The sequence below is a fragment of the Neovison vison genome, chromosome X (assembly GCF_020171115.1).
Source record: "Neovison vison isolate M4711 chromosome X, ASM_NN_V1, whole genome shotgun sequence".
Taxonomy (NCBI): Eukaryota; Metazoa; Chordata; class Mammalia; order Carnivora; family Mustelidae; genus Neogale; species Neogale vison.
The window spans coordinates 58,114,050-58,232,112 of NC_058105.1; the positions used below are offsets into that span (position 1 = coordinate 58,114,050).

Genomic DNA, 118,063 nt, shown 5'->3' on the forward strand with positions numbered 1-118,063 from the left:
TTCCCTCTCTCACTGTGTCTCTCTCTGTCAAATAAATACATAAAATCTTAAAAATAAATAAATAAATAAATAATCTGTTAGAACTGAATTAGTTTCTAAGAGTTTATTAGTTCTAAAGGGAAATCAAATGTATCATATAAATGAGTTTTTTCAGTAATAAACATAAAATATCTATATTACTGAGTAAAACAAAATAGCTGCCAGAAATATAATTTAGAATTATGTGAACAAGTCTGGAGCTGAGAATAAGGAATCAACTCTGACTATTCTATCCACCAATGTGAGAAGGGTAGCATAGTCATGAAGCTTGCAGAATGCAGTGTCAATCCCTTAGGTTTTCAAGTAGAAAACAGGCAAATACCATTATTAAACAGTCTAATATAGTTATATGCATTTATTAATAAAAATAGATGAGAATATCATTTGCATTAAGGAGAAATAAAACAATCGGAGATTCAGATCATTAAAAGCACAAGTGAATTCTCAGAAAAGGAGCAGGAACTTTTTTTTTTTCCCAATTTATTTATTTTCAGAAAAGCAGTATTCATTATTTTTTCACCACACCCAGTACTCCATGCAAGCCGTGCCCTCTATAATACCCAACACCTGGTACCCCAACCTCCCACCCCCCCGCCACTTCAAACCCCTCAGATTGTTTTTCAGAGTCCATAGTCTCTCATGGTTCATCTCCCCTTCCAATTTACCCAAAAGCACATACCCTCCCCAATGTCCATAACCCTACCCCCCTTCTCCCAACCCCCCTCCCCCCAGCAGGAACTTTGATAAGAATACTGTTAATCCTCTCTAAGGTGAACTACGGTGGTCAACATACATTTCATAGTTAGATGTGGTTTGTCTGCCAGATAATGCCTAATCTCATTTCTTATACACTATTCCTGAGCTTTAAGCTCTCTTTCTGTCTCATACCCACAGATGGGGAAGAATATTGGACAAGGCTGGAGGATATCACATGTTAATTTTTGCCCAAGTTAGGGCAAAATAAAGGTGGTTGCCTCAAAATGCCATATATCCAAGCAATATGCACAACAAGTATAGTCACCCTTTTATGGATGAAGGAAGTTTTATTGTTCATTGCCATTTCTATTTAGTATGCCATCTTTTGGCTGAAATATTAACAGTACTATGTTTATGTGTTTGTTTGTGTGTATTTTAAATTCAGATTTCAACAATCAGAGCTGACTGGATGACCTCACTTACCCATTCCCTGTTCACACATGAAGCCTATCCAAAATGATACTGTTAAGGATATTAACAGGTTATCAATCTGATATTTTCCAAGACTGCTCTGCAGGTCACATGTTTCTAATTAAATTTTCATTGATTCTTGAGAAATAGCATTAAAATGAAAAAGGATTAGATTTGCAGCATACAGCATGCAATGTAAATACACAATAATTTATTTTTGATAATTTTAAAGAGTTTTCAAGGTTGATTTTCAGCATTTTGCTTGATTCTCTCCCATAAAAAATCCAAAGATGCCTTTAGAGTCACTTACAAGCCAGCAGTTCAAAACTATACTTTGATTTCCCACATAGAAAATTTATTAGATGGTCAGATGCAGAGCATAATTTTGAAATGTATATAGCAGAATAATGCAGTAAATAAGAGCTTAACCTCTAAAATGAGCTAACATTCTAGACCCACCATTGACTAGTTGTTTCACTTTGGTAAATGTCTGCAGCTTTCTGTGTCTGTGCCTCTGTTTGTTTCCTATACACATGCATAAAGTTGTGAGCATGACAGCTAATCCATGTAAAGCTCCTCGCACAGTACCTGGTCATAGTAAATTACCATTAAATCACTACTTTTTGTTCACTTAGCAGATAAAAGACTGGCTAGCCAGCTCAATGATACTCTCCTCCTCTCCAGAATGATGATGGTGTGCTAGGTTCTGTGCTGTATATACACAGCAGGAAGACACCCCTTTTCTGAAGACACACTTAGTGAGTATTCTATAGTTCAGTGATGCTAAAGTATCCTGCAGGGCAAAATATGGTGGGTAAGTAGGCATTATTATTGTAATTTCAAGTAGTAATAAATATAAGTGCTGAGCATGTTTAAATCTCATTTCATAAAGTCAGGCCTCTTTCAAGACTCGCAGCTTCCTTAACAACTAGATACTAAAAAAGAAACCAAACTCAGTATTTTTTAGGACACACATGAAATCAGAGTACATTCCTTTGTAAAAATGCAAAACAATAAATGTAAGTGCTGAAATGCAAAGTATTTGTGGAACGGTAAGATCTTTTTTGACCAATCTCCCATTTATAGGCAACAATCATTTAGACAAATCTACTTCAATATAAGTTAAGAAAGTCATATGAGGTCTGGAGCAAGATACACAGGTCCATAAATTAGACTTGTTAGAAGGAGACCCCATGACAATCTTCCTTAAATGAAATTACCAACTGGGTTTTCAAAGAATGCAAATTTATCTGTGAAAATTAGTGTGTTCCTACACTAATACTTTGTATTTTGATCTGGGACTCTGGAATGATAATATCCATGCCCGTAATTTTCTTTAGTAAGCTTAAGAACCATGGGAAAGTCACTTTCATGTGATGTTTGTTACTTTTTCTCTAACAAGTTTAGACACAAGCATGTCTTTGTATGCTTATTTACAGTTAAATGAATTTCCAATACTGTGGACTTGGAAGCTCTGGCTTCAGTCCTAAAATTCCTCATTTCTATTCTTTCCAGATTCCCTTACCTACTTGAAAGCAGCCTTGTATCTCTGTGGCAAAGCAGGGCCTCTCTTGGCAAGTAAAGCTGCCAGGTAAATCCACCCCTGAGGGGCGTGTCAGTACCATTTCCTGGAGCAATCTCACAGGGTGGCTCTACTTTTCATTTGCACTCAAATAATTTTGCTGCCTCCTCTGCAGCTGCCAGACCTGTTCCTGCTGCTGCTCAGGTAACTCTAACTTCTCCAGGGCACCACTACAGGCAGAGGGGGTTGATAAATGACTTCTACGTGTGCCTGCTTGCCCTCTTACCCTTATTCACCAGCGCTTTCTCTCTCTCTCTCTCTCTGTTCCATAGGGAGAGTGTCTGCAGAGTACCTTGCTGACCACTGAGAACATCATGAGCTCAAGCTATTGGAGTGAGATGAGCAGCAGCAGCTGTGGGATTCCACAACCCCCAGAGGTGCTGCAGTGCCAGCCCCAGCATTACCACTGTTACCATCAGTCAAGCCAAACCCAGCACCCACCAGAAAAAAATGTAGTGTACGAGAGAGTGAGGACCTACAGTGGGCCCATGAACAAAGTTGTTCAGGCCTTGGACCCCATCAGCTCACAGGAAGTTCTCTCTCCTCTCAAAACTGCCTCCTCCTACCAAAATTTGGTTTGGAGCAACCATTCTCAGGTACCATTAAGATAACTCTGTGTGATTATAGAGAGTGGATATCTTGAACCACATATATTTTTTTTTCTGCTTCTCTGCCTCTGTTCTACAGGATGTTATCTTTTGGTGGATTGTAGCTATACAAGCAATGTATGGTCACTTAAATTCCATCTCTTGCTGTACTTTTCTTTACTAGTTCCTGTGGTTTTTTAATGGCTCCAATGAGTTTAATGATCTAACTAGAGCACAGTTAGATCAGATATCTGATCCGGGGTATTCCCTTGCTCTTACCATAAAGCAATCTTCAACTTGAATACAATAACTTTTATAGACTAGTTCCCACTGATTCACTTTATTTCAGAAGTAAACAGATTTTTTAGATAAAATATGCTAGTTCAGAGATAATGGCTCATATGGAGTAATGAGCAGTTATTTGTGTTCAGCAAATAGTACTCTGTTGCTGGGTAAGTGACATGCACAAATATCTGTTCAAATTGTTGTATGTGTTTCATCTTGTGAAAATGACACACTGGTTCTTATACAGCCAGAGTGAATAATTCATGAATATTGGTAGAAAGAGGATTGAAAGAATAGATATAGGATTGAGGAAGTCAAGATGTAATCAATTGTTATATAAATGCTTAAAAAAGCAAAACTCTAAGACATTTTTAAAAATAAAATACAGTTATTTTTAAAGGGGTTATTTTAGCACCAGTATCTGTGCTAATAATCTTGTCAATGAATGTAAAGGAACATTGCAAGACTATAAAATAAGAGCTCTATGTCTATTTTCATTCTTTGAATCCCTTTACATTAAATTTGCATGACTTTAAGTTTTCTGGAAACATCTGTCCAAACTAAAATTATGTTTTCAAGATAAAATTTAGACTGTAAAGAATTAAAAAAGTAACCATTGCGATGATATTATATGATGTTCCATTATTTTACCAACCTGGAATAATATGGGTTATTTTTCCCAAAACCACAATTTAAAAATAGGATATGAAGCAAAATTTCTAAAGTATATAATAAAACTATTTTAAAAGAATTTTTAAAGACAGAGATAAAAAGGCCACAATTTTACAGATATTTCATGCTTAGCTTAATTTGAGGGAAAAAATATGAAGAAAAAATCCAAGATTTACTGCCATTAATTTCCTAACTGAAAAACAAAACAAAAAACAAAACAAAACAAAACAAAAAACCCCCCACCTGTATTGAAGTCAAAGGAAAGAAAAATACAAAGGGAAAAAATACTGCTTTGCATAACTGATAAACAATAATGTGAATGTACATTCCAATATTTAGTATTAGGTTGTTAATGAGCAGTAAAGTGGGTGACATCTATGTTCCTTAGCAGCTCCAAAACAATACAAAACCTAGTTACCGTTATTATAGAAATGTTAAAATCACCCTAACTGTAATAGTTATTTAAAAACAACCTCTTTTCTTGTCAACTTGCTAATAAAGACAGATAAAAATTTAACAGCATAAATTTAACAAGTTACAAATACTGACTACAGAGCAAGTTTTAGGAGCCCTGTATTCTATTGTATTTAGTTCAACTTTCTTTTTTTAGTCATCTCAGGACCAAGCTGATCAAGCTTTTTTACATGGCTTTTTCTTCTTTCTACCTGATAATTATTAAAGTGATCCTTATAAAACTATCTCCATCCTGGGACACAGTTCCCCATAGAGGAGTTTATAAAGAACCCTAGGCACAGAAAATATGGCCACAAAAACTGGGATATGAGATTGGAATGGAGTGTTCTGAAGTCTGAAGTTATAATTGGAAAGAAAAAAAAATAAGGGCTGTGTGAAGATGAGATAAGTGATGTATAGTGAAGGACAAACCAAGAAGTTTCATTCCCTTAGTGAAACAAGAAGAAAGAAAATTTGACTATAAAATTTCAAACTGAGTTAGATATCAAAGGGCATTCACAAATCCACTAAAAGATAATTTGGCAAGAAAGCTTTGAGATAGTTGTCACAAATAATGTGATGAAGAAACTCTTCTATTTTATTTTTCTTTCTTCTTGTTTCTTGGCAGGATGGTATTGTGTAAAGTAGAACTTAGATTTGATCTGAAATTACCTTCATGTTAATGAAATGGGTAAGATGAGGCAGCAGCTTTATTATATGCCATGAGAAGCACAAGCAAATAGTACATACTACTCATAACCCTTTTTGTTTGTTTTTTTATGTTTTAATAAAGTCTGTCTTTAATATGATATGTTTTAGAAACATTTTGAGTTGGTATGTAGCAACTATTCTAATGCTCGAGCTTGTGATCCTTGCAGGTAGTAAAACGTGTAGTACAATCAATTGTTGGTTATCATAAAGTCAGTCAAACTCTTACTTTGTCTGGTAGCATTTTGGTGTTTAGATAACATTCAGATAATTCATAAGATTTTTTTTTCTTTTTTTTTTCTTCCAATTTATTTATTTTCAGAAAAACAGTATTCATTTTTTTTTTCACCACACCCAGTGCTCCATGCAAGCCGTGCCCTCCATAATACCCACCACCTGGTACCCCAACCTCCCACCCCCCCGACACTTCAAACCCCTCAGATTGTTTTTCAGAGTCCATAGTCTCTCATGGTTTAAAAATATGCATAACTGGGGCACCTGACTGCCTCAGTCGATAGATCATTTGACTCTTGATCTCAAGACTGAGTTCAAGCCCCATGATGGGCATGGAGCCTACATAAAATAAAATAAAATGAAATATAAAAAATCTATCATTTTCAGTAGTACAATATGTTCCCTTTGAGAAACTGAAATTGGTGTCACTTTTCTTTGTTTCCTGATCTTAATTTTAGCTCATATAGTAGACATTTTAGATTTAACTAAATGTTTTTTGCAGCACTTCAATATTTTCTATTTCTGGCTTTTTTTTTTTGAAGATTTTATCTATTTATTTGACAGAGAGAGAGAGATCACAAGTAGGCAGAGAACAGCAGGCAGAGAAAGAGGGGGAAGCAGGCTCCCTGCTGACCAAAGACACCCCCCCCCCATGGGAGCTAGAAGCAGGCTTGATCCCAGGACCCTGAGACCATGACCTGAATTGAAGGCAGAGGCTTAAATGAGCCACCCAGGTGCCCCTATTTCTTCTGGCTTTTTAGTATATTTTTTCCTTTATTACCTTCTTGTGCACTACAATGGTATTTATAAATACAAACATATTTTAAATTTCTCCAAATATACTGTTGCTTTGTTTCTTATCTATAATTAATAGATACATTTTATTATTCTCTCAGTTATTATTTTATCTGATTGCTAGATCAGAGAAAATTGAATGTAGAAAATAGTTGCTGGTGAAATTGCCTAAATTAATTCTAGGATTAAAATTACCAGGTTTATCCATATAGATAGGTAAAATTAAACATGAGGTAATCAAGGGCATGGATGCCTTTTCAAAACTAAAAGCAGTCTTATAAATAAATGAAGTTCTAGAAACTACATAAAACAACTTACCACTCAGCCTTTTAAAAAGCTTAAATATTAACCTACCATCATTAACTCAAAATGAAATACTGCCTTAATGAATACCATTGATGTGGTATTCATATATATTTCCCACCCACCAATTAAGCTTTTCATGAAGTTCAAGATATTTTCCACGTATGCAAAGGAATTCTGTTGTTTGAGAGAGAATTGAATCAAAATAAAATATTTTTAATAGCAGCCATTCATTGAATTTAATGTTTATTAAGTGCCTATTACATAGGAAGCACTGTGATTATTTGGATAAATAACCACTACCTTATCCCAGGGAGAGTCGACTTTGAGGATAGATGTGCAGGACCTGGTCTGTAAGTGTTCCATATGTTTATATTTCATTTTTAAATATTATTTTGTGTTTTGGGCATTAGTATTTTATTGAACAAAACAAGTTTTATTTAAAGAAAGGATCTTATAATCTGTATGTCATGTGGGTTACCATTCTTTTGAAGTTAAAATTTACAACCAAATTTAACTCTAGAAAGCAGCTGGGGAGAATGTGCTTTTTATGTGTGTTATTGACAGGCTCTGCTATCAACAACTACTCAGCTTGGGTTTATCTTTGTTTACATGATTTTTTCCCCTTTTCTTTGGTTACAAAGATTGTGGATAGCTCCTTTGCTGTGCCAGGATTCCTATACACTATCAGAAAAATTTCCTGTTCTGCGGGGAGGAGTGTGTTGCTTTGATAAATTGTTTTTCAAGGGTGTGGTCACTAAAAGTGAATGATTGTTCAGGGAAGTAGGTTGTAGAAAAACGAATGAGGTCATAGGATAAAGAGGCCCATGTTTTCAGCTTTGGTCAGCCCTTTTATGCTTGCAGTTAAAAGCTATAGAAATCGTGAATGTAACTAATTGCTGAGTAAAAATGCCCATGCCAATTGTGTCTTGTTTAAGGGAGGTTTGATAAATTGCTGGGCCTGTTTTCAGGCCGTGACGTTCACAAGCTCTGTGTGTTTGTGTGTGTGTGATAGACAAGGTGAGAAAGGGAGATAGGGCAAGGGGAAAGGAGGTGAACTGGTCCTTGAACTGCTGTGATCCAAATTTCTTTTCTTGACAATTCATGGTAAAAGAACTGGGAGATTTGCCATTTATTTTTATTTAATTTTTGTTATTTGACTATAGTTGACACACAATGTTCCATTAGTTTCAGGCATACTAATAGTAACTCAAGTTCTCCATACATTATGCTATGCTCACCACAATACAGCTACAATCTGCCCCCATACAATGTTATTACAATATCATTGACCTTAACTCCTATGCTGTGCCTTTTATTCCAGTGATTTATTCATTCTATAACTGGGAGCCTGTATCTCCCACTCCCCTTTACGCATTTTGTCTATACCCTCACATCTCTTCCCTCTTGCAAACATTAATTTGTTCCTTGTATTTATGTCTGATTCTGCTTTTTGTTTGTTAAACCCCATTTAAAAGTGAAAACTTTTGTAAATAAGTGAATTGAACTAACTTTTTTTTTACACCAGAAGCTACTTCTTTTTTAAAAAAATCTCCAACAGAGCATATGTACTTTCAGTTTTTATTTTTGTTTTATTTTATTTTATTTTTAAGATTTTATTTATTCATTTATTTGACAGAGGAAAAGAGAGAGCACAAGCAGGGGTAATGGGGGAGAGAGAAGCAGGCTTCCTGCTGAGTAGGGAGCCCAATGCAGAGCTCAGTCCCAGGACCCTAAGATCATGACCTGAGCTGAAAATTGACACTAAACTTATTGAGCCACCCAGGCACCCTATATACTTCTAAAGTCAAAAAGCATGTACTGCAAAGAGACTGTATACTTATTTTCTCTCCTAGTTTCCTTCAGGAAAAGAGAAAGAATGAGTCTTATAAATGAGAAATTTCTTCTGGAGGAAAGAAATGAGGGGAAGAAGTTCTATTTCTAGTATATTCTATTGCTTTCTTAACATGAGAATAGAGTTACAGATTTTATCCTAAATCAAGGAAGTGTTTGTTTCATCTAAAAAAAATCAGTATAATTTATGTTTCTTCCTGTACAAAGTTCAGAACAACACTGAACAATAACCTAAGGCAGGTACTTAACCATGTTATTGATTTCGAAAAGTTTTATCAAAAACATCTTTTAAACTATTCAGAGAATGTATTCGAATAGCAGTTTGCCTTGGCAAATTCTGTCAGCATAAATGTCAGTTGGTATTTAAAGATATTGCCTCTTTTTAAAGATTTTTATTTATTTATTTGACAGAGATCACAAGTAGGCTGAGAGGCAGACAGAGAGAAAGAGAGAGGAGGAAGCAGGATCCCTGCTGAGCAGAGAGCCTGACCTGGGGCTCAGTCACAGGACCCTGGGATCATGACCTGAGCCAAAGGCAGAGGCTTTAACCCACTGAGCCACCCAGGCACCCCAAGATATTGTCTCTTTTGAAACTATTGGTCCTAAACTGTTCCTAAATCACTATTATTACTTTTGGTGGTTCTCAGTCATTTTAAGACTCTGTCTTGGAACATTATATTATTTATTAGTTTTTCAAAGTTTTAAAGTTCAAATTAGACAGCATGCAAGTTCCATGTTCATTTCAACAAGCTTCCAAATATTTAGAGAACAAAGTCCTATACTGTGTATGTAATCTCTATTGCCTAATTCTCATTCCCAGCAATCTTGCCATTTCTCCAGTATTTATTGCACCAAAGACTTGAACTCCTTGATAAGTTATCAATAGTAAATGAAAGATAATAGGTGTTGGCTGCAGAGGTTCATATTTTGCAGAGTATAAAGATGAGTCACATAAAACACTGTGCAGAGAAAATTCCCATACAAATGAATCTATGGGGAATAGCTCATAGAGAGCTGCAAATAATAAATGAGCAGTGATGAGGTAGACTTTAGCAGATCCAAACTATGAAACAGTCTAGTGTAGTGGCTAAGAGTGTAGGTTTATGTTTTAAATGTCTTGGATTTAATTCCTGGTTCAGGGACATGCTAGTTATAGGTATCAGTTGCTTAATTGGTAAAATGAGACAATAATACCTAATTCATAGGATCATTGTTAGAGTCAAATTCAATAATACGTGATGGACAACACACAGCATAGTGTCTGACACATAGTGTTAGTGTCATAGAACCTAGAATACATTTTGACATCTCAGGACAAAAAAAAAAAATTACCTCTCAATTTTAAAATGGGAACAATGATACCTTCCTTCAGGGTTTTAGTGAACATTAAGTGAGATAATATGTGAAGGTGTTGAATACACTGTCTGGACACGCGCTGATTCTTTCCATTTTTCCCACCGCTGTGAAAATATGGCCAACAAAAGTCCCTAGTTGCACAGACAAAATAGGCTAATAGATAATGAATTAATAGGCTATAAAGTAAGAGTTCTTTTAATACTGGAAAGATTACATAAAGACGTATGCTTGAAAGGCTTATTAGGGTTCTACTAGCTAAGAAAGACTAATGAAGAAAACCATTACAGCAGTTTTCTAAAGCTCATGGTATATGATCAAAAGACTGGAATGGCAGGAATGTATTTATAATGTTTACTGGCATAAGACTCCCTTAGAAAGAGTAATTTGGAAGTTCCCATGCTCTTAGAGTCTTTGAACTTGAACCTTAATATTTGAGATGGAGGAACTTGAACCTTAATATTTGAGATGGAGTTTTTTTAGTTTGTGCTTACTTTTTTTCTTTTTAAAATGCAAAGACGGGACGCCTGGGTGGCGCAGTTGGTTGGACGACTGCCTCCGGCTCAGGGCGTGATCCTGGAGTCCCGGGATCGAGTCCCACATCAGGCTCCCAGCTCCATGGGGAGTCTGCTTCGCTCTCTGACCCTCTCCTCGCTCATTCTCTCTCTCACTGTCTCTCTCTCTCAAATAAATAAAATAAAATCTTTAAAAAAAAAATAAAAAAATAAAATGCAAAGACACTGGGCATTAAAACTTGTTTGCTATCTGTCTCTTAATGTTTCCTCTAGAGCTATACTTCTAATAGGATATCATGAGGCTTTCCATTTATATCTAAATTAATCAAAATCAAATAAAATTAAATATTCACTTCCTCATTGAACCAGGCATATTTTAACTGTTCAACAGCCATATGTAGCTGATGGTTACTATATCAGACAACACAAATGTAAAACATTTCCACCATTGCAAAGTGTTCTACTGGACACTGCAAATCTATACAGTCAGGCTACACATTTGAAGACAGAATTACCTCTAAGATCATCACATTCAAGGAAATTTATGGTGGTACAAATATGTGATCAAAGTGCTGCCAATTTACATGATCAGCTATAATGGATAGATAAAAATGAAATAAAAAATGAAGCTACAAACTCTCAAAGTAAACTGTAGAGTGACTATTTTAGGAGAAATAGAATTAAATTCATAAACCTTTAAAAAAGAAATTCATAAACCTAAATAAAACATTCTTATGTATGTATCTATCCTTCTGTTTGTCTATATGATTTTCCCAGAACCTCACTTTTTGGCAAAGCAATGGTAAGAAGAGGAAAAAGATAAAAAATGACCATCCTCAATCAAAATGCATCTTTATTTCTTTTAGGGACATGATCTATTTTTTATAACCTCTCTGGAACTTCCTATTTCCCTTAACCCACTGAATTAATTTTAAACTTTAGTAAGTAAAGTCCAAATATCATTCTCATTTTTACAGATGTGATAACTAAAGCACAGAGATGTTATATGACTTACTGAAGTTCATATAGCTAGTATGTGATAGAACTAGGATTTAAATCTAGCAGTCTGGTTGTAGGTCAATGCTTGTAACCTCCATGCTATGCTATATATTTTGGTCTACACATTCGACTCTTATTTATTTTACACAGTAACATCTGACACCTGTTTCTTATTTTTACTTCATGATCACGTATATGCTTCTATTATGAATGACTTAAAATCTTTTGACACAAACCAAGGCCTAGATAATAATGTAATGAACATTTCAATGTGTTAACAATTTGTAATTTATCAAGAAGGCAGACATTTTTTGCTGTTATTCAGAATTCTTTTTTTAAAGATATTTTTCTCATAAATGGTATTGATTGTTTTGTATCAAAATATATAAGGCTCTAGCACTGGGTAATAACTTGATTAATTTTTAGTTAGTTAAAAATTCATCAGTGCTTCAGGAGAACTTTGATAGAAATATTATGAAGAAATAAAATCAATTTTTACTTTGGTGTGGGATTAATAATCTCAGCAATAAAATATCATTTACTTTGTGGTACAGAATTTTTTCAAAAAATTTAATTATCAAGTTCCAAAAGTAGGTTCAAACTCCTCACCTCGATGACATCAAAGTGTCTCCTTAGAATAGCACTATTCTAGGGGTGCCTGGGTGGCTCAGTGGGTTAAAGCTTTTGGCTCAGGTCATGATCCCAGGGTCCTGGAATTAAGCCCTGCATCAGGCTCTCTGCTCAGCAGGGGGCCTGTTTCCCTTCCTCTCTCTCTCTGCCTACCTCTCTGCCTACTTGTGATCTCTGTCTGTCAAATAAATAAATAAAATCTTTTTTAAAAAAAGAATAGTCCTATTCTACTTTTACTATGTTATTTCCCACTACCCACTTCCTCCCACCTTGTGTACTGGACACACTCTACTGCTGTTTCTTGAAGAAACTCAGCATTTTGCCTCTCTTCCACCCCTGCATTTGTTCATTTCATTCCCCACACTGGCAACAGCCACACTTCCCTCACATGTTCTCTGGAATCCTACTTAACACTTAAAAAAAATTAACAAAACAGGAAACAACATGTGTTGGAGAGGATGTGGAGAAAGGGGAACCCTCTTACACTGTTGGTGGGAATGCAAGTTGGTGCAGCCTCTTTGGAGAACAGTGTGGAGATTCCTCAAGAAATTAAAAATAGAGCTTCCCTATGACCCTGCCATTGCACTCCTGGGTATTTACCTCAAAGACACAGATGTCGTGAAAAGAAGGGCCATCTGTACCCCAATGTTTATAGCAGCAATGGCCACAGTCGCCAAACTATGGAAAGAACCAAGATGCCCTTCAACGGACAAATGGATAAGGAAGATGGGGTCCATATACACTTTGGAGTATTATGTCTCCATCAGAAAGGATGAATACCCAACTTTTGTAGCAACATGGACGGGACTGGAAGAGATTATGCTGAGTGAAATAAGTCAAGCAGAGAGAGTCAATTATCATATGGTTTCACTTATTTGTGGAGCATAACAAATAGCATGGAGGACAAGGGGCGTTAGAGAGGAGTAGGGAATTTGGGTAAATTGGAAGGGGAGGTGAACCATGAGAGACTATGGACTCTGAAAAACAGTCTGAGGGGTTTGAAGTGGCGGGGGGGGGGTGGGAGGTTGGGGTACCAGGTGGTGGGTATTATAGAGGGCACGGCTTTCATGGAGCACTGGGTGTGGTGAAAAAATAATGAATAATGTTTTTCTGAAAATAAATAATTTGGAAAAAAAAATACATCTGGAAAATTTTCTTCTTAAAGACACATCCAGTACTCAATCTTCTTACCCTCTCCTCAATGTAGTACTCCATTCCCACCTCCATCTCAAATGTGTTCTCCTAGATAGTATCACTTTTTACTATTTAACTGTAATGTATTTTTTTTGTTGTTTTGTTTTGTTTTTGTTTTGGGTGTGTGTGTTTTTTTGTGTGTGTGTTTTTTTGTTTTTTGTGTAATGTACTTACAATACTGAGTAATATATTACAGATGTGGTCCTTCCTCCCCTCCACTATAGTACACTAACTGAGGGTTAAGATTTTTAGAAATCAAAATCTTTAAAAATCAAAAATCAAAGATAAACGAAAATAAATATTTTGGGGAATGGGATGGAACTGGAAATTCTCCTGCTCTTTCTCCCATCTTCCTTTTGCCTTCTCCCCTCTCCCTTCTCCTCTTCCCTCTTTCTTTCATTTCCTCTTCCTTTGCCCTTTGTGATTATGGTTTGCAAAATGCCTGAATGTGGATTTAAGCAATGGCATTAATAAAGATATATAGTTATGATTATTTGTGATTTTCACTCTTCGATGCCTTCTCTTTGAACAGAAAATGGAAAGTAGGGCACAAATTCCTTCTTTAAAAAAGTGAAAAACACATAAATTAAGTATTAGGAAGCTACTTAATAGGCCAGTTAGTTTTCTGTTTTAGTCGTTGGGTCACATTAAGAATCTGGACTTGAGTTGTTTATATTTGATTTATGCCTTTTTCCACTATGAACAAATATTTATCATTACTTATTAAGGCAAATGATGTTAAAGGGTTAGTGATTCTGATCTGTCATCACATTATTTCCCTGGGATCTTGTTGTTGTGTTGCTTCTTTTTTTTTTTTTTTTTTTTTGTTAACCATCAGTATTTTTTTTTTTTGCATTTTTCTTTTTTTTTCCATTTATTTATTTTCAGAAAAACAGTATTCATTATTTTTTCACCACACCCAGTGCTCCATGCAAGCTGTGCCCTCTATAATACCCACCACCTGGTACCCCAACCTCCCACCCCCCCGCCACTTCAAACCCCTCAGATTGTTTTTCAGAGTCCATAGTCTCTCATGGTTCATCTCCCCTTCCAATTTACCCAAAAGCACATACCCTCCCCAATGTCCATAACCCTACCCCCCCTTCTCCCAACCCCCCTCCCCCCAGCAACCCACAGTTTGTTTCGTGAGATTAAGAGTCACTTATGGTTTGTCTCCCTCCCTATCCCATCTTGTTTCATGGATTCTTTTAAGCAAATTATTTTGAAGCTGCTAATTAGTAGTCTGCTTATAAAGATATTTCCTTTACTTCCCCTGCTACTTAAAATCTGTCTAGGTAAAGCTACTTTATTTACTGAATCTTGCTCAGTTACCTTATAATTGTTTTAGTGTATCAGTTGTGTGCCCAAAGATTCCCTCATAAAAACTACTACTACTGCTCAGTACTCAGCCAAAATTATTTTAAAATATTCACAAACATATTAAATCTAAGACCATGTTATCTAGAAAAGTTGCTTAAATTCCCTACAAATACCTCATATCACTCTTCTGCTGAAGAAACCATCAATAACACTCAGTGTTTATAAATTTCTTAGTCTGACTTTCAGATCCCTTCATTATCTGGCTTCTAGGGACCTTAATTCCTGGAACTCCCCTTCTAATATTCTATTTCAGCCAAAATGTAAACTGTTGTTCTCTAAATATAGGCCCTGAAGTTCCATAAATATGCCTTTGTTCCTGTTTCTCTTACACCCAAAATGTCTTATTTCCCCATCCTCACCAATCTAGATGAGCTGAAATTAAACCAATTTTTCAAAACTTTCCTCAAGTATAACCTTGTGATGAAATCTTAAATTGTCCCAGGCTGAACTCATCTCTTAGCCCTCAAAACACTCATAGTAAGCTCTTCATAGCTTTTATAATAATCTATTGTTATTTACACTAACAGTTTTTACTCCTTAAATAATTATACTCCTGGTGAGAACAGAGAGTGTATTCTATCTATGCTTTATATCTCTTCCAATACTATTACATAACAAGTATTGAACAAATTAATTATACATGTAACCAATCCAGTAAAAATAATGCCTCACAGTAACAGATGGTATTTCTATTTTTCAAAATTCTTTTACATACATTATTTACCCACTGGAATTTCAGAAATTAAGTAGAAAAACATTATTACATCCATTGTATAAATTGTACAGTGTACACATAAAAATAGGCATTGTGCATTATTTTTCTGTTGTACAAATAAAGAAATTGAGATGCAGATATGTCAAAATAGCCTGTCCAAGTTATAACAGCTAGTTAATAAATGTCCTGGTTTAGAAACCAGTTCTTGATAGTTTCACTATATCAACTATCAACCTTGATTAGCCTTAGTTCAATACTAAAGTATTTTCAGTATAAACAAGTTTATATTTTTTTGGTTTCAACAAGTCATTTGATGATTACCCTTAGAGCAAATCATTTGGCAGATTTCCCCCTTCTAATATTCTATTATCAGAATAGGGAGGGAGACAAATCATAAGTGACTCTTAATCTCACGAAACAAATTGTGGGTTGCTGGGGGGAGGGGGGTTGGGAGAAGGGGGGTAGGGTTATGGACATTGGGGAGGGTATGTGCTTTTGGGTAAATTGGAAGGGGAGATGAACCATGAGAGACTATGGACTCTGAAAAACAGTCTGAGGGGTTTGAAGTGACGGGGGGGGGTGGGAGGTTGGGGTACCAGGTGGTGGGTATTATAGAGGGCACGGCTTGCATGGAGTACTGGGTGTGGTGAAAAAATAATGAATACTGTTTTTCTGAAAATAAATAAATTGGGGGAAAAAATGAAAAAAAAAGAAAAGAGTTTCTGTTCGAATTTTCAAGGCCTTGCCCTGAAATAATCCTGGAATTCAGAGTATGTCTTAAATTTTTAAGATTTTTCTTCTACCTAAAGGACAGTAACACCTCTCCAGCTTCTGCTTTCTCTCCTTTCTACCCTTCACTGAGCTACTTGTAAGCTCTCTCACTAAGGTAAGTAACTGAGAAATTGGAGCTATTTGCATTCTATATGATTTGTTAATTCTGAAAAACATTGCTTTTTAACAAACAGAAATAAAATGCAGTTTTATGAATTCTCTCTAGGAAAACTAGAGCTTCCCAGCTCTGATTTGGGTATACCAAGGTATGGACAATTATCTCAGGTGATGTAGTGAAATTATCCCAAAAAGCAGACTGATTTTAATCCACTCTGATATTAAAATTGGTAATGCCATATGTGCTTCATAAAGGGAGAAGGAAGAAAAGGAAAGGAGGAAGAGGACTGATACAGTTTTACAAAGTTGAAAACCATTACCTTAGAGAGTGTGGGAAAAGCGGCCTGGATTTTATAATAAGCCTGAGCCCACCTAATTATAAACAAAATTCTTTTATGAGAATTCTACCTAAATAAAGTTGCCAGTAAGATAATAGTTATGTATTTAGCAAATATGAGCACAGAATAAAAAACTCAATACTATGCTTAATATTTAATCAAAAAAAGTAGGGCCTTCCTAGAAAATTGAATATAAATATTAAATAAAAATTCAATGTTTTATTGAGTTTGTAATCCTGTGAATACACTCCGCAAATATATCATATTATCTACCAAAAAAAAAGAAAAAACTCTATTGGATTTTTAGAATTTTAAGTTATTTAATCAGGGTTATTCTTTCATACACTTTTGGGAGGATCTCTTGTTTTCAGCCACTCAAAAGTTACTTTTGATAATAAATAATAAAAAAATCATATATCTAGCTTCTTATTATAAGAACTAGTCAAATCTAACAGTAGAATTATGTTCATCAACTTGAAAAACAAAAAAATATAGTGTGACATCCTATAGATGCGGCAAAAATGAGCATTTAATGGGAAAAGCTACATTTACCTAAACCAATTCTAATAATGAAGGCTCAAAACAATTATGTAAAATATAATTTAATTATAATTATATAGGCATATCTAATTTATAATACAAAAATATTTACTTGTACTGCAGAATAATAAAAACAATAACTATTATTATTTATAGATACATATTTATGTGAAGGTATACCAGATAATAATGGTTATTTCTGGGTAGGGGATTTGGATAAAGGGAGAATGATTAAGGGAAGATCTTTGACTTCATCTGTATACATTTTTATGTTCACATGTATTCATGTACTATTGCATAAATAAAGAACACCTTTTATTTTCTTCCTTCTCTTTCTTCCCTCTCTTTCTCTTTCTTACCTGCTCCTCTTGGCCCTGTGGGCCAAACCCACATGTACTTGGTTGTATTTATAACCATTATTCTGAGCTGAAGACCATATACCTGTTTGGCCTACAATCTTCAATTCTCTGCATTTATCTGAGAAATTCTCAGCTATAGCAGGAAATCTGAGAACATATACAAAGGCTGCCTTGAAGTATTAAGCTTGCAGTATTACTGCTGATGTAACATGGAAAGGGAGGATGAAAATGTTATAAGGTGAACCAAAAGATAAACAAAAAACCCCCACAGCATGCAAAATATTTGGCAATTTGTTTTAAGAACAGCACATTACACCTACATTACAGCTATACTTCCATACGAATCTGCCGGTGTTTCCCTTGCAAGTCCGTGATTCTGATTTTCAATAGTCTCCTTGTTCTAAAAAAAAAAAAAAAAGAAAGAAAGAATTGTTTTTATTGTGGAAATATATCCTGGAGTTATGTCAATTGGTTGTAAGTTATAGTAATGTATGAAGAGATTGATTAATGCTATCAACTCTTTGCACACTAATAAAGCAACAGTTTCGCTGATTTGGGAAAAATGTAAAGAATGTCAGCATAACCAATAAAGTGACTTTTATCTAATCATTATTAAAAAATCATACTATCACTTTTATAGACCATTTTCCTTTAACATCAGAGCCTAGTCTTTGAAATTTCACCAGAAGCAGATCAGACAAACCATAATTAAAAGTTAGACTGAAGTAATCTCAGAGCAGTAGTCTTTTTTTAAAGTTTTTATTTTAATTCCAGTTTGTTAACACACAGGGTTATATTAGTTTCAGGTGTACAATATAGTGATTCAAAAATTCCATACATCACCCACAGCTCATCACATATGCACTCCTTAATCCTCATCAACTTATTTAACCCATTCCCCCTCCTACCTCCCCTAACCAGTAACCATTAGGTTGTTCTCTATAGTGAATAGTCTCTTCCCCCAACCCTGCCAACTCATTTGTTTTGTTTCTTACATTCCACATATGAGTGAAATCATACAGTATTTACCTTTCTCTGACTGTCATCTCACTTAGCATTATACTCTTTAGCTCCATGTATGTTGTTGCAAATTTCAAGATTTCATTCTTTTTATTGTTGAATAATATTCCATTGTATATATATACCACATCTTCTTTATTTGTTGGTCAATCAGTAGACCCTGGGCTGCTTCCATATCTTGGTGATTGTAAATAATGCTGCTATAAACACAAGGGTGCATGTATCCCTTTGAATTAGTATTTTTGTATTTTTTGGATAAATATCCAATAGTGTGATTGATTCTGGATCAATGGGCAGTTCTATTTTTAAATTTATGAGGAACCTCCATACCATTTTCCAGAGTAGCTGCACCAGTTTGCATTCCCACCAACAGTATAAGAGGGCTCACCTTTCTCCACATCCTCGCCAACACATGTTGTTTCTTGTGTTTTTTATTTTAGCAATTCTGACAGTTATGAGGTAATATCTCATTGTAGTTTTGATTTGCATTTTCAGGGCAGTAGACTTAGTTGAGTTTTCAAAGGTAGTTTTCTATTATGGTTAGAAAATTTTGTATTTTATGTTGATAAGTTTTGCATCTTGTTAAATTAAAGACCTATAATAACATCGGGATATATATTAGCAGAGATCTCAAGAAGAAAAGAAGGATGTAACCTAGAAATACAAGAAGAATGTGTTATTATGAAATTATTCAAGAAACTATTTTATCATTAGTTTACTAGCAAAGCTGACAAAGGAATTCAGTACTGTGCTCTTTGGAAGTTCTTCTGACAAACTAGGTTATTATAAAATTAAAGGAAGTTATACCTAAAGAAGGTAAGATACAACTTATGTAACAGTTTCTGACACAACTTATTAACAGTTTCTGAACATCCCTTTTTTTCTCAACAGGAACTCCATTCTCCAACTCTGAAAATACCTACTTGTCCTCCAAGCACTGTACGTATAACCCCAAATACTGAACAGGTAAAAGAAGTTATGGATTAGATTAGATACTTTTCTTTTTATGTAAGCCTTGCTCATATGTTTAAGTAATCTTTAAGCTCTCCTAAGGCTTTACACATTTACAAAATTTCAGGAACACAAATCTAGAAAGGGGATTCTCATATATGATAATCAGCTCAACCCATTAAAAGAATGTGAAACAGGTGCTGAAAAAATGTTATGAACTGAAATTTTTCAGTTTCATTGTCTATTCAATCTAATTGCTTTTAGTTTGAGTGTAGTTTATTTTTAGTCAAGGATCTCCAGTATTTATATTATATTATATTATATTATATTATAAAATATATATTTTAGGTTCCTTGAGTTTAGCACAAGTAAAGTACTTAAAGATTTTATTTATTTGACAGAGAAAGAGAGATAACAAGTAGGCAGAGAGGCAGGCAGAGAGAGGCGGAAGCAGGGTCCACTGAGCAGAGACCCCAATGCTGGGCTCGATCCCAGGACCCTGAGATCATGACCTGAGCTGAAGGCAGAGGCTTAACCCACTGAACCACCCAGGTGCCCCACAAATGAAGTACTTAGATCTTGGATTGGTCAAGGACCTGACTTTGGGAGTGATAGCACTGTCAGTTTGCATTCAGAGAGAAAAGCTTATAGTGTATAACTAGACCTTCTGAAAGGTACATGATTTGGAAGATACACAAGGATCTAGTTCCCCTAGTTTTTACAACTTAATAACACCAAGTTTAAGATTACCCTGGAGTTTAGGCACTATATCTCCAAAAGGTACCTATAATAATAATTGAATACCATGTTAACAAATATGTATTTAATGAGCTAGTCAACATTCATTAAAAAGTGAATCCAAAGGAAATAAAATTAAAAAAACATCCTAAATTTGCTACTACATAGGACAGGAGTATAAAGGATGTGACGCTTGGAGGCTAGGAGGGAGAAAGATGGTGTTCTAAGAAAGCAGTCCTGCCCAGATGAGGTACCAATGTATGAGCGGTGAACAAAGGGACAAAAACTGGTCTCTAGATTTTAGTACAGCAAGGAAAAGCTGATCTTATGCAAAACAAATAAGATTATCAAAAGTTTGTCTACCATTTCCCAATTTGGCCTAGCCTAGAGCTGAGTCGGCTAGAGTCATGCTTTTATTTATTTATTTATTTATTTAGAGAGACAGAGAGCAGGAGTGGGTAGGGAGGAGGGCGGGGTGGGGAGAGAAGTAGACTCCCTGCTGAGCATGGATCCCTGTGTGGGGATGGATACCAGGACCCTGGGAAATCAGGTCAGTCATTTAAGCCACTGAGCCATCCAGATAACCCTAGGGTCATGCATATATTTAGCAAACAATTGCTGAGTCCTGACTATGTATCAAATATTGTACAAAGATGTTTTAGATCCAATTACTATTCTCAAAGAGCTCTCAGACTAGCATGGATCCCATACACAGCAAAACATAAGTGGGATAAAGGCTACAACAGCGTTAGAAATAGAGCTCTACAAGATCACCAAGACAAGATTACCTTGGAAAAGTAAGCCCACTTAAATCACAGAGATATTCACTACATTCAAATCCAGGCAGCAAATTGCATTAGCTGTTATTTTTTATAATGAAGGCTTTAAAACTGGGTTTACGATGTTTTATTTATGATAATACAAATATGCTTATTGTGGAGAATTTTGGAACCATAAAAAATGTAGACAAGAAGAAATAAAAATCACTCATGATCCCTTCTCTTACCCACAGATAGTATTATTAGCATTTTACATTTTCTTCCATTCAAATAAAGAATTGAGATCATACCATATATGCAGTTCTATATCTTCATTTCTCACTTAACCTTATATAATATGAGCTTTTTCATGTAAATTTGTATTACTCAAAATCATTATTTTAGTAGCTACATATTTCAGCCTGTAGATGATTAATCTTTCCCCTCTCCATAGGAAAGTGCTCCTCTTAGTGTACCTTCATCAGTATTATTATTTGAAATTTATTTCCAATTAAAATATGGTACCTTTGTTATGTTTATTTGATTCTTAGTTTGGTTGAATAGTTCTTGCTATTTATTAAACATTTGTTTTTCTTTTATAAATGTTCATGCCATTTGCTTATTTTTCTATTAGTATGAATCTTTTTCTTATTGAAGTATAAAAACTCTATATTAATGATATTGACTCTTTTTCCATCAAAAGTTTACAAATTACTTTATTCTAATGTTTTGTCTCACTTTTAATGTTATTTATGGCCCTCTGCCATCACCACACTGAAGATTTACATGTTTAAGTACACACACACACACATTTTTCTCTCTGTATCTCTTTGATTTTTAAAAATTATAAGATAATAAATATTAAGCTACATTTTCTTCTAATATTGCAGGGGCATTACAATGCAATGAATATTTTGAAACTTTCATCAACTATAGCTTGGAATGTGTGATAAATTATCATGAAATGTGTATTTAATAGAAATACCCAGCACAGTGCTGAACACATAAGCACATGCTTTCATATATGTTTCTAAGACTGAAGTTAACTAGAACCATAAATTCATGTCATCATTTATGCAAATGACTTTTAAAATTTCACTCTGAAAATTGCTCCCTATTATTATTAATGGCTTCAAGGTCATTAAGCAACTATAATTATATGCAGCTTTTATCTTTCTTTACAGGAACTCCATTCTCCAACAGTGAAAGTCAGTCCATATCCACAGACTACTATTAGGAGATACATAGTACAAAATCCTGAACAGGTGAGCTATATCACACAAACTCGTGTTCCAACCTATAATTCCTTAGGAGTTGATAGCTTAAATGAGAAGGGTGACTCCGTTACCAGATCCCTAAAATCAGATAATTGGGAGTTTCTTCTAGTTTTAAAGTTAATTTCTAATCATTAGTATTAGAAATCATTTAAAAATATTTTTAAAGATTTTATTTTTTTAATTTTTAAATTTTTTAGTGATTTATCAGTTGCATATAACACCCAGTGCTCATTACATTAAGTTCTCTCCTTAGTGCCCATTACCCAATTATTCCTTCCTCTTACCCCCTTCCCCTCCAGAAACTCTGTTTGTTTCTTAATTAAGAGTCTCTTATGGTTTGCCAACCTCTCTGTTTTTATGTTATTTTATTTTTCCTTCCCTTCTTCTATGCTCATCTGTTTTGTTTCTTAAATTCCACATAGGAGTGAAGTCACATGGTATTTGTCTTTCTCTCACTGACTTATTTCACTTATCATAGTACACTCTAGCTTCATCTATATCATGGCAAAAAGCAAGATTTCACTCTTTTGCTGGCTGAGTAATATTCCATTGTATATATGTACCATATCTTCTTTATCCATTCATCTGCCAATGGACATCTGGGCTTTTTCCATAGTTTGGCAATTGTGGACATTGCTGTTATAAACACTGGGGTGCATGTGTCCCTTTGAATCACTATTTTAAAGAGCCATTTTAATTCCAGACAACTATGTGCCCATATACTCTGATTTAGTGATGCAACTATTCCAAGCAGCATGGACATTCTTGGGTTATAAAATCTTTCTACTTCTATACCGCCACCTTCATACTACAAAGGATTTTGTATCCTTTGAACCAAAGGAAAAAAAGACAAAGTTCTTTCACAGATTTCACATAAAAGTTATCAGCTATTACATCAGAGGTTGGAGTCCTTAGTTTATTTAGATTTGCCATTGAGACATGGGCTAGGAGGAAGAAAATGAAAAATCAAAAGTTCAAAAGTGTCTCCATGCCTTTATTGCCTATGCTATGAACTTCTGTGCCTAGCAATAAGCTCTTTTGAAAATTATAGTTATATCTTCTACTGAGATATATAACCTTATATTTTGCAAACTATGATATTATTGTCTATCTCATTTTGAGGAGAAAATTAAGAAAACTTTTCCTACAGTAAAAAGCTTTCCTCTACACACATGCAAAACCATATGCAGCCCTTCCTTAGCTGCAACAGGATGTTCTGTGGGTTTATAAGGACAAAGTTTCACAAATAGAAACAGTGTACCACAGATAATAATACAGCAATTCTTTGTGTTGTTCTTTATTTTATTTCTCCACAATTGCAAGAAAGAATCCTCCCCTCTGTCACAAAATAAAATCAATTATTTGCTTTAGCTGTGGAAAGCAAAGGATTAAATTAGAGTAACACACTTGATATTACTTCAGGTGCATGGGTGGGGGGTGCACTGTTTTTTTGCTATCTGCTCTCTCCTCTTCTTTCTTTGTTTATTTTAAAATCATTTTCTCATGTCTCTTCAGCTACGAAGGGAGTTAGTTATGTACGTATGCATGTGTGAACATATGAGCATGTAAGCTCTGTGGTGGGGGGGATGATTATTTTGAACACTTGCTTCAGTTTTCACATATCCATTATAAGTATCAAAACTGAATGTGATTACACTAAAGCAATTGCTTGTGCTTTCTTTTGCAGAATCAAATGTTTAAACAACAAATCTCAAAAGTGTGTTGGGGGAAGGGAGACATAAAGAGAGCTTGAGAGATGAGAATGTGCATTTTTCTATGATATGACCACTTTACCCTTTCCCATTCTTCCTCCCTTGTTCTCCTTTTTCTTTCTTTCACCTACAAGCTGGGGAATATGTGTACTTGGATGCATATTACATTTGAGATCCCTGGCTTGCAAAGAATTAGTTCTGGATAACACTTTTTTTTTTTCATAATGTGAGTTGCTGTGTTTACCTAGCATGTATTCACAGAATAATTTTTAAATATCAAATAATTTAAATTCCAACACATTTTGCCAGTGATTCTTATGTGATTTTGGATAAATTCTTATTCTTTTTTTTTAGATTTTATTTATTTATTTGACAGAGATCACAAGTAAGCAGAGAGGCAGGCAGAGAGAGAGGAGGAAGCAGCGCCCCCCCCAGCAGAGAGCCCAATGTGGGGCTCCATCTGAGGACCCTGGGATCATGACCTGAGCTGAAGGCAGAGGCTTTAGCCTATTGAGCCACCCAGGTGCCCCGATAAATTATTATTCTTAAGTTAACGGAGAAAAGGAAGAATTAATGTTTATTGGATATATGCTCCATGCTAAGAAATTACATATTTTATCCTGTTTAAATCTAAAAAGTTGAGAAAACAGAAGCACAAAGAAGTTAAGTTATTTATTCAATGAATATTTATCAATTGCCTACTATATACTACAAATCGCTCTAAGAATTAGGGATAGAGCGGTGAACAAAACAAAGTCCAATCATCTTTAAACTTAAGCTTTTAACTAGCCTCAAACCATTTAGTTACAAAGTGACAGAGTGGGAACAGAAATTGAACAATTCTCATCTGGGAAAGATACGTTGAGGATATAGTTGATTTAGGATCCAGAGACTCATCTACATACCAACTTTTCCCCATCATTCCCTGTGACAGTGTAATACAAAGGCAGAGAAATTAGAAGTATGTATGGAAATACATATTTGTAACACTGAGCCTGCCCATGTAAAAGCTTATTATTATGGCTGTGTTCAACTACAAAGAAGCAAATGGTTTCTTAGGGACCCCCCTCCCCGCAGAGGGTAATGATTATTTTAAAGCTTTTAACTCTTTCTATTATTGAGGAATAAACCAAATTTCAATCTCTATGCTTTATAAACCAAAATAATCTGATTTTGCAGAGCAGCTCGAATATCCTATTTAAATATATTCCTCATTTTGTTTATCTAAGTATATGCCTTTTTGTTTGTTCTTGTAAATCCCCCCCAGGAGAAGATTCTGGCTTAGTTACAATATTTATAATAAACTGAGCCTCCTAAATGGCAACTTTATCCTCTTTCACCTCCCAGCTTGCCTAATCTTCACTTCTCCTCCTTGTAATTAAACTGATCTCAATCTACTTCTCATTATGATTTCCTTCTACCTCTGTTCAGCCTTTTTAAATTTTTCATTGCTTGTGATCTTCTTTAGCTCCATTTATTGTCATTTTGGTCAAAGTATTCATGCATTCTGGTATATAACTTGACCTAGAAATGAAGAAAATATTTTTGTTCTGCCAGTAGAGAGAATCCAATTGATATTATTAAGTTTTATTAATTTTCTAGTTGTGGAACTCCTGATATGGACAGGAAACTGTACAGCCTTCATATGGTTGGGGGTAAGGAAACAAGACATGGTTCCCATAACAAAAGAGTTCACAATTCCTCTTGGCAAGGGAAATAAGATATGTCCACAAATAGCCATGCAAAATACATGGTGGGGTGTATGATAGATGACACAAGAAAATTACAGATGAAGTCTTATTGAAGTTCTAGGGGTTGGAGACAACACATTTGTTTCAGAGAATCAGAGAAGGATTTACTGTGATATTTAAGGTATTATTACAGTTAACGTTGTTGCTAGTATTATTTTACTAATGAAGAAACTAAATCTTAAATAAATGTGACTTGTTCAGGTCTTCTGACTCCAAATCTATTATTGTCTTTTCTAAGTTATTCTGGGCTTAATTTTGAAAAGATTTGATAAATTATGTTGAATATGGTGTTAAAAAAAAGAAGAAAAGTTGGGTGCCTGGGTTTCTCAGTTGGTTAAATGGCTGACTCTTGATTTTGGCTCAGTTCACAATCTCAGGGTCCTAGGATTGAGCCCCATGTAGAGCTCCATGCCCAGCAGGGAGTCTGCTTCAGGATTCTCTCTCTCCCTCTTCTTCTGCCCCTCCCTCTGCTTGTTCTCTCTCTCTCTCAAAAAAAAAAAAAAGTAAATCTTTTTTTAATTTTTTTTTAATTTTCACCATAACAGTATTCATTGTTTTTGCACCACACCCAGTGCTCCATGTAATCTGTGCCCTCTCTAATACCCAACACCTGGTTCCCCCAACCTCCCACTCCCTGCCCCTTCAAACCCCTCAGATTGTTTTTCAGAGTCCATAGTCTCTCATGGTTCACCTCCCCTTCCAATTTCCCTCAACTCCTTTCTCCTCTCTAACTCCCCTTGTCCTCCATGCTATTTGTTATGCTCCACAAATAAGTGAAACCATATGATAATTGACTCTCTCTGCTTGACTTATTTCACTCAGTATTCTCTCTCTCCCTCTTCCTCTGCCCCTCCCCTGGCTTGTTCTCTCTCTCTTTCAAAAAAAAAAAAAAAAAAAGTAAATCTTAAAAAAATTAAAAAAAAAGACCTGGAGAGGGCAGCTAGGTTGCTCAGTTGTGAGTACCTGATCTTGATCTGAGCTCAAGTCTTAAACTCAGGGTCATGAGTTCAAGCTCCACATTGGGCTCCACACTGGGTGTGGAACTTACTTAATAATAATAAAAAATGACCTAGAGAAATGTCACATTTGAGATAGAGAGTTATTGGGAGTTATTCCTTTGAAAATTGTCATTGTAGCTGTGAGAACGAATGAAAAACCTGATGGGTAATGGAGAGGGTTGAGGCACAGAACCTTGAGAGATGCCTAGCTTAAGTCGTTTAAGAAAAGGCATGTTCCTTAATGCTGTTAAGGAAACAGAAAGGAGCCACTTTCATGGGCAGAGAAGTTGTCAGAAAGAAATGTGAACACAGAGTAACTAAAACAAATAGGGGAAAGGGGTGGTCAAATGTCTCAAATAGCCAAAAGGCCAAGGAGGATGAGGATGAGGTTTGAGAATAAAGAGTTTGACCATTAAGTAATGGTGATATTTGAGAGTTATCTTATAATTTTGGAAGCAAAACCCAGATGTGCAAAGTTAATGGGTGAATAGATCAAGAAGTGGAGGAAATAAATGAGGATTACTCTTCTAAGAAGGATATTGCTCAAAAGAAGCAGATAGGATGGTATCTAAAGGAGAAAACAGAATCCTGGAGATCTGAGAGATTTACAGGCAGAAGAAAAAGAACCAGTAGTAAGACTAAAGATGCCACAGGGCAAGGGGACAAATGGACACAATTGTGGAAGAAACAAGAGGGGATAGGATTCCAGGTATAGAGAAGTGACTTCAGTATAAAAGGAGGAGTTTGTCTTTCTTGGTAATGAGATGGAAGGAGCAGAAATTGAAGAGAGGCTTTTCAGGTAGGAAGATGAAGGAATCTCATTGAATAGGTCTTTGTTTTCTCAATAAGAAGGAGAATGAAGGAATGTGACCATAGGGGATTGAGGAAATTGAAAAGAAAATTGCAAACACAGTTACAGAGAATTTGATAAATACAACTATGACCATGAAGGTTAGAGGCGCTCTTAAATTTAGATAACTTGCATTTGTACTGAGCCAAATCAGCAAATATTTTTTTTAAGTTTCTCCAACAAGGTTTCATGGCCTGGGAACAGCAAAGTAGATGCTGGGGATTATGTACTTTGTTAGATGTGAGAACTACAGCCAGAGGTTCTAAAAGTAACAATTAAAATGATAAAATCAACTATCTTTGAAGACACCTACTAATTGTTAGGGTGGCTCTGGCACCAATTCAAATGTACAGATTAAAAAAAAATAAGCTGCCAAAATAGTAAAGCTGTCTAACAGCTCATTTGTGAAAAATCTAAGACTTGTAATTAAATTTATTTTGGTGAACTGTTTTACTAAGAATGATATATTCATATATACTAAAATTTGGTTTTACTTCTTTAAACATTTTGGGGAAAAATAGCTCCCTAAATTTGGAATTTTTTTCAGTAAGTCATTTAAAATAATAAGTCAAACACACATTTAGGAGAGAATCAACACTGTTAGGACCCAAACCATTTTTCTTCTTAAAAATAATGATGATTCAGCATTTATAGTGAACAGAGAGAAATTTTCTTTTGCTCTGTTTTCCCTTGTTAGAGGGTACTTAAATCCTTAAGATAAATATTGATATCATTTCTCCTCATCCAGTCATCTGTTCATTCACTATTGTGTAGTCAAGATGAATACAGTCCTTGCCTTCAATAAGCCTATTTTTGTATATACTTTATCTTGACATCTTAGAATAGTTCAAACAAGGTTTTCATTAACTTTTTAAAATGCAGTACAGAGTTAAAGTATTATATTATTAAAAACTAGTATCATTTGTACATTAAAATCACAGATTAAATGTAGTTTAAAATACGCTTTTTTGCTTGGTATGAAGTATTCTTTTTTAAGATTTTATTTATTTATTTGACAGAGAGAGATCACAAGCAGGCAGAGAGGCAGGCAGAGAGAGAGGAGGAAGCAGGCTCCCTGTGAAGCAGAGAGCCCGATGTGGGGCTAGATCCCAAGACCTGGGATCATGACCCGAGCCGAAGGCAGAGGTTTAACCCACTGAGCCACCCAGGTGCCCCGGTATAAAGTATTCTGCGTTACTATCTCTGTGATAAGAAAACTAAGCCTCAGAGAAGGTAAATGACTTTCCTACATTTCCACAGCAGGTGGGTGATAGAGGCAGAACTGAATACAGGGTTTATGACTCTAGAATTTTTTTTTTCCATTACTCCTTCTTTCACTAATTTCAGTAGTCAGATCCAATGACTCTATAGTAGTCCGAATCAAATCCACTTTAGAATTCTCATCTGTTGACATCTCTGAAGTGTTTTTACTGTCACTCACCCCTCCACTGCTTTATGGAAATTCTTCTTCTCTTGATTTTATGTCATTTTTCTCTTCTGATTCTCATATCCCTTAAGACCTATATAGTTATGCCTTTGATATTCACTTGGCTTTTCAGCAATTGCATGATTTTAACAGGAACTTCTAAGCATATGATTCTGAAATCTAGAACTAGATCTGTAGCCATGAAATCTCCACTCATGTGTGTGCTGGACATTTATAACCTGAATGCCTTCCTGTGCATTTTGGTAAAAGTCCCTTTGCTAACTCTTTGCAGTAATTTAATACATGTTTAAGGGATTGCTATGCACTACATATTTACTAAATGTTATAAGGAATAAAAACATGAATCAGACCTAGATTTTTACCAGGAGTGCATAAAATTCAGTGTGTCTCAACTTTCCTTGTTTTTGTTTTTGACACCATCAGCTAGGTAGTAGATTTCTCAGATTTAAGATCTTAGAGTCATCTTTGGAAAGTACTGTCCTTCGTGATTTAAGATAGTCTCTTAACTGGTCTCCTTACCTGTACATTTTTGTTTCTCCAACAAATCTCCCTGAAGTAGATTTATGTTCACCTCAGTCCATTCTTAAAAGCATTCAAGGACTCATTTGTGTCCCTTACATGTAATTTACACTTTCACAGGCTTGGTTTCATGAGTTATTTTGTTTACTTCATTTGGAGTACCATTTTCTTCCATTTCTTCATATTCAAGGCCCACCTTAATCTTCTCTCAAACGCGACTTGATCCAAGTAACTTAACCTGAGCACTGCCAGATGGAATTCAATTTTTTCTCTTCTGAATTCCATTCCATAACTTATTTCCCTATACCTTTTACAGGGGCTAGCTTCTTTCTACCTTGTATCATAGATGTTTATGTTCATATATTATCGACACTGGGGATCCAAAAAAATGTCCTGTAAAGGGAAATATAGTAAATATTTTAGGCTTTTCTGTCACCATAAGGTTTTGGCCTTCTTTGTACTTGTAGTTCTTTAAAAATCTAAATATCATTCTTAGCTTGAGGACATTATAAAAATAGGCTGCTGGCTACAGTCTGGTGAATACAGTGTTCCTGGTAATAAGCTAAGTGTTATTCATTCCTTATAAAACTCAGCACTGGTTGTTATACACAACTAATGAATCATTGAACACTACAACAAAAACTTATGATGTACTATATGTTGGCTAACTGAACATAATAAAAAGAGAATTTCAAAATAGCAAAGTGGAAAATGAGAAAAAGAAATGTATTTTTTTGTAAGAAAGTGTAGCCATTTTCTAAAAAAACAGATCATTGATATACAGCCTACATTTACATAAATGTGCATATTTCAGTCAAGTCACCTTTTATATTTTTAATCTTTACTATTACCAATAATATGTACTAAGCTAAAGTATGTTGATATCAGTTATGTTGACATTAAATAGGTATAATGACCATAGTGTTACAGTTTGAAGCTATTGTAATGCTAGACTTATATATAACTGTAAGTACTAAATATCTCAGTAAAAATGGTCAAAAAACATAGCAAAGCATATTGTGCATAGTAAGCTCTCAAACATGTGTTATATGATTGCAAATAACTACAAAAAGTCTTTTTTAATGTTTTACAAAGACATACAAACAGAAAAGAGCTTCTAGGAGAATCCTTCTAAATATATCTACCTTTAGATTTAAAAATTCATCAGCTAGCCAAATTTAATCAATTGCATATTTGTTTCACCAAAATATTCCAGGAACATTTAGTTAAAGCACTCTTTATTCAAACTTGATATAAGAAGTAAATAGCTTTGGATTTAAGAGCGTCTTGCATTCTCAACAACCAGTGTTTTCATCCAGTTGTTTTGAGAGTTTTTACAATACCAGATGACAAAAACGCTAGCATGTTTTGATTTTGAAATGGTCTTAAACACATTAACTAGTAGCAGGTTTGGTCAATCCCCTTCTGTACTGTTCCCCTGTATTATAAAAATAAATGAATGCAATTAATCTTTGTAGTAAAACAACCATAACTTCCCCCATACAAATAGACTCATAGGAAAACTAAAAGAAGGATAGGAAATATAGTAATATTACATTTATTTTATTTTATTTTTAAAGGTTTTATTTATTTGACAGAGAGAGACACAGCAAGAGAGGGGGACACAAGCAGGGGGAGTGGGTGAGGGAGAAGCAGGCTTCCCATTCAGCAGTGAGCCCGATGCGGGGCTCAATCCCAGGACCCTGGGATCATGACCTGAGCCGAAGGCAGACGCTTAAGGACAGAGCCACCCAGGCTCCCCTGCATTTGTTTTAAACTATTGATTTGATCCTTATTAGTCCTTCCCCGATTTCTTTCAGATATTAGACATGTTACCAGCCTTTATTTCATTGCTTTATTTCTTTTAAGCACTTGGATAATCCTGCATCAACTTAGTTGATTATATGGGGATACCTTGGCACTTACTGACTCTTCTCTGTTCTCAGTATCCAAAACACATGTTGTAATGACAGCCTTAGCTTTGGTTATAATCACAAGTAAGAACTGTACACTTCAAGGGCACCAAAGCTAAGTTCCAGGGAAAAAATCTTTAATATAGTTTTACCTAATTTACAGCTCAGTGATGAATTGTTTATTTTACATATCTCCAATAATACTTTTCCAAAGAAAGAAACCTGCCAGTGAACTCAATTTAAATGAAGTTGACCTAATGCCTGTCTACCTCAGAGGAAACTCACTGTATCTTGCCTTAAGAACAGAAAAAACTCTTTTCTGTCCTCTGGAAGTTTTTGTATGACGTTGGGGTTGTCTGTTTGAGACTTTATTTTTTAAAAAAAGGATAATATCTTTCTCAGCCCCTTCCAATTTCCCCTGAAACACTTTGTTAGGCCTAGTAAAAGGTAGTAGGAGAGATCCAGATTACTCTGTTTAAGAAAACAGACTATCTTTGTTACTATTTCCTTACATCTTTCAAAACTTTATTGGGTTCTCATTCTATTCTCCTAATATGCTACTAACTCAGAGTTTATTAAAGACTAGATATTTGCTTAAGTTAAGGTTCCTCTGAAAAGGTATCTTTCAAAAAAAAAAAGACAAAAACACAGTCATTATTGTCTTTATAGGAACCAGTTTCTCCATTCCTAAGAGGAGGCCATTTCTTCCCAGGAAACAATATTATTTATGAAAAAACAATAAGAAAAGTAGAGAAACTAAATATGGATCAGGTATGTAAAATTTGTTTTAAAGCTTATTAAGTGTATACTTTTGAATTGCCAGCATTTTAATAGAGTGAAAATGACACTCAATTGTCAAGTGCCCATCAAGGCCACTATAAGTCATAATAATACCTTATTATGTCTACAGTCCTTCATATCATCCTTAACACTTTCATATTCATTCTATCCATGTGAAGTATTATTGTCCCTGTTTTACTGAAGGGGAAACTAAAGTAAAAATGTGTCAAGTCACATACAAAATTAATGGTAAAAACTGAATTTAATACAAATGTCCCAATGCTTTGTATGTCTCTTTTGAAATGGTCTCACAAAAATTATAATTCAAAACATTATAACTTTGTCTTAATTGTGGAATTTGAGAAGAAAAACAGATGAACATAGGGAAAGGGGGAAAAAGAAACAAACCATAAGAGACTCTTAACTATAGAGAACAAACTGAAGATTCATGGAGGGAAGGTGGGCAGGGGATAGACTAAGTGGGTGATGGTCATTAAGGAGAGAATTTGCTGTGATGAGCAGTGGGTGTTACATGTGAGTGATGAATCACTAAATTCTACTCCTGAAACCAATGTTGTACTACATGTTAACTAGATAGGATTTAAATAAAAACTTGAAAAAATGCAAAAAAAAATAAAGTGAATTTTCAAATGAACACTACATATGAACAGATATGTATAATGCTATATTCTGTAAAAGTATAGAAAACTGTAGTTCAAGTCACATTTTAAAAAATTTCATTAATTCAGCTCAGAGAGCAACTACAACATTCAAAACTGTAGCAGGGCAATGGTAATTCCATAGCATGTAGATATACTAGACCTACAAACAGGGTTGTTACTGTAGCCAGCAGAAGTTTCACATTGATCTCAGTGGATACAAACATTTCCAGCCCAGACAGAGCTTAGGACTTGTCTTTTGGACATACTTGAAATGGGGCAGTGTGTTAGTTTCTTAGGACTGCTGTAACAAAGTACCACAGTCTGGTTGGCTTAAAACAACACAAATTTATTGTCTCACAGGCCTGGAGGTCAGAAGTATGAAATCATGGTGTTGTCAGGGCCATGCTCCCTTTGAAGCCTTCAGGGAAGGAGCTCTTCTATGCCTGTCTCCTAATTTCTTGTGGTCTCAGGTGTTCCTTGGTTTGTAGATGCATAACTTTAATCCTTTATCTTCACATGGCATCCTTCTTGTGTGTCTTCATGTCAACTTCTCTCTGTGCAAGTCTGTCTCTGTGTCCAAATTTTCCCTTTTCATGACAATACCAGTCATATTTCATTAGGACCCATTCTAATTACCTCATTTTAATGTCTTACTTCTATAAAAGCCTTGTTTCAAGGGGAAAAAAAAAGGAGCAGCTCCAGTTTCTAAACAAGGTCACTTTCTGAGGTACTAAGGATTAAGACTTTAACATTTGCATTTTGTTGGGGGGACAAAATTGAACCTATAACAGGCAGTTAAATAATATCAAATGAATTTTTATCACAAAGTCATTTTTTCTCATATGCAATTGAAATATTAAAGTATGTTAAATTCTTTTAAATTTTCTTAGAATAAGAACATATCTTATTTTTATGAGTATTTATAAGCAGTTGTTATCAGATTCATAGGAACTAATACATTATTACTTATCTGATGCTTATTAAAAATAAAATAGTGTAAACTCTCAGAATAATAAAAATCCAGACCTTTAAGACTCTGGTCTACTTAGAAAGTTGGATATATTAGAAGGCTTGGTATGGTATGTATTGAACACATAGCTTTCAGAAGAATAACAGAATATTTCTGGACATTATGATTCCAAATAGAAAAATTTTATCAAATATGTCAGTTCTTTAAGGGGCACTTTCCTCAAGCTATCAAATTATAACATCTGTCCTTTATCCAACTAGACTGACAAAACAAAATATCTGACATATTTTAAAAAGTAAGAAATTTTTGAGACACATCATTTCATGCTCTTTTTAATTTCTTGTCTCAAAAAGGATAAATACTTTTTAAAATCTTGGCTCCTAGAGGAAAATGCTGAATATCCTGTATATTCTTATTGCTATACATATGGAACAGTTAAAGAAGAATTCCTTTGAAAGAACAATACAGTTACTTACCATTAATTTCAATATTTACCCTTTTACATACACTTTTTTTTTTATTAGTGCCTTAAATGATTTGGGAGTTTGGGGGCTGCCATGAGAGACTACCCAGAGTAAAAGGAATCACGCATATGGAACAAACTACAATTGCCTTGACCTAGTTGAGTTTCCTCAGTGATAGAGATGCAGTAGGACAAGCAGGAAAGCTGGAGTCTGGATGAAATAATTAATGTTATACGAGACTAGTTCAAGTAGGACTAGCTCTTAGGAGATAAGACCTGCCCAAAACAGAGGTCTTTGTCATGAAAGGGTGGTAAATTGGTGCCAGTTGCAAGATAATTATGTAGTTCATATGAACTGTACTCTGTATATTTTTTTCTCTATCAAAGAAGACAAAATATATGATTATTCAGAAATGTTTGATTTTTATACATTAAAAATCTACCTTGTGGTACACGTCAAAAATATGAGTAATATATGAATACCATGCTTTAGAACAATAATTTTAGTAATCAGGTATGATCATTGAAACTGAAAATCTGCTAAGTCTTCAGTGATACTAATGAGTGGTTCAGAGGCCAGATAGGCTCAGCAAAACCACAAGACACCCCAGATGGAGAGACTGGGGTCTCTTTAAGAGTCAACTGATATATTAATAAAGAAAGATGATTGAGAAATTAGTTTTGTTTTGTTTATTGTCCTACATTGATATGTCCTTCAAAGTGTCTCCTAACTTGCTTTTTAAAGACACATTAATTTTTTTTCAGGAGGAATTCTATTGCAGTAGTGTACAAGTTCCCCACTGGGTAAAGGTTTTCTTAACCTATCATTCTGACTTTATTCTAATCCAATGTATGAGGGTATTTTGTAACATAAAAGAACAGATAATACATTCACCCATACAATTTGTACCAAAATGGCTGATAGTACACAATCTGACTTCTAAACTGTACAGATCTTAGTGTTAGCATATAAAGTGTGTCATATTTGAAAAGATCCTGGAGAAAATGATTCTATTAACAGATTCTATGACCCTTTTTTTTCCCAATTTATTTATTTTCAGAAAAACAGTATTCATCATTTTTTCACCACACCCAGTGCTCCATGCAAGCTGTGCCCTCTATAATACCCACCACCTGGTACCCCAACCTCCCACCCCCCCCGCCACTTCAAACCCCTCAGACTGTTTTTCAGAGTCCATAGTCTCTCATGGTTCACCTCCCCTTCCAATTTACCCAAATTCCCTACTCCTCTCTAACACCCCTTGTCCTCCATGCTATTGGTTATGCTCCACAAATGAGTGAAACCATATGATAATTGACTCTCTCTGCTTGACTGATTTCACTCAGCATAATCTCTTCCAGTCCCGTCCATGTTGCTACAAAAGTTGGATATTCGTCCTTTCTGATGGAGGCATAATACTCCATAGTGTATATGGACCACATCTTCCTTATCCATTCATCCGTTGAAGGGCATCTTGGTTCTTTCCATAGTTTGGCGACTGTGGCCATTGCTGCTATAAACATTGGGGTACAGATGGCCCTTCTTTTCACGACATCTGTGTCTTTGGGGTAAATACCCAGGAGTGCAATTGCAGGGTCGTAGGGAAGCTCTATTTTTAATTTCTTGAGGAATCTCCACACTGTTCTCCAAAGAGGCTGCACCAACTTGCATTCCCACCAACAGTGGAAGAGGGTTCCCCTTTCTCCACATCCTCTCCAACACATGTTGTTTCCTGTTTTGTTAATTTTGGCCATTCTAATTGGTGTAAGGTGATATCTCAATGTGGTTTTAATTTGAATCTCCCTGAGGGCTAATGATGATGAGCATTTTTTCATGTGTCTGATAGCCATTTGTACTTCTTGATTGGAGAAGTGTCTGGTCATATCTTCTGCCCATTTTTTGATGTGTTTGTCTGTTTCGTGTGGGTTGAGTTTGAGGAGTTCATTATAGATCCTGGATATCAACCTTTTGTCCGTACTGTCATTTGCAAATATCTTCTCCCATTCCGTGGGTTGCCTCTTTGTTTTGTTGACTGTTTCCTTTGCTGTGCAGAAGCTTTTGATTTTGATGAAGTCCCAAAAGTTTATTTTCGCTTTTGTTTCCTTTGCCTTTGGAGACGTATCTTGAAAGAAGTTGCTGTGGCTGATATCAAAGAGATTACTGCCTATGTTCTCCTCTAAGATTCTGATAGATTCCTGTCTCACGTTGAGGTCTTTTATCCATTTTGAGTTGATCTTTGTGTACGGTGTAAGAGAATGGTCGAGTTTCATTCTTCTACATATAGCTGTCCAGTTTTCCCAGCACCATTTATTGAAGAGACTGTCTTTTTTCCACTGTATATTTTTTCCTGTTTTGTCGAAGATTAATTGACCATAGAGTTGAGGGTCCATATCAGGGCTCTCTACTCTGTTCCACTGGTCTATGTGTCTGTTTTTATGCCAGTACTATGCTGTCTTGGTGATCATAGCTTTGTAATAAAGCTTGAAATCCACCCCCAAACTACTAGAACTCATACAGCAATTCAGCAGCATGGCAGGATACAAAGTCAATGTGCAGAAATCAATGGCTTTCTTATACACTAACAATGAAAATACAGAAAGGGAAATTAGAGAATCGATTCCATTTACTATAGCACCAAGAACCATAAGATACCTGGGAATAAACCTAACTAAAGAGGTAAAGGATCTATACTTGAGGAACTGTAGAACACTTATGAAGGAAATTGAAGAAGACACAAAAAGATGGAAGATCATTCCATGCTCTTGGATCGAAAGAATAAACATTGTTAAAATGTCTATACTGCCTAGAGCAATCTATACTTTTAATGCCATTCCGATCAAAATTCCACCGGCATTCTTCAAAGAGCTGGAGCAAATAATCCTAAAATTTGTATGGAATCAGAAGAGACCCCGAATCGCTAAGGAAATGTTGAAAAACAAAAATAAAGCTGGCGGCATCACCTTACCTGATTTCAAGATTCTATGACCTTTATTATCAATTACTGCTAAGGTGGTTTCTATTTGTCATATATGTTTCTTTATATCTTTTTCTTTCAAAATAATTGTGTATACATAAGATAATTTGTATACATGTTAAAAATTTCAAAGCATAAAAAGTATAAAAAGATCTAAAAAGTATATAAAAATAAAAATATATACAGTAGTAAAACAAAAAACAAAAAACAAAAAAACCCAAACCTTCTCTATCCTAACCCTCTTGTCTTTCAGTTCCTCTTCCCATGGGCAGTCACCCTTAAAAGATTTTTGTTCTATGTATTTAAAATAAGTTGTATATATTTGTAAATATACACATATGTATATATTTTAAAAGGTTATATAAAAGGGAGCATAGCATATTCTCTCTTATGTACCTTGCTTTTTTCATTTAATATAGTTTGAGATTGCTCCATATTAAAAGAAATATAAGATTTGAAGTGCTTTACTTTATTAATGCATGTCAGCTTTCCACTGTCAAAAGGAAATAGAGGATTCAATTTATACTTCCAAAGCTAAATATATGTGCATAGATGTGTTCTTTTTAAAAAAATATATTATTTATTTATTTATTTGACAGTGAGAGAGGGAACACAAGCAGGGGGAGTGGAACAGGGAGAAATGATTTTCTCGCTGAGCAGGGAGCCTGATGCGGGGCTCAATCCCAAGACCTTGGGACCATGACCTGGGCCAAAGGCAGACGCATAATGACTGGGCTACCCAGGCACCCCTGAATGTAACATTCTGATTCAAAATAGAGAATTTTTTTTGAACACTGTCTTTCAGATGCCTGTTATCAAAGTAGAATAATAACAAAATAATTTAGGAAATTGAAATATACCTGAAATCCTCAAACCTGAAAAAACCTTTATTATTCTTTAAAGGATACATATTCTTTAAAGGATATTTTAAAATATCCTTTATTATTCTTTGACCTATACTTTATCAGAAAAAAGAAAGCCAAGACAAATGAACAAGCAGATAGTAAATATTTAGTTTAAAAACAAGTTCCAGACTATTTTGAGGGCAGTAAAAAGTCAGCTTTATGTTCTGAAAGAACGTTGAGCTAGAAATTATCAATTCCAATCCCAATTTTTCCAAGAATTAGTCATGTCATTATAAGTAAAACATCTTACCTCTCTGGACCTTAGGGGTATTTTTGGTTGTTGTTTGTTTGTTTTTGCCACCTGCAAAATTAGTGGGGTGGATGATGATTCATGATAATAAAATAATATAATAATAAATGTTTATTACCCACCTACTTTTTAATAGACACTTTATAAACATTAGCTCATTTACTCCTCACAGCAACCCAATGAGACACATGTTATCTCCATATTTGCAAATGAGAAAACTAAGGCTCATAAAGATTGCATAGTTTCCCAAAATCATAGAGTAAGTGGTAAAATTAGTTAGGATCCCCGTTTTCTAGATCTGAAGCTTCAGTCACTGTTTTCTAATCTTTCCTCTTAATTTGTGCTTGATTTTCATAAGCATAAGAATTTTGTCTGCCCCCACTGTGATTCTAATAAGCTTCCTGATATTGAAAATAACTGCATTATATTATTTTCTAATTTTATATCAATCTATATCTTCAGTATGATAGTATTGTTATGAAATTAGATGCTGAAGTGCCTGTTGAATCATCAAAGATTAATTAATATTCATTGTAGTCTTAGTGTTAAGTGTAACTGGAATATTAATTTAATCAGAACATGCAATTCCCTGGCCAATTTAGGTAAGTATTTGGATGGTCACAGCCACCTGATCCCGCCCCCCCCCCAAAAAATATATATATTCAATAAAATTTCTCCCAATGAAATACTTTGAAAAAAATAATATACCATATACTAAAACTACAAATCCTAGGGATTAAATTACCTTGTGAAAGAGCACATTAAATTTTTACAAATGCTTTCAGTGGGTTTTTTTCAATTAGTAATTTGTATTCTCAGTGGCTATTTTGACGTGTATGTGTGTTTTAGGAATACTATCCACAGATCCAATGCCATCATCACATTGTCCAAGAACCTCGGATCATCCACTCTCCACATTGTCATCAATCCCATTCTAGCCAACAAATCCAAACCATCACAGGAAGTGATTCAATTTCTACAAACACTGGAAATGAACTGTGCCATGGTGGATCAAGCAATATACATGATCAGGTAAGATCAATCAACTGATTTCTTATAAAATTGAAGTAACTCTTAAATCCTTCTCACTTCACTGTATAGGCACCCACATTGAATTTTCAACAAAATATTGAGGTATTTGTGTTTCATTAGCACCATTTCTAAAACAAAACTTTCTACTTCCTCTCAGAAGACAAAATAATTCATATCTATTAGTGCATTAAATCTATGAAGAAAATTATAAATTGATTAATGATACTTAATTTCTAGCTGGTCTTCAGTTCTAAAATGGGTTCAATGGCTGTGCAACATTAAATAGTTTCATGGGGAATGGTATTTATATGAACAATGAATTGGAAATAATATTATCTAAGGCTTATAATGGTCACTTTTCACAAACTGACAATTGCTTCCTATATGCATTCTATGAAAATATGGTATATTAATTTGAGTCAGAAAATATATAGATTTTATTGTATATTACATCAACAAAATAAAAACTAAAGCTTGGTTGCTAAGGAGAAATCTCTTAGGATACAATCATCAGTGACTAATTTATATTCCAAAGACTTTGGAATCTTGGAAACATCTGTTATACAAGTGTTAAAAGAAAAAAAAATTTCTTGTATCTTGGTAAAACTAACAACAATAACTGAAACGGTGGGGAATCATTCATCATTTGTATTTTTTCAGGTCTTCTTTCCCAGTAAGGAATAGCTTGCTCAAATTGACCTCTTTCACAGGAAGCTCTTAATAAAAGATAGAAGGAAAAGAATAAGAAAAAATAAAGTAAAAGCTTGCACACATAAGAGTTTTGTTTTATATAAAATATACACAAGATTATTTCTAAGAACTAAAACTTTGAAATACGTACTTTGGCGGGGCGCCTGGCTCAGTGGGTTAAAGCCTCTGCCTTCGGCTCAAGTCATGATCTCAGGGTCCTGGGATCGAGCCCTGCATTGGGCTCTCTGCTCAGCAGGGAGCCTGCTTCCCCCTCTCTCTCTCTGCCTGCCTCTGCCTGCTTGTGATCTCTGTCTGTCAAATAAATAAATAAAATCTTTTTAAAAAAGAAATATGTACTTTGACTATATTGGTCAAAATAACCATAAAAGATTTAAAATCCATATTCTTCCACTCTAAAAAAAATCTAAAATTATATTTTCTTTGAATTTCATGTATGGAAATATTTTGTTATCTAGGACTACGCTAAAACATGATTCAGATGGTGTTGAACATCTTACATTGATAATGCTTAAAAACATTTTATTAATTTAAGTTAGATCACTTAAAATTGTAATTTTTATACAGCAAAGTTGGTCAAATAGCAACAATTTCATACAGTTTAGTCTAATTTTTTGCTTTGCTTCAGTTTCCTCATCATAAAAATAGAGATTTATTACTCATAAGTTAATTGTAAAGTTTGTACAGCTATCATGCAGTAGAGCCAGGATTCACACAGAGAAATGTGGGGAGCCCTTTATCAATAGTGTAAACATAAATAGAGCAATGGACTAAGAGCCTGCTAGTGGAGAAGTATGGGTGACATAACAGAAAGTGGACCAGCTTTAGAGAAGGAAGAACTGGGTTCCAGTTCCAGACTCTGTACCTTTCAAACTGTGTGTTTTTAATAAATACTAAATCTCTCAGAAATATCTTCATCCATAAAATTTAGATAATAATGTCTACCTCACAGTGTTGATGTAAAGTCTAAGTAAAAACATATGTTGAAATTTCTTTATAAGCTATAAAGTCTACAACTTAAGAAAATGGGTGGCTCAGTGGGTTAAAGCCTCTGCCTTTGGCTCAGGTCATGATCCCAGGGTCCTGGGATAGAGCCCTGCATCAGGCTCTCTGCTCAGCAGGGAGCCTGCTTACTCCTCTCTCTCTGCCTGCCTCTCTGCCTACTTGTGATCTCTGTCTGTCAAATAAATAAATAAAATCTTTTCCAAAAAAAAAAAAAAGAAAGAAAATGACAGAGAGAAGATTTTCAGGGATTATTAGAAGCTATTTCAAGTGTAAAACTTAAGCTAGAATAATAACAATAAGAATGGAGGGGAGGGAGCAATCAGACAACAAAAAGAAATTAAAGGCATCCAAATCAACAAAGAAGCGTTGGTGGTATAGTGGTGAGCATAGCTGCCTTCCAAATCAACAAAGAAGCCAAACTCTCACTCTTTGCAGATGATATGATACTATATGTGGAAAACCCAGAAGACTCTACTCCATAACTGCTAGAACTCATACAGGAATTCAGTAAAGAGTCAGGATATAAAATCAACACAGAAAAATCAGTTGCATTTCTATACACCAACAGCAAGACAGAAGAAAGGGAAATTAAGGAGCCAATCCCATTTACAGTTGCACCAAAAACCATAAGTTATCTAGGAATAAACCTAACCAAAGAGGCAAAGAATCTCTACTCAGAAAACTCTCAAGTACTCATAAAATAAATTGAGGAAGACACAAAGAAATGGAAAAACGTTCCATGCTCATGTACTGGAAGAATAAATATTGTGAAAATGTCTGTGCTACCTAAAGCAATCTACACATTTAATGCAATCCCTATCAAAATCCCATAAATTTTTTTCAAAGAAATGGAACACAGAATCCTAAAATTTATATGGAACCAGAAAAGACCCTAAATAGCCAGAGGAATGTTGAAAAAGAAAACCAAAGTTGGTGGCATCACACTTCCAGACTTCAAGATCTATTACAAAGCTGTAATCATCAAGGAAGTATGGTACTGGCACAAAACCAGACACATAGATTAATGGAACAATATAGAGAGCCCAGAAATAAACCCTCAGCTCTATGGTCAACTAATCTTCAACAAAGCAGGAAAAAATATCCAGTGGAAAAAAGACAGTCTCTTCAATGAATGATGATGGGAAAACTGGACAGCTACATGCAATAGAATGAAACTGGACCACTTTCTTATACCACACATATAATATCATAGTTAACTAAAAATAAGTATTCTTAGTTACAAATGTAGTGGTCTGAAGGGGCATGTGCACCTGAATGTTTATATCAGCAATATCCACAATAGCCAAACTATGGGAGAAGAATAATCTTGCCTTTTGCAATGACATGGATAGAACTAGAAGATATTATGCTAAGCCAAATAAGTCAACCGGAGAAAGACAATTTTTCATTTTTAAATGTTTTAATAGGATTTTTAGTAATTTCCCTAATTTTACTCTTTACATATAAAGAGGCTTTGGATTTAATTTCTCAATCATTCACATTAAACTACTTATGCCATTGCTTCTAGCTTTTGAACTTTAATTTAGTTTTTTGGGGGGAATGATATCATCAAGGTGGCAGAAGAGATGGTTTCTAACTTCAGTGGCCCTCGCAGAAAGACCCACTAGCAGCAGCTGTACATAGAGAGGACACCTATGTGAAAATCTCATAACCTGGTGGTGAAACTGAAGCACCCTCTTTGACCAGAAAACGATTGGAAAAAAGGAAAGGAGGGAGGAAGGAAAGGAGAGAGGGAGAGAGGAAGGAAAAAAGAAAAGAAAAACCACAAGGGAAGAGTAAGAAGAGTTTGCATTGCCCTTTCCCCTGGTGGCACAGAACATCATAGAGATGGTCCCCTGGACCTATAATTTCTCCAGTGGGATCAAGAGAGCCCAAAGTGAACATCCAGCTTCTCCAGTACTATAGGATCTATAGGATGTTTTCTTTTTTTTATTTATTTTTTTATAAACATATAATGTATTTTTATCCCCAGGGGTACAGGTCTGTGAATCGCCAGGTTTATACACACTTCACAGCACTCACCATAGCACATACCCTCCCCAATGTCCATAACCACCCCCCTCTCCCAGCCCCCCTCCCCCCAGCAACCCTCAGTTTGTTTTGTGAGATTAAGAGTCACTTATGGTTTGTCTCCCTCCCAATCCCATCTTGTTTCATTTATTCTTCTCCTACCCCCTTAGCCCCCCCACGTTGCATCTCCACTTCCTCATATCAGGGAGATCATATGATAATTCTCTTTCTCCGATTGACTAATTTTGCTAAACATGATACCCTCTAGTTCCATCCACGTCATCGCAAATGGCAAGATTTCATTTCTTTTGATGGCTGCATAGTATTCCATTGTGTGTATATATATATATATATATACCACATCTTCTTTATCCATTCATCTGTTGATGGACATCTAGGTTCTTTCCATAGTTTGGCAATTGTAGGCATTGCTGCTATAAACATTCGGGTGCACGTGCCCCTTCAGATCACTACGTTTGTATCTTTAGGGTAAATACCCAGTAGTGCAATTGCTGGGTCATAGGGTAGTTCTATTTTCAATATTTTGAGGAACCTCCATGTTGTTTTCCAGAGCAGTTTCACCAGCTTGCATTCCCACCAACAGTATAGGAGGGTTCCCCGAGAAAGACAATTATTATATAATCTCTCTGATATGAGCAATTTGAAAGGCAGTGTGGGGTAGGGGTAGGGAAAAAGGTTGTGAGAAGTGTGCAGGGTAGGGAAGGAAAAAATAAACAAGGTGGAATCAGGAGGGAGATAAGAGATTCTTAATCTCATAAAACATACTGAGGGTTGCTGGGGGGTGGGAGAGAGGGATAAGGTGGCTGGGTTATGGACATTGGGGAGGGTATGTGCTATGGTGAGTGCTGTGAAATGTGTAAGCCTGATGATTCACAGACATGCACCCCTGGGGCAAATAATACATTATATGTTAATAATTTTTTTGAAATAATAAATAAATAAATAAGAATGGAGTGAGGGATAATTATCAGAGATGGGAACAATATCGCAGGATTAAGGATCTTGTCCAGTGGCAGTGGTGATGCTATGATATCCTTTCATTAACTTAGTACAACTAATAATATATTTGATCAGACTAGATATTGTCTATTTTCAAAATGGGAAGAGTTGAATAACTAACATATTAATTTATTTCATTATTTATGCTGTTTGAGATTTATGCAGTTTGAGATTCTGATGTAGCTTTGTTAAATATTGGAGGGTTTTGTATAGATTAATTTTTTCTCATTTTTCTGCTGAAAACAGGATAGTGCCCTGGGAAGTAGAGCTAGTAATTCCATTTATATGGATTGCATAGGATTTACTCCTGATCAGACTGAGGATGGGGTAATCTGTTTGTGCTGATCCAATAGATAAAGAAGGGAAGAAAATGAGTTCTTGCAACTAGACTCCTTGATATTTGTTTTTTCAAAGATTCTATTTATTTATTTGAGAGAGAGAGAGAGAGAGAGAGAGATTAAAAGAACAAGTGGGAGGAATGGCAGAAGGAGAAGCAGACTCCCTGTGGTGCAGGTAACCTAACACAGGACTTGATTCCATGATCCTGGGATCATGACCTGAACTCAAGGCAGACATTTAGCAGACTGAGCCACCCAGGCACCCCCTAGACTCCTTGGCATTTAAATGTCTCTTCCACATGGGTGGGAGAGTGTCTTTAAATAGTTATAGAGCAGATATAAGTCAGACTCTTAAATCTAGGGATTGGCCATTTTTAGTTTGTTTTTAGAGTTAAATTGTAATTTGGAAGTAGCATAAGGTGAAAACAAATAAACCTAACCAAGACATAAAAGATCTGTATTTTGAAAAATTTAGAACTGTTATGAAATAAACTGAAAAATGACATAAAGAAAAGGAAAAACATTCTATGTTCAATGATTGGAAGAACAAATATTGTTAAAGTGTCTACACTTTGCCCAAAACAATCTATACATTTAATGCATTCCCTATCAAAATACCAACAACATTTTTTTCAGACAGCTAGAGCAACCAATCCTAAACTTTGTATATAACTACAAAAGACTCTGAATAGCCAAAGCAATCTTGAAAAAGAAAAGCAACACTGGAAGCATCACAGTTCCTGACTTCAATCTCTGTTACAAACTGTAGTCATCAAGACAGTATGGTACTGGCACAAAAAAGAGACACAGATCAATGGAACAGAATAGAGAATCCAGAAATGGATCCACAACTCTATGGCCAACTAATTTTTGACAAAGCAGGAAAGATATCCAGTGGAAGGAAGACAGTCTCTTCAAAAAATGGTGTTGGAAAAATTGGACAGCAACATGCAGAAGAATGAAACTGGACCACTTTCTTATACCATACACAAAAATGAATTCAAAATGGGTCAAAGGCCTAAATGTGAGACAGGAAACCATCAAAATCTAAGAGGAGAACATAGGCAGTAACCTCTTTGACATTGGGCAAAGCAAGTTAGCAGACATCTCCTGAGGTAAGGAAAACAAAAGCAAAATTGAACTATTGGGATTTCATCAAGATGAAAAGCTTCTGCATAATGAAGGGAACAATCAACAAACTAAAAGGCAAACTAAAGAATGGAAGAAGATACTTGCAAGTGACATATCTGATAAAGGGTCAGTATCCAAAATCTATAAAGAACTTATCAAACTCAACAACCAAAAAACAAATAATCCTATTTTAAAAATGGGCATAAGACATGAACAGATGTTTTTCCAAAGAAGACATCCTGTTGATTTAAGAGACACATGAAAAGATGCTCAGCATCACTCATCATCAGGGAAATACAAATAAAAATCACAAAGAGATACCCCCTCACACCTGTCAGAACAGCTAAAATTAACAACACAGGAAACAACAGATGTTGCCAAGGTTGTGGAGAAAGGGGAACCCTCTTACACTGTTGGTGGGAATGCAAACTTGTGCAGCCACTCTGGAAAACAGTATAGGGTTACTCAAAAAGTTAAAAATAGTGCTACCCTATGACCCAGCAATAGCACTGTTGGGTATTTACCCAAAAGATACAAAAATACTGATTTGAAGGGGCACATACCCCCTGCTATTTATGGCAACATTATCAATAATAACCAAATTATGGAAAAAACCCAAGCATTCACTGATGGGTGGATAGGGGAGATGTGGTATAATCTCAAAAAGAATGAGACCTTGCCATTTGTGGTGAAGTGGATAAAACTAGAGTGTATTATGATAAGCAAGGTAAGTCAGTCACAGAAAGATAAATACGATATGATTTCACTCATATGTGGAATTTAAGGAAAAAAAACAGATGCACATAGGGTAAGGGGAAAAAAAGAGAGAGGGATGCAAACCATAAGAGACTCAACTATAGAGAACAAACTGAAGGTTGCTGGAGAGGAGGTGGGTTGGGGATGGGCTATTAAGGTAGACCACATGTTGTGATGAGCACTGGTTGCTATATGTAAGTTCTATATATACTAAGTTATATACTAAGTCCTTCTCCTGAAATCAATACTACACTATATGTTAACTAACTAAAATTTAAATAAAAACTTAAATTTAATTACTTAATTAATTAATTAAAATAAAGGAAAACAAAACCCATAGTGAACTTTGTAGTTTTTAAAATTGAAGTGTAATTGACATGCAACATTATATTTCAGGTGTGTAACATAATGAATTGATATTTATATATGTTGTGAAATGATAACTACAGTAAGTCTCATTAACATCTATCACTTTCTACAGTTTCCTTAACTTCTTTCTAGTGATAAGAATTTTTAAAATCTATTCTCTCAGCAACCTGCATGCATGTAATATTGCATTATTAACTGTAGTCACCATGCTGTATATTAAATCCCTGTCACTTATTTATTTTTTAATTGCAAGTCTGTTCCTTTTGACCCCTTCATCCATTTCACCTACCCTCACCCCTACGTCTCCATCATCTCTTCACTCTATTTATGAATTTGGTTTTTTGGGTTTTGTTGTTATTTTAGATTGCACATATGAATGGGATCTTAGAGTATTTGCCTTTCTCTGACTTACTTCAACTAGCATTTTGCCCTCAAGGTCCATTTATGCTGTCACAAATGGCAAGATGTCATTCTATTTTTATGACTGAATGATGTATCATTGTGTGTATGTACTACATCTTCCTTGTCCTTTCATCCACCAGTGGACACTTAGCTTATTTCTGTCTCTTGGCTATTATAAGCAATGCTGCAATAAACATGGGGGTGAACATGTAAAAAAATACATAAGGTGAGGGGTACCAGGATGGCATAATCAGTTAAGCACCCAACTCTTGGATTTGGCTCAGGTCATAATCTCAGGGTTGTGGGATCAATCCTATGTTGGGCTCTAGGCTGAGCGTGGAGTCTGCTTGAGTTTCTCTGTCCCCCTCCCTCTACCCTTCCCTGCTATACACATTCTCTCTCTCTCTCAAATAAGTAAATACGGACATATTGACATAACTGAACCTCAATTTCCCCCTCTATTGTATTAAAGACAATAAAATATGTAAAGTATTCAGCTTAGAGCCAAGTACACAGGAGATGCTCAAATAAATATTTGACACTATGCCTTCTTTGTTTTCCACCTCCAGGCTCCAAATCCTTAAAAACATCAATAGAAGACATTGGTTCCCATTGTAATGATATTTTTTTTAATTTTTTTTTTACATTTTTAAGATGATTTTTGTTTGTTTCAAGTTTTTGCTTAAATTCTAGATAGTTAATGTATAGTGTAATATTAGTTTCAGGAGTAGAATGTACTGATTCATCACTTACATATAACACCCAGTGCTCATGTAATGATATTTTTATTTTTATTATTTTTTTATTAAAGATTTTATTTATTTATTTGACAGAGAGAGATCACAAGTAGGCAGAGAGGCAGGCAGAGAGAGAGGAGGAAGCAGGCTCCCTGCTGAGCAGAGAGCCCGATGCGGTACTCGATCCCAGGACCCTGAGATCATGACCTGAGCTGAAGGCAGCGGCTTAACCCACTGAGCCACCCAGGCACCCTGTAATGATATTATTTTTTCTTTTTTTTTCCCAATTTATTTATTTTCAGAAAAACAGTATTCATTATTTTTTCACCACACCCAGTGCTCCATGCAAGCCGTGCCCTCTATAATACCCACCACCTGGTACCCCAACCTCCCACCCCCCCACCACTTCAAACCCCTCAGATTGTTTTTCAGAGTCCATAGTCTCTCATGGTTCATCTCCCCTTCCAATTTACCCAAAAGCACATACCCTCCCCAATGTCCATAACCCTACCCCCCCTTCTCCCAACCCCCCTCCCCCCAGCAACCCACAGTTTGTTTCGTGAGATTAAGAGTCACTTATGGTTTGTCTCCCTCCCTATCCCATCTTGTTTCATGGATTCTTCTCCTACCCACTTAAGCCCTCATGTTGCATCACCACTCCCTCATATTAGGGAGATCATATGATAGTTGTCTTTCTCCGCTTGACTTATTTCGCTAAGCATGATACGCTCTAGTTCCATCCATGTTGTCGCAAATGGCAAGATTTTGTTTCTTTTGATGGCTGCATAGTATTCCATTGTGTATATATACCACATCTTCTTGATCCATTCATCTGTTGATGGACATCTAGGTTCTTTCCATAGTTTGGCTATTGTGGACATTGCTGCTATAAACATTCGGGTGCACATGCCCCTTTGGATCACTACGTTTGTATCTTTAGGGTAAATTCCCAGTAGTGCAATTGCTGGGTCATAGGGCAGTTCTATTTTCAACATTTTGAGGAACCTCCATGCTGTTTTCCAGAGTGGTTGCACCAGCTTGCATTCCCACCAACAGTGTAGGAGAGTTCCCCTGTAATGATATTTTTAAATGAAACTAAATCACATTTAAAATTCTTTCCACTAAGAAAAGTCATTAAAATATTTCTAAAAACCAAGTATCCAAAAACCTGGCTTCAAAATATATTTTATAAAACTAATTTACCTATGTTTTCCATAAAACATCATCATTTTGACTTCAAACTCAAAACATCAGCAATTACATTTCTTTATTTTAAATCACATTTCCTTCCCTGGGGACATTAAGAATAACACATTGTGGTCATTTCCCTGACATTAAAAAGAAACAGATAATTTTACATATGTTAATGCCAAGGAAAAGCTCAGCTGAACTCATTTTACAAGTTGCCATACAGGTGGTGTTATTAAGAAAAATTAAACTATGTATATTATATGTGCAACCCTTTTCCACTTGGCTTGAAGCTGCCAAGAAATTTTTTTTGAGTCATGGGAAGATGCAAAAAGAATAGTCTTGTTCTCTTGAATAGTGCTATTGCCAATGAAAATACTCCAATTTTGACTCTTTTCTCTCATGATTTGAAAATTCAATTTTTGTCAACATCAAGACAGCACAGATCTTAGTGTCAGGTGCTTTTTCTGGCAAGTATACAGAAAACTTGCTACACTGTTTATTTAAAATAAGTCATTCACTAAAGATGAAATCTCTGGTCTGGTTTGCTCAATAAACTCAGCAGTTTGGCCTGTTTTCTCTCTCATGAAAAAGTGGTTAAAGTCTTTTTTCATATTTCTTGCTTTCTTCATCCCCATTGTTGAAAATGAGGGGATATTTTGTGCAAACCTCTATCTGATGCTTACCCCTTCCAAAAATTTAATCCTTATCTATTTTGGGCCCGTCTTTTCCAAACTCCATTATCTGTCTGTGGCTATTTCCTGCATTGGTGCCTTTTTAAACTCTGTTTTGTGGCCAACAAGAATTGTTATTTTCAAAAAGCAGTTCTTATGCTTTTAAGTCAAAGTAATACATGTATGTAGCTTAAAAATTCAAATAGTACTAAAAGGCATATTTTAGTAATTCTTTATTGCAACCCTTTTCCTGCATACTCATTCCTCAGAAACCACCATTTTCAATCCTTTGCGTTTTCTTTTGGTATTTACTTCCATACAGTTAAATAGTATGCAAATTCTTATACTATTTCTTGATGTATCAGTGTTGTATGATATCTGTTGATAATTCCAGGTATATAAAGTTTTAGTTCTATTAATCACTCTTCCATCTGTTTTTATCCCTTCCAACATCCCAATATAGTTAAAACCCCCTTTCTTAGCTAAAGCAGTATTCAGTGTTTACACTATTATTGTTATGGAAATATTATTCACTGCTGAACCAATTTGTGTACTATTTTCTTTCTTTTATTAATACAACTGGGTGTTTTTTTGTTTGTTTGTTTGTTTGTTTGTTTTTTGCTGGTGTTAGTAATTCCCTAATTTTTTTCCATTTTTAAAAAATATCTATTGCTAATTCTTTTCTCAATAAAGTTTTACACACTCAGGTGGTTTGGGTTTTTTTGATCAACCATCTCCTTTCTCTAAAACCCTGCAAACCATATATAGCGTATGTTTTGGCTTGAATTGTCACTATTATTGATCTAGTTGCTCTCCCCATATTTTGACAGTTTCATTGGTAGGTTTACAATCTTCTCTCCACTTCCTGCTGACTCCTGCCCTGGAATCATCTAAGAGAACTTCATCACTCATATCAGTGATATTCCCCACACTCCGTCCTCATGGTTCTTTATCACCCTCAATTTCTTCATTTCCACTACATCTTCAGGCCTCACAGACTTTTGCTACTCCTTGAAACTCATCAGTTGAAACTATTTAATGTCTGTTCTCTTATCATCACCTTCTTACTTCATCTATTACTCCCTCATTCCTACTGAACCTCACCCTTATTAAGCTCACCAGCCCTCATTTCCAAGCCAGGCTGGACTCCACTGTTACCCAATCTAACAATGCTTTTTCTATGAACCCTTAAAATCTGTGTTGTCTTCTCTGATTACTGTCATCATTTTGCTGATTCCTTACTTTGGGTAGCTACCATCCACTTTCTCTGCCCCTAGATTTTGACTTCTTTGTGACTTAGAGAAAGTCCACAAACTAGGCCAATTTAGTCTAAAACAGATTCTCTCTATCCTACTGGACTCCCTCTTTTGCTAGACATTATTTTTAATCACTCTAATAGACTTACTATCGCAGTCGTCAATACCTAATTCTTATCTTTCCGACCCTCCTCATATTCTGGGTTCCTCTGCTCTTCTCTCTTTGCAGGTGATTTTACCTTCTACTGAGAATGGCCACTGGAACTCAAATTTTATTGTGCACCGTAATCAGCTGGAGGGCTTGCTTAAGTAGAGATTGCTGGGACTGGATAATTTGCATTTCCAAGTTCTCTGATTATCCTAATACTATTGGTCCAGAAATCACAATTTGAATTCACTATGAAAACTCCTTCAATGCCCCACTTCACTGATTTTTTTCTGCATTTTCAGCAAACTTCTAATTCTTTTTATTTTCAAGAATTAAGAATCATGTCTTTAAAGTGACTCCCTTAGTAACTCTACCATTCTATTGACTTATTTTCATTCCCTTCAATCTGCAAAATTCCTGAAGGAGGAAAGTATGCTCACTATGGCCATTTTCTCAGTACCCACACATTCCTTAACACTTTGAAAAGCAGATTCTAGTTTCAACCTGCTCCTAAAAATGCTGCTATTGACCTGTAAGTTTCAAATTTTATTTCCTTTTCTTTGTTCTTATCTTATTCCAGCCCTATAGCATGTGACATCGTTGATCCATTCTATTCTTGATATTTTTTTTCTTCCCATTATACTGTACTGCTGCTTCTAAGGTTTGTTCTCAGGCTTCTCTTGATTGTTTCATCAGGTGATCTTATGCAAGGACCCATCCACGGTTTCCTTCTCCTTTCTCTACCCCCTCTCCCTTGACTATATGATATAAAATCTTGACTTCTGCCATATTCTTATGCACACCTCCATGTGATTATCTTTATATGAACAACTTCCAAAACTTTCTTCCTCAGCTCTAATTCATCATTTTAAGGGACTAGTTGACATTTCTACTTGGCTGTTCCGCAGTCACCTCCAAAGGACTCCATAATTTTTTCATTTTATGTCCCCTATTTATATTAATATTTCCAGTGTCCTAATCACAAAGCTTAGAATTCAATGTTATTTTTACTTTCCTTCTCCTTTGCCACTCTAAACCTAATCAGTTGTCATAGTCTGAAGATTCTTCCTATGTATAACCTCCTTCATATGGCTGAAAGTTACGTTTCCTTCTTATAACTCCCTTAGTATTTGGTCTGTGACTATCTTTCTAGCCCTTACTAATTACTCAATACACTCCTTACATTAAAGTTATTTAGTTACATACCTTACCTTTTCTAAAAGAAGAAGTTCCTCCAATGGCTTACCTTACATAAAGATGTGATTCCATTTCTTGAATAAATTATATACTAAAAATGACAGTATATAGAAATGACAGAGAAATGGAAAGGACAAAAGTACCAACAAAGATGTTACCAAGAAGTTATGTACTAAAAAATACACATTCATTTAAAATTAATTTCTTTGGTATATATCCCACTTCATTACAAAAAAAATTTTTACCTAGCTTAAGAGAACAAATAAGAGGTAATAGAATAGAAAAAGATGTCATGGACAATGTAAATATAATGAAGAAAAACAACCAGAAGAAAAAGAGAGTACACCGACATGGAGGACACAGACTTCCATGTCATTGGTAAAAATGGGCTAAAAACATCACTCTGAGCTTCCTCAAAACCATAGAGGGGAAAAAAAGGTTGGGGAGAACCTGATTAGTGACAGTTTCCATTGTCCATGAGAAAAAGCTTCATGAATTCTTGATAGTCACTTGTATTAGAGGAAAACATTAAATATTTTATTTTCTAGTCAGAAAGAATAATGTAAGCTTTCATAAAATATTATAAATTCAATCACCTGTATTCATTATAAAATGACAATCTAAACCACCTACTTTTTTTCACTTGATTGGGAGTGAAAAAATCATCTTATTTTATAACATTTAATGTCAAAATGTACACACACACACACACCAGAAAGGAATAAGGACAACCTTCATTAAGTTTCACTAAAGTCCATGTTCAGTGTGCTTTGTTAAAGCACCTCTTTCAGTTACTGCTTTTCCATCTATCATACATAATATTCAGCCCCAACTTCATCCTTTATTGAAAACAACTTTCTTACTATTTACCTTGCAACAAATGTTTACTTAGTATCTACTATATTCAGGTACTACCCTATATGGTGGAATTAAGGAAAGATATAAAGACAGTGTCTCTACTCTCAGGCAGCTGAGAGTTCTGTAGAAAATTTACAAGGGTCTTCTACTCCTACTATTCAAATAGCCAATTGTCCATTTGCCTTAGGTTAAATAAAACCATTAATTTGTATGATGGTTTGACAATTTGCCAAAAAATGTGATATCTCCAGTAATTTGATAAAATAGGTCCTAAATTATCGACATTTCACAGTTGGAGTTGAGGTAAAAAATATACTTAACCTCCAACTAGGAAGTCGAAGCCCTACTTTTGGCTCCAATTTCCATTCTTTCAACATTTTACTGCCTGTGTTTACTCACACAGAAATTTAAATTAGGCTTTTATGTCAAGTACAAAACTGTTGTTATGAATAACTGTTGTTATTTTAGAATTGTGATTGTTGTATAATACATTCAATTCACTGTCAACATTTATTGAAAACTTTCTACATATTAGGTACTGTATAATGCAACTTTTCTTTATTAAAGTATCTATGGAGATTAAATAGAAGTGAGGACTTTCAGAACCTAAAATTCTGACACTTTTTATCCTGCTAGGATTTCTTCTTGTGGTAAAACATAAGACAAGACCGATGAATTTTTTTACCTTATTAGCCAAATGATGTAGCTAAAATGCATTTAATTTCACCAGGATTAACTATGTCTTCAATCAGTCTGACAGCTATTAAATGTCCCAAATCAAAGCAAAATTAATGAATCAGTAACATTGTTTATCTATAAATGTCACTATATCATTATGAGCTTTGCAAGATAATGATCTATATATCGCAACCTTTTATTAATATTGACATTTTCCATTATCATGTAGCAAAAAGTTACTATTCAGTAAGGTCTAAACACAGCAGATCTTGTTACATAAGATGTTCATGACTTTTTGAAGGGTTAGATATTTATGTATAATCACTTTTATATAACATGACACTTAAAGTACTTTATAATCTGCTAAGCAGCCCTTCTAAGTAAATGAAAAATGTACACACTTAAGCCAGTTACACTTTGGAAATAAATATAATTAAGCCAATGCTCTGTACTACTGGATTATGTTTTTTTGTTTTTTTTTAAAGATTTTATTTATTTATTTGGCAGAGAGAGAGAGATCACAAGTAGGCAGAGCAGCAGGCAGAGACAGAGGGGAAGCAGGCTCCCTGCTGAGCAGAGAGCCCAATGCAGGGCTGGATCCCAGGACCCTGAGATCATGACCCGAGCCAAAGGCAGAGGCTTTAACCCACTGAGCCACCCAGGTGCCCCTGGATTATGTTTTATGCCTTGATCACAAACTATACCCAGTTCTGAGCAGTATTCTCACAAATGTGTGTCATTAAGCTTAAGGGGCACCAGGCAAGAAAATATAGATGGCTCAGCTGAAATCCACTATATGTCTACTATCTGCAGGAGCTCTATAATCACTACAATCAACTTTATAAATATGGTTAAAAGTATCATTTTTGAATATCAAAATCTATATAATGTAGATGCTAGCAAGAAATTTCCACTCCTGGAATATCATAGACTGCAAATAATAAGCAAAACCCCAAAATGCAACCAGGACAAAAACTTCCAAGGCAGAAGTAAAGTAAGGCCCATGGTTTCCCTTTATAAGGTACTTACTTTCTACAGTTTTTCTGAAAAATGAATGCTAATCTGCCTCTGGTTTCACTCCTAACTATTGTTGCCTGGTCTTGGGTTTGTGGCAGAAATTCTAATCAAAGGCTTGTTTGTTTGTTTTTTTAACCTGAAATCAGACATAAGAAGTTGGACTGCCCACCATTATTACAGTCAAATAATAATCTGATTGAAGGTAATTGATTGATGCATGCTACAGAGTCTTTAAAGATTTTTGTAATTTTTTGGAGAAATATCACATTTTTTGGACCTGGGAACAACTATTCTTCAGCAAAGCTTGTATTCCTGCCTTGTTTATATGTTAAAACCTAAAGCTATTATCTAAGATTGACATTTAAGATCACTCTCATTCATCAGGAAGATGAGTAGTTAAGGGTATACCTATATCTCAAGTATCCTATCAATTCAATATTTATCACAGAGAAAACCTCCAACCATAAGAACTACCATTATTCTGATCCACAAATCCTTGTTTTCTTGGGACACTCCTTATCTTGGCCTTTCAAAGCAATGAGAACATGGATTTGAGCCAACTCTAAAAGGTATGACACAACATACATTAAAACAGATACTGTTATGATGAACATAAATAAATGAAAAAAACAAAAAACAAAAAAAACAAAACAGTTCAAATAATGCTAAGGAGCTTCAAGGACCTGTGATTTAGTAATAGAAAATATTTCTAACTAGCACATCACAGTCCAGGGTTAGGAAATTTCAACTTACTGTTAAGCATAGTTCTGTAAAATCTTAACGCTATATGAGAATCTCACTTCTGTCTGTCCTATCCCTCAAACTTTTTAATCCAACTGGGTTGTTTTTTACTGAGTATTACTCAAATGTTAATGTAAATCGTAGACTGTACAAAACTGACAAGAAATATACACACAAAGGGATGATATTTTGTTTCCTGCTTTTCCATTCTGACATTCTTTTTTGCCAAAAGAACCTCTTTTTCTTCCTTCTTTTGATGATATTTATACCTTATTTTTTTTAAATGTTATTTTTTCAGTGTTCCAAGATTTATTGTTTGTGCACCACACCTAGTGCTCCATGCAATATGTTCCCTCCTTAATACCCATCACCAGGCTCTTCCATTCCCCCACTCCCCTCACTTCCAAACCCCTCAGTTTGTTTCTTAGAGTCCTCAGTCTTTCATGGTTCATCTCCCCCTCCAATTTCCAATTCCCTTTTCCTTTCCTTCTCCTAATGTGCTCCATGTCATTCCTTATGCTCCACAAGTAAGTGAAACCATATGATAATTGAATCTCTCTGCTTGACTTATTTCACTCAGTATAATCTCCAGTCCCATCCATGTTGATACAAAAGTAGGGTATTCATCCTTTCTGATGGAGGCCTACTATTCCATTGTATATATGGACCATATCTTCTTTATCCATTCATCTGTTGAAGGGCATCTTGGCTCTTTCCACAGTTTGGTGATTGTGGCCATTGCTGCTATGAACATTGGGATACATATGGCCCTTCTTTTCACTGCATCTGTATCTTTGGGGTAAATTCCCAGTAGTGCAATTGCAGGATCATAGGGTAGCTCTATTTTTAATAAAAGAACATCTTTTTCAATTCTAATGCTCTTACCTTTTCTTTTCTCAGACTGATTAAAATTTATTACCTGAAATTCAGACATATTTTGAAAAGTTTCACACTGATAAAATCATACTCCTACTGTTTCAAGTCCTAGCCTAAATAAACTCCAAAATAATGCAGTTAGGAAGAGTATAATTCTAAAGTACTTGTAAAGACAAATATAAGAGGTCATCTGGGGAGACAATATTATGTAGTGGTTATAAGAAAGTATTGCTTCATTTAATATTTATGTAGAGCTCATAGCACAATATCTGGCATGTAGTAAGGACTAAATATATATTATTTATTATCATTTCTCAAAATAATCTGGAGGTGTCTTTGGGTCTAAAATGAGTTTCTTGCAGATAGCATATTGATGGGTCTTATTTATTTGTTTTATCTATTCTGATAACCTGTGTCTTTTGATTGGGGCATTTAGCCCATTTGCATTCAGGATAACTACTGAAAACTATGAACTTAGTGCCATTGTGTTGCCAATAAGGTGACTGCTACTGTATATTGTCTCTGTTCCTTCTGGTCTACACTATTTTGGGGCTCTCTTTGCTTAGAGGACCCCTTTCAGTATTTCTTGTAGGGCTAGTTTGATGAGAACAGATTCTTCTAGTTTCTGTTTGTCCTAGAAGATTTTTATCATTCCTTCTATTTTCAATGACAACGTAGCTGGATAGAGTGTTCTTGGCTGCACATTTTTCTCATTTAGTACCCTGAATATATCAAGCCAGTCCTTTCTGGCCTACCAGGTCTCTGTGGAGAGGTCTGCTGCCAATCTAATATTTCTACCATTGTAAGTTACAGACCTCTTGTCCTGAGCTGCTTTCAGGATTTTCTCTTTGTCACTGAGACTTGTAAGTTTTACTATTAGATGACAGGGTGTAGACTTATTTTTTATTGACTTTGAGGGGGATTCTCTGTGCCTCCTGGGTTTTGATGCTTGTTTCCTTTACCAAATCAGGGAAATTCTTTGCTACAATTTCCTGAAATATACCTTCTGCCCCTCTCTCTCTTTCTTCTTCTTCTGGAATTGCAATTATTCTGATACTGTTTTGCTTTATGGTATCACTTATCTCTCAAATTCAACCCTCATGATCCAGTAATTGTTAATCTCTCTTTTTCCCAGCTTCTTTATTCTCCATCATTTGGTCTTCTATATCACTAATTCTCTCTTCCGCTTCATTTATCCTACCAGTTAGAGCCTCTATTTTTTTACTGCTCTTCATTAATAGCCTTTTAAATTTTAACTTGTTGAGATATTATTCTCCAGAAAGAGATTCTCTAGCTTTTTTCAAGCCCTGCTAGTATCTTTATAATTGTTATTCTGAACTTTTTTCAAGCCCTGCTAGTATCTTTATAATTGTTATTCTGAACTCTAGTTCTGACATCTTACTAATGTCCATGTTGATTAGATCCCTGGCACTCTAGAGAACAGTAGATGAAAGGGAGAAAAAAATGCTAAAAAAGTGTAACAATAACCCCAGAGAAATACACACTAAACACATCAGAAAAGACCCAAAACTGAGAGAAAAAAAAAAAAAAGAATATGATCAGGCTGGTGAATTGAACAGAGCCATACACTAGATGTTGGGTGTATTTTGGTCTTTTATAAGAATCTGCATCCTAAAATTTTAAAGAAAGAAAAACATAGATATACAAAATAAGGGTAAATACAATGAAGGGATGGAATATGACTGTAAAATGAAATTTAAAGAAGATTTGAAAAAAAGAAATTGATAAGATAAGAAGTTGGTTGAAAAAAGAAAGAAGAAAAATTTTAAAAAAGAGGATGTAATCAGTCGAGTGAATAGAGCAGTGTCATACAATAGACTTCGGGCTATTTTGGTCTTTTAGAAGAAACTGCATACCAAAATTTTAGAGAAAGGATATATATATATATATCCTTTCTCTCTCTATATATATATATATATACACACAATATTTATATATATATTTATATATATATTTATATATTATATATATTTATATATATACACACACACACAAAAATGTGTGTGTGTGTGTGTGTGTGTGTGTGTGTGTGTATAGAAAAAATAAGGTTAAATACAATGAAGGGATAGAATATGACTATAAAAATGAAAATAAAAAAAAATAAAAATTCATAAGTTGGTTTAATAGGAAAGAAGAAAAATAAAAAAGAATAAGAATAAGAATAAAAGTAAAGAAAATTTTAAAAATTAAAGTTGAAAGACAAATAATCATAGTAAAAAATCCATGAATTCCATCAGCTGTATTCCCATAGTACTGGAATTTTGCAGTTCTCATTGATTGGTAAATTTGGTCTTGGCTGGATGTTCTTTCTAATTTTCTGGGTGAAGGTCCTGTTGCATTGATTCTCAAATGTCTTTGGTTCAAGTAGAACTGCACCACCCTTGCCAGGGGCCAGGCTAAGTAATCTGCTCTGGTTTGCTCTCTGTAGCTTTTTTTTTTCAGATTTTTTTATTTATTTGTTTTGTTAGAGAGAGACAGAGACAGAGAGAGCACAAGCAGGGGGAGAGGCAGAGGGAGAGGGAGAACCAGGGGCCCCTCTCAGCTGAGAACCTAATGTGGGGCTCAATCCCAGGACCTGGAGATCATAATTTGAGCCAAAGGCAGTTGCTTTTTTTTTTTTAATTTTTTATTTCTTTTCAGCGTAACAGTATTCATTGTTTTTGCACCACACCCAGTGCTCCATGCAATCTGTGCCCTCTCTAATACCCACCACCTGGTTCCCCCAACCTCCCACCCTCCCGCCCCTTCAAACCCCTCAGATTGTTTTTCAGAGTCCATAGTCTCTCATGGGTTCACCTCCCCTTCTAATTTCCTTCAACTCCCTTCTCCTCTCCTTCTCCCCTTGTCCTCCATGCTATTTATTATGCTCCACAAATAAGTGAAACTATATGACAATTGACTCTCCCCGCTTGACTTATTTCACTCAGCATAATCTCTTCCAGTCTTGTCCATGTTGCTACAAAAGTTGGGTATTCATCTTTTCTGATGGAGACATAATACTCCATAGTGTGTATGGACTACGTCTTCCTTATCCATTCATCCGTTAAAGGGCATCTTGGTTCTTTCCACAGTTTAGCGACCGTCCTTCTTTTCACTGCATCTGTATCGTTGGGGTAAATACCCAGTAGTGGAATTGCAGGGTCATAGGGTCTATTTTTAATTTCTTGAGGAATCTCCACACTGTTCCCCAAAGTGGCTGCACCAACTTGTATTCTCACAAACAGTGTAAGGGGGTTCCCCTTTCTCCACATCCCCTCCAACACATGTTGTTTCCTGTCTTGCTAACTTTGGCCATTCTAACTGGTGTTAGGTGATATCTCAATGTGATTTTGATTTGAATCTCCCTGATGGCTAGTGATGATGAACATTTTTTCATGTGTCTGATAGCCATTTGTATGTCTTTATTGGAGAAGTGTCTGTTCATGTCTTCTGCCCATTTTTTGATATGATTGTCTGTTTTGTGTGTGTTGAGTTTGAGGAGTTCTTTATAGATCCTGGATATCAACCTTTTGTCTGTACTGTCATTTGCAAATATCTTCTCCCATTCCGTGGTTTGCCTCTTTGTTTTGTTGACTGCTTCCTTTGCTGTGCAGAAGCTTTTGATCTTGATGAAGTCCCAAAACTACATTTTTGCTTTTGTTTCCTTTGCCTTTGGAGACATATCTTGAAAGAAGTTGCTGTGGCTGATATCGAAGAGGTTACTGCCTATGTTCTCCTCTAGGATTCTGATGGATTCCTGTCTCAGGTTGAGGTCTTTTATCCATTTCGAGTTTATCTTTGTGTATGGTGTAAGAGAATGGTCAAGTTTCATTCTTCTACATATAGCTGTCCAGTTTTCCCAGCATCATTTATTGAATATGCTGTATTCCATTGTATATTTTTTCCTGTAGGCCGTTAATGATCTGAGCCACCCAGGCACCCCTCTCTGTAGCTTTTGTTCCCTGAAGGCTTTCCACACAACTTTAGAGGAAGAAAATTAAAATGGTGACCTCCCAATCTCCGGCCCCAGCACTGAAATCTCAGAGCCCTACTCCTCAGTGGGACCTCATAGAAAAGTAGTCAATCACTCCTGTCTCCTGGTTTCTGCCTGCACTCAGTGCTCACCCAGCCTGTGAACAAGCATTTCTATTTCTGGCACAGGGCCCTGCTTGGAGTCTCTAAATCTAGCAGATTCCTGCAGTGTACACCCAAGCTGCTCTTCTCAGGGGAGGAAGAGTTGTCTCCCCAGATATGATGCTCGTTGAACCCCTGCTTGGGAGGCAGTCACCCGATAGTGCGGATCCTGGTTTATGGCTACTCCTTGGCTTACTCTTTACAGCCAACTTCCAAGCTCTGACACCTGGGAGAACCTGCCACACTCAGGAAACCCTAGTCTTTCTGTGACCCCAAGTGTTCTGAGACCACACCGTTCTAGCTAAGGTTCCACCCCTACTTAGCTACCAGAGTGACGTTCCTCAGTGGAGCAGACTTATTATAGTTCTGATTTTGTGCCCTACTGCTCTATCACTTGATAGTAGCTGGCTGAGAGAGGTTCCCTCCCCCATGACCTATCTTCCCATATATCACCTCAGGTTCACTTCTCAACATGTCCTACCTTGCAGAAAGTGATCATTTTTCTGTCATAAAGTTGCTGCTATTCTTTTCTTCAATCTCTTGTTGAGTTTGTAGGTGTTCAGAATGGTTTGATAGCTATCTAGCAGAATTCCAGGGACAAGAAAAAATTTAGATCACCTACTCCTCCACCATCTTGAACCACCCCTAAGAAAGAAATATTTTAAAACAGTTTGAAATCATGAAATAACTCTGTGAAATGAATCATACTGAAAAGAAAAAAAAAAGATTTTCAAAGCATTATATTTCACAGGGGATTATAAGAAGCTAAGAGGAAAATATGCAAAATACTAATATCAAATATCAAATTAGTTGTTTAGAGATTCTTTTTTTTTATTTTATTTTATTTTTGTTTTTTCCAATTTATTTATTTTCAGAAAAACAGTATTCATTATTTTTTCACCACACCCAGTGCTCCATGCAAGCTGTGCCCTCTATAATACCCACCACCTGGTACCCCAACCTCCCACCCCCCCGCCACTGCAAACCCCTCAGATTGTTTTTCAGAGTCCATAGTCTCTCATGGTTCATCTCCCCTTCCAATTTACCCAAAAGCACATACCCTCCCCAATGTCCATAACCCTACCCCCCTTCTCCCAACCCCCCTACCCCCAGCTATGCAGCCATCAAAAGAAACGAAATCTTGCCATTTGCGACAACATGGATGGAACTAGAGCGTATCATGCTTAGCGAAATAAGTCAAGCGGAGAAAGACAAATATCATATGATCTCCCTGATATGAGGAAGTGGTGATGCAACATGGGGGCTTAAGTGGGTAGGAGAAGAATCCATGAAACAAGATGGGATAGGGAGGGAGACAAACCATAAGTTGTTTAGAGATTCTAATGGGAGCTTAGCTCTTGAATATTATTGGCTAATGAAATGCCCTCTTCCACTTGGGAAAGCTATAGCTTTGCAAGGGACACACAGAGAGACAGGGAGAGGTTATCTATCTGTCCACTTATAGCAATGAACTAACCTGAAGTTTGTAGAATGACACTGACATGACAGTTAGATTTTCCTTATATCCAGTTGACCTTGAATTTTAAAGTCATATTGGAAAATGTGTTTTTAAGCCAGTCCCAGTTTGGTAAATATATATAGATGCTTCATGCTTCATATGGGAGAAATGTATGTGTAAAACTTGAAATCAAAAAATATTTTCAATTATTTTGAATAAAAAGTTGCCTAATTTGATCTTCATTTCCTGAGAGTGGTCTACCACTAAAGAGCTGACTGCCAAGTTCTAGAAATCTGGGTAAAACTCAAATGTCAGTCTCTAACTTGGCAAGGAATCCAGTTTAGTTGCTGCAATCAGACTTAATCTACCCTGAGGAAGAGAATGTAAGGCATCACCATGACATTCTGGAGCAAGTGCTTCCTATGTTCTTTTTGTCTTTAACCATTCTTGGTCAGCTTCTTTGAGAAACCTCTAAAAAAAATCTTTCCAGAATCAGCTAGCATTTGGGATCACTTCTAACCAGGTAGGTAGATGACTTCTTTCAATTCAACGAGTATTTACTAAGCAACTAACTAAAAGGGTGTTCAATCAGTATTGTGCTAGATACTATGGCATATATCAAAAAGTATGACTCAGAGTGATGGGCGCTCAGCAATGGCTGCCCCGCAGGCACACAAACAGCTGTTGCGAAGCTGGTGAGCCAGGGCCCAGGGCCTTCACTGTCTGTGGTGCAGTTCCTGACTGGGTTCCTGATCCTTAGAGCTTTTATATTTAAAGTATCCAGAAAAGAAAGGTAGTGAATGCTGGCAAGCTAAGATTAAGTCTTAACGTGGAAGTTTACATTTTAAAGGAAGATTACAAAAGCCAATGAAAGCTAAGATTGCTACAGTTTCTAGAAGAAAGGGATATCACTTCACAGATAAGAAAAGATATATAACAGAAGAGAAATCAGCAGTTAACTCATTTGGCAGAGACAATAAGAACAGAATGGAAAGAATCTGCAAACTCAGAAAATAAAGAACTTGGAAAAACTCTTATTTGGCAGGTTTAAGCGGTATGGGAAAGGGGCACCAACAACCCAAAGAAAATGAACCTTATTTCAGTGCTCTGGCAGGGCAGGCAGCAGAAAAATGAAAGGCAGAAATAAGGTATAAAAAGTCGCTGAGATTACAGAAAAATAAAAGAACTAATGGGGCAAAATGTGGCATATAACAACTGGAAAGGAAGCACTGTTTTTGGGAGAAGAAAGATCTGCCAAAATTACAAGTCTACCACCACCACCACCTCTAACTCTTTTTGATAACATTGATCTAAAGAGAACTTCTCATGCGAAAACCAGTGGTTCCACCTATTATCATCTTTGCACTTTTGTGAATAGAGAGATAGACACAAAGCAGGTGATTGACTTACTGTTGTTCACAATCCTCTTTCTATTTCTCTGTTCATTGAAGTGAGTTGTATCTATACATGTTCTTTGTGAAACATTCGGAGCTATACACATAAGCATAAACTATAGGAAAAAAACTACAATTCCATCACCAAAAAATAATGTGATCAATCCATTAATGAAGTCATTGTAGCATTTATATAAAAATATATACACACACTTATCAAGACATAATTTTTATAGATAGTTAATATTTAATCATAGGTGTAACCATTGTTCTTTTGTTCTTTTATTTTTGCCTCTGGAAGTAATGCAAGCATAATAATCTAGTACATTTTTATCTACAACTCTGAGGTATGTGTAGTGTAGACTCCTAGAAGAGAAATTACTGTTCCAAACTATATAACATTGATACAGATACTTGATATGAATCATTAAATTGCTTTTTAAAAAGTATTGGCAACATAAAAGAATAGCCATCTTATCATATCCTTATCTATCTTCATATATGGATTATTACGGTTTAGAAATTATTGCCAGTCTCAAGAGTGATAAATGATAATCCTTGTTATTGAACTTGCTATTTCTTTGTAACTGGGTTTTAATTTTTTTTTCACATTGGATATATTTGGCTACTAGGAAAACAAACTTTCTCAATATAGCTTTCCTGTGGAAAGAGTTTAGAATGTAACAAATACACATTATGGTTAACTGCTTAATGGAAGTTGCTATTCAGTCAAGATCTAAGATGAGTATTCTCATCATATAATTAACTTCTAAGAAATAAGAAGAAATCTTGATTTGTTTAAAATTGTAAATTATTATTACAACTTCAGTATTATTATAACATAGAAACAAAAATTCAGTCTGTGATCAACTTGCTTTTGTGGTTACCAAAATGTAGTTACATTTTGCAGTACTAAATAGATGTTTTCTTTCAAGTTAGATTGATGAAGAAAACCACATTTTTACCTATCTGTAGTATATGGTACCACTGATGGTCTTACAGTGTTATTGAACTTTTCTCTTTGATAGTAACTAAAAGACCTCTCTCCTCTTTAGTTTCTGGATTGAAGATTGAATCAGTAGTTATAATTTATATAAACGGTCCCACAAACTAAAACATTCTTATATTTTCTTTATTTTCAACTTAATACCATCACTTAAGAAAAATTTGTCATAGGACATCTGGGTGGCTCAGTTGGTTAGGCATCTACCTTCAGCTTGGGTCATGGTCCCAGGGGCCTGGGATCAAGTCCTGTATTGGGCTCCTTGCTCAGCAAGAAGCCTGCTTCTCCCTCTGACTGCTGCTTTCCCTACTTGTGCTCTCTCTCTCTCTCTCTCTCTGACAAATAAATAAAAAATTTAAAGGATGATGAGCCAGCATCCTATATCCTCACTTAGAGCCAGTTATTCTATGAATTATGTTTAGCTACATTTACTTTCTATGCACACAACTAATAACATGCTTGTAATTTCTGACTTACTTGTGCCCTTCATTGTGTGTGTGTGTGTGTGTGTGTGTGTGTGTGTGTGTGTGTTTTCTGTCAACAACAGTTGCACAGCATTTGTTAGAAATGGAATTTTTTTGTCCTAGAAGTGTTTTCCCAATCAGGTACACTCTATTATTTGCTGTGAGACCCAGCAAAGTACAGAAGTAAAGCAAAAACTGTTAAATTCATCAGTTTACTCTGCTGTTATAATTTAAAAGGTTTTTTCCAAATGTCTGGTGTATAAGATTCAGAAGTACCATATTTAATAATAGCACTTACTGATTTGTGCCCTGCAGATTGTAATTTATAGAAACATTTTAGAAACATGTTTTCTAAAAAGAATTTTTGCTTAGGATTCACAATTTTTGCAAATTCCATATATGTTTTGAGTTCAACTACTAAAATGTAATCTACCAATTATTTAAACCAGATTATTGTGTCAATTTTTATTGTCATTAATACAAATATATAAGGGATTGTCTTCCTAAAGAATTCTTGCAAAATCTTGTTTTGAAGTTTGGGCAGTCACTCTAACACTTTATTATCTTCATATCCTCTATATACCTTATTATGTTTGGGCTGGATATATTTATTGTGAATGTTGCATATTTTGAAGTTTTTCCTTCCCTTAAAATTTTGGTTTAGTAAAATTGACATTCTGCTATCAATTCGCCCTCAAATGATGTGACAAATTTCCAAACAACTTTTTTCTTAAAAATGTCATGGCCTAAATGGAATGAAATATTGTTCCTGGAAGTTATTTCATTTAATGTTATGCATTTTAATTCCTAAAATAAATGTTTTGGAGCCAAAAAAATTATTACTCATTATTTTTTTAAGATTTTATTGATTTATTTATTTTAGAGAGAGAGTGTTGGAGGGGCAGAGGGTGAGGGAGAGAATCTTAAGCAGACTCTGCACTGAGCATGGAGCCCAATGAGGAGGCTCCATCTCACAATCCTGAGATCATGACCTGAGCCAAAACCAAGAGTCAGATGCTTAACTGACTGAGCTACCCACGTGCCCCTCCTTATTTACTCTGAAGTTTACCTTTTCAGGGTAGGGAGAGGGTCCTGAGAGAACAAGATTTATATACACAAAATAATATGAAAACAATTTAATATAATGGAGCACAGAGAGCTAAGTTGAACTATCTTGTTAGCTGGTATACTTTCAGTTTTCATGGTGGTATTAAATCTTGAGATGGGGGCGCCTGGGTGGCTCAGTGGGTTAAAGCCTCTGCTTTTGGCTCAGGTTATGGTCCCAGAGTCCTGAGATCGAGCCCCACATCGGGTTCTCTGCTCGGCAGGGAGCCTGCTTCTCCCTCTCTCTCTGCCTGCCTCTCTGCCTACTTGTGATCTCTATCTGTCAAATAAATAAATAAAATCTTAAAAAAAATCTTGAGATGGTTTTCAAAGTGTGGGTAAGATTTGGATACACAGCAAGAAGGAAAGAGTATTCCAAGGAGTGAAAAATGTAAGTAAAGGCTAGAGACAGGAATAAAGTAATGTGTGCCCAGGTCAGTGAAATCCCTTATGGTTGGAACAGAGAAAATGTTGGGAAATAGAAAGTGTTACTATGTGTTAGCATTTTTTTATAATTTATTTTTTATTTATTTTCAGCATAACAGTATTCATTATTTTTGCACCACACCCAGTGCTCCATGCAATCCGTGTTAGCATTTGAAGGTTTTGTATTGAATATTCCCAAGTTAGTAATTCTATGGCATGTAAACATATTATATGATGATATTGACTTTACCAGTTTATCTACTTATGCCTTTATATAGGACACTTTACTTTCTTTAGGAGGCAATCATTACTTCTCTAAGAAACCAACTTCAAAGGATACATGGGCAAGATAAAACCGTGGCATATTCATCAGACTTTCAAAATGTGAAAAATATATGTATCTTAATGAAAACATGAAGATACTATACTGTACTTTGAATATGACCTTTTCTATTTATCTGTACTTTTTATTTTATTATTATTTTTTATTTTGAGAGAAAGAGAGTGAGTGGGAGGGAGGGACAGAGGGAAGAGAGAGCCATGTTGGGGAACCCAATATGGGGCTTGATCTCATGACCCTGAGATCATGACCTAAGCTGAAGCCAAGAGTTGGATGCTTAACTGACTGTGCCACCCACATGCCCCAATTTATCTTTATTTTAAAAGGTACTTATCATATCACAGACATGGTTATGAAAACTCATCTTTGTTTACTTTGTAATATTTTCAAATTTTCCATTTGTCTCAGCATACATGATTTTTTAGGGTCAGAGGACCTTGTCAGAGGACAGGTTGAAAATAAAGTAATAGTGGTCAAATTTGAAGTCCATTTGTCATATATATACTTAGGAATAAATGCATTTATAGGACAACTCTGGTCCCAAATGCAATATCAAAGGTAGTATGGAATACAATCTAAGTTATTAACCTGCAAGTAGTGTTTTGGAGATGGAAAACAAGGTGATCAGCATTTTTAAAAAGATTTGTACCAAATTACATGAAGCCAATAGAATAGGTCTTATTTAGGACACTGTTCATAGTAATTTGTGTTTAGGATTTCAAATGTCTCTGAAGTCTATTATTTATCTACATTTGGCCCTTAGCTACTCTTTCCCATGTCAAATTGACTAGATATTCAGTCCAAATAACTGGAGGGAATATAAGAAGAAATACATAAAAACATATTGAATTGAGAAGGTTAATTTAATCTAAGTTTAATATATGCTAATAAATTAAGATGTCTAGTCCAAATAAAATTAATTATTTTATGTCAGTATAATTAAAATAATTCACATGTACTTTTCCAACAGGGAACAGAAGAGTAAGCCATGTGGTGATAATAGGCAATTTAGAGATTTTGGTTAACTTGTTATGTGTATGTATGTGTGTGTGTGTGTATATATATATGATGGGCAATTTAGAGATTTTGATTAACTTGTTATGTGTGTGTATATATATATACTATGTAGTATATTATATATAGCATATATAATATATATTTATATTTTATGTAATATATACATTATATACATTTTTTAAGGATTTTATTTATTTATTTGACAGACAGAGATCACAAGTAGGCAGAGAGGCAGGCAGAGAGAGGAAGGGAAGTAGGTTCCCTGCTGAGCTCTCTGCTCAGAGAGCCCAATGTGGGGCTCGATCCCAGGACCCTGGGATCATGACCTGAGCTGAAGGCAGAGGCTTAACCCGCTAAGCCACCCAGGTGACCCCATGATATACATTTTACATAAATTATTTTATAATTTTATATATATTTATAAATAAATTATATAAATATAATTTTATATAGATTATTCAAGTTTTGCATTCATTAGATCAATTGGATTAGTGAAATAAAATTGAAAATGTTATTGTAATGTTGTTCTTCCTTTAAATTCCTTACATATTGAAAAATGTGTACCTCAGTTGTAAAGAAAATTTAGTGGGTTAGCTCATGTGATATCTTTGTTATGAGTTACTTGTATTAATAGGTTATGTAACTTTTTCTTATTTGACAACAAAACATCTATCAACTTAGAAATACTTAATGTTGTTTATAATGGTGCTTGATGCTTTCTTCAGGTGATAATTCAAGATGATGGCCCTGAAAAGTTGGACCCCAAATATTTTGGAGAGTTACTTGCTGATCTAAGCCGTAAAAATACAGATCTGTATTATTGTTTACTAGAACATTTGCAGAGAATTGGAGGAAGGTACTGTAAATATATAATATCATTTGCCTTGATGTTATAGTTATCAAACATTTTATGATACTTTGGTATTTTTTAATATACTTTATTTTTTACAGCAGTTTTAGGTTCACAGCAAAACTCTAGTATTTTTTTAAGGTTTTATTTTTAAGTAATCTTTACACCCAACAGGGGCTCAAACTCACAATCCCAAGATCAAGAGTTACATTCTCCACTGACTGAGCCAGCCAAGTTCCCCAAAACTCTAGTATTTTAATCGAGAAATGGGGTAACTATATGAGCATATCTGATTAAATGTCTCATTTTAAGAGCTAATGTATTTCATGAAAATCATCAAAAGAGGTCCTACAAGTCCTTTTAGGTTCAGTAAAGAATTCTGTGAACTTTCTTTCATAACATACTTTGATAGCAAATGCAACCTCTTGGACAGGGAGCTAAAAAATGCATGGCATACTATGACTTGTTATAAGATATTATACTGATGATATAAGATGCAATCCATTGTCAATACACCACTATTCATCTTCCATTGATTTATGCTCAATGTACAAAGGCCAGAATTTAATATACATTTAGTGTTATATATTAGAAAAAGTGTTATGTATTATTTTAATATATTACATTACCTATAAAAATTAAACATAAATTATATATCTATATAAATATGTATGTTTTATAATTATATACTAAATAATTACATATATTTAAATATATACACATAAATAATTTATCAATTATTCATGCATAGATGAGAGCATATTATATCATGAAATGAATTCCATAAGCTACATAATTTATAAAAGTTGTCTTTTACTACAGAGTCACATCCTATATAGAGCCAACTATAAAACAAATTCTAGGAGAGCTCTACAAATACAGAAAAATATGTAGGATAAAGGAATGTTGGTAGAAATTTTTTTTAGTTTACCCTTCACTAACTGGATTCTTTTGTGTCTTAAAGATCTTTAATCTCTTATCTAGCTTTTTTCCACTCCATTTATTACACTCCTTTCTTTCCACGTTTAGCTCCATTCTCTCTAACATTCCTTGCTTTCATATTCATGACTGCAACCATTCTCATACTATCATCCTCAAGTGCCTTACCTTCTTATCTTATTGTCCCTCCCACTTAGCAAAATCCCAATTCTTGAGTACTCTAGCTCTCTTCTTTATTTATTGTTTCTTTTTACCACTATCTACTCCATCCAGTACATAACACTCACTACTCTCAGAATTCAGAGGGCTCTGTGAAGGCTGTTTTATTCTTCCTGGTTTCCTTGGTGTTTAGCATGGTGACTAGTTTAGTGTGGTGCTCAATAAACATTTATGGACCATATGAATGTTTTTTTTTAATTTTTTAAAGTTTTTATTTTAATTCCAGTTAGTTAACACATGGTGTACCATTAGTTTCGGGTTTACAATATAGTGTTTTAACACTTCGATACATCACCTAGTGCTCATCACAAGTGCCCTTCTTAATCCCCATCACCTATTTAACACCACCCACCTCCCTTCTGGTAACCATATATGTTATAGTTAACTTATGAAACTCAGCACACAAAAAATAAATAATCCAATTAAAAATAGGCAGAAGATGAAGGATACATGTATCCCAATGTTTATAGCACCATTATCAATAGTAGCCAAACTATGGAGAGAGCCCAAATCTCCATTGACTGATGATTGGATAGAAAAGACATGGTATATATATATATATATATATATATATATATACTTGCCATTTGCAATGACATGGATGGAGCTAGAGTATATTACACTAAGTGAAAAAAGTCAGTCAAAGAAAGACAAATACTGTATTATCTTGCTCATAATTGGAATTTAAGGAAGAAAACAGAAGAACATATAGAAGGGGGTGAAGAAGGGGGAAATGAAGTAAGACAGTATTTGTGATTCAGAGCACATGGATTTGACAAAGTTGTTACTCAATAAAGGGTTATAGAATAAGAGTTAAATATATTCCAAATTTATTAGTTTCATACTAATTAGAAGTAGACAAAGTGAGCAAAGGAAGTTATGTTATTTCATAATGATTATCCCAGTAAACGTGTAATCTGTGGTTTTGGAACAACTCTTTCATTGAGGGTTTTGATAAACATACATAGATGACTTAAATATGTGATTAAGCAATACAAAGCCTTGAATTTAATTCTTAGAGTACCTACAGTACTACACACACAAAAGAAATAGAAAGGTGGTGTCTGCACATTACTTTTAAAATTTTGGTGATTTAGACATTCTATTAGAAGGTTGTCAGTTTAAGGGGCACCTGGGTGGCTCAGTGGGCTAAGCCTCTGCCTTCAGCTCAGGTCATGATCTCATGGTCCTAGGATCAAGCCCCACATTGGGCTCTCTGCCCAGTGGGGAGCCTGCTTCCCCCTCTCTCTTTTCACATGGTATTTGTCTTTCTCTGACTAACTTATTTCCGTTAGCATAATACTATCTAGCTCCAACAATGTCATTGCAAATGGCAAGATTTCATTCTTTTTATGGCTGAGTAATATTCCATTCTATATATACCACCTCTTCTTTATCCATTCATCTGTCAATATATGGAGCATTATACATGGAATATTATATGTGGAACATCTTCTTTATCCATTCATCAGTCAATGGACATTTGAACTCTCTCCATAGTTTGGCTATTTTTGATAATGTTTTCTGCCCATTTTTACATTGGATTATTCATTTTTGGGGTGTTGAATTTCATAAGTTCTTTGCATATTTTGGGTACTAAACATTTATCAAATACGTCATTTGCAAGTACCTTCTTCTAATCTGTAGGCTGCCTTTTATTTTGTTGATTGTTTCCTTTGCCTTGCAGAAGGTATTATTTTGATGAAGTCCAAATGGTTCAATTAAAAAAAAACCCTCAATTTTGCTTTTGTTTCTCTTGCTTTGGGATTCATTTCTATAAAGAAGTTGCTATGGCTAATGTCAAAGAGGTTACCTGTGTTCTCTAGGATTGTTATGGTTCCAGGTCTCACACTTAGGTCTTTAATGCATTTTGAACTTTTTTTTTGGGGGGGGGGTTGGTGCAAGAAAGTGATCAGTTTCATTTTCTTTTTCTTTTTTCTTTTTTTTTTTTGTATGATGCTCTCCAGTTTTCCCAGTACCATTTTTTGAAGAGACTGTCTTTTATTCCCCCATTGGATATTCTTTCCTGCTATATTGAAGATTCGTTGATCATATAGTTGTGGGTTCATTTCTGGGTTTTCTATTCTGTTCTATTCATCTATTTGCCCATTTTTGTGTCAGTACCATAGTGTTTTGATCACTACAGCTTTGTAATATAACTTGAAGCCCATAATTGTGATGTCTCCAGCGTTGCTCTACTTTTTCAAGATTGCTTTGTCTATTCTGGATCTTTTCTGGTTCCATACAAATTTTGGGATTTTGTTCCAGCTCTGTGAAAATGTTGATGGTATTTTGATAGGGATTACATTGAATGTGTAGATTGCTCTAGGTACCATAGACATTTTAACAATATTTGTTCTTCCAATCCATGAGAATGGAAAGTATTTCTATTTTGTTGTGTTCCCTGCAATTACTTTCATCAGTGTCTTGCAGTTTTCAGAGTCTAAGTCTTTCACTTCTTTGGTTAGGTATCTTACTGGTTTGGGCACAATTGAAATTGGGATTGATTCCTTGATTTCTCTTTTGGCTGCTTCATTACTGGTGTGTAGAAATGCAAGATTTCTATATGATGATTTTGTGTCCTGCAAGTTTACTGAATTCCTGTATCAGTTCTAGGAGATTTGGTGGGGTCTTTTGGGTTTTCTATATGTTGTGCCATGGCATCTGCAAATAGAATTTGATTTCTTCTTTGCTGATTTGGATGCCTTTTATTTCTTTTTCTTGTCTGATTGCTGTGGCTAGGACTTCCAGTACTATATAATAACATCAGTGAGAATGAACATCTCTTTGTTGTTCCTGACTTTAGGGAATATCCTCTGGTTTTTCCCCCATTGAGGATATTAGCTGTGGGTTTTCATATATGACTTTATTATGTTGGTGGTATGTTCCCTCTAAACTTTGTTGAGGGTTTTTCTCATGAATGGATGTTATACTTTGCCAGATGCCTACTATGCATATATTGAAATGATTATATGATTCTTATCCTTTCTTTTATTAATGTAGTGTATCATGTTGATTGATTTATGAATATTGAACCACCCCTGCAACCTAGGAATAAATCCCACTTGATTGTGGTGAATGTTTTTTAATGTACTGTTAGATTTGGTTTCTAGTATTTTATTGAGAATTTTTGTACCTATGTTCATCAGGGATACTGTCTTGTATTTCTCTCTCTCTCTCCCTCTCTCTCTCTCAGAATCTTTATCTTGTTTTGCAGAGCTGGTTTAGTGGTCATGACCTCCTTTAGTTTTTGTTTGTCTGGGAAAGTCTCTTTCCTATTCTGCATGTTAGCCATGCTGCATAGAGTATTCTTGACTGCAGATTTTTCCCATTCAGCACATTGAATATACCATGCCACTCTCTTCTGGCTTGCCAAGTTTCTGTTGAGAAATCTGCAGCTAGCCTTATGGGTCTTCCCTTCTATATTAAGGACTTCTGTCTTGCTGCTTTTAAGATATTTTTTCTTTTTCACTATATTTTGCAAATTTAACTACATTATGTTTTGGTGTTGGCCTGTTTTTGATGATTCGATAGGAATTCTCTGTGCCTCCTGAATCTGGATGTCTGTTTCTTTCTGCAGATTAAGGAAATTCTCAGCTATTATTTCTTTAAATAAATTTTCTGCCCCCTTTTCTCTCTCTTTTTCTTCTGTAACTCCTATAATATGAATGTTATTTCATTTGATGGAGTCATTGAATTCCCTAAGTCTATTTTCATATTCCACTAATTCTTCTTTCTCTCTTTTGTTCATCTTCATTATTTTCTATTATTTTGTCTTCTGGGTCACACATTCATTCCTCTGCTTCTTCCATCCTGCTGTTGATTACATCAGGCTTGTTTCCAATTCATTTATTCCATTATCCATCTCTGACTGAGTCTTCTTTAACTCTTTTATCTCTGTACTAAGGGTCTCACTGATGTCCTGCATTCTTTTCTGAAGCCCAGTGAGTATTCCTATGATTGTTTCTTTAAAGTCTCTATCAGGCATGTTACTTATATCTGTTTCACTTAGATCTATGGCTGTGGCCTTATCTTGTTCTTTCATTTGGGATAAGTTTCTCTGTCTTGGCTTTTCATCTAACTGTCTGCCTTCTTTGTGTTAGAAAAGCCAGTTATGTCTCCTGTTCCTGAAATTATTGGCCTTATGAAGAAGAGGTTTTCTTGTGCCCAGGACCTAGCACTTCAGGGAGTATCTCTGGTATATGCTTTGTGCACTCTGCTGTGATATTTTGGCTATGGTATCCTTCAGGCCAGTCATATGCATAGGCTCTTGTTGACTGCTCTGGGTAGTGTTTAGTACCTGGCCTGAATGTGGTGAGTTTTTACTCAGTATGATCTGGTCTGCTTATAAAATGAGACCTGAACCAACTCAAAGCAGGACTAAGGCCCTGCTTATCTCTTGTTAAGAGATGTGGTGTGAGCAGGGTTTAGGCTGGTCTTCTGGAGGAGGGGCCCACAATGCTGTGAGGTATGCTTGACTTAGAAGGGCAGTTCCACCAAAACGCAGGCAGATAGGTTTGGTATAAGCAAGTTAGGCAACCAATGTTCTTGCTGAGAGGCTTACTCTCCCTTTATATATGTGGTTCTCTGTTTATGATGAGATGGGAGTAAGAAATGGTGTCAGCCTGCTCCTTTCTTCACAGAGAGGCCTCTATGTGAAAGCTGCCTCTCAGAGACTTGCTCTGAGAGGAGTGTATAATCTCTCTACTGTGTGCCTCAGGCATACTTTAGATCTTTGTTGCCATACCATCTGCTCTGTAGGTTGTCTGTCTCTCTTCTCTCCAGGAGCAGAGCAGTAATCTCAGGGCTCTAGATCAGCCAAACCTGCTGTCCTTTAAAACCAGGCTTTAAGCCCTGCTGGTTGTAAGGTCTGACTAAATTCAGCCGTTCTCATTTTTCAGGCCAACGGCTTTGGGAAAATATTCTCCATGTGGGTTTCCCTGTGTGCTCCCCTCTATCTCTCTCTTTTTTTCTCTCTCTCTCTCTGACCCCTCTCTGTGACCATGTCTCACCCCTCCTCATCACTCAGAATCCGTTTCTCCCTTAAACCACATCTCTACACTTTCTACCTTTTCAATGTGACCTCTTGTCTCCCTTTAGTTGTGAAATCTGTTCTGTCAGTCCTCAAGTTAATTTCTAGGATGTTTAGGATGATGTGATAATAATCTAGTTTTGTACATGGGTCCTCCTACTCTGCTGCCATGTTCCCCTCCTCTCCTGCCACTGTTTTTTTGTTTTGTTTTGTTTTTCCCCTACTCATTGTAATTCTAGTCAACACCCTGGTGAGAATGGAGATGTAATCCACATTGGCCTCTCCACTTCCTTGCTCTGCTGTCTTTGTTTTCACTCTTTCTCTTTTCCTCTCCTTTTCCCCTGCATTTTTCTTCTTTTTCCATGTTATGATTTAGCAATGAGAGGGTGCAGGGTCAGAATTAAGGCAGGTTGTCTCACAGAACCATTCTGGTTACCTTAAAACATTGCAGTATTAAGTACTGTTAATTTTTCATTGCTTTATTTCTTTGTTTTGTTTTGTTTTACTTTACTTTAATAAAAATATTTATTTTTAAAAAATTTTTATTGTTTTATGTTCATCACCATGTAGTATATCATTAATTTTTGATGTAGTGTTCCAAGATTCATTGTTTACATATAACACCCAGTGCTCCATGCAATACATGCTCTCCTTAATACCCACCACCAGATTTCTTATTTGTAGAAAGAAATGACTAGGGACATGTGTACTAGCTTGGCTTGGGAAGTGGAGTTTTTAACATAAAGTTCCATTAATACTGTGATAATTCCAATTAGTAATGGAAGATGACTAAGACTGCGTTGATTCATATTTTTAACTTGTTGTAACTCCCAGTATATGCATGTCATTACTTTAGTAAATCATTCAAAAAGTATATGATACTTTATTTATTTATATTTCTAGGACCTCCCCACAAATTTCTATTTTGGGCAACACAGGAATGCCACATATTTGTTGTTGCCAAACAACAGCAAATATGTAGTCATGCTTCTGGAAATTGAATCTGCCATTATCTTCCTCCACATTAGTCTTTTTTTTCTTTTAACATATGCAAGATGTTCTGTACAGTGAATGACCCTCTTATCTCTGTAAGCAATATATTACTCATAAACACTTACTTAGAAGGTAAAGGTAGGAGATAATGTCCTAATATATCTCTAAGATACTTATCTCTTTTACTGAACATATGGCACTTCTATACCTCTGACTTTATAAGACCATCTTTAAAATATTCTGCCTTGCTGTCAGAACACGTGTACTGTTCTTGTTTGAGGTGTTGACCATATATTTTGTGCCCAGTACTTCAATTAAGCACAGATGGAACGAGTAGACAGAAATAAAGGCCTGTCTCTTGCCCCTAACACTAGAACTGTATGCTTTTCCACTTTCATTATTTTCTAAAGGAGCAAGTGCCAGACTGGAATAATCACTAACAATTCTTTTGCAGCATTTGGCTACTTAATATGACTTCACAAAAGATCTTCCAACCCTGGTACCCAAACATTCATTTTGATCCTGAAAGTTCTATTATCCCACTAGAATTTTGGTCCTGTTGCCTAAGGCTCTGACCCTATTCAATACCTTTTAAGTTTCTTCACTGCCATATATATACTGTAGTGTAGACTGAATGAGTTAGCCTTGTCTTGCAAGTTTTCATTTTGATGAAAAGGGTATGAATAACTTGGAGGCTCTATGGAAAGAAGCTAGATTCTGTCCTGAAAGTGAGCAATATAGGAGAAATGGGAGGTGGAAATAGAGAACAACTATTACAGTTATTCATTCACTCAGGTAGCATTATTACCAGTGTCAAGGACTTGTACACCTATCCACAAATGGACAAGTGCTAATGGATGGCAGTAACTGATTCTCTATATTCTTTTGGTTTGTTGTTTTGATATTGTTTATTTTTAATAGATTAGCTAGTTCCAGGAAAATTATCTTTAGTTTTGTCAAGTTCTAATTTATTTCAATTAAAAGTTATTATTTGAATTATAAATTGAAATGTTGCTATTATGATATATTAAAAAGTAAGATAAAATAATTTGAACATTACAGTTTATATATGATCATTTATATACTTTCTTAAGATTGTTTATTTTTTTTTCACTCTTACAGCAAAGAGGACTTTGAGTCTACAGATGAAGTAAGTACAAAAATAGTTGAAAATCAAATTTAGTTGATAACAAAGCAGATTATGATATTTTCACTAATGATATTTTTTAGTTTGGTACCTTATTAGACTGGAAACACGGATTAGTGAAAAACATGATGATTATTTTACCTTTAAAATGATATAACGATTTATATATTTGTAATGGCTATAAAAAGTAATAATCATTGGGTTGCCTGGGTGGCTGTTGGTTGAGCTTTGAACTCATGGTTTCAGCCCAGGTCATGATCTTAAGGATATGGAATCGATAGCCACATTGGACTCTGTGCTCGGTGTGGCATCTGCTTAAGGTTCTCCCTCCCCCTCTTCCCCTCCCCACCACTGTCTTTCTCTCTCTTTAAAATAAATAAATAGACAAATTCTTTAAAATGATAATAATAAAAGTAATAATTATTCATGAAAAATGTTTTATCAGCTGTTATTTTTGATTTGTCTTTGCTTATCAAAACATTTAAAATTTCATTGACCAAATACTCTCTGATTTAGGAAATTTAAATCTACATTAACTAAATCAATAGAAAATTTAGTTTTAGTATATTTTGAAACCTTATATTACCCATGCCAAATAGAGAACAACTTAAAGTACATTTTTTTCAAGTATTAATTCTAATATATATGTCTTTTTTGTTAATAATTACTTTTAATGGAATAAGTAATCAAATAAAGAAAACTCATTTCAATGTAATAAAAAAGCACAGTGGCCTCCTTGGTGTTATTTTTTTTCTTTATTTCCAATGCATTGATAGACTGTATTCATTACAATAATTCAGAAAGCCCTAGATTGCCATTAAGAAACACTACTTCAATTTAGCTTCTCACTTAAAAGTAGTTGAAACTTGTAACCAAAGGGCAGGTTGGTGGGGTGACAGATAAAATAGATAAAGGGGCTTAAGAGTACACTTAATTTGATAAACACTGAGAAATGTGTACAGCTGTTGAATATTGTATACCTGAAACTAACATAAAAGTGTGTTAATTGCACTCAAATGAAAAAAAGAGAGACAATGATGTTTGGTGGGCTAGGCATGTCTCACTGTGATATCTTAGCTTTAGTACGTGGCTCTCTGTGTGTGTTAAATAATTTATTTATTTGTGAGAGCATGTGTGTGAGTGGTGGTAGGGGCAGAAGGAAAGGGAAAAAGAGAATCCTAAGCAGGCTCTGTACTCAGCACTGAGACCAGGGTGGGGCTTGATTCCAGGACCCTGAAATCATGACTTGTGCCCAAATCAAGTGTCAGACACTTAACTAACTGAACTACCCAGGTGGCAAGCAATCTGTGTTTTTATAAGGACATCATCTTTCTATGGTTTGGAGGAGAGATACTGAAGTCAGAGGTACTGGATGATATTGTAATGAACTTGTCTTGCAACAGCCATAGAGAAAGTTCACCCCCTGTGGAGGAGGGCAAGATGTGGCCTGAGGATGTGGATTCTCAGTCAGTCATCCAAGGAGGAAGTGGAGGGGGAGGTCCTGTCTTTACTAGATTCTCCCTCTCTTGGATCTATACCTCACAAAGGGAACCATATACATTTGAGCTTCAGAATGAGGGCAATAACATCTTATTGGGTGATAAGTATAATGCCCCCCCCCAAAAGATGTCCACATCCTAATCCCTGAAACCTTTTTTTTTTTAAAGATTTTATTTATTTATTTGACAGAGAGAGATTACAAGTAGGCAGAGAGGCAGGCAGAGAGAGAGAGGAGGAAGCAGGCTCTCTGCTGAGCAGAGAGCCCGATGTGGGACTCGATCCCAGGACCCTGAGATCATGACCTGAGCCGAAGGCAGCGGCTTAACCCACTGAGCCACCCAGGCGCCCTCCCTGAAACCTTTGAATATGTTACCTTAACATGGCAAAGTGACTTTGCAAATGTGACTAATTTAAGGATCTTAAAGTAAGGAGATTATCCTGGATTATGTGGTTGGATATGACAAGTTAGATATGACAAGAGAAGCTGAGGTTGGAGTGATGAGGCCACCAGCCAAGAAATTTAGGTAGCCTTTAGAAACAAAAATGCAATGAAATAGATTCTCCCCTAGAACCCGCCAAAATAATGCAGTCCTGCTGACATGTTAATTTTAGCACACTGACTTCTAATCTCTAGAATTATGAGATAATACATTTGTGTTTCTTCAACCCCCCCAAATTACTTAAATCTTCTCAATGTCGTAGCAACATCTTAATTTTTCAGTTATCATAGCTCAGTGTAAGTCATCAATAAGCCCTCAATTTAATTTCTCCAAATTTACATTATTTTAAAACAACAGCCTTTAAAATATCATATTTACCACCCAAAAAATCTTCCAGTTGTTGAAAGATACACTGAAATAAAGTGTTTAATGGGATTTGAGAACCATCCTATTGTTTTTTAAATTGCTCTTTTAAAAATGTAGAAATGTAACGTCTGGTTGGTTGCACAAAACTTTTTCCTAAAATGCCTGAAAATCAAGATTCTTTCCATAGTGTATATAGTATAATCAATTTTTAAAAGTAAGAACTGATAAGGTTAAAAATGAAGTTGGTAGCAACTATTGCCCAGAAAGTGAAAAATCTTTTGATGTTCCTAAAAATATGCTCTGCTTCACAGAAGTCTATAAACTACTCACCCTAAGATAATGATACTAATATGTATCTGTTAAATGTATAACCTTCTCTTTTCTTACAGTCAGAAGACATTGAATCCTTGATTCCTAAAGGATTGTCAGAGTTTACAAAACAACAAATTCGTTATATTTTGCAGGTAAGGTGGGGTCAAGAATGAGTGTGAGATCAACAATGACAAACCACTAGCCAAGAATGCTTCCCTTAAATAAGAAAAGAAAGTTCTCAATAAAAATCCTGTTTCACAAAAGTTGATTATACTTTGATTAAAAAAGTGTTGCATTATGGTTTGTTCAGACTTTCACTTATATTGAAAAACATTCAGGTAAGCATTCCAGAAATAATGTTCCCTGCTGTGGAATGGTCTTATTCTCTCCTCACTGCTATGGCACAACTTGACTCTAATTTATAGTTTTGCCCTCATCTTCATTTTCCATTCTACCCCCACACTGCCACCCCTTGTGGTAAGAGATGGGAGAGGCCAATACCTTGCTTTTTCTGATTTGCTGAATGATAGAGATTACTAGAGCAGTAAATTCCCTTACAATGAAGGAAGAAACAGAAGAAGACAGATGCTAAGGGAATATGGCTAAAGAGTACATCTTTTTGTAAGAAAGGATTGTAAAGACAACCTAGCTCTGTTTAAGTGAGGCCAATTTCTAAATTATTGGTCTTAAACCTTTGTTGGTCATCCAACAAAGGTCCAATATTGGACCTGATGTCATTTTTGTGAAATTTAGATAAAATATTTTTAGATATGTACACAGTATGTATTATAAAAAGACAGTGGTGTAGGAAACACATATGCTTCACAAAATCTGAATCTTGGAGACATCCTTGATATTGACATCTCTGGTGGTGGGAATTTTCAGTAGAAAATTGAAAGGTCTATTTCTTTGAAAAACTCCTTCAGAGGATTTTACATCTAAGTTCATGAGAAACATTGGTCTATACTTTTCTTGTATTCTCTTTGGTTTTGGTATCAGGAGAATACTAGCTTCATAAAATGAATTGGGAAGTGTTTCTTCTTTTATATTTTCTAGAAGAGAATGTATATAGACTGGTATTAATTCTTCTTCAAACATTTGGTAAAATCCTTTAGTAAAAATATCTGGGTCTGGAGATTGTTTGGGGAGTTTTAAAAAAATTCCAAATTCAACCCCTTAATAGTTAGAGGTTTATTCAAATGATCTGTTTCGTATTGGATGAGTTGTGGTAACTTATATTTTTCAAGAAGGTAGTCTATTTCATCTATATTGTCAAATTTATAGTGTACAGTTGTTCATAGTATTCCCTTATTACCTTTTCTGCACGGTTTGTATTACTATCCCTTATTTAATTATTGATACTAGTCATTTGTGTCTTCCTTTTTCTTTGTCAGGTTTGCTGGAGGTTTTCAATTTTAACATTTTTTTTCAAAGAAAGAGACTTCAGTTTTATTGATTTTTCTCTATTATTTCCCTGATTACACTTCCACTGATTTTTGCTCTTGTGTGTATTATTTCCTTCCTTTGCTGTTTTTGATATGTTGCATTTTTTGGTTTTTTGATATAGAAGGTTAGATTATTGATTCAAGACATTTTCTGTTTTCTAATGTGAACATTTAGTGCTATAAATATCCTCTTGGCATCGCTATAGCTGTGTCCCACAAATTATGATATGACTTTCATTTTCTTTCAGTTCTATGTACTATTTAACTTCTTTAGACTTCTGCTTTGACCTGTGGATCATTTAGAGTTATATTATTTAGTTTCAGAGTGCTTAAAGATTTTCCTGTTGTCTTTCTAGTACTGGTTTCTAGTTTAATTCCACTATGGTGAGAACATACTTTAAAAGAGATCAATTTTTTGGTAAGAGTTAAGTTTTCTTTTATGGTCAAGGACATGGTCTATCTTGGCATATGTTCCATGGGCACATGAAAGGATTAGACACTTTCTTCAATGGGGTTGCTGAGTTATTTTATATTCTTGCTCATTTTCTGCCAAATGGTTCTTAATCAGCTGCTGAAAGAGGCATATACCATTCTTTAGTTATAACTGTGGACTTGTCTTTTTTTCCTTTCAGTTCTATCAGTTTTTGCAGTTCTATACATTTTGCAGTTATATTGTTTGGTGTAAAAATGTTTAGATTGCCATGTTCTCTTGGTGGATTGACTCTTTTATCATTATGTAATTGTCCCTTTTTGTTCTTGGTAATTTTATTGGTTCTAAAGTCATTTTTATCTAATATCAATATAGCACTTTTACTTTCTTCTAGTAATGTTTGCCTGGTATCTTTTTTCCCTAAATTTACTTTCATCATATATTTTTAAACTTTCACTATATTTGAAGTTAGATAGAACACTTGTAGTGGATCAAATTTTTTTCTCACTCTGTAAATCTCTGTTTTTAATTGATGTATTTAAAGATTTTTTTTAATTTATTTATTTGACAGAGAGATCACAAGTAGGCAGAGAGGCAGGCAGAGAGAGAGAGAGGAGGAAGCAGGCCCCCTGCTGAGCAGAGAGCCCGACATGGGACTCGATCTCAGGACCCTGAGATCATGACCTGAGCCGAAGGAAGCTGCTTAACCCACTGAGCCACCCAGGCGCCCCTTAATTGATGTATTTAAACCAAGTTGTAATTATTGATCATCAGGGCTAGCTCTGCTATTTTTATTTTTTGTATTCTTTTTGTTCTGTTTTTTTTTTATTTTTTTTTATTGCTTTCCTGTGTATTAGTCAAAAATGTTTTTAGTATTCCATTTTTATTTCTTTCTGGTACTTTTTCTTTTTTAATTAATTTATTTTTTAAATTTTCAGCAGAACAGTATTCATTATTTTTTCACCACACCCAGTGCCCATGCAATCCGTAACCTCTCTAATACCCACCACCTGGTACCACGACGTCCCACCCCCCCGCCCCTTCAAAACCCCCAGGTTGTTTTTCAGAGTCCATAGTCTCTCATGGTTCACCTCCCCTTCCAATTTCCCACAACTCCCTTCTCCTCTCTTTCTCCCCATGTCCTCCATGCTATTTGTTATGCTCCACAAATAAGTGAAACCATATGATAACTGACTCTCTCTGCTTGACTTATTTCACTCAGCATAATCTCCTCTGTCCCATCCATGTTGCTACAAAAGTTGGGTATTCGTCCTTTCTGATGGAGGCATAATACTCCATAGTGTATATGGACCCCATCTTCCTTATCCATTCATCCGTTGAAGGGCATCTTGGTTCTTTCCATAGTTTGGCGACCATGGCCATTGCTGCTATAAACATTGGGGTACAGATGGCCCTTCTTTTCACGACATCTGTATCTTTGGGGTAAATACCCAGTAGTGCAATGGCAGGGTCATAGGGAAGCTCTATTTTTAATTTCTTGAGGAATCTCCACACTGTTCTCCAAAGAGGCTGCACCAACTTGCATTCCCACCAACAGTGTAAGAGGGTTCCCCTTTCTCCACATCCTCTCCAACACATGTGTTTCCTGTCTTGCTAATTTTGGCCATTCTAACTGGTGTTAGGTGATATCTCAATGTGGTTTTAATTTGAATCTCCCTGATGGCTAGTGATGATGAACATTTTTTCATGTGTCTGATAGCCATTTGTATGTCTTCAGTGGAGAAGTGTCTGTCCATATCTTCTGCCCATTTTTTGATATGATTGCCTGTTTTGTGTGTGTTGAGTTTGAGGAGTTCATTATAGATCCTGTATATCAACCTTTTGTCTGTACCGTCATTTGCAAATATTTTCTCCCATTCCGTTGCCTCTTTGTTTTCTTGACTGTTTCCTTTGCTGTGCAGAAGCTTTTGATTTTGATGAAGTCCAGAAGTTCATCTTCACTTTTGGTTCCTTTGCCTTTGGAGACATATCTTGAAAGAAGTTGCTGTGGCTGATATCGAAGAGATTACTGCCTATGTTCTCCTCTAGGATTCTGATGGATTCCTGTCTCACATTGAGGTCTTTTATCCATTTTGAGTTTATCTTTGTGTATGGTGTAAGAGAATGGTCGAGTTTCATTCTTCTGCATATAGCTGCCCAGTTTTCCCAGCACCATTTATTGAAGAGACTGTCTTTTTTCCACTGTATAGTTTTTCCTGTTTTGTCGAAGATTATTTGACCATAGAGTTGAGGGTCCATATCTGGGCTCTCTACTCTGTTCCACTGGTCTATGTGTCTGTTTTTATGCCAGTACCATGCTGTCTTGGTGATCACAGCTTTGTAGTAAAGCTTGAAATCAGGTAAGGTGATGCCGCCAGCTTTATTTTTGTTTTTCAACATTTCCTTAGCGATTCAGGGTCTCTTCTGATTCCATACAAATTTTAGGATTATTTGCTCCAGCTCTTTGAAGAATCCCAGGGGAATTTTGATCAGAATAGCATTAAAAGTATAGATTGCCCTAGGCAGTATAGACATTTTAACAATGTTTATTCTTCCGGTCCGAGAGCATGGAATCCATCTTTTTTTGTCTTCTTCAATTTCTTTCATGAGTGTTCTATAGTTCCTCGAGTACAGATCCTTTACCTCTTTGGTTAGGTTTATTCCCAGGTATCTTATGGTTCTTGGTGCTATAGTAAATGGAATCGATTCTCTAATTTCCCTTTCTGTATTTTCATTGTTAGTGTATAAGAAAACAACTGATTTCTGTACATTGACTTTGTATCCTGCCACGTTGCTGAATTGTTGTATGAGTTCTGGTTGTTTGGGGGTGGAGTCTTCTGAGTTTTCCAAATAAAGAATCATGTCATCTGCGTAGAGAGAGAGTTTGACTTCTTCATTACCATTTGGATACCTTTTATTTCTCTTTGTTGTCTGATTGCTGTTGCTAAGACTTCTAATACTATGTTGAACAAGAGTGGTGAGAATGGGCATCCTTGTCGTGTTCCTGATCTCAACGGGAAGGATGCAACCTTTTTCCCACTCAGGATGATATTTGCTGTGGGTCTTTCATAGATAGATTTGATGAAGTTCAGGAATGTTCCCTCTATCCCTCTATTTTGAAGCGCTTTAATCAGGAACGGATGCTGGATTTTGTCAAATGCTTTTTCTGCATCGATTGAGAGGACCATGTGCTTCTTCTCTCTTCTCTTATTAATTTGTTCTATCACACTGATTGATTTGCGAAAGTCAAACTATCCTTGTAGCCCAGGAATGAATCCCACCTGGTCATAGTGGATAATCTCTTTAATGTGCTGTTGAATCCTGTTGGCAAGGATCTTGTTGAGAATCTTAGCATCCATATTCATCAGAGATGTTGGTCTGAAATCCTCCTTTTTGGTAGGGTCTTTGCCTGGTTTGGGGATCAGGGTAATGCTGGCTTCATAGAAAGAGTCAGGAAGTTTTCCTTCTGCTTCAATTTTTGGAAACAGCTTCAGGAGGATAGGTATTATTTCTTCTTTGAAAGCTTTGTAGAATTCCCCAGGGATTCCATCAGGTCCTGGGCTCTTGTGTTTTGGGAGGTTTTTGATCACCGCTTTAATCTTGTTGCTAGATATTGGTCTATTCAGGTTGTCAGTTTCTTCTTGGTTAAATTTTGGGAGTTTATAGATTTCCAGGAATGCATCTGTTTCATCTAGGTTGCTAAGCTTATTGACATATAACTGTTGATAATAACTTCTGATGATTTTTTCTACTTCCTTAGTGTTCGTTGTGATCTCTCCCTTTTCATTCATAATTTTATGTATTTGAGCATTCTCTCTTTTCTTTTGGATTAGTGTGGCCAGTGGTTTATCGATCTTATTGATTCTTTCAAAAAACCAGCTTCTAGTTTCATTGATACGTTCTACTGTATCTCTGGTTTCTATCTCATCAATCTCAGCTCTAATCTTGATTATTTCCCTTTTCATGTGTGGAGTTGGTTTGATTTGTTGTTGATTCTCCAGTTCTTTAAGGTATAGAGACAGCTGCTGTGTTCTGGATTTTTCAATTTTTTTGAGGGAGCCTTGGATGGCATGTATTTCCCCCTTAGGACTGCCTTTGCTGTATCCCATAGGTTTTGGACCGAAATGTCTTCATTCTCATTGGTTTCCATGAATTGTTTAGTTCTTCCTTGATCTCCTGGTTGATCCAAGCATTCTTAAGCAAAATGGTCTTTAGCTTCCACGTGTTTGAGTTCCTTCTGAACTTTTCCTTGTGATTGAGCTCCAGTTTCAAAACATTGTGATCTGAGAATGTGCAGGGGATAATCTCAGTCTTTTGGTATCAGTTGAGTCCTGATTTGTGACCCAGTATGTGGTCTATTCTGGAGAAAGTTCCATGTGCACTTGAGAAAAATGAGTATTCTGTTGTTTTAGGGTGGAATGTTCTGTATATATCTATGAGGTCCACGTGGTCCAATGTGTCATTCAATGCTCTTGTTTCTTTATTGGTTTTCTGCTTCGATGATCTGTCTATTTCTGAGAGAGGAGTGTTAAGATCTCCAGTGATTAGTGTATTCATATCAATATGACTCTTTATCTTCTTTTTAAAGATTTTATTTATTTATTTGACAGACAGAGATCACAAGTAGGCAGAGAGAGAGAGAGAGAGAGAGAGAAGGAAGCAGGCACCCCGCAGAGCAAAGAGCCCAATGTGGGGCTTGATCCCAGGACCCTGGGATCATGACCTGAGCCGAAGGCAGAGGCTTTAACCCACTGAGCCACCCAGGTGCCCCATGACTCTTTATCTTGATTAACAGTTTTCTTATGTAGTTGGCTGCTCCCATATTGGGGGCATAGATATTTGCAATTGTTAGATCATCTGGGTGGATAGTCCCTTTAAGAATGATGTAGTGTTCTTCTTGATCTCTGACTACAGTCTTTAGTTTAAAATCTAATTTGTATGATATGAAAATCACTACCCCAGCCTTCTTTTGAGGCCCATTGGCATGAAAGATTCTTCTCCATCCCTTCACTTTCAGTCTGGGTGTATCTTTAGGTTCAAAATGGGTCTCTTGTAGACAACATGTGGACGGGTCCTGTCGTTTTATCCAGTCTGCAACCCTATCTTGTTTTATGGGCACATTTGGGCCATTCACATTGAGGGTGATTATTAATAGATACCTTTTTATTGACATTGTGTTACCTTTGAAGTCTTTCTGTAGATCGTCTCTATATTTCCGTTCCATGCTATTCTTGGGCTTTTTCCTCCTTTAAAGGAGCCCCCTTAATATTTCCTGCAGTATCGGCTTCGTGGTTGCATAGTCTTTTAATCCTTGCCAGTCTTGGAAACTCTTTATCTCTCCCTCCATTTTGAATGTCAGTCTTGCTGGATAAAGTATTCTTGGCTGCATGTTCTTCTCATTCAGTGCTCCGAATATATCTTGCCAGGCCATTCTGGCTTGCCAGGTCTCTGTGGACAGGTCTGACATTATTCTGATGGGCTTTCCTCTGTACATAAGGATCTTCTTTGTCCTAGCTGCTTTCAAGAGGTTCTGCCTACAATTATAATTCTTCATTCTTACTATTAGGTGTCTTGAGGACTTTCGAGAATCTACAGGTAATCTTGGGGGGAAACCTTTCGGCCTAGTATATGAATGCTGGTTACATTCACGAGATTCAGAAAATTTTCCTGAAAAACTTGTTCCACTGTATCTTCTAGACTTCTTTCTTTCTCCTCCCCTTCAGGGATTCCAATAATTCTAACATTGGAACGTTTCATGGCATCATTTATTTCCCTGATTCTGTTTTTGTGGTTTCTAAGCTGTTTGTTCCAGGCTTCCTCCTGATCCTTTCTCTCTATCTGTTTGTCCTCCAGATCACTAATTCTATCGACTGTCTCAGTTACTCTAGCATTGAGAGAATTTAGATTAGATTGGAACTCATTGAGAGCATTGTGAACCTCAGCCCTGGTAGCTTTCAGCTCTGCCCTAATATTGAAAACATGATCTCTGGTCATTTTCAGTTTGGCCTTAATCAATTCTGTTTGGTCAACCATGGCTTTCTCCAACCTAGCTATTGCTTGGATAATTGTTAGCCTGAATTCTCTTTCCGACATACTGTCTATGTTGATAGTTGTTAGCTCTGTTGCAGAAGTTCCATCCTCTGTATATTTCTTCTGTTGGCCATTCCTCCTCCTAGTCATTTTGGTGAGAGATGGATGAACGGTTGTAGCTGGATGTATCAACTGTGGTGCAGTCAAGGTGCACCCTGGAACGCTTCTGAGCAATCAGGGTTCCCCACCCAAATGAGAGGAAAAAGAAAAGGAAAAGAAAAAAAGAGAGAGGGAGAGAGACAAGAAAGAAAGGTGAGATAAAAGAGAAGGTTCAGCCCAAATGGTCCCCAAGGTAAGATTTATGAAGTATACAAACAAACACAGACAAACAAAAAGACTGATAAAAGTATATGACAAGAGAAAAAATATATATATATATATTTGCATATATTTATATGCAAATAAAGGAAGAACCTCGTCAAAAAGAACCCCAAGTGTAAGATTTACATACTATCAGGACAACACAGAAACACAGAAATACTGGTGGATGAAAAAGATGGGAGAGTGGTTGTAAATTCTCAGTGTGGGTGAGGAAGTTTGTTTTGAGTCTTCCTGGATGTATCTTGATATCTTTGTTAAAGGACTCAACTTTCCTAAGATAAAGGGGGATTAGGAATTGGCTTACCTATAGGGGTGGCATTGATTGGGAAAAGGGGATTACCTTGAAGTTTAAATCTATATGAATATTAGAAAAAAAATTTTAAAAAGAATAAACTAGACTAAACTAAACTAAAATTTTAAAAAAAATAAATTTAAAAAATAGAAATGCAAGAGGAAAACACAGTTGTATGTATCAAAAAGTTCAGGTTAGAAGGTTATTAAGGAATTTGATGTACTGGACATCTCAGTGTGACGGTAAATAGGTTAAAAAATTATCTATATAATACTAAAAAATTATCTATATAAAAAAAAGTGAGCCAGAATAGTGGGATCGAATTAATAATAAAAATTGTCCTGTGAAGTAGTGGTGGTTGTTCTCTTGTAGTCTTTTTTTTTTTTTTCCCTTTCCTGTTTGGTTTTCTGGGGGAGGGGCTTGCCACGTGGGTTTTCAATCAATGATGTTCTCTGAGTTAAGTCCTCCCTCCCCCCTCAAGGGGGTGGGCTCTGAGGAAACTGGTTTTTTCAGGCTTTTGTTCTCTGGAGGTTTTTATATTTGTTCACTATTGTTTTTCTCTCTTCCTTGACCGCTTTTGATGGTTTTTGTAGGTTTAGAGGAAAGCAAACTGCACCCTGACCTGCCTCTCAGAGAGAAGCCTCAGTCTGGCTGCAAAGCCCAAGTAAATCCCCCCTTGGCCTCTGGCAGAGCAGGCTCCCAGTTGCGGTCCCTGGGGACTCAGGATTTTTTGCTTGTACCCCAAACCACGGCAGTGGTGGCTGTCTGGGCAGCTCCAAGCAGTGATCGCGCACTGAGATCTTCCCACTGGCCCGGGCTGGGAGTGCCTGGTCTTTCCGGTCCGAGAGCACCCGGGGGCGCCTGTGTGCACCTCTCTCAGGGGAGGGCGCGGGGCATGACTCGGACTCTAATGGCATGGCAGGGCACTCGCGTGGGGACTGCAAAAAGGCTGTGCTTCACTTATGGTTTGTCTCCCTCCCTATCCCATCTTGTTTCATGGATTCTTCTCCTACCCACTTAAGCCCCCATGTTGCATCACCACTTCCTCATATCAGGGAGATCATATGATATTTGTCTTTCTCCGCTTGACTTATTTCGCTAAACATGATACGCTCTAGTTCCATCCATGTTGTCGCAAATGGCAAGATTTCGTTTCTTTTGATGGCTGCATAGTATTCCATTGTGTATATGACATTGGGGAGGGTATGTGCTTTTGGGTAAATTGGAAGGGGAGATGAACCATGAGAGACTATGGACTCTGAAAAACAATCTGAGGGGTTTGAAGTGGCGGGGGGGGGGAAGGTTGGGGTACCAGGTGGTGGGTATTATGGAGGGCACAGCTTGCATGGAGCACTGGGTGTGGTGAAAAAATAATGAATACTGTTTTTCTGAAAATAAATAAATTGGGAAAAAAAAGATATTATTGAAGATACAAAAAAAAAAAAAAAAAAGCTGTGCTTCTGTTGGCTGGCTGGCGAGGCTCCCAGCCCCTCACGGGAGCCTGGCGCCACACACCCTCAAGTGCGCTGGTGGTTCAGGGAGGGACTGAGACCTGGTTTGTCTGCCGCACTCTCTCTGGCTCTCTGCCAGGGGTGGCTGTCCTGGGTCTGGGGACTTCAGCCCCTGACCCTAACACCCCGATTCCCGCAATTTCCCCCTGGTGATCCTTTGCTTTTTTTGAGTACTTTCTACCAGACTCCCGAGTTAATGCTGGTCCCCAGGCACAGGGCACTCTCGTATTGGGATATTGCTTTCCAACGGGTCGCCTCTGGTGGCTCCCTCCCCCTTTTGTTTATCTTCCGATATCAGTACGACTTTCCCACTCCACTTTACCTGCCCACTGGCGTCTTCTGCTCCGGTAGAGATCCAGATGTGTATAATTCTGATCTCAGGCTGATTTCGTGGGTGATCGGAGTTCTTTGGAAGGTAATCAGCTCACTTTAGGGTACAGGTTGAAAGGGTGCCTTCTCCTACTTCCCCGCCATCTTGTCTCCTCAACACACCGCACTTTTTAGTACCTATCTTCAAGTTGGTGAAGTCTTCAGTCAAAATGAAGGCTGAGTCAGTGGGGCTCCGATGCCATCCCTCGCACCCTCCACAGGCAGTCCAGCTCTCTCTGGTACTTTTGAGTGTATCTCTTAGTATAGCCTTTTTAGTGGTTGCTCTAAGAATTACATTATATACCCATAATTTATCCAGTGTATTGGTGTTCAACATTTTGTAAGTTTCAGTGAACTGTAGAAAATGTTGCTTCTTTTATCACTCTTTACTCTCCACATCTGTAACATAATTTTCTTAAATATTTCCTTTTTGTGCATTAAGATCCACTGTTAGTTTTTTGCATTTGTGCATTGAGATCCACGGTTAGATTTTTGCTTCAAACAATCAAATATAATTTAGAAAATGAGAGAGAAGGAAAACCTACTCTGTTTTCTCATATTATTATGATTCTATTTCTTCTTGATGCTCCAAATTCCTTCCTTTGTCATCTCTTTCTCTTCAGAGAACTTCCTTCACCCATTTTGTTAGGGTAAGTCTGTTAGTGACTTTTTTTTTTCAGTTTTCTTCATCTGGTAATGTGATTTCCCCATCACTTCTAAAGGGTATTTTCATTAGACAAAGAATTTGTAGTTGACAATTCTTTTTTTTTTTTTTCGACACCTAAAAATGGTGTCCTATGTTCCTCTGGCCATTAAGATTTCTGATGCAACATTTACTGTCGTTTGAATTGTTATTACCAATAGTTAAGATTTATCTTGCTGCTTTGGGAATTTAAAAATTATCTTTAGTTTTAAGAAGTTTGATTGATTTGTCTGGGCATGGATTTCTTTGGGTTTATCCTGTTCAGGCTTTCATCAATTTCTTGAATCTGTACTTGTGCTTTTTGCTAATTTGGAGAAGTTTACACCCATTATTTCTTCAAATAGTTTTTCAGTGCCAGACTCTCTCTTCTTTCCTTCTAGGAATTTTGTGAAATGTGTGTTAGATATGTCTTCTATTCTTACAGGTCTCAGAGGATCGTTCAATTATTCTGCAATCTATTTTCTCTCTGATGTCCTGATAAAGTACTTTCTTATTGTTCTGTCCTCAAGTTTACTGATTCTTCATTCTCTTCTTTCCATTTTGCTTTTTAGTCCATCCATTGAGGTATTTGTTTTTCTTTTTTTTTTAGTTATTAAGCTTTACAATTCTAGAATTTCTATTTAGTTATTCTTTATATCTATTTCTTTTCTGAGAGTTTCTGTTTTGCTGCTGAGACTTTCTATTGTTAGGTCTGTTTTTAAATTTTTATTGAAGTATGTTTAGGATGGCTGCTTTAAAATCCTTGTCAGAATATCCTAACAGTTCTGTTATCTTGATGTTGTCATCTATTAATTGTTTTTCTTATCAAGGTAAGATTTTCCTGCTTCTTAGAATGACTAGTGATTTTTTAAAATTGAAACCTGGACATTTTGAGTATTATGTTATGACTCTGAATCATAAAGATCAGAGCAGAAATCAATGAAATAGAAACCAAAAAAACAATAGAACAAATCAACCAAACTAGGAGCTGGTTCTTTGAAAGAATTAATAAAATTGATAAACCCTTGGCCAGACTTATCAAAAAGAAAAGAGAAAGGACCCAAATAAATAAAATCATGAATGAAAGAGGAGAGATCACAACTAACACCAAAGAAATACAAACTATTATAAGAACATACTATGAGCAACTCTACGCCAACAAATTTGACAATCTGGAAGAAATGGATGCATTCCTAGAAACATATAAACTACCAAAACTGAACCAGGAAGAAATAGAAAGCCTGAACAGACCCATAACCAGTAAGGAGATTGAAACAGTCATTAAAAATCTCCAAACAAACAAAAGCCCAGGGCCAGATGGCTTCCCGGGGGAATTCTACCAAACATTTAAAGAAGAACTAATTCCTATTCTCCTGAAACTGTTCCAAAAAATAGAAATGGAAGGAAAACTCCCAAACTCATTTTATGTGGCCAGCATCACCTTGATCCCAAAACCAGACAAGGATCCCATCAAAAAAGAGAGCTATAGACCAATATCCTTGATGAACACAGATGCAAAAATTCTCACCAAAATACTAGCCAATAGGATTCAACAGTACATTAAAAGGATTATTCACCACGACCAAGTGGGATTTATTCCAGGGCTGCAAGGTTGGTTCAACATCCGCAAATCAGTCAATGTGATACAACACATCAATAAAAGAAAGAACAAGAACCATATGATACTCTCAATAGATGCTGAAAAAGCATTTGACAAAGTACAGCATCCCTTCCTGATCAAAACCCTTCAAAGTGTAGGGATAGAGGGCACATACCTCAATATCATCAAAGCCATCTATGAAAAACCCACTGCAAATATCATTCTCAATGGAGAAAAACTGAAAGCTTTTCCACTAAGGTCAGGAACACGGCAGGGATGTCCATTATCACCACTGCTATTCAACATAGCACTAGAAGTCCTAGCCTCAGCAATCAGACAACAAAAGGAAATTAAAGGCATCCAAATCAGTAAAGAAGAAGTCAAATTATCACTCTTCGCAGATGATATGATACTCTATGTGGAAAACCCAAAAGACTGCACTCTAAAACTGCTAGAACTTATACAGGAATTCAGTAAAGTGTCAGGATATAAGATCAATGCACAGAAATCAGTTGCACTTCTCTACACCAACAACAAGACAGAAGAAAGAGAAATTAAGGAGTCAATCCCATTTACAATTGCACCCCAAACCATAAGATACCTAGGAATAAACCTAACCAAAGAGGCTAAGAATCTATACTCAGAAAACTATAAAGTACTCATGAAAGAAATTGAGGAAGACACAAAGAAATGGAAAAATGTTCCATGCTCCTGGATTGGAAGAATAAATATTGTGAAAATGTCTATGCTACCTAAAGCAATCTACACATTTAATGCAATTCCTATCAAAGTACCATCCATCTTTTTCAAAGAAATGGAACAAATAATCTTATTCAAATCTTCTGTTTTAGTAGATCTGATTTAATACTGAAAAAAAAGAGCACATGGGGGCACTGCCTGTTACTGCCAGCTGGGGTGGAAGTCTAGGTTCTCCTCTCAGTCTCTGTTGACACCAGTCAGAGAAGGAGCTCCTTGTTTTTTCTGGGCAAGGGTAGAAAATGTGGTTCTCTTTTGGGACTTCATCAAGCTCAAAAGCTTCTGCACAGCAAAGGAAACAGTCAACAAAACAAAGAGGTAATCCATGGAATGGGAGAAGATATTTGCAAATGACAGTACAGACAAAAGGTTGATATCCAGGATCTATAAAGAACTCCTCAAACTCAACACACACACAAAACAGGCAAACATATAAAAAATGGGCAGAAGATATGAACAGACACTTCTCCAATGAAGACATACAAGTGGCTATCAGACACATGAAAAAATGTTAATCATCACTAGCCATCAGGGAGATTCAAATTAAAACCACATTGAGATACCACCTTACACCAGTTAGAATGGCCGAAATTAACAAAACAGGAAACAACATGTGTTGGAGAGGATGTGGAGAAAGGGGAACCCTCTTACACTGTTGGTGGGAATGCAAGTTGGTGCAGCCATTTTGGAGAACAGTGAGGAGATTCCTCAAGAAATTAAAAATAGAGCTTCCCTATAACCCTGCAATTCCACTACTGGGTATTTACCCCAAAGATACAGATGTCATGAAAAGAAGGGCCATCTGTACCCCAATGTTTATAGCAGCAATGGCCACGGTCACCAAATTGTGGAAAGAACCAAGATGCCCTTCAACGGACAAATGGATAAGGAAGATGGGGTCCATATACACTTTGGAGTATTATGTCTCCATCAGAAAGGATGAATACCCAACTTTTGTAGCAACATGGACGGGACTGGAGGAGATTATGCTGAATGAAATAAGTCAAGCAGAGAGAGTCAACTATCATATGGTTTCACTTATTTGTGGAGCCTAACAAATAGCATGGAGGACAAGGGGAGATGGAGAGGAGAAGGGAGTTGAGGGAAATTGGAAGGGGAGGTGAACCATGAGAGACTATGGACTCTGAAAAACAATCTGAGGGGTTTGAAGGGGTGGGGGGTGGGAGGTTGGGGGAACCAGGTGGTGGGTATTAGAGAGGGCATGGATTGCATGGAGCACTGGGTGTGGTGGAAAAACAATGAATACTGTTATGCTGAAAAGAAATTAAAAAAAAAAGAAATTGTGGTTCTCTATGAGGACCCCACTGATTTCACCTTGGTTTGGATGTAGAGGGGTGTCTTTTTACTGTTCCTGAGTTGGCCTTCACTAACACTGCAAGGTCAGCTCATTTCTGTTGCACAGTGTTGAAAGTTTTGACTCCTCATTGAGAAAACTCAGATATCACCCCAGCAGGAAGACAGAGCAGTGTATAATTACTACTAGATAACTTGGAAGCCTGGGTTCCTTTCATACTCTCAACTGAGCCACAGTGTTTGGGGTCTCATTTTTTCTTGCTGGTGGGGATCAAAGTCCTATCTCTCCACTCTGCCTTCTCTAACACCAACCTGAACAACAACCTGGTAAGTGATGTTGGTGAACCTTTTCAGAGCCTGTTGAGGGAGAAAGTCCAGGTTCCCTTCTTGGCCTTTGATGGTTTGGGTGGCAGTATAAATTTGAAGGTTATTTTCTGTGGTGTTTTGTTGGAATAGAGTGATTGTTATCTAAAAGTCTTCTGCCTTGCTATTTTCATGGTCCTTTGGCTAGAGAGAGCAGGCTTTCCTAAAGAATTTTGTTGTCTGCATCCAGTGGTGTTTCTGGGTTACTGACTTCTCCAACACTAGTCTGTGATACATGAAGCAAAAAGAAAACCCAGGAACTCACTTCTGTGTCATTTTGGGGGTCACAATATTCCTAACCAGACTTCCCTCTTCTTTCCACCTTTCTGAGTCTTTTCATGTTTGTTTTATACATAGTATTGTCCAGGGCTTTCAGTTATACTTAGAAGGAATAGGGGAAAGTATTTCTACTCCATCTTTCCAGAAATGAAGTTTACTGTTTTTTAAACCATTTTTTAAGTAAGCGAGTTTAATCTAGTAAAAACACTTTTCTCACTCTTCTTTAAAATTTGGGATGTTTCTATACTTCAAGGTTAAACTTAGTATTATATTCCTCTCATCTCAGGAAAAATCCATACATTTGGCAGCACACTTAAAGATATGCATTTTATTATTTAAGTTTGACTGCCTCATATTTTCTAACCTTTAAATAAAGAATAAAAGCAAATTTAAGAATTTGCTGACAAGAGTTCTGTCTTATGAGAAAGATGATACTTCATCATGGGAAAAATAATAGACTCCTTTCTATTACATAGTTATGATGTCTTCAGAAATACTGATTAGATTACTTGTGCATGTTATTGACAAAATGCCTTGTATCACTCTTCTAATATTGCTATACAAAAAATAAAACTGTTAATAAGTTTGCTTATGGTAATGGAAAAATAAGACTACTATCACTTATATCTACTGTTTATAAATGCTGTAAATACAAACCATCAATCCTTTCCTTCTTCCAGATGAGGGGTATGTCTGATAAATCACTCCGGCTAGTGCTGTCCACATTCAGCAACTTACGGGAGGAGCTTGGACATCTTCAAAATGACTTGACAGTAACATTTATTTTGATTTTTCTTTCCAAAGCCTTCCTAGTTCCTAAATTCCTAACATAAAAATGAAGTCATTTAGTCTACATTTCAAAATTTAATACAATGCAATAATATGCTCACCCAGATATACTTATTTTCTTAAAACAATTAATTGAGGTTGAAAGAGGATATGAGAGCTCTCCAATGTCAAAATAAAATAGTTAGGTATATACTTATTTAGTTTACCACTAAGGTAATTTAATACCTATAGCCAGGAAGTAGCCTGAAAAATTAGAATAATCTAACTCACTGAATGGGAATTTCCCTTTTTTTTGTAATAATAAAGCACACACTGAATTTCTGTGAATACATGACAACATCTTCCTCCAAGAAGTTAACCTTTTCAATTTTTCATTTTGTTGGTATTCTTGATGCCATCAGCTAAATACATTTGGAATGCCTTCCATATAATAAATAACTCCCTGAAAACTGGAGTGGGTTATTTCATTTCTGTGGCCGGATAAAAACATTTAGATTCTAATTTCAAAATTCACCACCTGCCGGAGTTAACAAGGAGTCTCTGTAGGTTCAGGCAAAACACTAAAATATTTGAAGGTTTTGTTTCATTGAACTTAGAATGAAATCAATTCATAAAAACTTTTCTAAGAATGCAGGTTTTTAAAGTTTCATCAATTTGGATCCTATATTTTACTTGATTTTTTAGAATTTTGTTTCATCAGGCAACTGCAAATGAAAGAAGTGCTTATTTAAGCCTTCCAATGTAAATTAGTCTTTGTATTATGTAACTGTTGACAAGTTTCTGTAATTCTGAATCTTAACAACTAATTTTGCTTCTAGTCACTGGAAAATGACAAGGTTAGACTTGAGAAAGATGTGGCATTCAAAGAAACTCAAATAAAAGAGTATGAAGAACTTTTAGCATCAGTGAGAGCAAATAACCACCAGCAACAGGTAAGTTGATATCTTCATCGATGATAAACTAGATTAATGGTTTTTCAAATGCAGAATTACTGACACACTGAAGTATGATACACAATCCAGACATAATTAAAATACAATAGCTGGAACAATTTATTCATATAAGAATTGAGTGGCTTGGATTATTTCCATTGACTTAAAACTCTCTCACAAAAACAGATAACCTCATATACTTTAGATATAAAGTATATACTAATCCACAATTATCTGTGCTGTTGGGTGACGAGAATTGTATAAATAATGAAAATTTAAGTTCATTCATTCCTTTAATCTACTAATGTGTTGATAAAGAAAGGTTTTGTTGGTCTTAAGACATGTTTGTGCAGTGAATAAGCAAACTAACCCTAGAAATACTCTCCAGATGTCTGAGCAGAGATGACTTCTAAGAAATTGAAATGAGTCTCTAAGGCTGACCTGTTCCTAATCTTCATTCCCATGACAGTCTCAGTTTTTTGTCTCCACATAAATAATCAGGTATATACTCATATCAGTGACTACTAGAAGGCAAAATATTGTTGAAGAGTACCAAGGGTCAGATTGCAAAATTGAAACATTGAAAATTCACCCAGTCTTGATGACTTCTCACTCAAGCATATCAGACTAGGGGCAAGAATCACTCATGGTTGATTGAACTTATCATTTAAGGGTAAATATATAAGAAAACTGAACATGGAAAAATATTTGCTTTATTTCATTGAATTAATCAACTAAGAGAGCACTCTCCTCCAAAAAAGCAGAATCCTATTGTCTTACTTATTTGTGTCTTCCTTATAGCAAGGACTTCAAGATTCAACCTCAAAATGCCAAGCATTGGAAGAAAACAATCTCTCTCTTCGACATACACTATCAGACATGGAATATAGACTAAAAGAACTGGAATACTGTAAGCGTAATTTAGAACAAGAGAATAAAAATCTTAGAATACAGGTATTAAAATTTTGTTTTAAATATATGTTATTACCCTAGTTATACCATTGTATTATATATATATATATATATATAAAATTCATTTTAAGAAAACACATGATGGGGCGCCTGGATGGCTCAGCGGGTTAAAGCCTCTGCCTTCGGCTCAGGTCATGATCCCAGAGTCCTGGGATCGAGGCCCACATGGGACTCTCTGCTCAGCGGGGAGCCTGCTTCTCTTCCTCTCTCTCTGCCTGCCTCTTTGCCTACTTGTGATCTTTATCTGTCAAATAAATAAATAAAATCTTAAAAAAAAAAAAAGAAAAGAAAACACCTGTTGGGGCACCTTGGTGGCTCAGTTGCTTAAGCGGCTGCCTTTGGCTCAGGTCATGTTTCTAGGGTCCTGGGATCAAGTCCCACATCAGGCTCCCTGCTTAGCAGAAAGCCTGCTTCTCTCTCTCCCTCTGCCTGCCGCTCTGCTTACTTGAGCTTTCTCTCTGTCAAATAAATAAATAAAATCTTAAAAAAAAAAAGACATGGACTGCTTTCTGATATCTTATATGTAGTTACGTCTCATCTCACTGCCATTTGAGATGTATAGTGCAATTCCTAAAAATCACTCATATTATTTCAATGTCTCATTTAATCATGTAGTTTTCATCTAATAATAAGTATTATAATATAATATGTATGTCTTTCATAACAATCTAGTTACAGAAAGTTATTTTGTCTTACGTAGGTTTCTGAGACTTGCACAGGCCCAGTGCTGCAGACAAAAATGGATGAGATTGGGAACCATTACATGGAGATGGTAAAAAACTTAAGAATGGAGAAAGATAGAGAGATCTGCAAGCTAAGGGTATGTTGATCCTACAGTGCATAAATACACAGGTCAGCACAAATTTTCTAAGATAACAATGGTTTCAAATTTAAAGTTACAAGGAAAAATCAACTGAAGGTAGAGTCAGGAATATGACATAGAAACATTTGTTTAAATATATATTAATGTGTGTAGAATATTGCTAAATTGTTTTCTAATTTAGGTTAATCAAAATTAGGGTGATATTTGTGAGATTAAGTGTACATTGCCTTATTTTATAATTCTAGATTAAATTGACTAACTCTTAATTACTGATCTCTAAATATTGTTAAATATACTAAAATCTTTAATGGAAAAACAAACTTTAGATTTTTCTCTCCAAATACCACTGTAGAATTTTTTCCAAAAACCAAAATGATACAAAATACAATCTGATCAAAAGCCCACTATGTTTTCTAGCAGTTTTCCATCACTTGTTTCTTTTTTATCCCAACATTACTTATAACACTTTAACTTAACAGCCATCTATGCACATATGATGTAGTAAAAAGGGAAATGGGCAGGATTTGGAATCAGAATACCTGTGTTGGAGTTGCAGCTATGTTGCTGACTAGTTGTAGGGCTGTATGTAATGTAATCTCTCTCTGGTAATCTCATTTACCTGTTTTGTAAATAAAGATTTTCATAATATTTCACAGGGTTGCTGTGAGAATTGAGATAAATCATGCAGGAGGAATATTTTGTGAAATGCAAATCACAATATAATATCAGTTACTAGTGAGTTTTCTTTAATTAGTATTTGAAGGAATCTAAAGTACCTATTCTCTTACCTTTATTTTAATTATTGTGGCTTAGGACTGTTACTTAAGTAATGGCTAGCCCAACAGTAAAAGGTATCTTTAAAAAATGAGAAATGCCTAATTGGCATTTTTATTCATATTTTATATTCATCAAACTCTACAAAAGTTTACAACAATTGGGACTTTGTTCTTCATTTCTTAACTTGGTGTCTGACTTTATGTCACCGAACCTCTTGAAACTCAATTACCTATCTCATAAATCAGATTTATAATAATTCTCCTTTCTTTTAAATCACTAGACTCAATTAAGTCAGTACCAAAAAGATGTTTCAAGAAGAGAAGGAAGTTGCAGTGACTTCCAATTCAAGCTTCATGAACTGACAAGCTTGCTGGAAGAGAAGGATTCCCTTATAAAGCGTCAGTCAGAGGTAAGAAAGGAAGTGGTAGAGATAGAACTCAGCTAAGTATGATAAATACATCCCACAGACTAGAGAAGGACAGATTCCCAAAACTCATTTTATTCATGAAATAGAATATAACTGACTGTGAAGAAGTGGAAGTTTCATATTTTAGGATATATAATTTAAGTGAAACCAAGAATTGAAACAAAAAAAAAAGAGTGTTACTGGGCATTTATTATTTTTTAAAGATTTTTTGAGAGAGAGGAGAGAGAATGAGGAGGAAGAGCTGCAGAGGGAGTGGGAGAAGCAGACTCCCTGCTGAGCAGGGGGCCCAATGCAGGACTTGATCCCCGGACCCTGGGATCGTGACCTGAGCCCAAGGCAGACCCTTAACCAACTGAGCCATTCAGGCATCCCATGCATTTAATATTTTTAATGTTATATCTCATTAGCAATGAAACTTCCAGAAAGACTGTGAGGTCTTTGCTCTTTATTATTAGTTGCTTCAGTGAAGGAATGTGTTATATTCCTCTCTGTATCTGTAGCATATGGCCCAAGATCCGTTATAAAATAGGTACTGAAGGAAGGAGCTACCAAAACATGGTGGCTGATGTTATACCCCTGTTATTGAACTAATGGTGCTTATAGTAATGATCTGTGGTAAACCTTCTGCTAGGAAACAGTACCTTCTTCCATACTGAAGTTTCAGTACTTTTCTGCTATGACTATACTTTTCAAGCTTCCTAGGAGAAGAACTTTCTCATCTTTATCTTGAGAATCAGGCCAGTTCAATATCATGATATCCCTTAAATATAGAAATCCTATACCAGTTAGTGAATTATTGACCAGGCATATTATGTAACTTATTAGGTACCATGAAGCAATAATATATAGTTTTCAACAGGTAGGATTAGAACATTGTCATGTCCAAGCTAAAAAGGAAGGGAAAAAGTATTCTTAGTAACCTTGTTAAATGATCGAACATACTTCTTACCCCATATTTCTACTGTTTTCAAATAATTGTATTGTCTTTTATTTGTAAGGAACTCTCAAAGTTGAGACAAGAAATATTTTCATCTCATAACCAACCCTCCAGTGGTGGAAGGACTACTATTACCACTAAAAAGTAATGTATTTTAAAATGAATTTTGAATATGGCTTTAGTTATTATTTAATCCAAGTTATAGCATGTTTAGTTGATATATATACCCTAAGACAGAGTTTGTTCTGTAGTACAGTAAATCTACTGAAGGATGAATATTTACAAAAAGACATAGCTATTAATGGTAAACAAAATTCTGTAGCACAGTTTTCCCATATTTACAATATATCAAATACAATGTATGTGAAAAAACAAATAATTTGTTGTTTACCCAACCATTTGAGTTAAGATTCTTTCAGTTGCACATGACAAACCCAGCTTCAACTGGGAATTATTTAATTCACTGAATTCTTGTTGTTTGATGTCCAGATGGATTTGTGTGCTCAAAATACATGTTCAGAAATATGTCCTTCTTTATCTTTGGCTCTGCTCTTTCCTATGTAGACATCTTTCTTAGGCATTTCCCTTCACAGTGACAATCTGACCACAGCTTTACATCCCAGCTATTTAGCAAAATGAAATAGAAAGTGAATCTTTAGGAATAGGTTGAGCAAAAGTCTACTGTGGATATTTCATAAAATGATATATATAAATATTTATATATTTCATATAAATGGAATACAAAATGTGGTCTTTAGTGACTGGATTCTTTCACTTTGCATAAGGTTTTCAAGATACATCCATATTAACATGTGTCATAACTTCATTGCTTATTGTTACTAAATAATATTATATTTTACAGATATGCAAAACTTCACGTATATACCTAGAAGTGTGATTGCTGGGGCACATGGTAACTCTGTTTAACATTTTGAGGAGTTGCTAAACTGTTTTCCAAAGCCGCTACACAATATAACATTCCCACCAGCAGTGTATTGAGGGTTCCAATTTATTTCCATCCTCCCCAACATTTGTTATTGTTCATCGCTTGGATTATAGCCATCCTAAGAATGGGAGGTGGCATCTTCCTATGGTTTTCACTTGTATTTCTCTAATAATGTTTAGTATTTTTTCATGTGTTTATTGACCATTTATAGATCTTCTTTGGAGAAAATTCTTTGTCCATTTTTAAATTAAATTATTTGGTTTTTTACTGTTGAATTTCAAGAGGTATTTATATATTCTATATACAAGTCCCTTATCAGAGATATGATTTTGCAAATATTTTCTTCCATTCTATGGGTTGCCTTTTTACTATCTTGATAGTATCATTCCCAGCACAAGTTTTTAAATTTTAGGAAGTCCAATTCACCTATGTTTTCTTATTTTTTTTTTACCTGTGCTTTTGGTATCATATTAAGAAACTGTTGCCTAACCCAAGATCGTGACAATTTGCACCCATGTATTCTCCTAAGAGTTTTATAGTTTTACCTATTACATTTAGATCTATGAACCATTCTGAGTTATTTTTTTCTATGGTATGAAGTAAGAGTGCAAATTCATTCTTGTGCATGGGACTACCTGGTTGTCCCAGTATCTTTTGTGGAATATGCTATTCTTTCACCCATTGAATTAACTTGGCATCCTTGTCTATAATCAAAAGACCATAAAGGTAAGGGTAAATTTGTAGATTCTCAGTTTTACTCCATTGATCTATTCATCTGTCTTTATGCAAGTACCACACTGCCTTAATTACTATAGCTTTTTTAGTTAGGTTTGAAACCAGGAGTGTGAATTTTTGAACTTCTTTTCAAGATTGCTTTAATTATTTTTGGTCCTTTGCTTTTCCATATGTATTTTAGGATAAGCTTACCAAGAGATTTCATTAAATATGTAGAAAACACTGAGTATTGTTGCCATGCTAACAATATTAAGTCTTTTAATCTATGAGCATGGGATCCCTTCCATTTAGATCTTTAATTTCTTAAAACAGTATTTTGTACTTTGATTGCATGAGTCTTATACTTCTTTTTGTTATATTTATTTCTAAGTATTATATTTTTTATTGTACTGTAACAGAATTGTTTTTAAAGATTTTATTTATTGATTTGACACAGAGAGATCACAAGTAGACAGAGAGGCAGGCAGAGAGAGAGGGGGAAGCAGGCTCCCCGCTGAGCAGAGAGCCCAATGTGGGGCTCGATCCTGGGACCCTGGGATCATGATCTGAGATGAAGGCAGAGGCTTAACCCACTGAGCCACCCAGGCACCCCAATAGAATTGTTTTTGATGTTACTTTTATTTTTTAATTTAAATTCTAGTTAGTTATCATATAGTTTAATATTAATTTCAGGAGTAAATGTAGTGATTCACCTCTTACATATAGCACCCAGTGCTTTAATTTGAGTGTAGTTGACACACAATGTTATATTAGTTTTAGATGTATAATGCAGTGTTTCAACTTCTCTTTATGTTATGCTGCATTCACCACAAGTGTAGCTACCACCAGTCACCATGCAACACTATTACAATATCATTGACTATATTCCTGATGCTGTGTCTTTTATTCCTATGACTTATTCATTCCATAACTGGAAGCCTATATCTCTTACAGACCTTCACCCATTTTACCCATCCCCCAACCACTTCCTTTTTGGCAACCATTGGTTTGTATTCTGTATTTATAGGTCTGATTCTGCATTCTGTTTATTTTTTGTTACTGTTCTTGTTTAGGTTCCATATATGAATGAAATCAAGTGGTATTTTTCTTTCTTGGTCTGACTTTTTTCACTTGGCATAATACCCTCTAGTTCCATCCAGTTGTTGTAAATGGCAAAATCTGATTCTTTTTATGGCTTAGTAATATTCCATTATACATTTCTTCTTCCTTATCTATAGACACTTATTTTGTTTCCATATCTTGGCCAAATAATGCTGCAATAAACACAGGGGTGCACATATTTTAAATTAGTATTTTTGTTTTGTTGGTTAAGTACTCAGTAGTGGAATTATGGATCATATGGTATTTCTATTTTTATTTTTTATGGAAACTTTATGCTGATTCCCAAAGTAGCTGTACCAATGTATATCTCCTTCAACAGTATATAAGGGTTCCTTTTTCTCCACATCCATGTCAATACTTGTTATATCTTGACTTTCTTTTATTTTAGCCCTTCTGATAGGTGTAAGATGTTATCTTATTGTGGCTTTGATTTACATTCCCTGATGATAAGTGATGTTGAGCATCTTTTCATGTGCCTGTTGGTCATCTATCTGTCTTCTTTGGAAAAAGAAGGTTCTCTGCTTTTTTTTTTTTAAACAAATTTCTGGTTTTTAGATGTTGATTTGTATAAGTTCTTTATAAAGTTTTGATGTTAACCCTTTATCAAATATATCATTTGAAAATATATTTTCCCATTCAGTAGGTTGCCTTTATGTTTGTTCATCAACAAATGATTCTCTTTGCTGTGCAAAATTTTTTATAACTTATTTTTGCTTTTCTTTCCCTTGCTTTCAGAGACATATCTAGAAAAAAATTTGTTATAGCCAATGCCAGAGAAATTACTGCCTGTGTTTTCTTCTAGGATTTTTATAGTTTCAGGTCTCAGTTTAGGTCTTTAATCCATTTTGAGTTTGTTTTTGTGTATGGTGTAAGAAAGTGGTCTAGTTTCATTATTTGTGTGTTGTTGTCCAGTCTTCCCAATACCTTTTGAAAAAGAGACTGTCTTTTTCCCTTGTATATTCTTGTCTCCTTTTTCATAGACTAATTGACCATGTAAGTGTGGGTTTCTTCCTGGTATCTATTTTTTTCCCATTGACATATGTGTCTGGTTTTGTACCAGTACCATAATGTATTGATTATGTACTTTGTAATGTGTCTTGAAATTTGGAATTGTGATACTTACAACTTTTTTCCCCCTAAGATTGCTTTGGCTACTTGGAGTCTTCTGTGGTTCCATAAATATTTTAGGATAATTTGTTTAGTTCTGTGAAAAATGCTGTTTTTTTCTTTTTTTTAGGAGACTGCATTATATCTGTAGATTGCTTTGGGTAACATAAACATTTAAAAAATATTAGGGGTCCCAATCCATAAGCATGGCATATGTTTCCATTTGTTTGTGTTGTCTTCAATTTCTTTCTTCGGTGTTTTATACTTTCAGAGTGCAAGTCTTTCACCTCCTTAGTTAAGTTTATTTGTAAGAATCTTATTCTTTTTGGCACAATGAAAATGGGATTGTTTTCTTAATTTCACTTTCTGCTGCTTCTTTATTGGTTTATAGGAATGCAGCAGATTTCTGTACTCTGATTTTGTATCCTGTGACTTTACTGAATTCATTTATTACTTCCAATTATTTTTTGAAGAGAATATAGGGTTTTCTAAGTATAGTATGTTGTCTGCAAATAGTGAAACATTTACTTTTTCCTTACCAATATGGACACTTCTTATTTATTTTTCTTGTCATCTGTGGCTAAGACTTTCAGTACTCTGTTGAATAAAAGTGGTGAAAGTGGACATTCACATATTGTTCCTGGTCTTTAAGGACAAGATCTCAGTTTTTCACCATTGAATATGATGTTGGCTGCAGGTTTTTCATATGTGGCTTTAAGGTATGTTAAGGTATGGCTTCCCTGAACACATTTTCTGAGAGTTTTACTCACGGAGAGACATTGAATTTTGTCAAATGCATTTCCTGCATCTACTGAGATGATTATATAATTTTAATTCTTCCATTGTTGATGTGGTTTATCATGTTGATTGCTTTGGGAATATTGAACTGTCTTTGCATCCTCACAGTAAATCCCAGTTTATCATAGTGAATGATCCTTTTGATGCACTATTGAGTGTGGTTTGCTAACATTTTGTTGAAGATTTTTGTATTTATGTTCATCACAGATATTAGCCTGTAGTTTTCCTTTTCTGTGGTGTCTTTTGTTTTGGTGTCAGAGTGATTCTGGCCTCATAGAATGTATTTGGAAGCTTTTCTTCCTCTTTTTGGGGGGAATAATTTGAGGGGAATAGGTATTAATACTTCTTTTTTAATTTAAATTCAATTTAGTTAACATATAGTGTTTTGCTAGTTTCAATGGTAGAATTTAGTGATTCATCAGTTTCATATAACACCCAGCTCTCATTATGTTGTGACCTCCTTAATGCCCATCACCCAATTACACCATCCCCCAACCCACTTCCCCTCCAGCTACTCTCAGTTTTCTCCCTATAGTTAAAAGTCTCTTATTGATTGTCTCTGTCTCTGTTTTTATCTGATTTTATTTTTCCTCCCATCTCCCTAAGTTCATCTGTTTTGTTTCTTTAATTTCACATGAATTAAATCATATGGTATATGTCTTACTTTGACTGACTTATTTCACCTACCATAATACACTCTAGTTCCATCCACATCATTGCAAATGGCAAGATTTAATTATTTTTGATGGCTGAGTATTATTTTTTTTGCTATTTCTTTATATATATCTATATAATGATATATATGTTCTTTATACATATATATCTATTATATGTAATAGATATAGATAGATATAGATAGATATCTCCACATCTTTTGATCCATTCATCTGTCAATGGACATCTGGGCTATTTACATTTCTATAGTTTGGCTATTGTGGACATTGCCTGTATAAACATTGGGATGCATGTGCCCCTTTGAATCACTATGTTTGTATCCTTTGGGTAAATACCTAGTAGTGCAAATGCTGGGTCATAGGGTAGCTCCATTTTTAACTTTTGAGAACATTCCATACTGTTTTCCAGAGTGGCTACACCAGTGCATTCCCACCAAAAGTATGGGATTGTTTCCTTTTCTCTGTGACCTTGCCAATATCTGTTTTTCAAGTTGTTAATTTTAGCCATTTTGATCAGTCTGTGGTGACATCTCATTGTGGGTTTTAATTCGTATGTCCCTGATGCTGAGTGATGTTGAGTATTTTTTTTATGTATCAACCATTTGGATGTCTTCTTGGCAGAAATGTCTGTTCATATCTTCTGTCTACTTTTTGACTGGATTTTTTTTGGGTTTCGGGTGTTGAGTTTGATATGTTCTTTATAGATTTTGGAAACTAGTTCTTTACCTGATATATCATTTGTGAGTATCTTCTCTCATTCAGTAGGTTGACTTTTAGTTTTATTGATTGTTTTCTTTGTTCTGCAAAAGCTTTTTATCCTGACAAAGACCCAATAATTGATTTTTCCTTTGTTGTGCTTGCCTCTGGAGATCTGTCTAGCAAGATGTTGCTGTGGCTGAGGTCAAAGGAGTTGCTGTCTATGCTCTCCTCTAGGATTTTGGAAGACTCCTGTCTTATATTAAGTTTTCTCAACCATTTTGAGTTTATTTTTCTGTATGGTTTAAGAAAGTGGTCCGGTTTCGTTCTTCTGAATGTGATTGTCCATTTTCCTAATGCCATTTGTTGAAAAGACTGTCTTTTTTCCCACTGGATATTCTTTTCAGCTTTGTTGAAGGTTATTTGACCACATACTTGAGGGTCCATTTCTGGGTTTTCTATTCTGTTTCATTGATCCATGTGTCTTTTTTGGTGCCAATACCATGCTGTCTTTATGATCACAGGTTTGAAATACAGCTTGAAGTCTAATTGTCATGCCTCCAGCTCTGATTTTCTTTTTCAACATTTCTTGGATATACAGGTTTTTTTCTGGTTCCATGCAAATTTTAGAATTGTTTATTCTAGCTTTGTGAAAAATGCTTGTGGTATTCTGGCAGGGATTGCATTGAATGTGTAGATTGCTTTGGGTACCATAGACATTTTAACAATATTGTTCTTCCAATCCATGAGCATGGAACATTTTCTGTTTCTTTTTGTCTTCTTCAATTTCTTTCATAAGTGCTCTTAGTTTTCAGAGTACAGATCTTTACCTTGTTGGGTAGGTTTATTCCTACATATCATATGGTTTATGGTGCAGTTGTAAGTGAGGATCTATTCCTTGATTTCTCCTTCTTCTGCTTAATTGTTTATATATAGAAATGCAACAACAACAAAAAAAGAAATGCAACAGACTTCTGTGCTTTAATTTTATATCCTCTGACTTTACTGAATTCCTATATCAGTTCTAACAATTTTGGCGTGGAATCTCTTGGCTTTTCTACATAGAGTATCATGTCACCAGCAAAGAGTGGAAGTTTTGCTTCTTCTTTGGTAATTTGGATGCTTTTATTTCTTTTTGTTGTCTGATTGTTGAGTCTAGGACTTATGTTAAACAACAGCAGTGAGAGTAGACATCTCCCTGGCCTTTTCCTGACCTTAGGGGAAAACTTTCAGTTTTTCCCTGTTGAGGATGATATTCACTATGGGTCTTTCATATATGGACTTTATGATATTAAGGTATGTTCCCTCTATCCCTACATTGTGGAGGGTTATTATCAAGAACAAATGTTGTATTTTGTCAAATGCTTTTCCTACATATATTGAAGAATCATATGTTTCTTGTCCTTTCTGTTATTAATGTGATGTATCACACTGATTTGTGAATGTTGAACCACCCTTGCAGCCCAGGAATAAGTCCCACTTGGTTGTGGTAAGCAATCCTTGTAATATAATATTTGATCCTATTAGCTAGTACCTTGGTGAGAATTTTTGCATCCATGGTCATCAGGTAAATTGGTCTGTAATTCTCCTTTTTGGTGGGGTCTTTGGTTTTGGGGGCAAGGCAATGTTGGCCCCATGGAATGGGTTTGGAAGTTTTCCTTTTAGTGCTATTTTTTGGAATAGTTTCAGGAGAATAGGCATTAATTCTGCTTTAAACATTTAGTACAATTCCCCTGGGAAGCCATCTGGCCCTGGACTCTTGTTTGTTGGGAGACTTTTGATTACTGCTTCAATTTTTTTTGCTGATTATGGGTTTGTTCAAGTTTTCTATTTCTTCCTGATCAGTCTTGGTAGTTTATATGTTTTTAGGATTTATCTGTTTCTTCCAGACTGCTTAATTTTTTGATACATAATTTTTCATAATATTCTCTTATAATTGGTTGTATTTCTTCAGTGTTGTTTGTGGTCTTTACTTTTTCATTCATGATCTTATTTGGGTCTTTTCTTTTGATAAGTCCGGCTAGAGGTTTATCAAAATTGTTAAGTCTTTCAAAGAACAAGCTCCTAGGTTTGTTAATTTGTTCTACTGGTTTTTTTGATATCTATATCATTCATTTCTGCAATCTTTATTATTTCTCTTCTGCTGGATTTTGCTTTTATTTGCTGTTCTTTTTCCTGTTCCTTTAGGTGCAAGTAAGTTGTTTTATTGCTTCTTAGATAGGCCCGTAATGCTATATAGTTCCCTCTTAGGACCACCTTTGTTACATCCCAAAGGTTTTGAACTGTCATGTTTTCATTTTCATTTGCTTCCATGTATTTTTTTTAAAATCCTTCTTTAATTTCCTGGTTAACCCATTCATTCTTTAGTAGGATCTTCTTTAACCTCCATGTATTTGTGGTGCTCCCAAATTTTTTCTTGTGGTTGACTTCAAGTTTCATAGTAGAGTTGTCTGAAAATATCTGTGGTATGATCTCAGTCTTTTCTTGCCAGTTGAGTCCTGATTTGTGATCTAGTAAGTGATCTATTCTGAATAATGTTCAATGTTCACTCAAGAAGAATGGGTATTCTGCTGCTTTAGGATGAAATGCTCTGAAGATACCTGTTAAGCCCATCTGTTCCAGGGTGTTATTCAAAGCCCTATTTCCTTGTTGATCTGTATAGATGATCTGTCCATTGCTGTGAGTGGGATGTTAAAGTCCCCTACTGTTATTGTATTATTATCAATGAATTTCTTTATTTTATTATTAATTGGTTTATCACTTGACTGCTGCCAAGTTAGGGGCATGAATATTTACAATTGTTAGATCTTCTTGTTAGATAGACCTTTTAATTATGATACAGTCTCTTTCTTCATCTCTCATTATGGTCTTTGGCTTAAAATCTATGGGTACCTCAACTTTCTTTTGATGTCCATTAGCATAATAAATGATTTTCCACTTCCTTACTTTCAATCTGGAGTGTCTTGGGTCTAAAGTGAGTCTTTTGTAAGTAGCATGTTGATGGGTCTTGTTTTTTTATCCATTCTATAACCCTATGTCTTTTATTGGAGCACTTAGTCCATTTACATACACAGTCATTATTGAAAGGTATGAATTTAGTGGCATTGTATTACCTATAATGTTGCAGTTCCTATAAATTGTCTCTGTTCTTTTCTAGTCTGTTACTTTTGGTCTTTCTCTCTGCTAAAAGGGTTTCCTTTAATATTTCCTGTATGGGTGGTTTGGCGTTCATAAATTCCTTCAGTTGCTTTTTTTTGTTTTGTTTTGTTTTTTGTTTTTTTTTTGTCCTGGGAACTCTTCATCTCTCTTTCTATTCTGAATGATAGCTTTGTTGGATAAAGTATGCTTGGTTGCATATTTTTCTGATTTAGGATGTTGAGTATATCATGCCAGTCCTTTCTGGCCTGCCAGGTCTCTGTGGACAGATCTACTGCTTAACCCTATAGGTTAAGGATCTCTTTTCCCCAACTGCTTTCTAATATTGTCTCTATCTTTGCAATTTGCAAGTTTCACTATAATATGTTGTGATGTTGACCTATTTTTCTTGATTTTTAGTAAAGTTCTGTGCCTCTTGGACTTGTATGCCTTTTTCCTTACCCACATTAAGGAAGTTCTCAGCTATAATTTGTTCAAATTAAACTTCTTCCCCCTTTTCCCACTCTTCTGAGACTCCTTTAATATTGACATTATTTCACTTTATGGCATTGCTGAGTTCACTAAGACTGGGTTCATGACCTAATAATTTTCTTTCCCTCTTCTTTTAAGCTTCATTATATTCCACAATTTTATCTTCCATATTACAGATTTGCTCTTCAGATTCATATATTCTTGTTTTTATGGCCTCCTCTTGGGGATGCGTCTTGGTTATAGCTTCTTTAATTTTAACTTTATTAGATTTTAGTTCCTTTGTCTCTACCATAGGGGATTCTCTAGTGTCTTCTAGCTTTTTTCAAATCCAGCTAGTAACCGTATAATTGTAATTTTAAATTCTAGCCCAAACATCTTACTTATATCTGTATTCATTAAATACACTATGAGTAATACCTCTTGTTCTTTCTTTTGGGGTGAATTTCTTCATCTCATCATTTTGTCCAGAAAAGAAAAGAAGAAAGAAAAAGAAAAAAATAACAATAACAACAACAAAACAAACAAAACTAGATCATGGGTGTATTTTGGTCTGCTTATTGAAAGAAACTATATCCAAAAATAAGAAATATATATATATATATATATATATATATATATATATATATAATATGATGAGAGGAAACAAAGAATAAAAATAAATAAAATTGAAAAAATTGGACAACCCTGAGATCATGACCTGAGTGGAGTCAAAAGTCAGAATCTTAACTGACTGAGCCACCCAAACGCTCCCTAGACTTTATTTTTTGCTATTTTTTGGACAATTCATCCAATTTTGTTACTAGTAATCAGTATATTCAGATTTTCGACTTCTTCTTCATTCAGTTTTTGGAAGATTGTAAGTTTCTAGGTATTTTTCCTTCCGTGTTGTCCAATTTTTTTGGCATATATCTTTTTTACAGTATTGTCTTATAATGCTTTCTATTTCTGTGGTGTCAGTTGTTACTTCTTTCTTTTCTCATTATTTACTTGGGTCCTTTCTCTTTGCCTGTTTTTCTTCATCATTCGTTATCTTGAGGTTCACTGAACTTCTTAGATCTGTGTGTTTAAAGTTTTCATAAAATGTAGAAACAATTTGGTCATTGTTTTTCCAATTATCTTTTGTCTCCTGCCAATCATGTAGGGCTTCAGTTACACATATATGAGGGCAGCTAATATTCCCCATGGGTAACTCATACTCCGTATATTTTTCCAGGTTTTTTTCTTGTGTTTTATTTTGGATAATTTCTCTTCATGTCTTCAAATTCAGTAATATTTTCTTTTGCAGGGCATATTCTGCTATTAATCCCATACAATGTAATTTTCATTTTTAGAAGTCCGAGGTAGATCTTTATATCCTCCATTGTTCTCCTCATTGTATTCATACTTTCTTCTAACTTCTCAAGTATACATTTAAATATATATATATATATATATTTTAATAGATGCAACTATGACTACTTATTTCTTTTATCTGTAATTTCTTGTTCTGTTTCTACTAATTTGTTTTTCTCCTCATTACCAGTCATATCTTCTTGCTTCCATGACTACTAATTTTTTTTTTTACTCAATGACATGTATTGTAATTTTACATACTTTAGTTCTAGATATTTTTATTTCACTGCAGGTGTTATGTGGTTTTATTCTGAGACAAAATGAACTGGATACAGTGTAATACTTTCAAGTCTTACTTTTAAATTGTTAAAACCTGCAGTATAGGACTAACATCACCCTAATGCTAACAAAATATTCTTCTGTAGTTTCTTCCTGATGCCCCCCTGCATTAAGAGATCTTTCCACTCTGGTTAGTGAAACACAAGCTATTCCCTTCATTATGTGAACTCCAGGGATTTCCAGGCTCCTCCTTTCCAGTGGTTCTTTCTGCAGCTTCAGTAGTTTTTCCATATGCCTACCTTAATCAGTAGACATCCAAAGACTTGTGGAGAACCCTCTACAGGACTCTTGACCTTTATCTATATAGTTGTCTTCTGTATGGTATTCTGCTCCACACCAGGTGCTTTGGCATAGCTTTACTTGAAATTCTGTCATTTCAATTTTGTGAGACAGAAGGAATTTATTTGGCTCCACTTTCCCCATCCTGTGACCAAGAAAATCTCTATGTAGTGAGGTAGGTACTGATAGGGCTCATGTCATTTGGTTCCCTTCTCTAAGATCATTGTCTTGTGCTACCAGTGGTCCATTATTGCAGAAGCAGTACTCTTACTCTTTTGAAAATAATGGTAGTAAAGCTTTGTAAGTATTTTCTTTTTAGAGTTAAAAGTCATTCAGAGCCAACTTGACTTAATAAGGAAAATCAAACTTGGAGTGACTAAAAAAGAGTGAATCATGTTCTTATGTAGGCTGTAAACTAACTTTTTTCTGTATAGGTACAGGACACAATATCCAATCCTAGGCCTCCTTTATGATGACTATGAATATATACCACCAGGTAGTGACACACAGACTATTGTGATTGAGAAAACAGAAGACAAATGGACTTGTGTAAGTTGCCTTGTATGTTTCTAGTCCTACTAAGAATAGAAATTTATATATATTCTATTTATAACAGCCCTCAGAAATTGTGGTAAAATATTAAAGTGAACTAAAATCTTGCAGTTCATTTTTTTCTTTTCAAAATTTCCCCATGTTTTCCTTACTGATATGTAGTATGAATTAAGAAACTTTAGAATGATTCATAACAGGTAATATAATTGTTTTTGAACTGATTCTACTCAAATTTTCAAAAAAAATCCCAATTTTTTCTTAAGCAGGTAGAAAATGTAAATAGACAATTATGAAGAAGAATGGTGTATGGAGAAGAGGCATGTTTTAATAGAATTTGCCTTTCAGTCTCGAATGTGGTACTTTTTACTATAGATAGAAAATTTTCAGTATTTTGGACATGAGGAGGTATGTCTGTCTTTCTCAACAGATTTTAAGATCCTCCAGCCTTAAATCTCACAGTTATAGTGAGGCTGATGAAAAATATTTTATAGGTCATGTATTCCAATATCTACCTTCTATAACATCCTCCAAGATGACCAAGTGACATGGACCTTAGCATCTTCTTAAGTAGGCCAATACGTTGCTAAGTGGTGCTGATTACTAAAGCCATCTTCTTATAAGGGACTTAATGCTACTTTACTAAAACCTTTACTTATTGTCCTGTCAACCTTTAAAGTAGTGAACATCAAATAGGGAATATATTCACCTGAGTGCAGTGGCTCTCTATCAGGCAATTTTGCCTCCTAGGGGACATTCAGCAATGTTTGGAGACATTTTTGGTTTCCACAACTGGGGAATGGGTACTATTGGCATCTGATGGCTAAAAGCCAGGGATGCTTCTAAAGATCTTACAAAGATCTTTCATTAGATCTTTCTAAAGATCTTAGTAGGACAGTCTCCCACAGAAAATAATTGTCCAGCCCAAAATGTTAATACTGCTGAGGTTTGAGAAACTCTAACATAACAGAATCACCTTGGGGTCTTTTCTTCCTAAATGTATACTCCTGTACTACTGCCAAGAGATTCTTACAGAAACCATTGATAATGATGGGAATGTATGATATCCCTCAAGTGTAATGCACATAAAAAATGTTGAAGATGGCAGCTCTAAACCACACAGAATCTAACTTTAACAGTGAAAATGACGACCTTTATTATGTTAAAAACTGCTTAAGTACTAAAAGCGGTGAAACTAATCTATGGTTATTAAAATCAGTAAGTGGTTATCCTTGAGGGCAGGTACTGATTAGAAGGGAGTATAAGGAGGGTTACTAGGATACTAATGTGTTGTTGCTTGATCTGAGTAATGGTTGCATATGTGTGTCCAGTTTGGGAAAATTCATATTGTTATATACTTACATGTGCACTTTTCCTATAGATTTACTATACTTTAATAAGTTTTAAAATGCCTACGAATGCCATGAGGAAAAATAGGTAAATATACAAATGCCAATTATTCTGCAGAACCTTTTGAAGGCATTTTAAATTGCAGATTTATAGCTAATAAAAGACTGCAGATATTGTTAACAAATTACTGTCGATGTGTAGTTAACAAAATGAAGTCTGTTAACTCACTCTAAAAATGATTTTTTTAGTTGAGAGCTCAAATATTTGAGTAAGTAAAAAATTCAAAATGTTTTTAGATCTGAAGCCCTTCTTTAATTACAATCAAGCCATCAATCTTGATTATATGGTTGTCTATCATCAACGAAAGCAAGCAACATTTGGTAACCTCTCCCCAAAAATAATTTTAGCGCTGACATGTGTTGTATTTCTTAGGACATTAGCTGATCATTATTTATTACTAATTAAATGATTAAAGTACTTGGTGGCCCAAGAACCAGATGAGCAGCAAGGGAAAGTCAGCATAGGATTTAAAATTTGTCACTCAGAGATTTGATCCTGAAATTCAAGTTTGGGAAACAACTGCACCTACTAACCACATGTGCATCAATGTGAGGACTTGCCAAATGAAGAGTCTACAGGATAATAGTTATTATTTCTCTCTCCATTAAAAATGTGCAGCAATAAACATCAAACTTGATATCTGGAAGGGACTAGATACTGAGAGGAAGTTCAAAATATATTTTAGTAAGTTCACAGATGGTAGATTTATATTTATTAACAGATATGTTTAGCCTCTAAATAAGACACAAAGAAGAAACCTACTCAACCCTCCCTTCAGTCATTGAAACATGTATCTTAACTAAAGTCAGATAAACCATTGTTTCACTGAATGTACGTATAAAAAATTACCACAAAAGTGCAGTACATTTCCTTTGGTTTTATGAATATCAATTTAAATCATTTCCCATAACTGTGTATATACAACAAGAATATCTTAGAATTATGAACTAGTTGTAAACTAACTTTTTTTTTTCCCTTTTCTAGCCATGAATGGATCCCCAACTCAAAGGAGCTTTTTGTGCATCTACATTAGTACTTTTCCATACATTTCCCATAACTAATAGTCAATCAAAATATTGAACCATGCAACTACCCAGTAAATTTAATGGAATGAATTATTTCTGCAGATAACAATTTCTCCAGCCACTAATGAGGCTTTTCTATCACATTTTTCAATAGTATTCAGTAGTATTCAATAGTAAAACCTGCTTGTTTAAACATCAATTCCAGACACTGTAGAACATAATGCACTGTTTTTTCAGTTAGGGTACTTCCTAGACACTGAACTAATTTGTTGGGGTAGAGATTTTACAAGTTATTCCATTACAAATTTTAAAGTAAATACTGTTTCTCAACCAAAAAAAGGCAAAACTATTGAATTTTTTTAAAAAAAGTTAACTATATTGTATATACAGCATGTTTGCTTTTCTCACATTAACCTCTGTGACTAAAAGAGATGCTCTATTACATGCTATTTATACCTTTTAGAGACATGACTAAATTGAAGGTGATGGTTAATTTCATTTACCAGGGAAGTAGGATAATATCTTTTAAAATAACTAAATCCACTAAATTACACATTATACTACTGTGATTCTAAGAACATATCAGTGGTTTGGCTTGGCAAATCTGTTCTTTCAGAGCATATCATCCTCAAATGAGTCCATCCACTTCCTTAGAAATATGTAATACTATTTTGTAGGAGTGGGTATAAGGAAGGCGGGCTTTTTAATAAAAGTATACAACATGTAATACTGAATTGTTGCATTAAGGCTTTGGGAATAAAAAGAGCAAGAACAAATACTTGATACATGTATCCTATTTGGGAGAAAAAGATTTTATAGTATTTAATGGACTTAGAAGTTGGTTGATTAATTGGGTTCTAATGACTTTGCCACGTGAACAAAAATATTTTCCAAATACATTAGTAAATAAGAATGAAATTTCTTAATTTCAACCCCTATGGTTAAAGTTAAAATTGGTGAAAATTAAAATGAGATAAATGCTTTTAATATTCTTATATAAATATTCAAATAGACCTAGATATGAAGCTAAGATCTTTATGTTATAATCTTAATACATTTACTAAAATGTTAAGCTTTATAATTGGATTAATACAATTCCACTTTTATCAATATTTTGTGATAGAAAATGTTAATATTCTTCATGAGCTATACAGTCCTTACATTTTTTTCCCTTGGTGTAGGAACAACAGCAGTTTCTCCCCTGCTAACTACACATGTAACAAAATTATTCCACATTATCTACTCATTACATTTGATATAAATGGAAGATTTTAATAGCCTGATAGAAAATTGCTGCCATAACTGAAACTTAGAACAAGTGTGATTTTCTAAAAATGTTCTTAAATAAAAATAACAATGTCCAAATTTGGGGACAGTTAAAAAATTAATACTTCAGTGACTCACTTGATCCATGCATAATGAATGGGTTTTGAACAGGGTGCTCATTATACTTAACAAACTTAGATGTATGTATTCCTTTTCCAATGTATGCTTAAGATCAATAGAAATAGTAGTGATTTTTTTTCCCTCTCACAAGTTTCAGACAGCTTATCTTTGAAAATTACAAAGATATTATCAGGTGAGAAATACCTGTTTATCTAATTTATGCTCCAGTATTTTTTGCTTTAGATATAAAATAAAATGGAGACTTGTACTTACATGCAAGATAATTTAGTGTCTAAATAAAATATGTGAAGGGACGCATGGGTGGCTCAGTCATTTAAGCATCTGCCTTTGGCTCAGGTCATGATCCCAAGGTCCTGGGATCGAGCCCCTTGTCAGGCTCCCTGCTCAGCAGGGGAGTCTTCTTCTCCCACTCCCTCTCCCTCTGCCCCGGCTCCTGTGCTCTCTTTCTCATATATATATATATATATATATATATATATATATATATGAAGTATTCATGTGATCTTTGTGGAAGTCCTAGTAGGAAACATATTTTTAACCTAGCTGTATATTTTCATGAGGAAGTTATATGTTAACTACCAAGCACCATTCTAATATTTTTAAAAATACCTGATGTAGACTACTAAAGACAACACTGTAACATAGACAGACCCCTGGCTGATGCAGGTTTCTGCTTTACATGATACATGTAAATTACATGCAATTTACAAATTACAAACCTAGTCTTCCCAGTTCCATAACTCATTGTTTCAAATGTGATTCCATGAATCATTCTTCACCCCCTTGTAGTGAATAGTGCTTTAACTGTAATACGTTTTCTTAACACAAACAGTACAAAAGGAACAAAATAAGCCTTAAAATCTTTATCTCACAACCCAATTTATATGACCCAAACAAAAAGCCATTCTTACTTCTTTCCATTATTGTAATCTACAGAGATGACATGTAGACATAATTCTTTTGAAAGTGAATAATATGCTGTGAAAAGACTTCTCAACAAGGTACCTCTCCCCTACCACACATCATTATTACATTTATTGGATTTCCATAGTATCGCTTATTCAATAAAAATATATTTCACGCTCATCCTAGAATAAAA

At 35.3% G+C, this 118,063-nt stretch overlaps 1 protein-coding gene across 3 annotated transcripts; it reads left to right on the forward strand.

Moving 5' to 3' along the window:
- Nucleotides 1-2,864: 2,864 nt before the first annotated feature.
- On the forward strand, nt 2,865-116,945 carry POF1B (POF1B actin binding protein). 3 transcript variants are annotated; one of them, XM_044235305.1, is made up of 17 exons: nt 2,865-2,932; nt 3,061-3,384; nt 19,502-19,576; nt 22,242-22,322; nt 32,194-32,295; nt 39,379-39,561; nt 68,758-68,888; nt 77,188-77,215; nt 79,908-79,982; nt 95,963-96,055; nt 96,890-97,003; nt 97,805-97,957; nt 98,676-98,795; nt 99,856-99,984; nt 101,001-101,083; nt 113,008-113,122; nt 115,517-116,945. In XM_044235305.1, the coding sequence occupies exons 2-17, from the start codon at nt 3,103-3,105 to the stop codon at nt 115,520-115,522; spliced, it is 1,770 nt and encodes a 589-aa protein (XP_044091240.1). In that variant the 5' UTR covers nt 2,865-2,932; nt 3,061-3,102; the 3' UTR covers nt 115,523-116,945. The 3 variants fall into 3 exon arrangements, with proteins under 3 accessions (XP_044091240.1, XP_044091241.1, XP_044091239.1); XM_044235306.1 differs by having other exon boundaries at nt 19,502-19,549; XM_044235304.1 differs by lacking the exon at nt 115,517-116,945 and having other exon boundaries at nt 113,008-113,146.
- The last annotated feature ends 1,118 nt before the right edge of the window (nt 116,946-118,063 follow it).

Coding starts and splice junctions, on each gene's coding strand:
- POF1B (XM_044235304.1), top strand. CDS start 3,103: ATGAGCTCAAGCTATTGGAGTGAGATGAGCAGCAGCAGCTGTGGGATT. Junction 77,216..79,907: donor ACTTTGAGTCTACAGATGAA/GTAAGTACAAAA, acceptor CTTTTCTTACAG/TCAGAAGACATTGAATCCTT. Junction 101,084..113,007: donor ACTACTATTACCACTAAAAA/GTAATGTATTTT, acceptor TTTTCTGTATAG/GTACAGGACACAATATCCAA.